The sequence below is a fragment of the Salvia miltiorrhiza genome, chromosome 2 (assembly GCF_028751815.1).
Source record: "Salvia miltiorrhiza cultivar Shanhuang (shh) chromosome 2, IMPLAD_Smil_shh, whole genome shotgun sequence".
Classification (NCBI taxonomy): Eukaryota; Viridiplantae; Streptophyta; class Magnoliopsida; order Lamiales; family Lamiaceae; genus Salvia; species Salvia miltiorrhiza.
Genome location: NC_080388.1, coordinates 19,324,495 through 19,468,673, shown reverse-complemented (window position 1 = coordinate 19,468,673; position 144,179 = coordinate 19,324,495). Strand labels below are relative to the sequence as shown.

The window sequence follows — 144,179 nt, the reverse complement described above, 5'->3', positions numbered from 1 at the left end:
TATCTAACTCTAATCTAATATCTATGACTAATCTATATATCTCTTTTTATAAATGATATATAATGCAATTAAAGATAATATTTTACTTTTATTTTAATTTAAATTTTAGTTTTCATTATTATTATTATTATTATTTTTATTATTGATAACATTAATTTTCTTTTTTCTATGTAAAATAGAGGACACATTGTTCCATTGTTATTTAGTACTTGATAATTATATTCTTATTGTTATTAAACTTTGATAATATTTTTATAGAATATGGTTAATTCATTTATTTTGAATAATTGTTGAAAATCTAGACAATAATTATAATTTTATTTGGGATTAATTTAAGACAAAGGTAAGGATCCGGGTTTGGACCCGAGATCCTGTGGATCTTATGGATCTGGACCTGGATCTCATTTTTTTTGGATCCAATGAATCTGGACCGAATCTAGATCTAAGTTAAAAAAAATTGGATTTGGATCTGGACCAAGCAAGATCCGGTCCAGATCCGGCCCATTGCCATCCCTAGTTGAGGTTAGTAAGTCATACTCCACTCGTTTTTACACTCGTGAAGCAAAGAATGCTCTCAAAGTGTTGGCTGCTAGGAAGTTTCATAATGATAGACGTGCGGATGATGGATTTCTTTTCAAAGTATAAGCTTGATATCCTTTTGCAAGATAGGAGTATGTGGGGTACGGTTGTCAATGTTTTTCCCTATGATGCTGAGATTGTTAGAGAGTTCTATGTTAATCTGATGACAGAGGCTTTTGACCCAAAATCTGTTAAATATGGGAAAGTGTTTGTTAGGGGTAAGGTCTTTGATTTCTCCCCATCTGCCATTAACAAAGCATGCTACACTGCGAATACTAACACTGCTGATGTTGAGGTTGATGATGATGAGATGACTAGGGAGTTGACTGGAGGAAAACTTAAGGCATGGACCTCGAAGTTTACTACATCCACTTTGTCTTGGAAATATTCTGTACTTCACAAGATTGCAGTTTACAACTGGCTTCCAAGCAAAAACAATACTGCTCTAACCAAGGAACAAGCTGAATTTATCTTTAAAGTTGGTAAGCCATTGGCTTTCAACTTTGGTGAGCAAGTGTTTGCTAACATCTCTCGTGCAGCCTTTAAGTCCACAAGTGGAAGTATGCTTCCTTTTCCAAGCCTCATCTACAATCTCTTGGTTAAGCAAGAACTCCAGGAGAGAGAGGAAGTTGTGCTTGTTGAAGAGAAGAATCTGCTTGAGTTTTCAAAAACCCTCCTCACTCCTGATCGTGTCAAAGATCTCCCCTACAAACCTCCACGTGCTGGTCCTCCTTTGTCTCCTCAGTCTGATGATGATGCTGACTCTGCTGAAGCTGAGATCGACAAGTATGGTGAAGATGAAGCTGTTGATCGTGCGACTGCTCCTGATGTTGCACTTGATGTTTCCAACATCATTTCTGTCAAAGCCCATCTCACTAAAGAAACATCCACATCTCGTAAAGGCAAGGAACCAGCTGGAGATTCTGAAGTTGAGATTGATCTTGACGTTGCAGAGCTCATCAAGGCCAGAGAGGATCTTCTCAAGCTCAAAAGATAAGTGCAGTTGATGGTGGATCGGACGATCAAGATGGGACAGGACATGCTTGCACGGGTCGACTGTTGTGAACAAGTCTTCGCCAAACTCCTACCTTTTCCTTCTTCAACAAAAAATGGGGAGTAGTGTTTTCTGATTTTGTTGGCAATGTTTGTTCCAAAACAATGTTTTTGTTTCTGTGGTGATGTGTTTGATGCGTGGACATCGTGAATTTTTGTGGTGCATGAGCACCTGTTTTTTTTTTGTAACATAGTTTATGTTATCTTGGTTTTTGATTATCTGTTGGTTTAACATTTATCATGTTTTTTGATATACCTTCGTATATTGTGTTGGGCAGGTCAAATGAAGGTCTTGGCCTTCGGCCGACCTTCATTTTGATCAAATAAGGCAAAGCTTCATTTGATCAACTTGTTTGTGTAAGGTTTCATCTTCGTTTTTGATCAATGTTGATCGAGAGGTTAAATGCTCTGAATGTTGCTGCTTGTTTTTGTTCATTCTGAGTATGTTGATCGAGAGGTTAAATGCTCTGAATGCTGTTGTTTGTTTCCTTTCTTCTGTTTTACAGGTTCTTTTGTTTCTCAATTGAGGGGGAGTTCTTTACTTTCTCTTAGTTGTTCCAAACCGATTGTTGGGTCACAGTCAGTTTGTGTTTCTTAAGGTTGTACCTCAAGTACTTACTTAAGGTTGTACCTCTTGTTTGTTTCAGGGGGAGTGTTGTTACGACATCTCCTCTGGACTGATTTTGAGGTCCACCTCTTGTTTGATTAAGGGGGAGCTTTTCTTACTCTTCCTTGATCTGAGTTCCTGTAACTTAGAATTCTTTTCTGTATATAGTTTTTGTTTGTTTTTTGTTTTTGTTGCAGGAAGGAAAAGATTAAGGGGGAGATTGTTAGAGTCAATGTTGACTCCGACAATGTTGGGACCAATGTTGATAACATACGTATTTTCAATGTTGGGTGGAATGTTGATAACATCCATGGTGTCAATATTTCTGGGTTTCAACCAACATTCCGAAGTCTGCCTTGACTCCATACTTTGACTCTCCATTGGTAAATGTATATATTTAATCTTTACCTTCCTTTCACGTTTCCTTATTTTTTGGTTGTGAAATAATTGTCTTATGTTTGTTGACCACGTTTCTAATAAGGGGATAGGCGGTTTTACATGGTTCAAATTAGTGGGAAGGTTGTTGCTATTTTTTCAGGAACCATGATCTCGTAGCCAACATCCCAAGGTTGGTCGACTAGCAGTTATTGAAGACGGATTGCAGCAGTTATAGGAAGGTTCTGGAAGTGGGAAGTGGATGAAACCAACCACGACATGAAGGCCTATAAATGCAGCAAGAAGCTTCAATCATCCTTACGTTTGGGAAGTGCATTATCTGCGACTTAACATTCACTCACAGCCAATTCATCATTTTTTTGCTGCAAACGTGTCACCGGTTCTTCAAGGATTGCTTTGACGAAGTAGACTTAGGTAGCCAATCTGTAAAGTCTATCTTTGTATCGACGGGACGTCGAGGGCAAGAGTTGAAGTGCAAGGCCATTGGAGTGTAGCAGGTTGTTTGCTTTGTCCGATTAACTTTTGTTATTCGGCTGTTTTGGGTTCTGTGTTGTATCAACATTGTAGTACTGAAAGTAGATAGGTTGGTTTATCTTAGGCAGATATTCTGTAAAGATAGATCTCCAAGAAGATCCAAATCTATACTTTGTATTGTTGATTCAACATAGTGAATTTAGCCTTGAGGCACTCACGGGTTATTTATAATCCGTGTAAAAAGTATTCCTGTGTGTTATTACTTTCCACTGCATGTTGGTTATAATGTTATTAACATTCTGTTGATAACATTGCATCCAACATTACTCTTTTCTTTACACAGTTTTACTTTGTTGGTAATTTGGGGCACTAAACTATTTCAGTTCCTTATCATGTTCCAAAATTTTGAATAGATGGATCTTATGTCATTTTTGATAGTGGTGTTTCTATCATAAGAAATGACAAAGTTGTCTATTCAGGTATTTTGAACATTTCTCTTCATACTATAACTTGTCTACAAAATACCTTTATATTGCATTTACATCATCGAACAAAAGAAAGAGAAAAGTTAAGGCTAATCTCTCATGAGGATCTTACACATATATTGATACCCTAGAAATAGGTCACATCTATCTTAACAGGATCCAAAGGCTCGTGTCTAAATAAGTACTCCCTCCGTCCGCCAAGATTATGTCAAATTGCTTGGGCACGGGATTTAATAAAATTGGTGATGATTTTGATGTAGTGGAGAAAGAGTCCCACCACTTTATGAGATGTGTGGTTGAGATTAAATTTTGGGTGGGTTTTTTTGTAAATAAAGAGTGTTAGTAAGGATAAAATATTAAAGAGGATGGTGGGCCCATTGCCTTAAAAGGAAAGTGACATAATCTTGGCGGACGCCCGATATAGTAATTGTGACATAATCTTGGCGGACGGAGGGAGTACATTGGATTCAATCCAGGTTGTACTATTTGGAACCAGCGAATCCTGTATAGAGGAAAAGATGGAGACCAGGTCATTCATGGCAAGGGGATAAAGGGCCAATAATGTGTTAGGAATGATCTTTTCTGGTTCATTGTCAGTGTTTGGGATTCCAACCCAGTTTACTACACCGTGTAATCCCTATATAAGATGGTGTGGTGGAGAGAAGAAATAGGTCACTCTTGGAAAAATATGTTCGATGATGAGTTATGTATCTTTGTAATTAGTCCTAAAGAATCAGAAGGTGGTTATTAGCAATGACACACGATTCTTAGAAGTGGACTATGGGAGTAATCACTAATCCAAGTCAGATAGTGTGCTTCAAGAAATTGAAGACATTAGACAGGCGATTCCATCACCCAAGCCAAGTATGCAAGAGTTTTGTACCATAAGACACTGCACGCATTGTTGACACATATGTGCCACCACAGATCCATTGTAGTGGGAGGGTTGTGGGACAACCTGATCGATTTATGTTCTTGGGAAGATCTTTGGATTCAGTCCCTGGTAGTGAATATAAGAGAATCGACCTAGATATCTACTTGGAATTAGTGGGAGACGAGAATGTAGATTCCTGGCACGCCTCAATGGAGCAATCCATTAAGAATATGGGTCGGTGTATACTAGAAAATCTTGCTACCAGGAGGCAGTAAAGCCTTAGGTTGTAAGTGAGTATACAAGATAATGACAGACCCGAATGAGCAAGGTCGTAGCTTTCGAAGCTAGACTGGTGGCGAAAGGTTATGCCCAGTGTAAGGATATAGGTTATGATATTTTCGCCAGTGCCATGCTCAGAACATTCGGATCATTTTACCCATAGCAGCTCACTTAAACTATCGAGGTCTGGCAAATGGATGTCATATATATTACCTTGGAAAAGGTAAGGACATCCATGTGCAACAACCTGAAGGTTACGTGAGGGAGGGAGAGAAGCATCTCGTGTCAATCGCTCTCGTGTCATCGGTGATGTGGTTTATCTTGCATTTTATGTAGATAATATCCTCCTAATTGGCGACAATATGGAGCTATTGTCAAGATATAAAGTAATGGTTATCCGAACAGTCTCAGATGAAAGACTAAGGAGGTACAATATACGTCTTTGTGATCAAGGTTATAAGGGATCACTAGAAAATGATGTTGGCCTTATCTCGAGTGTCTTACATAGGTACTGTGAATGCTTGTTTTAGTATGAATACCGCCAAGAAAGGATTGCTACCTTTTAGATATGGCGTTCTTTTATCTAAAGACTATGTCTTAAGATGCCTGTTGAGGTTGAGGAAATGAAGGCAGTATTCTACGTTTCCGCAGTAGATAGCTTCATGTATGGATTGCTATGTACGAGATCTTATATTTGCTATGCAGTTAGCATGGTTGTAAGATATCAGTATAGCCCTAGTTAAGGACACTGAGCTGTGGTAAATTATATTCTCAAGTCCATGACTAGAGAATAAGGATAGTTTACCAAGTTAGACAGTTTAGTTCCTATTTGGATTATATGATTTCGAATTCCCAGGTTGACTGGAACAAAGAATAATTACCTCGAGCTATGTGTTTTCCTTGGGAGGTAAAACCTTTTGGTTTGACCACTACCTCCAGGATCTAAGGGTGATTCCTAGTTTGCGTGAGAGCATCACCTTCGTGATACCTCAAGTGCAGTTGCAAACTCTAAGGAATCCAAGAACCACAAGGGGTCAAACACATGGAGCAGTACCAAGTTATACGATTATTCGAAAATCGAGGTTTTGTGCTAATAGAATAAATTCTCATATATTGGAGAAACCTGCTAATCTTTTCACAAAAGGCTTATCGCAAATGGTCATTGAAAGATGGGAATGCGATTGATGTCACCCACTTAGGAAACTTTAAGTATAAGTGGGAGAAGTGTTAGGTGATTAGTAAATAGACACATTGTATACTAAAAGTTTGCTTTAGTATAAGTGGGAGATTGTTGGATTTGTATACTGAAAGCTAGAACCTTTTATGCTTGTATACAATGATTCATATGTTCACTGTTTTAATCTCCTATCTGATTGTGTTCATGATTGCATATGTATGTTTTCTATCTCTATATAAGTAGATTATATGGTGTGTTGTAGATCATAGAAGACCATATAATTGGAATAACCTTAAGAGATATAAAATGATCACAGCCGAAATAACTTTAGGACAAGTTATTGGTTTAGGCTGCGGTATAGATGGAAGTAGTTTGTCTTGGCTACTTGTCTATACTGGTACGTCATAACGTATTGATAGGACCACAGTGAGATGTATTCTTCTATCTGACTAAAGTGAAGAATCAAAGATCTCGGTGACTTATAAGATCTTAATACTAATAAGATTTCATATATATATGTTAATTCGTATATCACTTTGACTTACTATGAGTGAGAGTTATATAGTAACTTGAGTAGTCTGTATCTTGGGTGATAGCGGTTAATATATGATATTTGATTATCTGTATTAGTACCCGTATCCGATATAGGATAATGACATCCCCTTAAGGAGCTCAATAATGTTTATTGCGCTAAACCCTGCAGGTTGATTAAGTTCAGGCGCAATAATAAGGTTTGAGTGGTACTACTTAAGGATTACAAAGAGATTAATTAATTTAAGAGGTCAAAGCTCTAATTAATTAATGGATGTCAGATATTTTAAATACGGGGATTTAATAAGTCTAAATACAAGCCCCCGACTCATCACCGGCAATAAAGGGGTAAGTCAGTATTGGTTCTCTAGTGGAATGAACTAATATTTATAAATTAATTATGATCTGGGCTGACCATGGAGAATTAATTTATTTGAGGCCCATCTTTATTTCTTGTATCTGGTCCCTGGACTGGCCCAAAGTCTCCTTTCCCTAGCAAGGGAGAAACACGCCTAGCACAGAGAAAGTAGCGCCTCACACGTATTTAATTTATTTTAAATACAGTTGTCTGCTCTCAGGAAACACACACTAATTAATTAGGGTTTTGAGAGAGCAGAGAGGCGCCAGAAACGTGTAGGCAGTTTCTCCCTTGGGACTTTCACAGCTCGTTGTCCATCCAACGGTGAAAGCTGAGCGGGATACAGTTCAGAAGATCTGAGCTGGAGTCAGATTTTCGCAGGAAATCAAGTTCTGGCAGTTTCGGGAGAACGGCCATAACTTCCTTCACAGAACTCCGATTCAAGCGACACAGGCGGCCACAGAAAGATCTCTCGAAGACGTATTTCTGGGCAAAATACGATTTGAGGACGTTTGAGGCTTCAAACGAATGCTTGAAGCTGACTGATCTGTTCAGCTGCGAACTTGACGAATTCTTCTGAATTCTTCAGGTATTTCTGAACTCCAACGTGCAGCACTTAAATTCATAGGGGCATGTTAGGAGATTAATCGTTGTATGATAAATTAATAATAATCCAAGAAACGGTCTTCAGGCAAATCGAGTATTAATTCAGTTTAATATTCCTACAACTCCATGTTTCACAGAACATCAATCTTCCAGACCGTTCTGAATCTGATGTTGCACCAACATCCAAGCTACCATTGCCGAAGATGAAGATCTCTCATTCTTCTCCCACTAAAGCAAGCAAGGCAATAACTTCTATTCAAACAGTCTCTTAAACCTCATCTCCCACAAAAGCACTTCAGACAACACCTCCAATTCAGAGGTTGAGGTAAGCAAGTCCTATTCCTCTGAGTTTTATTCTAGTGAAGTCAAAGGATTGCTTAAGTCTATGTTTGCTAGCAAGTTCCTGAATGAACGTCATGCTGAAGAAAATTTCTTTCAAAAATATTGCTTGATGTGCTCTTGCAAGATATGGGGATGTAGGGGACCATTATGAATGTGTTTAGATATGGTTTGGAGATTGATTAGGATATTCTATGCTAATCTAGTGAGTGAAGCCTTTAATGTTGAGATTGGGAAATATGAAAAGAGTGTGTTAGATATGAGGTTATTGATTTTTCTCCTACTATCATTGTTAAATCATATTTTATGGAGAATGTTGGTTCCTCTATTAGCAACATTGATGAAAAGGAAATGATGTTGATGTTGACTGGTGAAAAGCTGACCGAATGGACATCAAAGTATTGCCTCTGTGCTAACGTGAAAGTATGCTGCTCTGCACAAGATCGATGTCTACAAATGGATGCCGAGTAAAAACACCATTGTGCTTACTCGTGAACAGGCTGGATTTTTTTATAAAGTTTGTAAGCCTCTTGCTTTTATTTTTGGTGAATTGATGTTAGCTAACATCAGTCGTTCAACATCCAAGTCAGCAGGCTCTAGTTTGCATCTCTACTCCAACATTACCACCAACTTGTTGATCAGTGTGAAAGATCTTCCCTATAGTCCAACGAAGCTTGGTATACCCAATATTGCTCAGAATGATCTTAATAATGAGGAAGAATTCTTATGGAGCCACGAAGACTAAGGAAAATGTTGTTGACACTATAACTATCTGGGGTACAGAAGTTGAATCCAATGTTACTAACATCTCCATTGCAAAGACACACTTGTTTGCAGGCTCCTCTTCTCATTCCAAGAAAAGCGAAGAGCTCATACATGCTGATTCCAGAGCAAAAGAGGTGAATGTTGCTATTGACATTAATGAACTAAAGAAGGTTATGGTGGAATTTTGCTACTTTCAAAGGCCAAGTCAAGAATGTTGATAGAAAGCATGAAAACAATGGGCGATGCCATCATTGCATGGTTTGAACACCTGGAGGAAGTGTTCCAACAACTTCTAAATTTTCTTCCTTCAACAAAAAATGGGGAGTAGTTTCTGTTTTACTAATCAGCCGATGTTGATGCATGTGCTGATGCAGTTGGTGTTGATATGCTGAAGTTTAATGTTGTGGAGTGGTTTTTGATGTATTGTCATCTGTTTTTGTGGTGTTTTCACACCTTTGGATGTTTGTGGTGCATGAGCACCTTTTTGGTAACATTTTAAATGTTATCTTGGTTTTTTTTTGGATCTGTTGTCGTTCCAACATTTTCTTATTTTTTATATACTGTTAGTATATTGTGTTTTGTGTTGAGCTTCTAAATTCCCAGATCCCAAGATCGCAATTGAAGGTCTTGGCCTTCGGTCGACCTTCCTAAGGTTGAGGGGGAGATTCGAAGTTCAATACTTGTTGTGTTTCACTGACATTTGTTTTGTAGGTTTCACTGTTGCTGAATTTGGGGGGAGTCTCAAACTCTCTCGTATTTGTTCCAAAGGGATTGTTGTTCCAACATTCTCTCTGCACTGTGTTGAGGTTGTCACCTCTTGTTTGTTTCAGGGGGAGTGTTGTTCCAACGTCTTTTCTGAACTAGTTTGAAGTTTACCTCTTATGTGATTTAGGGGGAGTTCCAGACTCTATCGTATTTGTTCGAAAGGGAATGTTGTACCAACATTCGTTCTGGATTTTTTTGATGTTTACCTCTTGTTTGTTTCAAGGGGAGTGTTGTTCCAACATCTCTTCTGGACTGTTTTTGAGGTTCACCTCTTGTTTGATTAAGGGGGAGTTTCTAACTCTTTCTTGATCTGAAAACATGTAACATAGAATTCTTTTTTGTATATAGTTTTTCTTAGTTTGTGTTTTTGTTGCAGGAAGGAAAAGATTAAGGGGGAGATTGTTAGAGTCAATATTGACTCCGACAATGTTGGGACCAATGTTGATAACATACGTGTTTTCAATGTTGGGTGGAATGTTGATAACATTCATGGTGTCAACATTTCTGGGTTGCAACCAACATTTCGAAGTCTGCCTTAACTCCATACTTTGACTCTCCATTGGTAATTGTATAGATTTAATCTTTACCTTCCTTTCACATTTTCTTATTCTTTGGTTGTGAAATAAAGATTTTATGCTTGTTGACCACATTTTTAATAAGTGGAAAGGTGGTTTATCATGGTCCGAAGTAGTGGGCTGTTAGTTCCTATTTTTCAGGACCACCCATGATCTCTCAACCAACATTCCAGACTTGTCGACTGGCAGTTTTCGGAGGTGAATTGCAGCGGTTATAGGAAGCTTCTGGAAGTGGGAAGTGGAGGAAACTAACCACGACATGAAGGTCTATAAAAGCAGCAAGAAGCCTCATTCATCCTTACGTTTTGGGAGTGCATTTTCACCAACCTAACATTCGCTCACAACCAACTCATCATTTTGTCTTGCTGCAAACATGACACCAGTTCTTCAAACCTTGCTTTGACGGAGGAGTCTTAGGCAGCCAATCTATAAAGGCTCACTCTGTATTGACGGGAGGTCAAGGGTAAGGGTTGAAGATCGAGGACATCAGAGCGTAGCAGACTATTTTGTCCGAGTTACTCGGCTGTGTTGTTTCAACATTCATGTTGCAAACGTGATACTGGTTCTTCAAGGATTGCTTTGACGAAGGGGGACTTAGGCAGCTAATCTGTAAAGTCTCACTTTGAAGGGCAAGAATTGAAGTACAAGGCCATTGGAGCGTAGCAGGGTGTTTTGCAACTGTGTTGATTCAACATTCTAGTGCAGTAAGTAGATATGTTGATTTATCTTAGGCAGAAATTCTGTAAAGATAGATCTCCAAGAGATCCAAATCTGTACTTTACTTTGTTGGTTCAACATAGTGTTTTTTAGCCTTGAGGCACTCACGGGTTATAGTGATATAATCCGTGAAAAAGTATTCCTGTGTGTTGTTCTTTCTTTTCCGCTGCGTGTTGGTGTCAATGTTATTAACATTCTGTTGATAACATTCTTGCCAACATTACTCTTTTAATTACACAGTTATACTTTGTTGGTAATTTGGGGCACTAAATTCTTTCAGAATTAATATTAATTTGTTATATATAAATAAATATAAAAATATATTCTGTGCATTTGTACGGGGTGTAAATGCTAGGTACTTACTAAAAAATGAGTTTGAGTTTGTGGATTGGGATAACTTAATAGATGTAAACCACTTTATGAGATTTTTAGAAATTACAATTTAAATCCTAATGCTTACATAAAAATTAGAAAAAGGAGTAGAACTGGATGATGTATTATTTGGGTTTTGAATTGGTTTGGGGTTTTTAGATGGAGACAAATTTAGTTGGGCTTTTAATTTCTAGGACATTTAACTTAAGGGTGATTCGATTAACAGCCCCCATTTTAATCTCTATAGCCATTTATTTAATAAAATATTAAAATTATTAATGTGTTTACTATTTTAGCCTTATAGTCCCCAATTTAAGTTACACGTATGAAGCCTTAACAGCACGTAGCCCCGCACCCGGTTAGGGCCAACTCTGGCAATCCACGGCGGAGCTCCACCGCCAGATGGTGGGCCAAGTTCTCGCCAAAGGAATCACCCACCATGAACACTCTCCCGAAATTAATTCCCTCCCACAGCCACTCATCACTGTTGCTGCAGCCACTTCAAAGAGCTGAGCACATCCTCTACGGCGGCGGGGAGCCTGTGCTAGCTGGTAGTCCGGTGGCACCACCAAGACCTGCAGAGCAGAGGCAGCAAGTGTGGTGATTGGGCCAGGTCTTAGAGCCGAAGCAGAAATCGCCGCCGTGGAAGAAGTAGAGAACGGGGAGGGCGGCGCGGGGGTGGAGCGGGGTTTGTAGAGGCGGAAGTGGAGGTTGCATTGGTTATCGTATAAGCAGTCTTTCCAGACGACGGTGCCATCATCTTCCTCTTTGGTGGGGAATTGAATGTCGTCAGTGCAGGAAATGGAACCATCGCTAAATAGTTGCAAAATTCCTAGATAATAATTTGAGAATGAGGAACTGGCATGTTGCCCATCTGCCTCCTGCGAAACTTCCAGATCGAAATTTGACCTTTTGAATTCTTTTTCAAAATGTCTTATATGCTTTCAAATAATAGAAAGAATAAATTAATATATTGGACTGAAATTTCAAAGAGCGGTAATTACATCTGAGTGAAGACAATTCCTCAGTATAGATGTCATAGTTCATAAGAGGGTAAAGTTCACAAGATCGGGTGGAAGCAAGAAGCAGGTTTATACCACAACATAAAATTTAACAAAATAATCATCAGTAGCACGAGAAACATCAAATGATAATAGCAATATAAAAGCCAAAACCAGAAGTAAAAAGAAAATTAAACGTGCAAACAAGACAACATAAATGATCCGAATGTAATCAACTGCAATAAAACAACACAAATTCCGCATCATATAAAGAGTCAGACTTCTAATTGAAGGCTTGAAGCCTTGATGAATTTGTAATTGAAGACTTCAAGAATTTATGAGTGAATCCCAGCGTATTTTCTCTACAGATTTTCAAAGCTACACATGAAGTTGTATGTAAATTAAATTGGCTTATAGGAGTAAAATAGTATATATATTAATAATTTTAATATTTTATTAAATAAAGGGCTACAAAGAGTAAAATGGAGGCTATGAATAGAATCACCCTTAACTTAATTACATTAACATATTGTATAATAATGTACTATGTGTACACAACAATTTGTTTGTATAAAAATAATTTCAAATTTTATCGTTATTATTATTATTATTATTATTATTATTATTATTATTATTATTATTATTATTATTATTATTATTATTTCTTTGTAATATAATTTTTATGATATAATATTCATTAAATTTAATATTGTATTTATTAAATTGATAATATTGTTATTGTATATTATTTTAAATAAAGTAATATTTAAATTAATAAAAATCATTTTTTTTCGTTTTGAATTGATTAAATCATAAATGTTTTATATTTTTATATGGTTTTTAAAAATAATATCGTTCAATTTCGATGCTCGCCGTGCATCGCACGGGCAGGACTGGGGTGTAAACGAACCAAGCCGCTCGCGAACTATTCAGAGTTCGGCTCGAAAAAAGCTCGTTCAAGTTCGTTTAGAGAAGCTCGATAAATAAACAAACCAAACTTGATCTTAGTAGTATTCGACTCGTTAGCTCGTGAACATGTTCGTCAAGTGACTCAGTTTGAAAAATATAAATTATTAGTATATACAACTTATATTTATCCACTAAAATTAATAATAATTGTATTAAATCTCTAATTAATTTTATTTGTCATAAAAAATAATTAATACATTTATTATTTTAAAAATAATTTTATTTGAATATAAATATAAATTTAGAAAGTTCGTATAGGCTCGATTAGGCTCGTGAGCTACTCGCGAGCCTCAAAGTATTCGGTAAGTAAAGTTCGGGATTCGATTCGATACTAAATAAATCAAACTTGAACACACCACTATTCGGTTCGACTCGGTTCGATTACACCCCTAGGCAGGCATACTAGTAGACCATAAACAGCACTAATGACCAACAAAATCCAAGAAAAAGTTAGTAACCCATTTCAGCACCTCTCATCAGCAATCTAAATGCTACATGCCCCCCACCCCCAATTTGATCTCTTTCTTATCTCTCTCGATCAACCCATAAAAATTTTCTTGTTTCCCCTCTGTCTGCGATAATGGATGGCTTGCCATCTTGATTACCTATTTGGCAATTTTAAATTTATTAGAATTGACCAATCACATATATAGTAGTCACTTTATTTATTTTCAGTTTTCCACTTTTCCATTTTGTGATTCTAATGGGTAATATTGGTATGAAAGTCTCTATGCATTCAATCTTGATGGAGACAATCAATCCTCTTTCTCTCTCTTTCTCTCTCTTTCTCTCTCTCGATAACCCCATACAACCTTGTTTCCCATCTCTCTGTCTGCACCAAACTTTCTTATGTGATATGAGCAGGAAATTAACCCAAAGTTGCATTAAGAGTTTGGTGAGCGGATTTAATGATAGTAAATGCATTAAGCAAAAAAGTTATAATAGAAAAAAAGCATATAATTGTGAGATTCTATTGAATATCAAAAGAATACATGAGATGAGAAAATAAACCTTAACTTTTAATTTATATATCCCCAATTCAATAGGTCACTTTCAAAAATGAAAAGTCAATATATAACAAATATCCTCATATAACTCATTATTTACAGTAGATGACATTATACTTCACATATACAATTATATTTTCTTTATTTCGCTCTCCTACTTTTTGGACACATATAGGGGTGTCAAAATGGGCCGAGAATGGCCCGGCCCGCCCGTAGTTTTGGCCGGGTTGGGCTAGGATTTTCAAGGCCCAAAAAAATCCGGGCGTCCCTGGCCCAGCCCATGCGGCCCGCCGGGTCACGTGGCCCGCGGGCCAAAACCCCGCCGGGCTTTCGGGCCGAAATCGGCCCGTAAGTATAGAAGGTGAAAATTTCAAATTTATATCTCCTCTCAAATCCCAATCGGCCAATCTCAATGGACCCAACCCAATCTAAGTCCATTTCTTCAATTGACGACAATGACGAGTCAAAGTCTAACTTAGGATTTAAATTAGCAATCAACAATCAATATTAAATTATTTTTACTTGAAAGATTTATTTATTTTTGATTATTTTTGGTGGTTGTTATTTGATTTCAATTGATTTGATTTGATTATTAATTCATTTGTGAATAAATCGTTTTCAGTTTTTGCAATTAGTTTTTGTTTTTTACGTGTATTCATATTGTTTACATTTAGTTTTAGTCATATTTGTTTACATTTAATTTTAGTCAATTATGTAATTTAGATGTAGATTGTTTAAGGCCATTTTTATTTCATCGAATTTGTCTTCAATTTTTTTCTTTAAATTTGATTTAATTTATTAATTTTTGGAACTATATATATATATATATATATATATATATTAATATATTAATTTATCAATTTTTGGCCCGTTTTTGCCCGACCCGCCCGGCGGCCCGTATCGGGCCGGGCTGGGCTTCATTGTTCGAGGCCCACTGAAATTTTGGGCCGGCCCGACCCGGCCCAAAAAATTGCCTAGGCCCGTTGGGTTGGGCCGGGCCGGCCCGGCCCGCAAGGTTTGACAGCCCTAGACACATATATCTAGGAATGTCAATCGGGCCAGCCCATCGAGTTTTCGGGCTAATCCCGAGTTAATCGGGAGAGGGCTCATCGGGCCGGAGATTTTTTCGAGTTGTAAATCTTCAACCCCAATCCTAAATGTTCGGGTTTCAGGCTAACCCATCGGGCTAATCAAGTTAAAGGCGTAAAAATAAAATTATCATTTGTAATTTATTATTTTTAATGATCTAATGTATAATGTATAAAATATACATAGATATTAAATAAATAAATTATATAGCGAAGCATGAAATGCAAAAATATATTATATTCAAGATTACATAACATATAAAATAAATTTTTTTTAGACTATATAAAATAAGTTAATAACAATAAAATGTTACACTTTGTTAAAAAAAATAAAAAAAAATATTCAACAATAGTTTGAAATTAAAGAAAAAAGCATCTAAAAAAAATTCTCAAACCCTAAAAGCCTAAACTCTAATGTATTTTAAAATTCAATTAAAAAAAATCAGTAGCTCAATGGGCTGGCCCGCTTCCACCCGCCAACCCGAATGGGCTAGCCCGATTTATAATCGGGTTGCGATTTTTCAACCTTAACTCTCTAATTTTATCGGGTTATTCGGGTCAACCCACGGGTTTCGGGCTGGATTGACATCCCTGCATATATTCTCAACAAAAGTTACTTTCACTCTCCTATTTTATTATAAATTATTTGTTTCTTAGCATTCGTGTTCAAGGCTTGTGGCATATTAAATCGGGACGGAAGGAATATAATACACAATGAAATCTCCTATATACTGAAGCAAGAGACTTAACAAATAAAAGCCCAAATAATTATACATTGACTCAGACAAATACAAAATTGATTTAAAGATTTTTATTAAAGAACAATTTATCTACATGCAGTTTCTAATATATTCAAATTGTGTGTCAATTCACAGCCTCATCAAAACAAAAAGGGCAAAATCTCAATCAATTTCACAGATGCTCACCATGAGCGAAAACTATACATATGAAAAAGTCTCGACTGTACATTCTCAGTAAATCATGCATTTTGATTCCTTTTATTTTATTAATTTTTAATAAATGAATAATCTATTACTCCATTCGTCTCATTTAATATAAAAGGCACTCTCCCGTGCAACTGGTTTCTGAATTATACTACTTCAACATACAAATGACACTTGAAGATCTTTAAGTGTCATTTGTATGTTGAAGTAGTGTCATTCGAAAATGTTCAAGTGTCATTTTTGGAATGAAGTAGTGTCATTTTAAAAACTAATTACACGTGCAACCGGTTGCACATGAATATTTGTATTTAATATATATGTCTTCTTACTTTTCGACATACGTATTAAGAAGAGTTTTGATTTATGAATAGAGTAGATGACCCCACTAGCTCAATGTAGTGCTTAAGGCCCTTATTTATTTATTATTATTATGGGATTGAGTCCTTTGTAAATGGGACATCCCAAAATAACTTTTGAGTCATATTAAATGGGATGAAGAAAATACATAAATCTATATATTATATAAAGAATTAGTTTAACGGCATCCTATTTAGCTTCATTTTTCTAAACGTCTTGCTAATATTTAACGACAGTTTATTCAACTTATATATTTATATTTAACGATAATTTATTCAACTTACAACAGAAGTTTATTGAAATCACACATTAATTACATATCACTACTAGAAAAACGCTCATAGTAACGGATTTTATCCGTTATCTATGAGCAAAAAAACCGTTGTGTATAGTGGTGTTATCTATTCTATACGTCATAGACAACGGTTTCAAAACCGTTATGTATAGTAGCATAGATAACGGTACGATGTGTCATACATAACGGTTCCAATCCGTTATCTATAATGGTTATACATAACGGTTTTTCACCGTTATGTATTAAGATTTTTCCGTTATGTATTAATTTTTTTTTTATTTTTTTTATCATAGTTAACAGTTTTTTGCACTTTTTATAACGGTTTTAACCGTTATCTTTGATAGAATACATAACGGTTTTTCACCGTTATGTATTAAGATTTTTCCGTTATGTATTAATTTTTTTTTTTATCATAGTTAACAGTTTTTTGCACTTTTTATAACGGTTTTAACCGTTATCTTTGATAGAATACATAACGGTTTTTTGCACTTTTTATAACGCTTTTTTGCACTTTTTATAACGATTTTTGCAGTTTTTATAACGATTTTAACCGTTATCTTTAATTAGAATACATAACGATTTTTTGCACCTTTTATAACAGTTTTTTGCACTTTATATAATTGTAGTATATTTTTAAATTTTGCAATTTTTATAAAACGACAAAATGATAAAATCAACGATAACAATATTATATATCATCCAAGAAATTCATACATTATTATACAAATGAACCAAATATCAAGTATACATCATCATTGCATATTCCGATTCAAAATTGAAAATACCAACAACCTTATAGCTAAAACAAAAATCTATCATACAATGTTTCTAGCACCAAGTCCTCAAGAACTAGTTAATCAACCTGCTATGATTCTCTGGTTGTCTTTTGACCTCAAGCCATCCCAAGCTACCATAAATTCATTACGCATTCTTCTAGTTACCTCATGCTCAAAAGCATCGCCACAGGCGCTAAGTATGCTGTCAACCTGCACTCGGCACATGGCGAAAGTTGATGAGACTATAGTTGACAGTTGACAGTAGAGACAAGTTAGAAAAGTTGATCGAATATAAAGCAATTCTGTCTAACAATTCTCCCACCATATAAGCACTATATTCTTAATATCGCCCAATTTTTTACTAACTACATCACCAGGGGCAAGAATAGCGGCATCTTCTCCATCTTCTCCATGGAATTGATATAGTTTGCTTCTTCTTATTGAAGTAGTCCCATATGCATACCAGTATAAATTTCAGATGAACAAATCATGATTTTACCAACCATACATCCACACATAATGAAACACTTTATTATATAAACTAACCTTTTATGGACCTAAACCTTTTGAGTTGACAGACCTGAATACAAACTCAGTGAGTAAAAACCAAAATATCTCTAATTTATTAAAAACTCCAAGATATCAGCTTCAATACTAAAAACTCTCATATGGGTCTATTTATATTAAGCACGGTATTCAAGTACCACATAGTTTTGACTAATACATGAGAGTTCCAATATAAATGTCACCGGAAAAGGAAACATGGTCAATCAAGCCAATACAAGATGTCAATGCCAAATAAAATTCTAAATTGAACACATAAAAGTAAGCAATTGCACCATTGACCAAGTAATTTAATGTATATGTCTCTTCTTTCTTAATTATTTAATTATTGATCACACAATACGACAATCAATATCAATTCTACCTAATAGGGGAAACATGGAAAACAGACAATATAGAACTTTCAGGAAAGAAAACAACATAATGAAGAGATTATGCAATTTGAGTGAAATTTATACCCATGGCAAATTGGTTATATGAGGAGATTGAGTCTTACTCTTATATTCACTCCAGTGAAGAAGAAATTTATACCCATGGCAAATTGGTTATACCCGCGGCAGCAGCAATAGTCTGCAGTGAAGAAGAAACTTAGGGCTCGGTTCCTTATTTCATTTTGAAGCAAAGTTAAATCTACAACAAAACAACCAGCTCACAGATCCAAATTACGTGAAGTGTTTTCCAGCTCCCTCATCAAACCTTCAAATTCTCAACAAATAATATCTCCCACTCCCCACCACAAAATTCACTTTGTACAACACCAACCATTAGAATCCAAAGAAAAAATTAAGGTCAATTACGTTCATAACTGATACACAAAACAAAGCTGCTGATAAGCTAATTCACCTCCTGAAACCCTATAGTCTTCAAAACCCCTGCGTACAAAACAAAGAATTTGAGGTGAAATAGAAATGCTATAAACAACTGGAGCAAACCAAAGCATATCTAAGTTAATAGTTGCAGGGCAAATATTGACTTCTGGACCAAACTAGAATAAGGAAAAATTCACAATCTAGGAATCAGAGATTAGAAACATTGAGAACTCAATTTCTTTCTTAGACACATAACCACTCATCCATGGATGTTTGCTCCTTCACACTCCAGTATACTACTTGCACACACAAACTGAGTGCAAATACAATCGAGGATAATTCGGAGAGAGAGAAAGAATACCGTTTGAGGCGGGCATAAGCGAGGGCACGGCGCTGCTGAACAACGAGGAATCTAGAAGCTCCAATTAACTGGTAACAAAAGGAAGAAAAAAAAAATATTGAATTACCCCAAACCATGGTCGCCTCTCCCTCTTCTCCGGTGGCGTCAGCCGCTGCCGGCTGCCACGGTCACCGCCATCATCGCGCCTCCCATCGTCTCTACCCCCGTATCTCCAGAACGTACTTACGCACACACATGAGCCCTAATTTTTTCCCCAAAATTTCAAATCCGCTGCCACCGCCGCCTCTAACTCCGGCGAGGCTGACAAGGCATAGCCGTCATCTTCGTGAAGCCAGCGACCAGCTGCCGCCGATGACATCCTCCTTTTCCTTGCTTCGCATCGATGTGCCCTAGCCTTCGGTGTTCCCTTGATGGAACCGCCTCATCCGCGTTGCACGCGAGTTCGACGGTGCCATCATCCTTGGCTGACCCGCAGAGGCATGGCGGACTTGGGGAAGGCCGAGAGAGAGAGTTAGGGTTTGGTGGTTTTGGGTGGCGCCGCTGGTTAGGGGGTGGACGAGAGAGAGAGTGACGTTTTGGGGGAATTAGACGAGAGAGAGAAAGAAAGGATTTGGGGGAATTATATTTTAATATAAAATAATATGGGTTTAAAAAAAATTAAAAAAAATTAATAAAAATAAATATGATTATACATAACACTTATATAACGTTTTTCTTAACGTCGAAATAACCGTTATAAAAACATGCTCATAGATAACGGTCGGCTTAACGGTTTTGTAGTACCGTTATCTATGGGACTAATAGATAACGCACAAAGATAACGGATTAACTTAAACCGTTGTCTATGAGTATGGATAACACTACATAGATAACGGTTTTTTGTCAAACCGTTATCTATACCTAAAAGTGCGCTCATACATAACGGTTTTTTAAAAAAACCGTTATGTATTGAGTGTTATGTATGTGAAATTTTGTAGTAGTGTATATATCTCACTAATCCACCTTCACCCACGTAATCCATCCACCACTTTAAAATTAAACATGTGTACATCAATCTGTATCCATCCATTATTTTAAAACTGACAATTAAATATACAAAACAATTAGTATTCTAATTTTACACACACGTCTGAATAGTTACATGCCTTGCTTATAAATTATATCATTCACACAAATTCACTTTGCACCATTTTTATAATCTATAAAAGAAGAGTTTTTCCCCCTATTTTTTCCCTCTCCTTTTCTCTCTCTCCTTCCACCAATTTTTTCACTATTTTTTTCTTTTTATTTTTTATATTTTAATTATTTCTTGAACGTCATCAAATTTTATTTATGAAAAAGTAATCAATATGTATCTTAAATTTAATATAGTATAAAAATCATCAAAAATTAATTTAAAATGAATAAGTTATGAAAAATTTAAAATATTTTATTTTATGTCTCTTCATTAAAAATTTACAACTTTTTATTTATGTTTGTGTATGAAAATATTTATTATGATGAATAATACTATATAATAATACGCATAATGCAGATTTTCATTATCGAATAATTTATAAATTTACTTAATAACTATAATTATCATTACACTTGTATAAATAGAAAAATTATATTTTTTTAAATTCTGGATTTTATTGAGTAATTTATGTGAATTATTATATTTTATTTTTAAATATATTTTGTATTTATTTATTTATTTATATTTTTCATTTAATTTCGATATCCATCGTGCATTGCACGAATGGGCGTATACTAGTCTTTTTATAAATGTTCATCTCTGTTTTGTTGGGCAAAATGATCATCTCTGTTTTGTTGGGCAAATAAGTCCGATAATATAAAAGTAGAGAAAGGAACCTAAAATCACAACGAGGCCAGGCCTCAAACACTGACGTACTTCTCTTAAAGTTGAGAATCACATTCTATATTGTTAGTAGTGAATGCTAGAGATATTTCCAACAGCATGCTGCACCAAAATCGAATTCTACAACACAATCCTAAAAAAGATAAAAAGGTATTTTCAAGTGTTGTTGATTTGATAAAAGTGGAGCATCTCTTGTTAATACAATAAAGAAGTTATTGGAAGTAATTAAAAATATGATTCAGTTTTTCGAGCCTAGAACTAAATGTATCAAATTTTATTACCTTATTTGATCGTTCTAAACTTCCAGATCCATGAATTAGTAGCTAGGTAGTCTATATTTAGGTTCAATAAAACATAGTAATTATTTTAATATAGTTTAGCCGGCCCGATTACATTTTTCTTCTACTCTACAATTTTTTACTAACTTTATCGATTAACAATTTCGATCGTCCCATACTAATTTTCTTGTTTCCCCTCTCTCTCTGTGATGGATGGCTGAAAAGCAACGTTGCCATCTTGATTACCTATTTGGCTATTTTAAATTTATTAGAATAGACCAATCACATATATAGTAGTCACTTTATTTCTTTTCAGTTTTCCCCTTTTCCATTTTGTGATTCTAATGGGTAAATATTGATATGAAAGTCTCTATGCATTCAATCTTGATGGAGACAATCAGATCCTCTTTGCAACCTTGTTTCCCCTCTCTCTGTCTGCACCAAACTTTCTTAACCCAAAGTTGCAATAAGAGTTTGGCGAGTGGATTTAATGATAGTACGTAAATGCATTTAAGAAAAAACTTAATTTGCATGCATCATCTCTTCTTCTTCTACTACTTGGATAATTAATTAGCTCTATTTAAACAAGATGCGAGTAATGCTTTTGAGCCATCGCATTCTATCCTTTTGCATCTTCCTATCCTTTTCAGCTAAAAAAACAAGAAAATGTATTATTCTAGCAAAATCTCCCTTGCTCTCGTGTGCTTCTTCTTCCTTGGCTTCGGCACTACCGAGGCGACAGCGGCCGCCTGCAGCAACGAACCAGTAATATTCAACTTCGGAGATTCGAACAGTGACACCGGTGGCGCTTCCGTTCTTGGAGGGAAGCCGCTCGAGTTCCCGGAGGGGCGCACATTCTTTCACGAGCCAACCGGCCGTGCAAGCGATGGTCGCCTCATCCTCGACTTTTTGTGTGAGTCTCTCTCCTCAACTCAATATATGTTATATTTATAACTACGTAGTGTAATTGTGACGATGGTGCGTGCGTAGGCAAAGAGTCTGGAGACGAAGTTCTTGACCCTGTGTCTGGAGCTCTTCAATACTCCGGACTTCTCAAACGGTGTCAACTTCGCCTTGTGCAGCGCCGACTCTCGCGTGGGAAGAAACAACATCAATGCAGTTGCCTACACGCTGGGGAACGAAATTGCCGAATTCAGTCGGTTCCAAAACGTCTCTATTCGCCGCGGCTCTCTTGGTAATCATGCACGTTCATGCTTAATTGATAAGTCCAACTCATGGATTATGTAATAACTTGGTTTGAAATTGTTGTGAACAGATGTAGGGCAGGTGAACTCTGCTCTCTTCATGTTGGATATCGGCCAAAACGATATCCAATTTGCCGGCAATTCCAAAACTCTCCGGAAGGTTCTCGGCATAGTTCCCATAGTATATCTTATTTATCTACTATTATAAAATGTGTAAACTAATTTTTTGTAGATATATATATATATGTGATATATATATATATATATATATAATTTTTTGTATATATATATATATATCTATGATATTCTTACTTATTTTTATTTTTATGGATAAGTTAGCAATTTAGTATTGATCGGTTTTATGTATTTAATATACTTCTTTTATATCTAAATTCATTTCAACATCAAAAACAACAAAAACTAAAACAAATACTCCCTCCGTCCATGAAAGAACTTCCTAGGAGGGAGTGGCACGGGTTTTAATAAAATGTTGTATAGTGTATTGAGAGTGGAGAAAAAGTTGTAAAGTGTATTGGGAATTGTGAAAAAGTATTAATAATTTATTGTGTTGTTTTAATTAATGTTATTTGAGTGGTGAGAATTGTCTTAAAAGGGGAGTATTTTTTAAGTGGTGGGGTATTGTCCCAAAATAGGAAAAAGTAGGAAGTTCTTTCGTGGACGTCCCGAAATAGAAAAATAGGAAGTTCTTTCGTGGACGGAGGGAGTATATAATAACGAATTCTAAATTGTAACCAAGCATTGCCGATTGTCTATACGCAATTCATAACTAGAAAGTTTCTCCTAAAATCCCAAAAAATATCATATTAGTACGTGGAAAATATATAGGATTGGTTGAGTCGAATTAAAAATTGTGATCTATATATACTTATTATTAATTTATTTAATCCTTCTCAACATGTTAATTAGGCACAGAAGAGGAAGCTGCAGAAGCCTACGACATCGCCGCGATCAAATTCGGAGGCCTAAACGCGGTTACCAACTTCGAAATAAACCGTTACGACGTGAAGAGCATACTCGAGAGCACGACCCTCCCCATCGGCGCCGCCAAACGCCTCAGACGCCAAGAAGAGATGGTTCTCAACCTGCGGTGGGCAAACGAATCGAGCTTGAACCTGGCAACCTACGCGAAGCCCAATGGGGGCCACATGTCGTGGCCCAACATCGCCTTCCAGCAGGCCCAGCCGCTGGTGGGCGCCGCGTATCCCTACAACCACCAGCATCTCTGGTGCAAGCCGGAGCTCGACAGCGAGATCAACCATGGCCTGCACAACTTCCTGCAGCCGAGCTCCGTCCTCCACAACATCATGACCGTTGATTCATCGAACATGGAGCACGGCTACGGATCAACGGCCGTGATGAGCGGGACGACGATCACGGTGATCATAAGTGTTAGTTATTGGCTGTGACAAATAGCATGCAACAGGGGTATCTAAGCAAATACAGAAAGCTGAAGGTTTGAAGTGCAAAAAGGGTTTAAAACTGTTGTAACAGAATTTTCTGTGCAGCGGCGCATCCTCAACCATTGGATCATATTTCATTTCGTTCGATGGTCAAGATCAAGTGCAGCTGTTAGATTAGGTATATATCTTCATTCTTGTTCAGATTAGAAGTTAAGCTTAGAGTAAAATCAAGTGAAAGAAGAAGAGTTAAGTGAAAGAAGAAGAGTTTTGTATGAGAGTTAGAGTGAGTTTTCTCTGTGATTGAGAGCTTGTTTGCAGCTGGTATTGCTGTGATTTCTTGTACTTGTAGTTCTCGTTTCTTCACTTAATAAAGACGCCAAGAGTTCACCCTCCCGTGGATGTAGGATCGAAGATCCGAACCACGTTAAATCATCGAGTGCTTTACTGTTTTGTTTGAGTTGTTGTTCGTTTTGTTTGTGGATTGAATTTGTGAGTTCAAATCACAAATTGGCGCCGTCTGTGGGAATCGAAGATCAATCCGCAAATGGCGACTCGATTCGATGTTGAAAAGTTCACGGGAAAGAATGATTTTAGTCTTTGGCGCATCAAGATGCATGCGGTGCTGGTCCAACAAGGTTTAGATAGGGCGATTGAGCCTGGATCGGTCAAGAAGCAGGAAGATCCGAAACTTGAATCGCAGAGAACAGAGATGATAAAGAAAGCTCGATCTGCTATCATTCTTTGTCTCTCCGATCATGTTCTGAGGGAAATCTCAAAGGAGACCACCGCTGTGGGTGTTTGGGAAAAATTGGAAAATCTGTATATGGCTAAGTCTTTGGCCAACAGATTGTTCATCAAGCAAAAATTATTCTCATACAAGATTGTTGAGGATAAAAGTATCAGTGAACAATTGGAGGAGTTTAACAAATCGATTGATGATTTGGAAAGTATAGATGAGAAGATGAGAGATGAGGACAAAGCAATAATGTTGTTGAATGCTTTGCCCAAATCCTTCGATCAACTCAAAGATGCCATGCTTTATGGCAAAGGAACCTCTATATCACTGGAAGAAGTTCAATCTGCTCTAAGATCAAAGGAGCTGCAGAGATTGAACAATGGAGCACAAGATAGTGCTGCACAAAGTTTGAATGTTAAAAAATTCAAAGAAAAGAAAGCAAAGAAGGCTTATGATGGAAACAAGCAAGGCCAGCAGAAGCAAAAGGATGGAGAATCAAAGGAGACCAGATCTTGTCACTGGTGCAAGAAACCAGGGCACCTCAAGAAGAACTGCTTTGCCTGGAAGAAAAGACAGGCTGAGAAGGATCAAAAACCGAGCTCAGCTGATTTGGCAGAAGCTGCAGATAATGTTGAAGTCTTGAACGTGGTGGAGAAATCTGTGGGTGAAGAATGGATCATGGACTCAGGATGTAGTTTCCATATGTGCCCACACAAAAGCTGGTTTCAAGATTTAAGGCATGAAGAACAAGGTTCTGTCCTCCTGGGAAATGATCAGGTATGCAAGGTAAAAGGAATAGGCTCTGTAAAATTAAAATTACATGATTCTTCTGTAAAAATTCTTTCTGATGTTAGGTATATACCTGGTCTGAAAAGAAACCTTATATCTCTTAGCATGTTAGAGTCTAAGGGGTGTTCTTTTAAATCTGAAAAAGGTTACATGCATGTTATAAAGAATTCCACTACTGTTATGATTGGAACTAGGAAGAATAGTCTCTATTATTTGAATGGTGAAACTGTCATAGGTAGTTCTAATGTTGTTAGAAACGAATCTATTGAACTATGGCATAAAAGACTAGGACATGTTAGTGAAAGTGGAATGCAACATCTCTCAAAAGATGGTATTATTGTTTTTGATTGCAATACTAAACTTGATAACTAGTGAGCCTTGTGCTCTTGGTAAGAGCAAGAAACTTGTGTATCCAACTGGTAAGCATACTTCAAAAGCACCTCTTGATTATGCCCATAGTGACCTGTGGGGACCTTCACAAGTAGAAACAATAGGTGGAGGCAAATACTTTATGAGTATCATTGATGATTACTCAAGAAAGGTATGGGTTTATGTTCTAAAAGACAAGACTCAAGCCTTTGCAAAATTTCAAGAATGGTGTACAGAAGTTGAATCAGAAAAAGGGCACAACACTGAAATGCTTGAGGACAGATAATGGTTTAGAATTTCTGTCAGAAAAGTTTCAAGAGTATTGCAAGTCTAAGGGTATAAAGAGGCATAGGACTGTACCTTCAAACCCTCAGCAAAATGGAGTTGCTGAGAGGATGAATAGAACTATCTTAGAGAGGGTTAGATGTATGCTCCTGAGTTCTAGTTTACCAAAGAAATTTTGGGGAGAGGCAGCATCTACTGCAGCAATTCTGATCAACAAATGCACATCATCTGCTATAGACCATAAGACACCAGATTATAAATGGTATGGCAGCTCTGGAGATTACTCAACATTGAGAGTGTTTGGATGCAAAGCTTATGCTCACCTCAAACAGGATAAGTTAGAGGCAAGAGCACTAATTTGCATCATGCTTGGATATCAAAAAGGTGTGAAAGGATATAGGTTATGGTGTATTGAGCCTGGTAAACAAAAATTGATAATTAGCAGGGATGTAAAGTTTGATGAAGCCAATATGCCATACCTGGAAAATGAAAAGGAAAAACCTCCTGCTCAACAAAGAAAGAATCAGATTACAGAAGTTGAGGTGGAGCTTAGAGAAAAGGAAGATGACACTAATGATATTCAAGAAGAAAGTGCAAATCAGGGAGAGATATCAGATGATGAAGGTCTTGATAGCTATCAGTTAGCTAGAGATAGAACCAGGAGAACTATAAAACCACCATCTAGATATGCAGAGGCAGATATGATACATTATGCCTTAAATGTGGCAGAGGATATAGAGTATGCTGAGCCCAATTCTTATAAAGAAGCAGTAGAAGGAAAGGAGAAAGACAAATGGATAAAGGCAATGCAGGAAGAGATTGACTCACTCATAAAGAATGGAACCTGGATTTTAGTCAAGAAACCTAAATCTCAAAAGGCAGTCAGTTGCAAATGGATATTCAAGAAGAAAGTGGAGTCAGCTGCTGTTAATAGAATTAGGTATAAGGCTAGATTAGTTGCAAGGGGCTTCACTCAAAAGGAAGGTGTTGACTTCACAAAAGTTTTCTCACCAGTTGTGAAGCACAGCTCCATAAGGATCCTTTTAGCTGTTGTTGCTAAGAATAATTGGGAACTACAACAACTTGATGTTAAAACCGCATTTCTACATGGTGATTTGGAGGAAACTATATATATATATGATACAGCCAGAGGGTTTTGTGAAACCTGGGGATGAAGATAAGGTTTGCTTACTGAAGAAAAGCCTTTATGGGTTGAAACAAAGTAGCAGACAATGGTACAAAAAGTTTGATGACCATATGTCCAAAATTGGTTTCAAAAGATCTGAATTTGATAGCTGTGTTTATATTAAGTATAAAAACGATATTGCTGTTGCTTACCTTTTGTTGTATGTAGATGATATGTTAATTGCAGGAGCTAGCATGGCTGAGATTGAGAAAATCAAGCAGGACCTTCAAATCAGTTTTGATATGAAGGATCTAGGAGATGCTGAGAGAATTCTTGGCATGGATATTATAAGAAACAGGAGCAAAGGTGAGTTATGGCTCATTCAACATGACTACATTTAGAAAATATTAAAGAAATTTAGGATGCATGAAACTAGAGAAGTATCAGTGCCTTTAGCTCAACATTTTAAACTGTCTAATGATCAGAAACCTAAATCTGAAACTGAGAAAAGAAAAATGAGTTTAATTCCTTATGCTAATATCATAGGAAGCATTATGTATACTATGATTTGCACTAGGCCTGATGTTGCTCATGCTATTAGTGTAACTAGTAGATACATGTCTGATCATGGTAAAGATCATTGGCAAGCTTTAAAATGGATAATGAGATATATGAAGGGTAGTACTAGATGTGGTATTCTGTTTAAGAATAATGTTGATGATAATAATGGTGCTCTTGTTGGTTATTGCGATTCTGGTTATGCTGCTAACATAGACTCTAGAAAATCTCAATCTGGATATGTTTTTACCTTATATGGATCTGCAATTAGCTGGAAATCTTCTCTACAGTCAGTTGTAGCTTTGTCTACTACTGAGGCAGGCTCTCACTGAAGCTGTTAAAGAGAGCATGTGGTTAAGAGGTATTGTCAAAGATTTTGGTATAAATCAAAGTCAGGTTGTTATTCATTGTGACAGCCAAAGTGCATTGTGTTTGGCAAAACATCAAGTGTTCCATGAAAGGTGTAAACACATTGATGTTAAGAGGCATTTTATTCGGGATGAAATTGAGAAGGGAGTTGTAAAATTAGTGAAGATTCCTACTGAGCATAATCCAGCAGACATGCTCACAAAATCGCTGCCAGCTGCTAAGTTTACTTATTGCTTAGAGCTGATCAGTGTTCTTCCTCACTAAACAAGTATGAAGGATGCCCTGTAATGGGGCATAGGTGGAGGGGAAGCTCATATTGGTGACTGGTGCTGTTCATTGCTGCAATTGTCACAACCAAGGTGGAGATTTGTTAGTTATTGGCTGTGACAAATAGCATGCAACAGGGGTATCTAAGCAAATACAGAAAGCTGAAGGTTTGAAGTGCAAAAAGGGTTTAAAACTGTTGTAACAGAATTTTCTGTGCAGCGGCGCATCCTCAACCATTGGATCATATTTCATTTCGTTTAATGGTCAAGATCAAGTGTAGCTGTTAGATTAGGTATATATCTTCATTCTTGTTCAGATTAGAAGTTAAGCTTAGAGTAAAATCAAGTGAAAGAAGAAGAGTTAAGTGAAAGAAGAAGAGTTTTGTATGAGAGTTAGAGTGAGTTTTCTCTGTGATTGAGAGCTTGTTTGCAGCTGGTATTGCTGTGATTTCTTGTACTTGTAGTTCTCGTTTCTTCACTTAATAAAGACTGCCAAGAGTTCACCCTCCCGTGGATGTAGGATCGAAGATCCGAACCACGTTAAATCATCGAGTGCTTTACTGTTTTGTTTGAGTTGTTGTTCGTTTTGTTTGTGGATTGAATTTGTGAGTTCAAATCACAATAAGAATCTCGAATACAAGGCCATGTTTGGATCGGGCGATGCGTATCAGCAGGAGAGGAATTTCTATTACCAAACTTCACCATCAAATCTTGCGAACGAGCGGTAATAATCTCTACGATCAAGCGCCGGCGGCTGCAGCCGCCTCTGCTTCAGCCAACTGGAATATCCCAACTGCAGTTCCGACGGAGAGGAAACAACAACATGGCTTCCACGTTTACAATGTGGAACGACACGTGATTAAATGTGTGTGGTTTGGGATCGAATGTATACATAATTCTAATTATTTTTTTATTTTATGGTTAAATTGTTTTTGTTTTATTGATTTAGGGCTTAGACATTTTTCTATGGACGTATGTTTTCGTCTTAGGTAAATTGACTAGAGTTCATCAATAGCCAGTAGGAATTAATTTCTGTGTCTGGCTTTGAATTTTGGGAACTCTTGTTGAGTTTGTCTTCGGAAATTATGTGGCTTTGTAATCCTAAACTTTTTAGGGAAGCACTTAGGTGAGCGCTCAACAAATTGTGCGCGCACACAATGCGCGCGGGTCTTGAGCCCGACCCGCCCAGAGTAACAAAAATAGTGTTTGACTTTCGTAAGAATTGCGTAAAAAATCAATTTTCCGTAAGAATGATTCACGATAATTTTCCGTAAGAATTGCGTAAAAAATCAATGAAAAAAAGACAAAACAGTGAAGTGAAGTTTGACTAAATCATAACCACTCATTTTTTTATATATATATTTTGCTCTCTTTATTTATTTATTTAGATATTGATATTTTTAAAGTGTTTTTTAGTAATAAAAATAGTGTCAATGTTATAGTTTACACGTATGAAACATTAATTTGTATTGCTATTCTGTAATTAATTTCTCAACTTTTGTCTAGTGTAATTTAGATATTTCTCAACTTGTAGTTTCTTTCTTTTAAGTATGTAGTTTCTTTCTTTTAATACTTGTAGTTTCTTTCTTTTTTCTATAGTTTCTTTCTTTTAATATTTGTAGTTTCTTTCTTTTAATACTTGTAGTTTCTTTTAAGTATGTAGTTTCTTTTTTCTTTTTCGTTTCAAATGTCATAGTGTCATTTGAAATGTTATAGTGTCATTTGAGATCTAGTAGTGTCATTCGAAATGTCTAAGTGTCATTCTAAATCTTAAAGTGTATTTCAAATGTTATAGTGTCTCTTTTGAAATCTTGTAATGTCATTTTTATGTTGGAGCAGTGTCATTTGAAATGTTATAGTGTCTTTCGAAATGTTAAAGTGTCATTTGAAATGTTGTAATGTCATTTAATATTTTATAGTTTCTTTTGAAATGTTAAAGTGTCATTTGAAATGTTATAGTGTCATTTGATATTTTATAGTTTCTTTTCAAATCTTAAAGTGTCATTTCGAGTGTTATAGTGTCTTTTGAAATGTTAAAGTATTTTTTGAAATCTTGTAGTGTCATTTTTATGTCGTAGTGGTGTCTTTGAAATGTTATAGTGTTAATTATTATAAGTAGTGTTATTTAAACTTTGACATTTCATATGACACTAGAAGAATTCAAATGATACTTCAACATTTAAAATGACACTCAAAGAATTCAAATGACACTAAAAGATTTCAAATGACATTATGAGATTTCAAATGACACTATAACATTTCAAATGAAACTTCAACAATTAAAATGACACTATAAGATTTCAAATGGCACTATGACATTTTAAAAGACCCTTCAAATGACACTATAACAGTTCAAATGATATTATAACAATTCAAAATGACACTATGTCATTTTAAATGACACTACAAGATTTTAAATGACAATATTACATTTCAAATGATACTAGAGGATTTCAAAGACACTACAAGATTTCAAATGACACTATGCCATTTCAAATAACACTTCAACAATTCAAATGACACTAGAAGATTTCAAATAATACTACAAGATTTCAAATGACACTATGACATTTCAAATGACACTATGCCATTTCAAATGAAACTTCAACAGTTCAAATGACACTACAAGATTTCAAATGACACTATGACATTTCAAATGACACTACAAGATTTAAAAATGACACTATGACATTCAAATGACACTACAAGATTTCAAATGATACTACAAGATTTCAAAGACACTACAAGATTTCAAATGACACTACGCCATTTCAAATGACACTTCAACAATTCAAATGACACTAAAAGGTTTCAAATGATACTACAAGATTTCAAATGACACTATGACATTTCAAATGACACTATACCATTTCAAATGACACTTCAACAATTCAAATGACTCTACAAGATTTCAAATGACACTATGACATTTGAAATGACACTACAAGATTTCAAATGACACTATGACATTTCAAATGAAACTTCAACAATTGAATGATACTACAAGATTTCAAATAACACTATGACATTTCAAATGACACTATGACATTTCAAAGGACACTACAAGATTTCAAATGACACTACGACATTTCAAATGACACTACGACATTTCAAATGTCACTACATTTGAAATGTCACTAAACCCTAAACTCTAAACCCTAAACCCTAAACATTATGACACTATGACATTTCGAATGACACTATTACATTTCAAATGACACTACAAGATTTCAAATGACACTATAACATTTCAAATGAAACTTCAACAATTAAAATGACACTATAAGATTTCAAATGACACTATGACATTTCAAAGACACTTCGAATGACACTATGACATTTCAAATGATACTATGACAGTTCAAATGACATTATAGCAATTCAAAATGACATTATGACATTACAAATGGCACTATAAGATTTAAATATGACACTATGACATTCAAATGACACTACAAGATTTTAAATGACACTATGACATTTCGAATGATACTACAAGATTTCAAATAACACTATGCCATTTCAAATGACACTTCAACAATTCAAATGACACTAGAAGATTTCAAATGATACTACAAGATTTCAAATGACACTATGACATTTCAAATGAAACCCTAAACCTTAAACCTGAAATCTAAACTCTAAACCTGAATCCTAATATAGTAGTGTCATTTGAAATTTTATAGTTTCTTTTGAAATGTTATAGTGTCGTTTGATATTTTATAGTTTCTTTTGAAATGTTAAAGTGTCATTTCAAATGTTATAGTGTCATTTCAAATCTTGTAGCGTCATTTCAAATGTTATAGTGTCATTTCAAATCTAATAGTGTCATTCGAAATGTCTTAAGTATCATTCTAAATCTTAAAATGTCATTTCAAATGTTATAATATTTTTTGAAATGTTAAAATGTCTTTTGAAATCTTGTAGTGTCATTCGAAATGTCTAAGTATCATTTTAAATCTTAAAGTGTCATTTCAAATGTTATAGTGTCTTTTGAAATGTTAAAGTGTCTTTTAAAGTGTCTTTGGAAAGCTTGTAGTGTAATTTTTATGTCGGGGTAGTGTCATTTGAAATATAGTAGTGTCATTTGATATTTTATAGTTTTCATTTGAAATGTTAAAAGTGTCATTTCAAGTGTTATAGTGTCATTTGAAATCTAGTAGTGTCATTCAAATTATTATAGTGTCATTTGAAATCTTGTAGTGTCATCCAAAATGTTAAAGTGTCATTTGAAATCTTGTAGTGTCATTCGAAATGTCTATGTGCCAATCTAAATCTTAAAGTGTCATTTCAAATGTTATAGTGTCTTTTGAAATATTAAAGTATTTTTTGAAATCTTGTAGTGTCATTTTTATGTCGGAGTTGTGTCTTTAAAATGTTAAAGTGTCTTTGAAATGTTATAGTGTTAATTATACTTAAGAATAATATCATCTACAAGTAAAATAGTGTCATTTTCTATTATTAAAAGTGTCATTTACCAAGAAAAAATAGTGACGTGTATATATATTAAAAGTTTCAATTGCAAAATAAAAAGTTTCATTTTCCTTCTTTTATCTTTTTCGTTTTTTCCTTCTTCTTTATTCTTTTTTTTCGTTTTTTTCTTCTTCTTTTTTTCTTCTTCTTCTTTTTTGTTTTTCGTATCAAATTTTTAATTATTTTTTTATTTTATTTAGTTTGAAAAATAGTATCATTTGTTCTATATTAAAAGTTTAATTTAGTAAGAAAAATAGTATAATTTGTTCTATATTAAAGGTTTCATTTAGTAAGAAAAATAGGAGTATCATTTGTTCTATATTTAAAGGTTTTATTTAGTAAGAAAAATAGTATCATTTATTTTATATTTAAAGGTTTCATTTTAATAAATGATATTAAAAGTTTCGCTCTTTTTTTTGTTCTATATTAAAGGTTTCATTTAGTTTGAAAAATAGTGTCATTTATTAAAAGAAATGGTGCCATTTACATATATTAAAAGTGGCATTCACTAAGATTTATAGTGTCATTTTCATAGTTGTAACACCCCGCTTTTTCCTAGCTAAATTTAGAGTAATTTTGAACTTAGAAGTCATGATGATTCACGCCGGATATAAAGAAAATGAATTTATTTTAATTCCAACAAAAATGATTTACAAAAACATTTGTAAATTTAGTTATTAAATTTATATGCATTACATATTTATTTATATTATGCATTTAGCATCTACACGAGCTAGAGACAGCTTCCCTTAGACGGTGAAAACAGTGACCAGAGATTCCGATCGAGAGCTGCTCATGTTGAGCTGAGCGACGCCGCACCTCGACTCCGCTCCCTCTTCCACTGGGTCACCGCGCCTTCTCGCGGTACCACCACCACGCTGCGTCAAGCGTTGACTGGAACAGCAAGGTCGAGTCGTAACCTCAGCAACCACCATCTTCGGCCTGCGTCTGCACCCGCCTCTGCCGCAAACTGAGCCTGAGCATCGATCTGACCGCCGGAGCTCTGAGCCTCGCCGATTTACCATCGGACTCCAGCTGCGCCTCGAGCAGCAGAAGGCATCTGTGCGGCGGACTCGGGTCTCTGCCAGAGCTCGCCCACTCCACCAGCCACGCACGGCCGTTCCAGATCGCCGGTCGCCGCGCTGCTGCTGCTGGATCTGGACGCCGCGCTGTGCTGCTGGATCGTGAGTTGCGGGCGGTAGACGGACGTGAGCTGCTGCTGGATCGTGAGCTGCTGGATCGTGAGCTTACGTTGTCGCCCAGATCGGAGTGATTGAGGCGCTTTCCACTGGTCCGGCCGTCCACCTGTAGCTGCCACCGGACTGGAACCTCGTGCTGCTGCTCCGGCAGTACAATGACTACCTCGTCGGCCAGAGTTCATGATACTGGAGATTCAAGAACTCCTTCGATGCCTCATTCGGTTGCTCGGGCCACCTCGTCGGTCGAAAATCAAGATAAGGGATTCCTAAATCTCCCATCTGTTTCTGCGAATTTTGAACACCCTCAAGCTCGATCTTCTTTCGCTCGGTCTATATCTGCCACGGTTGGTAACAGCGAGGTGAAGACTACTGAGGCCCAGGATGCCGCTGGGAAGACATCGGCCACAAATCCTTGTGGTGGCGATTGCACGGCAGTTGATAGGAATTCTGTAAATCCTAGCGTGGCAGATAACGCTAGGATTTCTTATGCTAGTGCTACTATTAAGCGACCTGTTAAACGGCAAGATTTAGCTGCTCATGTTTTTCATGATTTGCGTCCAACGAAGGAAGGAGATCAATTCTCTCTCAAAATTCCTAAGGCTTTATATTTAAAGGAGGTCCAAGCTTTTGAGCATGCACTAACAGGACGACTTCTGTTGGGGAAAGGCGATAAACCACGTTCAACTATGGAGTTGAAGTCGGAGCTTAAACAGATTTGGGGTATAAATTCTGACTGGCAACTGATTCCGCTGGGAAAGGGTTTTTACACGCTCCGTTTTACTACCGCGACTGATAAAACTACAGCAAAGGCGAAGGTGATCTGGGAGCTGTCAAAGGGTCTTCTTCGGCTCCGAGAGTGGACTCGCAACTTTGATCCGTTCAAAGAAAACTCTCCCTTGGCGAATGTTTGGGTTCGAATTCATTATCTTCCTATCGAGTATTGGAATCCACAAATTATCTCTGGAATTGGACGTTACTTGGGCCATCCTCTAAAGATCGATGGTGCTTCGGCAGGTAGAGATTTTGGACATTTCGCCCGTATTCTTGTTGAAATAGATATGTCTCACCCTCTTCCTAATACTCTTCTTATTGATATGGAGGATTTTTCTTTTCATATTGAGTTTGTTTTCGAAAATCTCCCTCTTTATTGTGGTCGTTGCAAGATTACGGGACACTCCCCCGATAGATGCCGCAAGTCGAAGTTTGGGGAGATGGGTGAGCAGAATGACACTGTGAATGACAAGGCTAAGCTTACGCAAGTTCACAATGGGCCGCATTGCCAGGCGGCGATTACCTCGAATGAACAGGCTGCAAACTCGGCGCAGCCAGAGTTTGGGCAGCAGGAGGCTGCCCCTTTGAAGAAGCAGCAGCAGGTTGAGACTCATGCTAAACCTGCTGCGGCTTGGTCAAAGGTCGCCGAACAGGCGGTAAAAAAACAGATTGTTGTTCAAGTTCTTCAGAAAGAGGATGTCGAGACGCGAAATGCATTTCAGGCTCTGGACTTGGAGAATAATGCGGAGAATTGTTTGGATACGGCCGTGGATCCTATTTCTGGACCGTCTTTCGGGGTTCATTTATCTGAGCCGGATTCGTTGGACAAAATACTGGTTCCGATTCAGGGGGATACAGATGTGATTAAAGATAGTGACTTGGTCATTAACGAGGAGGACTCGGATGTGGAGGAAACTTTGGAGATGGAGGCTCCGGATGGCACGGGTTTGAACACACCGATTATTGACGACACAGCTGTTGCTCTCGAACGTGACCCAACTTTGGACAAAAGCGGTGGTTCGCATGAAGGTAACAAGGATTTGTCCGCTGGCCCGGACAATATTTCTAGTCGCATTAGTCGGTTAGAGGAGCAGGTTAGTCAGGGGATGCAATTACTCTCGGACAAGACGACCAAGCGGGGACGTGGCCAGCCCAAAGGGCACGGGAAAGGTCATGGGAAGTGAGCCGATGCAAGCAGTTCCGGAAGGTAGCATAAAAGGTCGCCTCAGGAATGCGGGGGAAATGGGCTACAAGCCGAGCAACTTTGTGGTTGATTATAGCAATAGTGATAGCATGAATGCAATGAATAATATAGTTCATAGACGTTGGTCAGATGAGATGGACGACTATCCTGATTTATGGGATCGCTAGTGTCTTCAGGTTTCTTTGTTTAACGATCTCTTTTCGAGTTTCGTGCCATTTGTCTGCATTTTGTGCTCTCAAGGGAGTCTTTTTACTTTTTCTTTTATAAAAAACCTCAATTTAATAAAAAAGCATCTACACGAGCTATTTATTTAAGCAAACACTGAACGATTATTACAGTTTTCATAGTACAACCCGGAAGACTTTTTATTTTATTCAATCACCTAATTTCTCCACCTACTCTTCCACATCCACCTACTCTCCCACCACTACTCCTACCTCCCCACCACTACATTCCATATTACACTTATCAATATTACACTTAGCAAGACAAAGCACACTTCATTTCTTCCTCACACTTCATTCTCGGCCTCCCCTCTCTCTCTCTATACTCTCTTTTCCTCCATTGATGTCCATTGAAGAAAGCTTAGAGAAGCTTCATCAAACACTACTATGAGATAATCCACCATCCAATCCAATCAAATACTATCATATTTCATCAAATTCAAGAAGCTAGAGCTAAGATCAAAGTTGGAGCAAAGTCTTGATCACCTTTTAAATCCTTGAGTAAGTGATCTTAGATTATTTATTTGATCATATTAATGATATGTGAGGGAGTATATGATCATGATTGAGCAAGGAAATCACCCAACTTATTTTTATGAAACTTTCGAAAATTAGGAGCTTGAAACCCTACGAATTTTGTTGTTTATTTTCTTGACTTGGCTTGAGTTATATGATGATGGATTTGAGTTTATGAGATGATCTAGATGATTAATGATGGATGAGATTGAAGCTTGAGGTTGAGAAGTGAAAAATGAAAAATGTTAGTTTGAGGAAGAAGATGATATATATGTGTTTCTATATGTGATTTTGTTATATGATGTTGATTTGAAGATTTGAGTGGGTATATGAGTTCTTGAGCATGCTATGATGTTAAGTGATGGTTTAGATTGATGATTAGAAGTGATGAAATGAGTTTTGGGATGAGTTGTTGTTGAGAATTATGATGTTATATTCAAGTTAGAGATATTATTAAGATATATAAGTTTTAAATACAAATTGGAGAATTTCGTAGGACTACTGACCTACTGTGATCGATGGTTTGTCGATGTCTAATAGCTTTGAAAATTTTATAACAAGTTTCTACATGAGTCTTGAGTACCCTGGTAAAATTTCAAGCTATTTCAATTTCGTTTGATATTTCTTTAAAATGCAAAACCTAAACTGCACATTATTACCGAGAATTTTAGAGAACAGGGGAACGATTCATTCATTTCAGTAGCTTCCTATGTGATCTAGCTTTCCAACTTTTTATGGTATCAACCTTATTGTGTTATATAGATATCCACCAAAGTTTAGCCCAGTTTGATAACGTTTACTATTTTTGCAAAAATTGTAACCTTCGGTTGCACAAAACTGCCAGAAATGGTAGATCGTGGTAAAAACGCCATATCTCTCAAACCACTTGGAGTTTTCGCCTCTACTTTTTTTTATATGAAACTAGACTCGAAGATCTTTCTTTTGGTATGAGTCTCGAGTCCAGGAGATGTCAGAGTCAGAACAGATTAAATTTTAAAGTTGAACCAGTGTAAAAACAGAGCATGTTTTAATGATGTTTGATTGTGATTCTTATGTGCCTTATGTGATTGTGTTGCCTATGTGTTTGAATTTTCACTAAATTATTTTAGTGAATTTAAATCTCTTGATTTAAATTTTAATATTTAAGGTTGGGACTATTTATTTTAAATGAGGTCCGTTATTTTATTTAATTTATTGATGGACTTTAAAAATGAAAACAAATTTTGGGATTAAACCCTCATTTTTATAATATTTCAAGGCTTTTTGAGTATGGATTTTAAATGGTTAAAATGTTTTATTTCATCTCAATGGATTTTAAAATGTTTTATTATTTATAAATGAATAATGGAATTTCTTATTTATTTACATGAAAAAAAAATGAAATGTATAGAATGTTATAAAAATGGTGCATGATTTATTTTATGTTCATATGAACTTGTGATTTTAATGATACTAAACTTGAGGATTTTATTTCTTTCTGTTTATTGTTTACGTGATTACGTGATATTATGTGGTTAGTCACGAGGTTATGTTGGTTTTCGATTGTCTTTAATGGAACGAATTATGGATGCTAGAACCCTAAAACACTAAAAGAAAATCGAGTAAGGATATTGTTGGTGTCCTTAACTCAAGAAATTTAGTTTTCAAGTATTTATTCATTAAATTTTGAAACCCGGCGTGACGAATTATAGAATGTTAAGTATTTTCCCTAAGATATTAAGTTAGCTTCACGAGACCTATTAAGAATAGAATTTCTTGTAGGCTTTGTGATGACCAGGAGGATTAGCGCTACTTTTCCAAGACAGGTTTATATGTGTATGATCTTCAGGCTTTGCCTATCCAGGTGGGCTTACTTTCCAAATGTACAAAGTATGATTGAGTTATTAAGCTCTAAATGTTTCAATGAAATGCAAATTGTTTATTTAATGTAATGAAAACTGTTTATCCAATAAAATGTTTATGTGCACTCTGCTCTGTTTAAGGCTCGCCACAACGAATCAATTGAGGTTCTCTTATAGCCTAACACGTTATTTGAGAATTGTGTACACCATTAGCTGACTCGGTGGGTTGATCTCCATTCGGGCACTAACTAAGAGGCGTTATAAGGGTGCTTGCTGGATGTGTTCCGAAGCATGTAATGTAAGGGCCTGCCTGGGTAGCGTCCCGAGGTCAATTCAACTTGTCTGAGTTACGTCCTCTGGGCAAGTGCAATGGGAGAAATGGATCCGTCGGTGGCTAGAGGTCCGGGATCACAGCGAGTAACAGAAAGGGAGTGTGACATGTGCGCACAAATGAAAGAAATGTTTTAACATGCTTAGAAGTTCTTTCAATTTAAAACCTTCTAAGTCATGTCAAGTATAATTGGATAAACTGCTCTTTACGAAAATATGAAATGTTTATGAAAATGCATGCCCACTAAGTACATTAGTACTTAGCCCAAAAATACTTTCAAATGTTTTCAGGTTGGTTGGACGGTGCTGACGGGACGGAGCTGAGGCTAGCGATAAATTCCTATGTTAGACTTCCGCTGTAGCAATTACTCATATCAGTCTTTTGTTTTTCCAACTTAAGATCTTCATGTTAAATTTCAAATGATATATTTGACCGAGCTTAGGCTCTTCACTACTAAATTTATGTAAATGAATGTCGGTTGTCAGAAGCATGAAACAAAACTTGTGATCCAAAGGGGCATAGCCCGACTTTCTATCCTATTTCGGATTTTAACAAGGTTTTTCCCTTGTTTATTTCTATGAATTATTCACACCTCGATTATATTTATTCCTTCAAGAATTGGGGTGTGACAATAGTAGTATCATTTACGAATCAATACCTACCAAATTCCCTCAATCTAATGCAACATGACTAACAAAAGAAAGAAATGTTGACCATAAAAATCAGAGAATTATGCTACTAATTTGAATGTCATCATATGTTTCCTCATTTCACCAACATCAGCTAGGACTTAGAATACACATCGACTATAGCAAGAATGTGGAAATAAATGTTATGCGGTATATAAGATATTACCACCATACAATTTGGGAAGACTATGTGCTTGGGACCACAAAACTCCTTGTATCTCAGCTCCCTGGTAATAGAACTGGTCTTTTATAATGACAAAACCAGAGCTAAGTATAAATCGTACCTAAATATGCTAAATGCACATATGGTACCCTTTAACAATAAATTTTAGTACAGAAACTGTATACTTTAATGACAGAAACACATATTCTTAAACACCAGCAAAGTATTATTCATAAGCTCTGGAAGTATTTCATGCTCAAATTTATCTGCTTGAACAGAACAAGTTATAGAACTAAGAAAAAGCTACTATCAGGTGCAGTAATAAGAGCCCACCTATGCGAAAAATAGTGTCATTTATTAAAAGAAATGGTGCCATTTACGTATATTAAAAGTGGCATTCACTAAGATTTATAGTGTCATTTTCATAGTATCATTTACGAATCAATTTCCTACCAAATTCCCATGTAAAATGAAACAAATATGTTGTTCAAACAGAAAAGCTAGAGCATGCCCTTGCCCTTGCCACTTCTCAAGGACTAATAGGCTTAGAATCGCGTCTCTCTTGATGTTCTTGACCAAGAAGTGGCGACAGCTCCCATCTGCTTGTATGCAGAGACGAAGAACGGATGCAGCCCGGGTCTTCTCAGGCAAGTCCCGGTTAGGCCGCACCTCGCCTCTGATGCCACTCACACTTCGAGGCAAAAGTCGAGCCCTAGATTCGACCTCAGAAATCATCATCGTAGCTTAGCTCACCTTCTCGAATGCTGACAGCCCCGTTGCAGCAGGCATGCTACAGGGTTTAGTTCCCTAGTTATCATAGGTTAACCAACTAACCAACAAGACGCATCAAAATAGTGTCATATATAGTGTCTTTTACTAAGAAAAATAGTGTTATTTTCTAATATTAAAAGTGTCAATATTCAAATGGCATGCTTCTTACTCAAGGTGTTTAGTGCAAGATTCAATAACTAAATTGCACACACAATCCCCTTGTCTTCCTTGCTGAATATCCTCCTATTTCCGGCATAATTCATTTCACTGTCTAAAACCAAATAAAGCACATAAGAAAACAAAACATTTACGAATAATATCATTTTCTAATGCACCTAGTACCATTTACATATATTGAAAGTGTCAATATTTAAATCACCTTTTTGCTTTGCTTTCCTGAGAGAGCTGTGGTCCGAGACGGAGTGGAGAAGGTGATGTTGAGTCTCCTTGGCCTTGTTGAGCACCGACTGCAGGTACCTTCCTTGAGCTTCGATTCTCAGCTGCAAATGTCTCTGCACCTCCATTTGCTGCTCCAGCTTCCTCTGCACCTCCATCTGCATTCTCAGAGCTTCCGCAATCTGCACACTGCACCATCAATTCATCAGCAAACCAAACCAACGCTCTATTCTTACATGCTTCTCTAGTCTACTGTAATTTAACTTACTCATTTATCAGCAGGTGATATTTGGTGCAAAATATGCCAGATTTTTTTTTCTTTTTCTTTCCAAAAAATAATCTAAACTTTTTCTTTTTCTTTATATTCAAATAATAGTGTTATTTATGAAAGTGTCAAGTGTCAATTTAGGTGGGCGCCACAGCAGCCGCGTCTCCGGCGGCCGGAACCCGAAGAAGCGGTTGAGAGCGTCGAGACGGGCGCCAACCACCGTGCTGACCACAGACACCACCAATTTCAGAGCCATGGTTCAGGAATTTACCGTAATCCTCGCACCGCGCATCAAGCCCCTCTTTCCCGAGGAGAAGCCTCGAGATCCAGCGCCTTGGACGCCACCCAGCCGCAGCCCTATCTCCACCGGCCCTTCGCCTAGAAGGTCCAGCCCGCCACCAGCTCCATGAACTAGCAATTCCCCATGAACAGAGGTTCAACATTTCAAACTAAAACATCCTCACCTCTCTCCTCCAATCAAACCCCAAATTCCCATTCTCCTCCAAATCTCTAAATGATAGTGTTATTTATGAAAGTGTCAAGTGTCAAATGATACTTCAACATACATATAGAAACATAAGTTGGGCAGAAGAGCAAAGTGCACTGCACGTGCTGCGCCGCCGCCGCTGCCTCAATACCAGACTATGACTCCGGCGGCGACCGTGATTTTCTCTCAGGCCTCGGCTCAGATCTCTCCCGTTCGTCGTGAGAAGAGAGAAGGATGAAAATTAGAGGGCGGCGCCGCTGCCCACCTTCGATTCCCGGTGTCATCGCATCCCTCGATGTCTTTGCCCCTTCCCCTCTATCTCCCTGAACTCGTTCACTAACACACAAGCGAGATCTCAATTTGCAACCACAACGCCGCCCCCGCCCTCAATCGGTGAAGGTCGGCGCCTTCACCATCTCTCGCTTAAATTTGACAACCGTTGATGCGGTGCGGCGGCGACAGCTGGAGGGGGCGTGGCTCCAAAGCTGGAGGGTAGAGTGGCGCGCGGCGACCCACGACCTGAGCTAGGAGCGACATTGGTGGCTGGAGCCTGAGGAAAAGAAGGAGAGAGAAGATGGGAGAAGAAAAGGGTAGGTTTTTAGGATTTTTTTTATATGATGGATACGGATCCGGGTCGGATCGCGCCAAGATCCGCCCGCATGGGATGAGCGCTCAATTTGTGAGGCGCGCATTTAAGTTTTTGTGAACTTTTTATGGGAGGCAAAAAAAAGGATAAATCCTTACGGATCAATTTGATCCGGATCAGTAGGGTATAAAAGTCCAAAAAAAATGACTGAAAATGTGTTTTACCTTAAATGCCCCTTATAAAAGTTTATTATTTTAAAATACTAAATTTAATATATTGTGAATATAAATTGAAAGTCTTTTCAATTTTCTAGGCCATAAATTAAGTTCATGAACATATGCACTTAAATCAATACATTGAACATATATATAGGATACATAAAATTCGGTGCTATGTAAAATGAACATTTCATTTAATTTTTTTTTATAAAAAATTAAACATTTCATAATTCGTAGCATTTTTTATTTAAGAAAATAATTAGTTTGGTATGTATAAATAACTTGTTTTTTAATATGTTTTTATGTTTTATATGACTTTTTTGTTTTTGTAACATTTTTTTATTTAAACACCCCCAATCACTATAAAAAGTATTTCAATTTAAAATTTTAAATATTTATATATTATTATTATTATGTTGGATAATATATCTAAATTACATTTCTTTACATAAATCATTAATGAGTATTGTAACATTTTTATTATTATTATTTATCAAGTTTGTAACATTATTTATCAAGATTATAGAAGTTTGTAAGATTTTTTTATTTAAACACCCCCAATTATTATTATTATTATTTATCAAGTATTGTGTATTTTTCAACATCATCTTGATTTTAGTATTTTCCATGAGATTGTAATTATTCGAAACACAACCAACAATATAAAAAGTCATAAAATGTAATATAATATATATTCTAATTTAGGATTGTATATATGTATATGTATATCACATACTTAATAAAATTAGAATATTTTGTACAAGTAATTATTTTTAGTATGAAAAAAAAAAATTGTGTGAGATTGAGTCTATTGTAATCTCCAATGAAATCATGAATAAATTACGAAGAATTTGAACATTAATTATTTTTTGGATTTGATCCGGATCAAATTGATCCAAATAGCAAGGTCCAAAAAAAAAAACAAATATATATACAAAGAATGGTAATTTTTTTCAATATTGTTGGAATTATGGTTGACTCTTTTGATTTAATTAATTCCAGAGAAATTGTTTTTAATATAATCTGGAATTTGATCTAGTAATTTTTTTGTCACACCCCAATTCTTAAAACAACTATAACTGGGGTACGACTAATCATCTAAATGAACAAGGGAAAAACCTTGTAAAATTTGAATAATGGGATGATAAATCGGGCTTCGCCCCTTTGGATGAAGAAAGACAGATATCCAAACGATACTAATCCATCGACAAACATTACAACTTCAGGATCACAAGTTTAGTTTCATGCTTCGGATAACCAGCATTCATCAATCAAAATACTCAAGAGTCTAAGCTTATCAAAAGATATCCTTTTAGAGTCATAACATGATGTCTTAAGTCAAGAAAACGAAAGACAAAAAAAAGGCTAGTACGACAGCGGAAGTCAAAACACGGAGTTGAACCCTAGCCTCAGCTCTCCCCGTCATCACCTGCCATTAACCTGAAAAACATTTGAAAGTATTTTTGGGCTAAGTACTAATGTACTTAGTGGGCTGCAACTTTAAAACATTTCATAATCTGAAGAACAGTTTATCCAATCGTACTTGACATGACTTAGAAGGTTTTAAAGTGAAAGAACTTCTAAGCATGTTAAAACATTTCATTTTATATATATATAATTTGCGCGCAGTTGTCACACTCATTTCTGTTACTCGCTATGATCCCGGACCTTTTAGCCACCGTCGGATCCATTTCTCCCATTTACTTGAACTGAGGGCGTAACCCAGACAAGTTTACTTTTGACCTCGGGACGCTACCCAGACAGGGCCTTACATTACATGCTTCGGAACACATCCAGCAAACACCCTTATAACGCCTCTTAGTTAGTGCCCGAATGGAGATCAACCCACCGAGTCAGCTAACAGTGTACACAATTCTCAAATAACGTGTTAGGTCATAAGAGAACCTCAATTGATTCGTTGTGGCGAGCCTTAAACAGAGCAGAGTGCACAAAAATATTTTATTGGATAAACAGTTTATATTTCACGAACATTTAAGCTCAATAGCTAAATCGTACATTTGGAAAAATAAGCCCACCTGTATAGGCAAAGCCTGTCGTTTAACGTTATCTCTGAATCGGAATAGCAGTGCTAATCCTCCTGTTGCTCAAAGCCTACAAGAAAACTATTCTCAATAGGTCTTCTTGAATCTAATCTTAAGTCACGGTGAAGTGCTTAATATTCTATGATTCACTTAGCCGGGTTTTCAAAATTTAAAGAATAAATAATTGAAAACATTTCTCTTGAGTTAAGAACACCAACAATATTCTTACTCATCTTTCTTTAATAATTGGAATTAAAAATAAAACAAAGAATAACGGCCCAACTGACTTCAGCCCTAACCTAACACCCAACCTTTTCCTCCTTCTTCCCCTTCATCAGTCACGCACAACACACACGTCAGTCACGCACACACTCACACTTCAGTCTCTCTCTCTCTCACTCACGGCCGCGTGCCACCACCCCAGGCGACGAGCGCCGCTCCGGAACACCTCTCCCTCGAACCCCTGTCACTCCCCCTATTCTCTCTCTCCTCCTCGGCAACGACGAAAACGCCGCCGCCTCCCTGAAAGCTCAAACACCGCCCCAGCCCCTGTTCCCGATGGCCGACGACCCCTAGGCCGCCGCTGTCCTGACCTCGACGCAACTCAACCCTGTCCAGCCCACCTCTTTCTCTCCAACCGTGGCCGGGCAGCAGCGGCACAGCCGCCGTGCCCTACCTCCCTCGACTCTCAACTCGACAGCAAACACAAACCAAGTTCAAGAATCAACCTTTCTTCCTTTTTAAAAAAAAAAAAAACATGCTTGTAAAATTATATACGAACAGAGTGTATGCATAAGAATAAAGTTTGCATCTTTTGAAATTCTTGCAAAAACTTATACTGGAATGACACCATTGATATGCTTGAATTTACAGTTGAGTAAATGAGATAAGGGCTCAAGAGGGAACCTTAAGAGGTTTCGGTTGAGATTCGTTCTAGTTGTTGCTTGAATGAGGAGTTGATGGTTTAACTTCTTACCGAAGGGATAACGAATGTGCCGAGAAGGGTGGAGTAATCTCATCAATGGTGTTGGGTGATGACAGTCGAGAGAGGAGAGAGAGAAGAGAGAGGAAAGAGACGTTTGTTATGAGGGATGAAAGAGAAAGGTGTTGTTTTATTAACCCCATTTACTTAGCCATCAAGTATTGGATAAATAACACAGGCTTAATTATCCACTTGCATAAAATATCTTATCCGTTAACTATGTTTATCCACTTGCTTTGACTTCTCTCTCTCTCTAAAGTTAGTTCCGCACCAGAGCAGAGGAATGGTGATTTCTCTGTCAGAGCAGAGGAATGGTGATACCAGGGGAATCACGGGGAGCAGCGAGATAGCTCTCGCCAGAGGAGTCACTCTCGCCAGAGGAATCACTCGGCAGAGGAATCACTCGCCAGAGGAATCACTCGGCAGAGGAATCACTCGCCGGAGGAATCACTCGGCAGAGGAATCACTCGCCCGAGAAATCACTCGGCAGAGGTATCACTCGCCAGAGAAATCACTCGGCAGAGGAATCACTCGCCAGAGGAATCACTCGGCAGAGGTATCACTCGCCAGAGAAATCACTCGGCAGAGGAATCACTCGGCAGAGGAATCACTCGGTAGAGGAATCACTCGCCAGAGAAATCACTCGGCAGAGGAATCACTTGCCAGAGGAATCACTCGGCAGAGGAATCACTCGCCAGATAAATCACTCGGCAGATGAATCATACTTGTATTTAAATCAATATGCAATGCACAAAATAAAATTTAAATAACTTGAAAATTTACAAATGCTTTCGTAAATCATTTTTGTTGGAATTAAATAAATTCTTTTTTTTTCTCAATCCGGCGTGAATCATCTTAAATCTAAGTTCAAAATTATTCTAAACTTAGCTCGAGGAAACGGGGTATTACATCCCTCCCTCCTTAAAGAAAATTTCGTCCCCGAAATTACATACCTTGGTAATCTAGCTCGGGATACTTGACTTTCATTGAATCTTCAAGTTCCCATGTGGCCTCTTCCATCCCGTGATGGTTCCATTTCACTTTGACAAGAACAATGTTCTTGTTCCGTAAAACTTGAACCTTGCGATCAAGTATCTGGATTGGTTTCTCTTCATAACTTAAGTCCTGGGCTAGGACTACTTCATCGTGCTTAATCACATGTTTTGGATCAAACATATACCTTCTTAACTGAGAGACATGAAACACATTGTGTACGTCTCCAATACTGGGCGGCAAAGCCAACCTATAGGCTACGGGGCCTATCTTATCTACACTACTACAAAATTACACATACATAACACTTCATACATAACGGTTTTTTTAGAAAACCGTTATGTATGAGCGCATTTTTTGAAAAGATAACGGTTTTGACAAAAAACCGTTATCTATGTACTGTTGTCCATGGAAATAGATAACGGTTTTAGTGAATCCGTTATGTATGAGCGTTATCTATTAGTTGCATACATAACGGTATTATCGAACCGTTAAGACAACTGTTATCTATTAGCGTCTTTTTATAACGGTTGTTTTAACCGTTATATATGAGCGCCTCAAAACTGTTATGTATTATTATTATTATTATTTTTAAATAGCACTTAAATAAATTAAAGTAAATAATTGTTGGTATAAATTTTTTCCTCTCTTTCCCTCATCTTAAGCTCTCCCGCCCCTCTCACTCTCGTTCTTCCTTCTCAGGCAGTTTCGCCGGTTCTCACCGCCTCCGGCGCGGTGGTTACGTTCGTCTCTCTCTCCTATCACCTCTCTGCCCAGACCCCCTAGCCCCTACCCCTCGCCTCTCCCTCTCTCTCATCACCTTTTACCCTCTCACCCACCCCCAAATCTATAGCCCTAATTCGTCGCCGCCACCCTCGCTCCTCCAATCGCCGCCACCATGCGTCGGAGCCCTACAAGGCAGGCCAGCTCTCTCCCTCTGCACATCTCTCCCTCGTCATCTGCCTCTTATTGCCTTTCTCTTCGGCCCTGCTAGTCGTCTCCGCCGTGAATTGTCGTCTTCGGCCCAGCCTCCGCGTCCGCCGCAATTCATCGCCTACTCCACGATTCACCGGAGATCCCGTCCACTTCTAAGTCTCCGCCGCCGCCGCCGCCTAATTCTCCGCTAGACACCGTCGCTGCTAGATTTTCTGTATTTTTTTCTTTCTATTTTCTGTATTTTTTTCTACATCTCCAGATTTCTGCAACTAGCTCATCTTAATATTCCCACCGATTCCTTCCTCCGCTCTGCCACCGTCGCCGACTTCCATGCTGCCCGCTTCCGTGACCCCGCCTGTATTTCCTTTTCCCATTACCTTCTCAATTACAAGGGTTTCTTCGCTTGCCAGGTATCGATACTTTCTATATAACCAATTTAACCTGTCTGATTGTTGTCTGGCCCTTAATTGGTTGTTGATAGAAACTTCCAGCTGATAGGAATCGTCTTATTTGATTTCTTTGCTTAAAGATATTGAGTTGTGAGATTTGAAAGTTTGGTTTTTTGGTTAGTTACTGGATAATTTGTGGTGCTTTTGCAATGCATTAATGTCTACTTTTTGCTGATTTTTTCCCCCATTTCCCTAATTTATCTGAAGCTTATCTTGTTAGCTAAGTGGATAATAGTCGATGAAGCCTTTGCAAAGGTGGATATATTTCAATGAATGCTTGTGGGTAATGATTTTCCAATATGTGATGTGTGTTGGTTCAGTTTTCACTGTATTGAATTGATGATCATTGTGATTCTCATTGTGATTTGTACCTGATAAAATTGAATATAAAAATTGATGGTAATCAGGGAGTTTAGTTTGAAATTTCAGTTTATTGGCTTGCAGTTTAATTTGAAATTTCAGTCTGTTGGCTTTGCAGCTATCTTGTAAGTGATCATGTAAATAAGATTTTGCAGGGATCAATCAGTTAATCTTTATGCAGTTCACTAGAACATGATTCACTCTATGCATGCTCAAACAGGGGCTTGCAGTGAGCAACCTTGATATTTATCTGCATCTTCTGAACTTTACTTGTACATTTTAATTCTGCAACTTAATTGTGCTATTTTTGTTAGAGGGATTGTCCAAGAGAACATGAGTGTTGGACATCGTGATGCTTTACTTCTTTTCCTTACACTTTGTAAGGTTTGTGTTTCTATCATCTTATTATTTTGTAGTTCAGAGTTGTCTGTACCACCTGATTGACCAAATTATAAAAGGTGTTTGCAGATGGGTATGAGGGAGGATAATGATGAGCAAAACTCGCGTTCTATCTTTGGAGCTTCTGCAGGTCAGTTCTGCTAATCTTTCTGTACATTGATTATTGCATGCTTGTTCTGGTGGTTTGGAGAAAAGGAAAGGTCTTCTTGTTTTCACTCCATCTCAATGGTTGAGGATTTTGAATGATGCTAACTCTTTGAAACAATATTCTAGAGTACACACTAACAATTTGCCCTTGTTGACTATCCTCCACATAAAACAATGACTAATTACTCCACTATCTATAAAAGAAAAGAATAGGGCACTTAAGTGGTCAGAAGTGCCAAAGCATTTTTTTCACTTGTTGAGGGGTTGGTTTTATTTTTATAACGCTTAAGTTCTGAGTTTCACATCAGATGAATTTTTACAATGCTAATTGTTATGTTTATCAATTTTTTACGGTGCAGTTGTTACATATATCTCTATTCTATTATAATTTTGACTAAGCAGGTTATAATATTTATAAATTAAATGAATTAGGAAATGAACAATATACGACGCCTAACCCATACCAGTCACAACCCTCCCTTTAAGCCACTCAAGTTCGCACGCCGACGCTGGTCAGTGGAAAACAGCTAACATTTTCAGTTTCCGGTTAGTTTTTCATATTCATTTCCAATTGAATGTGTTCTCATCTATTTGTTTATTCACTGCTCTAAAAAATCTATCTATATATATAATCCTGAATCATGCATCATTATGTTCGATGCTATCTAACGCTGAAACTTGCTGAAATCTTTTACTCTAATCCTCCCACTTTAGTTGTTGCCTCATTTATGTTCTCCATAATTTATATTTACTTGACTTCTGTATATTTCACATGCTTCGATTGTATTTGACAGCACCTACTCTGGATGAAATGCTGGCTGATGTTCTGTTTCCTTTGTTTAATATTGCAAAAAAACTTTTATAAACAACTTCTATACCTTCTTGGTTGGTGCATGTTTGTACATGCTGGGAAGGATATTCTTGGTTACCAAAAAGAGAAGTAGTGTACTTGAGTCATGGAGGGATAGTTGGATAATCCAGCATCTTATACTTCTAAATATTGGAAGCAGATTCTTGTGTTAAATAGACATGGAGGGATAGTTGGAACTGCCACTTGAGACATTTGAATGAACATCTGTTAAATAGACATGCAATTTTTGCTTTCTGCTTCTCTGTAGTTTTCATTTTGTAATAGTAGATTAGCATAGCATTGATTGAAACAATCGAAGTATTTAAGGTGAATGTTACCTTTGTGATCATATTGCCCTTTTCTTGGATTGTCTATTTTCTTCAAGCCAGGTTAGTCGAATAATTTTGGTTGTAATTTGTTTGGAGTCACTGGAAAGTTGTTGAGTTACTTTTTAAATTGTTAACTGAATGCATATGTATGTATATAACTGTGAATTCTTAGCTGAGTTAGATGTCGAAAGAGCTATTGTGTTGTGATTACCTCCATATATTGTATTTTTGAATTGTTGAATATACTATATAGAAGATTGTGTTATGACCTATAATAGCGTGTGCAAGTAAAATATGATGAAAACCATGATGAGGAAATAATACCTTCATTCTAAAAAAAATTATAGAATCGTATGTCTTACTCCGACCCTACTCGTATGTCTTACTCCGACCTTTGTGTTAATTGTTTATACAAGGTTTTATAGCAAATCGTATTGAACCGTGTAGTATCTAGATGGTACAGAGCTCCTGAGCTTCTGTTTGGCGCCAAACAATATGATCAAGATGGATTACCATGGCAATGAGACAAGGCAGGCAGCTGGGGAGAGGAATGAGCACGCTCCAATGTCTTTGGATTTTTCAGTTTTTGGCATGAGGCCGCCAAATAGACCAACTATTAACAGGTAGGCTTTTTCTGTTTGCTTGATGACAATTCAGATTCCTTGAATGTTAAGTTGTTTGATTTTATGTTTTGGTATAAAGGAGCAGATGAGGGAGATATGCTCAAAAGTCATACCCACTATGTATGAAGGAGCAGCTGAAACTCATCAAAGTTGGAGCATGAAGGTGCTTCTGTGAAGTTTCTTTTTTTTTTTTTTTTTTTTTTGAGTTAGGCTCAAAATATTATGTATGAAGGTTTTGGATGATAATGTATGAAGGTTTTGTGTTATATATAATTTATGTTATTGATGATTTTATCATTTTATTGTTTATAAATTATTTATTTATTTCTTGAGATAAATAACAGAAAATTGAAAAAAAATATTAAATATTAAATAATAAAGATAACGGTTAAAACCGTTATAAAAAGTACAAAAAACTGTTAACTATGATGAAAAAAAATAAATATATCTCTAATACATAACGGTAAAAATATTAAAACATAACGGTTCCTACCGTTATGTATTTCTTACAAAGATAACGGCTTAAATCGTTATAAAAAGTACAAAAAACTGTTAACTATGATGATAAAAAACAAAAAAAAATTCTAATACATAACGGTAAAATGTTAATACATAACGGTGAAAAACCGTTATGTATAACTATTATAGATAACGGTTATGTACCGTTACGTATGAGCATCGTACCGTTATCTATACTATTATACATAACGGTAAAAAAACCGTTATGTATGACTGTATCATAGATATCACCACTATACTTATCGGTTTTTTGGGGTCATAGATAACGGATTTTATCCGTTATCTATGAGCGTTTTTGTAGTAGTGCTAGGATCTCAAAAGGTCCTATATAACGGGGTCGTAACTTGCCCCTCTTTCCAAAACGTATAACTCCCTTTGAGGGAGAAACTTTGAGGAAAACTCGATCCCCAGCATTGAATTCTAACTCTGATCGGCGTTTATCAGCGTAGAACTTTTGTCTATCTTGAGCTTTTTTGATTCTTTGCTTGATGTGGTCGACTTTCTCAACCATCTGTTGGACCAGTTCAGGACCTAACAGCTTTCTTTCACCCACTTCATCCCAGTAAAGTGGTGATCGACATTTTGTCTGCGACAATCGTTCGCAACATATCTTCTAGAATCTGAATCGTTCTTTCTGACTGCCCGTCAGTCTGAGGATGGTACGCTGTGCTGAAATTCAGTTGAGTGCCCATTGCTTCTTGTAAACCTTTCCAGAAACGCGATGTGAATCTGGTGTCATGATCTGACGTGATAGATACAGGTACACCATGAAGGCGTACTATCTCTTTGACATATAACTTTGCAAGTTTCTCCAATCCAAAAGTCATTTGAATTGGCAGAAAGTGCGCTGACTTTGATAATCGGTCCACTATGACCCAAATAGCAGTGTTTCCACGTGCCGACTTCGGTAGGCTAACTACGAAGTCCATGTTGATGTGCTCCCACTTCCACTCAGGGATTGGTAGTGGTTGCAGCATTCCATACGGCCTTTAATGCACGGCCTTTACTTGTTGACAAGCGAGACATCACTCTACAAACAACGCTACATCTCTTTTCATTCCTTTCCACCAGAAAATTTTCTTCAAATCCTGGTACATCTTTGTGCTACCTGGATGTGCAGTGTAAGGAGTATCATGAGCTTCGCTCATAATCTCGTTCTTTAACTCTTCCTTATGTGGCACACACAATTTTCACCAACCATAAGTGCGTTATCATGTGCTTCAGAGAATCCTTTCATTTCATTCGTTCTTGCAGCGAGACGCATCTTCTCAAAGAACCAATCTGCTCTTTGTGCTTGCACAATTCTTTTTCTCAAATCAGGTTTAGCTATCAAGGCAGCTACACAACCCGATACTGTGTTCGGAGGATGAACAATCTCTAAACTGAGGGAGGCGAAGTCACGAATCAGTTCCTTCTGCTGGGTGATGAAATACCCTAGCTTAGCCTTCGTCTTTCAACTCAGGGCGTCAGCTACTACATTCTCTTTTCCTGGATGGTAACTGATGGTGCAATCGTAATCCTTTACTAATTCGAGCCATCTTCGTTGTCTCATGTTCAAATCCTTTTGCTCGAAGAAGTACTTCAAACTCTTATGATCTGTAAAGATCTCACACCTAACTCCATAGAGGTAGTGTCTCCAAATCTTCAGCGCATGCACGACGGCTGCTAGTTCTAAATCATGAGTTGGGTAGTTAAGCTCATGGGGCTTCAATTGACGAGATGCGTATGCTATCACTTTCTGATTTTGCATCAACACGCAACCCAATCCTAGTTTCGAGGAGTCAGTGTACACCATGAATTCTTCATTCTCTTTTGGTATTGCTAACACTGGCGCAATAGTCAGCCTAGTCTTGAGCTCCTTAAAACTTTGTTCGCACGCTTCAGACCAAACGTATTTAGTCCCTTTTCTCAAAAGCTGAGTCATTGGCCTGGCCAATTTTGAGAATTCTTCGATGAATCTTCTGTAATAACCTGCTAAACCGAGGAAACTTCTAATCTCATTAACATTTGATGGTGCCTTCCATTCCTTGACCGCTTCAACCTTGGCGGGGTCTACTTTGATTCCTTCAGTCGACACTATGTGACCGAGAAACATCACTTCCTTCAACCAAAACTCGCACTTGCTGAATTTGGCAAACAGTCTCTCATTACGCAGGGTTTCGAGTACGATGCGCAAGTGTTCCTCGTGTTGCTCTTCAGTCTTAGAGTATATGAGGATGTCGTCAATGAACACTAAGACAAAACTATCGAGATACAGGTGGAAAACTCTGTTCATTAGGTCCATGAAGACTGCTGGGGCATTCGTTAAACCAAAAGGCATCACGGTGAACTCGTAATGTCCATAACGCGTTCGAAACGCTGTCTTTGGGATGTCTTCTCTTTTCATTTTTAGTTGGTGGTAACCAGATCTTAGGTCAATTTTGGAAAACACACCGGCTCCTCTCAACTGATCGAACAGGTCGTCTATCCTCGGAAGAGGATATCTATTCTTTATCGTGAGCTTGTTCAATTCCCTATAATCGATACACATCCTTAGTGAGCCATCTTTCTTTTTGACGAATAGGACCGGTGCTCCCCACGGTGATACGCTAGGTCGTATGAAACCTAGGTCCAACAATTCTTGTAGTTGCACTTTCAATTCTTGTAACTCCGGCGGGGCCATTCTGTATGGTGCCTTGGACACTGGTGCTGCTCCAGGTTCCAAATCTATCGTAAATTCTAATTGTCGGTCTGGTGGCAAACCGGGCAATTCTTCAGGAAATACATCTTTGAACTCTCGAACCACGCGAACTTCTTCGATCGTTTTCTCTACTTCATGTTCTCCTGTCAAACTGACTAGGAAAGCCTGACATTTTCCCTTCCTTATCATCTTCGTGGCCTTCATTGCTGAAATCACTGGTACTCTTTCTCCCATTCTTATGCCATGAAAACTTGCTTTCTCCTTTCCAGCGGATTGGAAAGAGATCTTTCTCTCGTTACACAGTATGGTGGCACCGACTTGAGTGAGCCAGTCCATCCCTAGGATCATATCAAAATCTATTATAGCGATGACATACAATTCTGCCTTAAACGTTTCAGCACCTATGTTCAGCTCTAAGTTCGAGATAACGTCTTTAGCAGCCAATCTTCCACCACCAGGGGTGCTAACCTCTAAAGTTGTCTCAGCCAATTGTGGAGTCAGTTCTAATCTCTTACAAGCAGCATGTGAAATGAAAGAGTGGGACGCTCCAGTATCAAACAAAGCTATTATCGGTACGTCAAAGACATTAATCATACCTGCCAAGTTTCCTTGGTTTCCCGCTGCTTGATTTTGGTTAAGGGCATATGCCCTAGCATTTTGGGGTGGCCCCCGATGTCCTCCACGACCCTGGTTATGTGGCTGTTGCGGTGCTCCTCCTCTCTTCCTTGGACATGTCGGAGCATAGTGTCCAGTTTCTCCGCAGGTAAAGCAGACATTCATTCCTCTCAGGCATTCTCCCAGATGGAGTTTCTGATACTTCGGGCAAGGTGTTTTAATAATTGCCTGATGTTGTTGGTTCTGAGGCTGATTCTGATTTTGGTTTACAGCCCATGGTTTCTTCCTAAATCCATTTCCATTTCCAGGGTTTCCACCCATTCTCTCGTTCCATTTCCTTTTTCCTTTACCACCATCTTGAGGTGGTACAAATCCAGACTGTCCCGGAGCTTTTCCTTTCTCCCTTGGTAGCAATGACTTAATGGTGAGAGCCCTGCTCAGTATTTGTGCGTAAGTGAGACCTCCCTGACTTGCTAGGGAGATTGATATCTCGTGGCGCAGTCCGTTCCTGAATTTCTCTGCGCGTTTCTTATCAGTATCCACTAAGAGTGGAGCATACCTTGACAGCTGGTTAAAGGCCCTATCATACTCAGTTACTGTCCCAGCCCTTTGCTTCAAATTCCAGAACTCGTTCTGTTTCTTCTGTCGATAGCAGCCTGGTATATACTTCTCGTATAACTCATTCTTAAAATCCTCCCATGTGAAATTTTCCCACTGTTCTTCAGTCATTGTGCGCCTCACCGACTCCCACCAGAAGTCGGCTTCGTCTACCAGTTGGTAAGTCGCGCAAGTCACTTTGTCTTCGTCATCGCAACGGATGTAGCCGAAGATTCGCTCTACTGCTCTAACCCATTTCTCGGCGTCCGCGGGATCGCCTAGACCATCAAACGTTGGAGGTTTTTCCTTACGAAACTTTTCCTCAGCAGTACGCTCTGGTGCTACTTGAGGGATAGGCTGTTCAGGGATGAATCCCCTGCCACGTCCGCGACCGCGTCCTCGTCCCCTACCGCGTCCTCTTGGCGCATCTTCCATTCTGATTAACGGATGAAATCAACACCAAAGTGAGACTCATTCCGCATGCACGCATACATGTATACACACATAGGTATACCCAAGGTATATTGCTTCTATAGTGTAACCCTGTGAAGGCTAACTCTATGTGGAAACTGATCTTAACTTAGTGGAGTACTTTAGTGAATTCTTAATCTCATCTCATTGCTTCTACGTTATAACATATCTATGTTTAACGTCTCTATCTTACCAGTCCTTACTTAAATCGATCAAGCGGAGCTATCACGACTAACATTCCCAAGGTATTCTTGGGTGGTACTCAAACAGTTCGTAAGAGGACCTAACATTCTGATCGTATAGGCAGTGAACCTAAAACGATAACATAAACTTTCTCATTCGTTCATTCATTTGTTTGTTTCTTTTGAAACCTTTAAAACACGTGGACAATAAATGTCCCATTCTTTAAAAACTTTGCTTTTGCCGGAAAGATTCAAGGAACCAAACTCGACCGTTTATCATTGATTCGTTAAGGGCTCGGGTAGTCCCAAACACGAAACTATCGTTAAGGGTTCGGGTAGTCCCTAACACGATATAACATTGGTTATATGAGTCGAAGACTCAAAATAACAATATGAAAGCGATTTACAATTCATAACTTATAGCATATGGAAAGCGTTAAGCAATTCACATAGCATCATTCATTGAAAGCGCGCACTTCTTGAAAATTCTCAAATTATTTAATAACTTTGAAACTTTTAAAACGTACCTTACTTGCGGCAGTGTGACGGCGAGCTGAGGTTCAACAACTTTTTTAGAAGTCTAGAGGTACTAATCTAGACTTAATCATTAGAAGCTTTTGGTTATCAGAGACATGAAAGAAAACTTATGCTCTGATACCACTCTGTCACACCCCAATTCTTAAAACAACTATAACTGGGGTACGACTAATCATCTAAATGAACAAGGGAAAAAACCTTGTAAAATTTGAATAATGGGATGATAAATCGAGCTTCGCCCCTTTGGATGAAGAAAGACAGATATCCAAACGATACTAATCCATCGACAAACATTACAACTTCAGGATCACAAGTTTAGTTTCATGCTTCGGATAACCAGCATTCATCAATCAAAATACTCAAGAGTCTAAGCTTATCAAAAGATATCCTTTTAGAGTCATAACATGATGTCTTAAGTCAAGAAAACGAAAGACAAAAAAAAGGCTAGTACTACAGCGGAAGTCAAAACACGGAGTTGAACCCTAGCCTCAGCTCTCCCCGTCATCACCTGCCATTAACCTGAAAAACATTTGAAAGTATTTTTGGGCTAAGTACTAATGTACTTAGTGGGCTGCAACTTTAAAACATTTCATAATCTGAAGAACAGTTTATCCAATCGTACTTGACATGACTTAGAAGGTTTTAAAGTGAAAGAACTTCTAAGCATGTTAAAACATTTCATTTTATATATATATAATTTGCGCGCAGTTGTCACACTCATTTCTGTTACTCGCTATGATCCCGGGCCTTTTAGCCACCGTCGGATCCATTTCTCCCATTTACTTGAACGGAGGGCGTAACCCAGACAAGTTTACTTTTGACCTCGGGACGCTACCCAGACAGGCCCTTACATTACATGCTTCGGAACACATCCAGCAAGCACCCTTATAACGCCTCTTAGTTAGTGCCCGAATGGAGATCAACCCACCGAGTCAGCTAACAGTGTACACAATTCTCAAGTAACGTGTTAGGTCATAAGAGAACCTCAATTGATTCGTTGTGGCGAGCCTTAAACAGAGCAGAGTGCACAAAAATATTTTATTGGATAAACAGTTTATATTTCACGAACATTTAAGCTCAATAGATAAATCGTACATTTGGAAAAATAAGCCCACCTGTATAGGCAAAGCCTGTCGTTTAACGTTATCTCTGAATCGGAATAGCAGTGCTAATCCTCCTGTTGCTCAAAGCCTACAAGAAAACTATTCTCAATAGGTCTTCTTGAATCTAATCTTAAGTCACGGTGAAGTGCTTAATATTCTATGATTCACTTAGCCGGGTTTTCAAAATTTAAAGAATAAATAATTGAAAACATTTCTCTTGAGTTAAGAACACCAACAATATTCTTACTCATCTTTCTTTAATAATTGGAATTAAAAATAAAACAAAGAATAACGGCCCAACTGACTTCAGCCCTAACCTAACACCCAACCTTTTCCTCCTTCTTCCCCTTCATCAGTCACGCACAACACACACGTCAGTCACGCACACACTCACGCTTCAGTCTCTCTCTCTCTCTAACTCACGGCCGCGTGCCACCACCCCCGGCGACGAGCGCCGCTCCGGAACACCTCTCCCTCGAACCCCTGTCACTCCCCCTATTCTCTCTCTCCTCCTCGGCAACGACGAAAACGCCGCCGCCTCCCTGAAAGCTCAAACACCGCCCCAGCCCCTGTTCCCGATGGCCGACGACCCCTAGGCCGCCGCTGTCCTGACCTCGACGCAACTCAACCCTGTCCAGCCCACCTCTTTCTCTCCAACCGTGGCCGGGCAGCAACGGCACAGCCGCCGTGCCCTGCCTCCCTCGACTTTCAACTCGACAGCAAACACAAACCAAGTTCAAGACTCAACCTTTCTTCCTTTTTTTTAAAAAAAAAAAAAAACATGCTTGTAAAATTATATACGAACAGAGTGTATGCATAAGAATAAAGTTTGCATCTTTTGAAATTCCTGCAAAAACTTATACTGGAATGACACCATTGATATGCTTGAATTTACAGTTGAGTAAATGAGATAAGGGCTCAAGAGGGAACCTTAAGAGGTTTCGGTTGAGATTCGTTCTAGTTGTTGCTTGAATGAGGAGTTGATGGTTTAACTTCTTACCGAAGGGATAACGAATGTGCCGAGAAGGGTGGAGTAATCTCATCAATGGTGTTGGGTGATGACAGTTGAGAGAGGAGAGAGAGAAGAGAGAGGAAAGAGACGTCTGTTATGAGGGATGAAAGAGAAAGGTGTTGTTTTATTAACCCCATTTACTTAGCCATCAAGTATTGGATAAATAACACAGGCTTAATTATCCACTTGCATAAAATATCTTATCCGTTAACTATGTTTATCCACTTGCTTTGACTTCTCTCTCTCTCTAAAGTTAGTTCCGCACCAGAGCAGAGGAATGGTGATTTCTCTGTCAGAGCAGAGGAATGGTGATACCAGGGGAATCACGGGGAGCAGCGAGATAGCTTTCGCCAGAGGAGTCACTCTAGCTAGAGGAATCACTCGGCAGAGGAATCACTCGCCGGAGGAATCACTCGGCAGATGAATCACTCGCCGGAGGAATCACTCGGCAGAGGAATCATTCGCCAGAGAAATCACTCGGCAGAGGTATCACTCGCCAGAGGAATCACTCGGCAGAGGTATCACTCGCCAGAGAAATCACTCGGCAGAGGAATCACTCGCCAGAGAAATCACTCGGCAGAGGAATCACTCGCCAGAGAAATCACTCGGCAAAGGAATCACTCGCCAGAGAAATCACTCGGCAGAGGAATCATACTTGTATTTAAATCAATATGCAATGCACAAAATAAAATTTAAATAACTTGAAAATTTACAAATGCTTTCGTAAATCATTTTTGTTGGAATTAAATAAATTCTTTTTTTTTCTCAATCCGGCGTGAATCATCTTAAATCTAAGTTCAAAATTATTCTAAACTTAGCTCGAGGAAACGGGGTATTACATCTTTTATGCTGTAAGTTTTTTTTTTTATTACATCCAAATAAAGAAAAAACATGACTCAAACCCATGATTTATTTTGGTTGGAGGAAAAGCGTCTTACCAACATATTGCACTATTTGGAGTTTGATATAGTTAAATTCATTTAAATATATCCTATATCCAATTTGTAGATGACAATGTACTTAACATTTTGTGACAGTTTTAATTTTGTTATGTTAGCCCATTTTTTCATAAATTAATTGGATTTATTGAATTTTAATTTATTATTTTATGGGAGTTGCATGCATAACAGAGCTAAAAATGAAATTTTGCACAAATTTTTTGGTAAACGATATACACTTAGATTGAGCTAGACTACACTTGAAGAATAGATTTAATACTACTACTACTCTATACTTGTCAATATTTCTCATAACAATAGTCAATATATATGAGGAAAAACTGATTTCTGGTTAAAGCCAGTGACAACAAAACTATTTAAGAATAATTTCTATACAATATTCCTAAAAGTAACTTCAAACATGTGAATTTCGTTGATTTAATTTATTCACGTGAAATAACTAGATCAATGATTAATATTTAATTCAGAGGGAAGTTCTTAATTTAATCGGAAGAGTAATGCTAAACAGCCACATTGTGGCTACCCACAATTTACCTAAGTAGAAAATAATTTAATTTATTTAACTTATTTTTTAAAATAAAAATAAGATTTAGTTATTTTATCATATTCTCTACATTATAGTTATTTTTTTTGTAATTTTTTTTTAACTTTTTTTATTTTTATTAAAAATAAATTAAAAATAAAAAATGCAAAAAAAAAATAAAAAAAATAAGTACAATGTAGAGAATATAATAAAATAACTAAATCCTATTTTTATTTAAAAAATAAATTAAATAAATCAAGATTATCCTTATTATATTAGTGTGTGGGTGACCACAATGTGGCTGCATAGATTTATTGTAATCGGAAACCATGACCTCCTCCAAATCCTTCATTAATTAGGTTTACAGAATCCGAATTTGATTTTCAAACTTATCTTTAAATAACCCTTAATGGTGATTAATCTTTAATTATTTTGGATAATAATGTTTTCACGTATATATATCATATATTAATTCAAGCAAAAAAAACAAATCACATTCCAAATATTAATTAGTTCATTTCACGTACGTATTAGTACGTATATATATAGGGGCGCGCTCCAGTGAGACCCCCTATTTTTCGTGTAACATGAATACAATGAATAAGACATACTAATGAACAAAACGTACATCTAATGAAAAAGATGTATATACTGATGAAAAATAAAATTTAAAAAATTTGTAATGAATAAGACATATATACTGGTGAACAGGGCTGTATATACTGATGAACAATGCAATATATACTGATGAATAACAAAATTTAAAATATTCTGCTCCCTCCAGATACAATATCAGCCATAGAATTGATAAAATAAACGCACCAGATCGTGCCCTAAATCTCACTAAAATTAGGGGGTCTCATTGGAGCGGCCCCCTATATATATATATATAGATCCATGGAGAATTGCATATAATTTGAGAATAAAGAATTGATCCTAGCCTTTAATTTTATTAGATCTAACGGCTTAGGAGTCTTCCGTCTTTTTTATGTTTAGTTTTGTTAATTATACGTTTAATTATATTTACGGTTATTTGCGTAAATCTATATTAATTGTAACCGACGTTTTTAATGGTGTATCTAATCAAATATCTTTTTATGCGGTGGTTATGTAATTGATATCTTTCAATTTTTTATTTTTTATTTTTTGTCTTTTTTTTGTACTTCAATATTATGGTTTATTTTATGACATAATAATATTTTTCAATAAGTAAAATTCATAAATTTTATTTTAGATGTTCGTAACTTTTTTAATCTTGTTCGAAATGTTTTTTATAAAATATTTTAACATTTCAGCAAGTAAAATTCGAAAGTTTTATTTAGATGTTCGTAACTTTTTTAATCTTGTTCGAAATGTTTTTTATAAAATATTTTAACATTTCAGCAAGTAAAATTCGAAAGTTTTATTTAGATGTTCGAAACTTCTTTACGCTTTGTTCGAAATCTTAAAATGATATATTCGTTTAATATGAATAGTGGATTGCTTTAAATTATTGTAGATTTATATAATATTTTTTCTTTTATTTAAAATGTTTGTATTGTTATTCGACATCTTATAATGACATATTCATTAAATATGAAATATTAGTCGCGTGTATTAGTTTACACATTGAAACTAATTCTTATCTTATTCATTAAATTATTGACATTGTTCATTAATGTTATATATTTTATTCGAAATCAAATCATATTTTTAAATTATACTATACTACATAATAATTTAAGGATCAAAATGAGCATATTGATTGAATTATTAACTTTGTACATTATTATTGTATATCTTTTGTTCGAAGATTAAAATCATGTTTATATATAACAATTTAAGAATTTAAATGAACTAAATAATCAATTTATAATGAAGCATTGATTTAAATATAATCATTAATATATTAAAAAAATAAACAATGCTACATAACACAAAACCATAATTATTAATTTAATGTCTTCATAATTAACGCATATAAGTGAAATGAATTGAGCAAATAAAAAAACTACCGTCAAAATAAATAAAAGAAGATTCAATGATATCAATTTGATTAAAAAAAAGATATAAATTTGATAACAACCAAAAATAAAGAGATACGGTTACAAAATAAATAGAATTTTACATAATTATTCTTAAACATGATTAATTGTATAATTAAAAAAAATGAACACAAAAGGCGGATGTGATATGAACCGCTAGATCAAAGCAAATAAAAGGTTAGGATTAATTCTTTATTCTCAAAATATTTGTGATTCTCTATGAATCTTCTCCCTCTATATATATAGTATATATATAACTTATATAAATAAAATAAGACATGATATTAGATTGACGAATCTCTCTCAACAAATAATAACAAGCACTATAGACAAATAATTCTTTTTATGTAGAGAATTTATGAAATTCTATTTGGAATTAGGGTGCAAAGGGCATAAAGATAAATTTATGTGTCACGCCCCAATTGTATAAACAATAACTATAATTGGGGTATGACTAATCATTGAAATGAACAAGAGAAAATTTTTGTGAAATCCGAATAAAAGGGATAACAATCGGGCATCGCCCCTTTGGATGGAGAAAGACAAATATCCAAGTGATATGAATCAATCAACAAACATAACAAATTTTAGGATCACGAGTTTAGTTTCATGCTTCAGATAATCAATATTCATTAATCGAAATACTTGAGAGTCAATAGTCTATGCTCAACAAAAGATATCGTTTAGAGTCATAGCATAATGATCTTAAGTCAAAGAAACGAAAGACAAATAAAGGCTAGCACTACAGCGGAAGTCAAAATATGGAGTTGAACTCTAGCCTCAGCTCGCCCCGTCAACACCAGCCATTAACCTGAAAAATATTTGAAAATATTTGGACTAAGTACTAATGTACTTAGTGGGCTGCAACTTTTGAAACATTTCACAATCTATAAGAGCAGTTTATCCAATCATAATGACATGACTTAGAAGGTTTTAAAGTAAAATAACTTCTAAGCATGTTAAAACATTTCATATATATATTTAATTGCGCGCAGTTGTCACACTCTATTCTGTTACTAACTGTGATCCCGGACCTTTTAGCCACTGACGGATCTTTGTCTCTGTAACACCCCGTACCTTTCCTTATGATAAGAGATAGTGTTTTAACACTACTGAGAATACTGAGATGTCGAGATGCAAGATTATAGAGTTATGAGTGGACAAACCAATGATGGAGTTAGAGTGAAGAGATTAGAGAAACGAGTCGAGTTATAGATGCCGATTAAATTGAGTCGGGATTTTATTTATTTCCGACTACCGGGAATAGAATTTTCGGATACCGAGTTATCAGAGGTTGACAGTCCTATTAAGAAAATAGGAATAATGAGTTTGACATAGAGTCAAGGAAGTTGCCGATGAAAGACGAGAGATAGAGTCGAAGTAGTGATTGTGAATCACTATAAAGAGGATTAATCTAGAGCGATGATGAGTGGTGATCCGTTTTTAATGTGATAACGGTGTGAGTTATTTAATTGACGTTATGTGATTTACCTGATATGTGCGCACTAATATTATTTTGAGTCAGTCTGATTCTCGAAAATTAGCGTACATGATTTATTTTCCACCACACGTTCCTACACTCACACCCATTATTTTAATTCCTTCTCATATGTGGGTAATTAGCCGATTTAGGCTTGCTGCTAAGGGAGGAGACAAAGAACTATTGAGCATTTAATGCTTCTTATCTTAAGGAATAAGAATCTTGCTAAAACCGAAGAGCTTCTCTCTCTTTCTGTCATTCTCATCATTTTCGGCTCTTCACCTTCTTCTCTCTCCCTTATGCCATTTCTTCTCTTCTCCATGGGAGACCAAGCTCGAGTTTACACAGACGTAACCATAGTGAAATCCTCCACTAAATCTAGTCCATAAACACTTACTACTCATGAATCAAGAAGTTTAGTGGAGTTTGATGCTTGAAGAATAGAGACCGAAGCTTTCCTTTTCTTGAAACTACCTGAGTAAGTGTTTGAATCCTTTGGGATCTAGACTTTTTATGTGATATATGTGTTTAGAAGGATGACTGAAGCATGAGAAACTCCCCCTTCACTTTTTTTCGTCATTTTCAAAAATTAGGGTTCATGCCCTTTAAAAATCTTTCTGATTCTTTTCTAAAAATGGGGTGAGAAATGAGTTATATGTGATGAGATGTATGCTATACGTGATGACTTGAAGTGATTAAGAGGTGTTTTTCAAAACTGAGTCTTGAGCATGAGTTTTTACAAAATTTGGTTTGATATAAGAAATAGGGAAAAATCTGTAAGTTATGTCTTGAATGATGTTTTGACGATGAGCATGAATAGATGAAAGGATTAATGTGATGTTTGATGATTTCTGGGTATGAAAAGTCGATGAAGTTTAGAGTTACTCTTGTTCGCTTTGTTCTGCCTTGAGTCTCGTTCTGCTCTGCCAAGTTGTGATCCCGCTGGCATGCCAGAGAAGTCGTTTCCCCGCTGGCATGCCAGAGAAGTCGCTTCCCCGCTGGCATGCCAGAGAAGTCGTTTCCCCGCTGGCATGCCAGAGAATTCATTTTCCCCGGATATGCCAGCGAGTTCTTTTCTCCGCTGCCCTGCCAGCGAGATCATTCCTCTGGCGACAGAGAGTTCATTCATCTGGCATAACAGAGAGTTCGTGATCCTTCTGACGATCGATTCCTCTGATGTTTGATTCCTCTAACGAAGTCGTTCCTCTGACTGATGATTTCTCTGGCGAGCATTCCTCTGCTTTGGCGAATAATTCTTCTCTACTCTGCCAAGCTAGTCTGCTCTGCTCTGCTGAGTTCTTCCACCCTGACCACCGAGCATTTCTCTGCTCTGGTCTCCGAGTCAAACTTATGTTTGTTGGTTGTGATTTGTTATGTGGAGTTGTATGCTTATGTGTTCTACATGCCTATGTGCTTGTTTGCTGAGTATGGTCCGAGTTGAGAGTTAAATCGAGAATAAGACGTGTGAATCCTTAGAAGTTGAGTATACCTAGGGATTTAGTTTTACTGGGTAAACAGACGTTGAGTGAGAAGTTATCGATGAAACGAGATTGGATTTTAGTATTGAGATCTAACTGAGGTTTGTTTTATCACATGAACTTTCGTGATGATGTTGATGACTCATGAAGACCCGAGCGAGACGAAGAAGTAAGTCACCTGTTCCTATCCGAGCTTAAGCAAAGGACTCCAGGTGGGCATTATTTTGAGTATTCAGTTTAAGAGCTTTTCTAAACTGTTTAAATGATGATGAGATTATGAGATGTTTTGATGTTTTGAGATAAATGATGTTATGAACTGTTTGACTTGCCAAATTTTGATGTTGAGATTGTATGTTACCCTCTACTGATGAGACGAATTCGGTCCTGCCACAATCGGGATTTTGTGCACAGATGTGACTGTGAGCCGTCTTCGGGTCGGCCAGTCACGGTACTTGAGAGGGAGGCCTACTTCTCAGTATCGATAATAATGATGATGTTGTAGACGTGGTACATACATGATGAATATTTTTTACTGCAGTCGTTTACTTATGATGTTATGATTATGAAAACTGCATGTACAGATTCTTTGATGCTAACTTATTTCTGTGCATTGCCGAAGATATGGCAAGTTTTCAAACATATAGCTCTAAGAGCGCCTTTGATGTTTTTCCGGCGTTTGCCCACTGAGTATTATTACTCACGCCCTGCATATATTTCTAAATGTGCAGGATAAGCTTTGGAGCGAGATTGGACTGGTGCTGGTGGGGATGGTTTCACCGATGAAGTTTTCCTTGTTGTTTTCCTTTTGATGTTGATAAAACCTTAGTGAACTGATACATTATTCCTTTTTAATCAAGCAATATACTCGCAATTATATGTCTTCATACATATGATTGTTACGCCTTTTGCTGTGTTACTCTCGTTGTTAGGCTTCCTTATGGAAAATAAGCAGTACCTACTTTGTTTTTCTTCTTGAAATTCCTAATATTCAAGAAGTCATAACGATGTTGATGAATACACCCTTAAGTCGAATTATGAGTCTTTACCTTGGCATGTTTGATGTAAGCTTCCGCGCCGATGTTCAATTTAGTTGTGATGTCCTTTATTCATTTTTTTAGTAGTATCGATACTCATACCCCGCTATCACTAGCGTTTGGGAATCGGGCTGCGACAGAGTGGTATCAGAGCAGGTCGTCTGCTCTGAGTTAATTGCTTGATTGAGTTGAACCTTTGAGTTCTTCTACTCTTTTTGATTGAGTATTAGTCTAATTTGAGTTCTTAGACTAATTTAAGAGAGAGTCCTTTTTGAAACGAAACCCCAGCACCCCATCTCCTCCGGCTTAACAAGGTAAGAGGTTGATGTTGTTCTTATTGCTTTTCTGATGAAGGTTGAGTTTGATGCACTAATGAGTTATGTATTGTTTTGATGACGAAATTGTTTGAGATGATGAATTCTGATGTGAGGAAGTTGATGAAGAAGATGAGGAGAGATGTTGAGTCTAGTGTGGCCAATGCCCCACCATACCAAATGAGGATGAGATGCCGAGTTATATTGAGATAGCGATGCAGCGATGGTTCAGGGAGTATATCCCGGACGAGGATGACACCTTGGGTGAACTTATGACACGAATGTCGAGGATGAGCCGAGCGATGATAATGTGTATCGGATCATAGACGAGTATGAGGAGAAAGAGACGAAGCCGAGTGAGGATGCACCGACTGACGATGCTGAGAGTAGGATATCAGATGATGGCGATGACGAAGACGAGATGGGAGAGTGATAGATGACGACTGAGACTATCTAGAGATGTATAGATATATCTATAGTGATGCTTAGCTAATGTACATAGCTAGAAGCATAGTATAGAACATATATGACGTTTAGTCCCTATGATGCTTGCATAGTTAGAACATCATTTTGGAGTTAGAGCTTTGGTACATAAGATCTTACTTTCGTAAAAGACCTCGAGAGAGAGGGGCAGTTTTCCTTATATATATATACAGAGAGGTTGATGATTAGTGAGTTTCACTTTCTTTAACAGAGCTTTGAGAATGATGATGATGTAGATGCTTGATGATAGATGAGAAATAGAGACTGACGATAATTTCAAGTGTTGATAAACGAGAACTAGAGTGGACGAGAATGTTGAGAATTCTGAGATCACTTATGAGCTTTAGAAGCGATGTGAGAAAAAGAGAATTTGTATTTTGTTTTGACGAACTGCTAGTTTCGAAGTCGATAGTTTTATAATTGTTTTCCCTCTATGGTTTACCTCCGAGAAGAAGAAGGAACGGAAGGGATATAAACCGAGAAGAAGATGAAGAAGAGGAGCAGAAAGAGAGATAGTTGAGATAATGCGATAAGAGTTAGAGTTTTCATCGCGATTTATAGACACGACCCTAGTAGGGCAAACGTAGTATGGAGACCTCATGGGATGCATAGATACTGTTGACCAATTGTACTTCGTGATAGAGGTACTTTCACCGGGACCGCGTTTACCATCGCTAGAGTAATCATGAGAGTAGACTCATTGAGTCCCTATCCCGCTTGGTCGTCTTGAGATTTTCCTGCATCCAATTGAACTCCTACATGAGATGAACTATTTGCTATTGAGCAGATCCACTGTGTTCGAGCCTAAACCGTTTGTGTTGGAAATCTTTACCCCTTGTTTTAACAGTGGACAATTTATTCATTTTTCCACTTAGTGGATTGCTTCTACTTCCAGTATTGGTTTACCCCCATCATATTACATCTCAGTTTTTATCTGAGTTCTGTCCTAACTTTTGATCTTCCTTTGATTATAACTTCTTCATTATCCTTGAGATAGCACTGGCTATTATGGAATTATTCCTTTACTTGATCTCGTCTTGTTCAAGATCAGACATTTTTATTCATCACATCCTAGTCCCTACCACATCCGACAAGAGTTAGGAATGTCTAGGTAACTAGGATGGCATAATAAGAAGAGTGTTTGGAAGGAAACACGATTTATGGGAGCAGTCGTAGAATGTTATTACGGGACGAGCACAATTATTAGATTATGGATTTTCTTATATTAGCCAAGTACGTAGAAAGCTAATCATTTCAAGGATGAGAAGAAGTGATGCTAAGCCAGAATAGGCAATAGCAGATTCAAGGAGATCGAGATGACAAATTAGAACAGATGACGGTTTTCACGATAGCAGACTGAGATGACGACTAGTATGGGAGTATCAACGACGAAGTATTACGGGATGTTTTATTTCCGTTATGCCCCACTTAGGGTACAAGTTCTCGAAAGAGAAAATTTTCTTACATACCTATACGATGATGACCAGAGAGTCTCTATGCTTGAGTAGAGTTTTGAGCTGATGTTACGATGATAGACATGAAATATGTCTTTGACGTTAAGTTATGAGAATAGTATGATGTTGAGTAAAAGTCTTATGACTTGCGAATTATGAGAATTTGTTCTAAGGTTGATACATGTCCCCTTAGATCTTGACGAGAATGAGAAACCGATTGAAGAAAGAAATAGAGTTGATATGAGATAAGGCAATAAAACCGTAAGCTAAATACGAACGTCAGTTTCGTGACTTGGTTCGGTGTGCCACATATCGAGAAGAGATAAACGAGAAGATGTCAAAATTGCTTCGATTATATTTGAGATAAGAGGTACGAGACGATGTAACGAGTCAAAGGGAGGTTATGAGTACTGATGCATTGAATAGAGCATTTGGTATAGATTTGGCAATGTAGCCAGAGAACGCGATTTAAGAAGGAAAGAGAAGACGGGATGACTGAAGTTAAGATCCTAAAAAGCCGTGGCAGAGTGAGAATGCGCCACCGCGATATTAAATTGAGACAAACGGCCTCATGATGGCCCAACTGCCCCAGAAGCAGTAGATCTTCAAGAACCGCGAGGGATGTTGCCTTGTCGAATGGCGATAAATTACATTTAAGATAATGCAAAATGAGACAGAATAGCGGTTACACCTGCGGAAGGGTCGAGCACTACTCAACTAGTGTCCGAATCGGCAGCAAAGTGGAAACGGAGGACAGCCGAGTCAGTTCGGCCGCAACTCAAAAGCAATGGAGGGAATCCTAGCGCTACTTCCACCACAGCGGCAACAGCCAGCCTTTCGACCACGTCAATCAAGAGGGCGACCACCGGCCCCGTAGGCGAATCGACCTCATCTCCCGAGACTGTTCTCGCGTGAATAAAAAGCACCAGATAAGAATAGAAGAATTTTGTCAGAAATAGACGAATTGAAAGATGTACCCATAGTATTTTGTTCGACATCGAACGAAGAGCCTGTTCCACAACCTCTAAAGAGTAATCACACTCATAGGTTAAACCACTACGGTTTCATCCGTGTGCCCTGACTCAGAATACGAGTGAGATCGATTAAGCTCGAGGCGAGAAACCTGAGATTGATGCCCATATGGCACTTGGATATAACTTCTAGAATGTACTGGTTAGAGGAAAACCATGTGACGACACAAGACAAGGAGAGACGAATAACGTTTCAATTTCCAGGCCAAGAGCCTACCTCGGTTATGGGTATTGATAAAAGATGGAAGAAGACGCTGATCATCTCGGCACTGCAAGCAACAAAGTCCTTGCGGAGAAATGATACAACCGCGTATGTTGTATATCTGAGCAAGAGAGAGAGACGAATCCAAAGAAAAACGCTGATGAGGGCCGTCGTGCGAGAGTATAAAGATGTTTTCCCTAAGACTTTATCGGGATTACCCCAGACCGACAGTTTGGGTTATGATTTATTTGGAGCCTGGCGTGTCACCGACGTCGAAAGAGCCATACAGAATGGCCCCCACCGAGTTGCAAGAGTTGAAGCTGCAACTACAAGAACATCTCGATATGAGTTTCATTCGACTTAGTGTTTCCCCGTGGGAAGCACCAAATTCGTTTGTTAGAAAGAAGGATGGAAGCTTGAGGTTGTGTATCGAGTATCGAGAATTGAATGAAGTGACGATAAAGAATGAGTATCCGTTACCCCGGATCGATGATCTGTTCGATCAACTGCAAAGAGCGAGCACTTTTTCGAAGTTTGATTTGAAAATGTGGTACCATCAGCTGAAGATACGATCGGAAAATATTTCAGAAGACGGCATTTCGTACGAGATATAGATACCATGAGTTTATAATGATGTCTTTTGGTTTGAACGAATGACCCGACCGTATTCATGGATCTCATGAATCGCATTTTTCACGAATACTTAGACAAGTTCGTGTTAGTCTCCATAGACGATATCCTGATTTACTTGAAGAGTAAACGAGAACACGAAGAGCGGTTGAGGATCGCGTTAGAGAGATTGTGAATTGAGAAGTTAAATGCGAGTCTTGGACTTGAAGAGGTCAAGTTTGGTTGGCCGAACGATTGTGAACAAAGTTTTCAAGAGCTAAAGAAGAGACTTAGTATGCAATTTACATTGATGCATCGAAGGATGGTCTAAGATGTGTGCTGATGCAAGGGAGAAAAGATATCTTATCTTTCGATAGTTATAGCCGAGCTCTGCTCTGGAAGCAGAACTGAAGTTGAACTCTGCTCTGCTATGACGACAGAGCTGAAAGCATTCCTCTGCACTAGCGCCGATTTCTCTGCCCTCGTGCGGAACTAATGTTAGAAAGAAAGGAGTTAAAGCAAGTGGAGACCACGCGAGATGAAGTATCTAACGCAAGATTTAGATTTAGCAGCCGTAGTGCATGCTTTGAAGACATGGAGACACCATCTTTATGGAGTACAATGTGAGATGTACACCGATCGTAAAAGTCTCAAATTTTTCTTTGAGCAACGAAGGAGACGATCAGAGTCAGTGAAGGACTACAAGCATGATTCATGAGTTTATAGAAGGTTGATGATGATTTAAGTGAGATGAGTTACCCAAGATTTTGGGAAAAATCTTGGAGTTCATAAGTCGATTTGAAGATTTAAATGTATATGAGTTCTCGAGCATGCTATGATATTAAATGCTAGTTTGAATTGATGATTAGAAGGGTTGAAATGAGTTCTGTTGTTCTGCCGAGTGCTGCTGAGTTGTAGCTCTGCTCTGGCAGAGAGTTAGGGATTCCGCTGACAAAGTGATTCCGCGGACGAAGTGATCCCTCTGACGTTGTAACTGACGCGTTAAGGAGAGAGAATCAGGGAGAGTTAAGATTTTTCCTTACTCGAGAAGTGAATTAAGGAATTCGAGAAGATGAATTTGAAGGTAATAATACCCCCGCAAAGTACTAAGCATTACACCAGACTCACGACCGAGGAGCTCCGCTCTACCAATAGAGCCTATGTGTTGAGCGGTCTTTGTTTTAGACAGAGCTGACGCCGATTCCTCTGCTCTGACAGAGAAATCTCGATTCCTCTGCTCTGGCAGAGAAGGATGAGAAGATGAGAAGGTGGAAAGTTTTCGAATAAAGTTTCGAACCGAGAGAGAGTAGAGAATTATTAAGAGGCGGCATATAATGCCATTTTGTTTAAGAAAAGAGACTGAGCGTGCCTGATAAAAAAGAGCTGAAGAATGGAATCACGAGCGAATCCATACCTTTATGAGTTATAGTAGTGTCGAGACACTGCAAAGAGTACTACGGTACTGAGATATGAGATTTTTATTAAGATGAGATGGAGTTATGATGATAAATAGAGATATTGAGCATTTGAGTTACACTTTTGATGAGACTAGAGCGCTGAGATATAAACATAAGGATAGGACGAGATGAGATTTCTGCGCCAGAGCGGAAGCCATTTCTCTGACGTTTCATTCCGCTGCTCTGGCATCCGATTCCTCTGGCTTTACGAATTCGCTGCTCTGACAGAGAAAGTATGAATACGTGCCAAGACTGAAACGACGTTTTAAATAGAGATGAGAAGTAAGTGATGGCACATTTCATAGAAGGATGCTCGATGTGTTAACACGTGTAGGCGCCACTTTGGCAGCCTCATACCATTTTACCTGTTAGAGACTTCCACAATAGAAGTGAGATCACACGCTATGATTATGACATCGATTAGCAAAATCGAGAGAAGGAAATTCGATAGTTGAGAAATCACTGATAGATTCTTTTGACGTTAGAAACGATGTTTACGTAAGTTTTCCCTATCTCGGGGAGCGTGTTAGTTCGAGTTATAGAAAGACTCAAACCGAGAGATATATATATATATATAGGACCTTACGATGTATTAGAAGGAGTAGGCCAAGTAGCCTATAATTAGCGTTGCCTCCGAGCTTCGCGAACGTTCAAGACGTTTTCCCATGTTTCTCAACTGAGAAAGTAGGTGTTTGTTTCAAAACACGTCGCCCAGGAAGAAGAGTCCCTGGAACCAGTTTTGAGCTACGAAGAGAGAGACCTGATGCTACACTGGACCAGAAGATCCAACAATTGAGGAGCAAGTCGATTTCTTTGGTGAAAATCCAATGGAGACATCACGGTCAAGGAGAGTCAACATAGGAACGTGAAGAAAAGATGTTTGTAAACAGATGTTTAAAGCAACAGTTACAAAATAGCCAATCTCCAATAACCTCGAATGGCTACGGAGCACAAAATTCTAGATGACTAAAAAGCGAAGAAATTGATAGTCACATTTGATGGACTACTTGGAATTAACGGGAATGTATTCCCCCAGAGCTTGAAGAGAAGATGAAAGAGAAGTACCCAGAGCTTTACCCCGGAGATGAATAACTCAAATTTCGGGACAAAATTTCTTTTAAGGGGGGTAGGATGTAACACCCCGTACCTTTCCTTATGATAAGAGATAGTGTTTTAACACTACTGAGAATACTGAGATGTCGAGATGCAAGATTATAGAGTTATGAGTGGACAAACCAATGATGGAGTTAGAGTGAAGAGATTAGAGAAACGAGTCGAGTTATAGATGCCGATTAAATTGAGTCGGGATTTTATTTATTTCCGACTACCGGGAATAGAATTTTCGGATACCGAGTTATCAGAGGTTGACAGTCCTATTAAGAAAATAGGAATAATGAGTTTGACATAGAGTCAAGGAAGTTGCCGATGAAAGACGAGAGATAGAGTCGAAGTAGTGATTGTGAATCACTATAAAGAGGATTAATCTAGAGCGATGATGAGTGGTGATCCGTTTTTAATGTGATAACGGTGTGAGTTATTTAATTGACGTTATGTGATTTACCTGATATGTGCGCACTAATATTATTTTGAGTCAGTCTGATTCTCGAAAATTAGCGTACATGATTTATTTTCCACCACACGTTCCTACACTCACACCCATTATTTTAATTCCTTCTCATATGTGGGTAATTAGCCGATTTAGGCTTGCTGCTAAGGGAGGAGACAAAGAACTATTGAGCATTTAATGCTTCTTATCTTAAGGAATAAGAATCTTGCTAAAACCGAAGAGCTTCTCTCTCTTTCTGTCATTCTCATCATTTTCGGCTCTTCACCTTCTTCTCTCTCCCTTATGCCATTTCTTCTCTTCTCCATGGGAGACCAAGCTCGAGTTTACACAGACGTAACCATAGTGAAATCCTCCACTAAATCTAGTCCATAAACACTTACTACTCATGAATCAAGAAGTTTAGTGGAGTTTGATGCTTGAAGAATAGAGACCGAAGCTTTCCTTTTCTTGAAACTACCTGAGTAAGTGTTTGAATCCTTTGGGATCTAGACTTTTTATGTGATATATGTGTTTAGAAGGATGACTGAAGCATGAGAAACTCCCCCTTCACTTTTTTTCGTCATTTTCGAAAATTAGGGTTCATGCCCTTTAAAAATATTTCTGATTCTTTTCTAAAAATGGGGTGAGAAATGAGTTATATGTGATGAGATGTATGTTATACGTGATGACTTGAAGTGATTAAGAGGTGTTTTTCAAAACTGAGTCTTGAGCATGAGTTTTTACAAAATTTGGTTTGATATAAGAAATAGGGAAAAATCTGTAAGTTATGTCTTGAATGATGTTTTGACGATGAGCATGAATAGATGAAAGGATTAATGTGATGTTTGATGATTTCTGGGTATGAAAAGTCGATGAAGTTTAGAGTTACTCTTGTTCGCTTTGTTCTGCCTTGAGTCTCGTTCTGCTCTGCCAAGTTGTGATCCCGCTGGCATGCCAGAGAAGTCGCTTCCCCGCTGGCATGCCAGAGAAGTCGTTTCCCCGCTGGCATGCCAGAGAAGTCGTTTCCCCGCTGGCATGCCAGAGAATTCATTTTCCCCGGATATGCCAGCGAGTTCTTTTCTCCGCTGCCCTGCCAGCGAGTTCATTCCTCTGGCGACAGAGAGTTCATTCCTCTGGCGACAGAGAGTTCATTCCTCTGGCATGACAGAGAGTTCGTGGTCCTTCTGAAGATCGATTCCTCTGATGTTTGATTCCTCTGACGAAGTCGTTCCTCTGACTGATGATTTCTCTGGCGAACAGAGAGTTCGTGATCCTTCTGACGATCGATTCCTCTGATGTTTGATTCCTCTGACGAAGTCGTTCCTCTGACTGATGATTTCTCTGGCGAGCATTCCTCTACTTTGGCGAATATTTCTTCTCTAATCTGCCAAGCTAGTCTGCTCTGCTCTGTTGAGTTCTTTCACCCTGACCACCGAGCATTTCTCTGCTCTGGTCTCCGAGTCAGACTTATGTTTGTTGGTTGTGATTTGTTATGTGAAGTTGTATGCTTATGTGTTCTACATGCCTATGTGCTTGTTTGCTGAGTATGGTCCGAGTTGAGAGTTAAATCGAGAATAAGACGTGTGAATCCTTAGAAGTTGAGTATACCTAGGGATTTAGTTTTACTGGGTAAACAGACGTTGAGTGAGAAGTTATCGATGAAACGAGATTGGATTTTAGTATTGAGATCTAACTGAGGTTTGTTTTATCACATGAATTTTCGTGATGATGTTGATGACTCATGAAGACCCGAGCGAGACGAAGAAGTAAGTCACCTGTTCCTATCCGAGCTTAAGCAAAGGACTCCAGGTGGGCATTATTTTGAGTATTCAGTTTAAGAGCTTTTCTAAACTGTTTAAATGATGATGAGATTATGAGATGTTTTGATGTTTTGAGATAAATGATGTTATGAACTGTTTGACTTGCCAAATTTTGATGTTGAGATTGTATGTTACCCTCTACTGATGAGACGAATTCGGTCCTGCCACAAGCGGGATTTTGTGCACAGATGTGACTGTGAGCCGTCTTCGGGTCGGCCAGTCACGGTACTTGAGAGGGAGGCCTACTTCTCACTATCGATAATAATGATGATGTTGTAGACGTGGTACATACATGATGAATATTTTTGACTGCAGTCGTTTACTTATGATGTTATGATTATGAAAACTGCATGTACAGATTCTTTGATGCTAACTTATTTCTGTGCATTGCCGAAGATATGGCAAGTTTTCAAACATATAGCTCTAAGAGCGCCTTTGATGTTTTTTCGGCGTTTGCCCACTGAGTATTATTACTCACGCCCTGCATATATTTCTAAATGTGCAGGATAAGCTTTGGAGCGAGATTGGACTGGTGCTGGTGGGGATGGTTTCACCGATGAAGTTTTCCTTGCTGTTTTCCTTTGATGTTAGAGTCTTAAGGATGATGAACTTTGTTTTCCTTTTGATGTTGATAAAACCTTAGTGAACTGATACATTATTCTTTTTAATCAAGCAATATACTCGCAATTATATGTCTTCATACATATGATTGTTACGCCTTTTGCTGTGTTACTCTCGTTGTTAGGCTTCCTTATGGAAAATAAGCAGTACCTACTTTGTTTTTCTTCTTGAAATTCCTAATATTCAAGAAGTCATAACGATGTTGATGAATACACCCTTGAGTCGAATTATGAGTCTTTGTCTTGGCATGTTTGATGTAAGCTTCTGCGCCGATGTTCAATTTAGTTGTGATGTCCTTTATTCATTTTTTTTAGTCGTATCGATACTCGTACCCCGCTATCACTAGCGTTTGGGAATCGGGCTGCGACAGTCTCCCGCTTACTTGAACTGAGGGCGTAACCCAGACAAGTTTACTTTGACCTCGGAACGCTACCCAGGCAGGCCTCATATTTCTCATGCTCCGAAACACATCCAGCTGAGCACCCTTATAACGCCTCTGGTTAGTGCCCGATGGAGATCAACCCACCGAGTCATATCTACTAAAAAAAACGCTCATACATAACGGTAAATTTCCATTATGTGTGTACCAAAACTACCGTTGTATATAGTGGTGTTATGTATGAGGGCGTTCATACATAACAGTAATATACCGTTATGTATACTATGAATACATAACGGTTTATCGAAAATCCATAACACACGCAAAATCGTTGTGTATAATACTCATACATAACGAATATTTTCCGTTATAAAAAGTTTGTTTTCCGATATGTATTAGTTATATAAATAATGGTGATTTATGTTTTACATCATGGTTATCCACCGTTGTTTAATGGTAGAAAACATAACGCTTTTTTATCGTTACGAAATTTATTTTTCCGTTATAAAATATATTTCGTAGAGACTGTGCTGGGATTATATACAACTCTTTTTTGTACTTCACATAACGGTTATTTCCGTTATCTTTGGTATCAATTGTAACAGTGTTTTACCGTTATAAATTTATATTATCGTTGTGTAATTAGATTATAGATAACAGTGTTTATACATATTAGAAACGGCAATGAGAACCGTTATGTATTCTCAGTTATAAAATTAACCATATTTTCAGGGGTTTTTTATTTTTTTGCCTGTTTTTTGTAATTTCCTAATTATAATTCATACAAATATACAATATTCTCAAATAATACAATCCAAAACATATTATATAACATAATTTAAACTTCCATACATTGTAGCTTCAAAGTACCTAAAATAGTCATGTAATTTACATCCAAACAATATTAACAAAAAAATGGTGTTCAACACTTGCTTTTCCATATTCTTACATTTTTTCCAGATTCAAAAGACATACAAAACACCAACCAAAATGCCACATCTAGCTTCCTATCTTCCTGCTAACTGTTATTGCCACCTGACCATGAAACAAAATCAGTAAAACATAATACTATGTGCCATGTAAAGAAACTAAAAATGATGCTAAATGAAGATTAACTTCACAAATGTTTGAATCTAAACTTAATCTCAAAAGCCCAATTTCAGTAATTTGTTACTTAAGTTATATATGTGAATTTTAAAGCCTGATCATAATTCATAAGTATAAGAGGATGATATAAGAGGATTAATATGGCACATGTATATCACCAACACTTAGGGATGATATAAGAGGATTAATAGCCTGATCATAATTCACAAGTCAAACATACCCGATCAGTCCAATACATGTGTAAGAACACACTTAGCCCATTCCTCGCGAACTTCATCGATTTCAACTTGAGAATATTGTACATTCGTAAACTGTAAATAAAAATTAGTGGTCAAGTATAATTTATGAAAAATGTTACATTAAAATATGATAGTATATATTTATAAGCATTTACCAATGATGGCAAAGAAATATTGGCGTCCTTTTCAAACCCTTGCACTATTTCTTTCATATAGCGCATCACAAAAAATCCACATTCCGTACCACCAGGTTGCCTAGGAGCCTACATTTAGAATCATAAAAATATGAGGTTACCAACTATGAATTAATATTACCTATAAACAATAGCACACACCTTTACAGTTTCCCATTTTGCCGAGTTCTTGAATTTCTTTCCTTTGTTTGCATTGTAGATACTCATAGCACTTCAAAAGAATGAATACAAGCAAATTAATATACGAATAGACACCCAATCAAGAAGTTAAATTACTTTCAACAAACAACCAATAGAAGTGAAGGGTTGTATACTGAAAGCAAGACTTTATGCTTGTATACATTGATTCCTTTGTTCACTGTGATTCTTCTATCTGAAATATTGTTATTGCATAATCCTTTTATAGTCTAATTTATCTCATACTATAGATTATATGGTGTGCTGTAGATCACAGAAGATCATATAATTGGAAAAAGTTGAGATATAAATTGAGTTCACAATCGAGGCAACTATGGGCGAGTTGCTGGTTTAGATTGTAGCATAAATGGATAAATAGTTTGTCTTGGCTATTTATTTATGCTAGTACCTTCGTGTATTGAACAGGATCACAGTGAGATGAATTCTTATATTCTGACTAATTAAGAATCAAGATCTCGGCGACTTAAATAGTCTTAACCTTAGTTGGATTAATCGGTGTGAATAATAGATTGACTATTGCTTTGATTTATCATGGGTGAGAGTTCTCTTGAAGCTCAATATACTCGATACTTTGGGTGATAGCAATTATTATTTGACATGCGATTATATTGCAATAAGGAACCGTGTCCTGCTAATAACAGGATGATAATATCCTCTCGAAGAACTTAATAAGTTTATCGTATTAAACCCTTGCAGGTGGAATTAGTTTCAATACGATGATAAGTTTAAGTGGTAGCACTCGAGATGTCGTTTATAATTAAACGACTAATTAATTAATTAATTGATCGTCGGAGAAATTAATTAATTAATGGATATTAGATATCTTAAACACGGGGATTAATTAAGTCTAATACTAGCCCCGACTCACCTAAAGAATAAAGAGGTAATTCAGTATTAATTTTCTAGTGGAATAAATTAATACTTGTGTCTCGATTTTATTCTGGGCTGGATAAGAAAATCGAGCACTGGGAGGCCAAACTTTATTCAAGCTAGTAGATCCCCGCTTGGCCCAATAAAGGTTCAACTCCTTAAGTGGGGCGTCCCCTCCTCTCTTAAGCCTTTGGGCTTGGTTTGATTTAATTATGTTTTGGGCTTATTATTTAGGTATGTCTAATACCTAGTATAAGTAATAAGACAACCCTAAACCTAATTAATTAATCACACACGTGAGAGCAAGATTGTGAGAGTGAGGAGACGCCAACTTTGAGGGAGAGAGCTTGAAGCACGTTGCCACCCAACGTCGAGCTTTACCGTGGGAACAAGTTGGAAGATCAACACTGGAGTCTTTGATCGCCAGATTTGCAAGTAAGTTTCGAGCTCTTGCAATAAGCACTTGTGATTTTTGTATGTACTCGTTTGGCATCCGAAATAGGTCACGGGAAATGGATCATACGTCAAACTATGGTTCCTTCAAGAAGCAAATTAATATACGGACAAAAATGAAGTTAAATGACAGTCAATACAAGAAAAAGAAGTTAGATTTTTGAGATTATATGAACTTCAACTTCTAGTTTGGATGCTTTTAATGGAAATAGGAAGATGTCAAGCAAACTCTGATACATAATTTAACTGCAAATAAGGTCGGAGAAGCTTACTCACTCCGGACCAGATGTGATGGAGATTGCAGAGTCAAATAAGGTCCCACCCTTGTTTTTTCAACTCTTGAATTGTGATGAGTAAGATCCAGCCTTACAACATCTTTTCCTCCGACCAAGCTAGCTGCCTGATAAAAAAAATAGTCAAAAAAGGTTTTAAGAAAAATCAGCATCAGAATTATTCGATCACTCAAAGACAATACCTCAAAGTAAAGTGCCCTGTCGGTCAAAGTGACCTTTCCCGGCCATGCCATGTCATTCTCCCATTTTAGAACAGGCTGCTTTCGACTGGAACCAAGACACAGGATTTTTTCCTTAGGAAATTGGGAGATGTCCTGAAATTGATAAGACTTTCGGCCTTCATGCACTCTACAAATTGAGAAGGAACAAAAACTGTCAAGATTCATGGATAAAAACCGATAGTGGTCATGGAACATAAGGCATCAATACCAAAGTCGAGAAGAAAATGCTCACTTGACAAGTTCGGTAATATATGTGGACCATATGCTAAATGAGACGCCCTTTTCTTCACCAGCTAAAGCTCTGAAAAGATTATGTGCAGTGGGACAATCAGCTACACCAGAAACAACAGGAGCAATGCGAACAAAAGCTTCTTCTCCCACGAGCTTCTTCTTCATGTTTGAAAACGGATATTTGGTCAGTACATCTCAATGTTTGTATATATCTTGTAAAAGAGACTAATTGTCACATTCAACCAGTTCTAGGAGAATACTTTGAACCCTAACATTTACTGATCTAATTTTTTTCTGTATTTCTAGAATTTCAATTGAACAAGGTACTTTTCCTGTTCGGCCTCCAATAATGCATAATAAATTTTAGAAGCATTTCTTCAAAAGGCAACATACAAGAATGTTGATAGATGACAATCTATGGAAAGACGGTCAAATAGACTACATACCTCAAAATTATTTCAAAGAATTCACTTTAAGAAGCTACCTCAGATAACATAGACTAATTTGAGAAGCATTTAACAAAAGCAACAACAAGAAGGTAATATACAAGAATTCAGATAAATGACAATACATGGAAAACCTGACAGATAGGCAATACCTGAAAATTACTCCCTTTGAATAATTTAACTCGGTTACCCTTTCCTTTCCGCAGAGGATTCTCCCATGCAAGCATAGTTATAAAAATTAGTCTCCGAAATGCAGGTTCCTGGTAATGTATCAGAGGCAAAAAGACAAACTATAAGTAAATGCCAAAAACTTAGCAAGTCCAGCTAACACAATACAAAAGGGGACTAAAATGAGTAATTGGAGAAACTTTTAGCTAGTGGTCAACTATATGACTTAACAGGAGGGGAACGAGCCTGAACTCAAGAAGTTAAATGACATCTTCCTAGTGTTAGCACACCTCGCACAAGGACAAGACATAAACATAGGATCACAACCACTTTTCACTGCAAAACTCAAGAAAGCTTCAACCCCTTCTTCATACTCTTTTGATAGCCTATTACTTGACATCCATACTTTGTCCATTTCAAAAATCAACTTAGTAAACACCTCAATGTCCTGAAAATCTATTCACAACCAACCATTTAAAGAACATCATTCAATTTAGCAAATAAAAATACTCAAAGGTACGTGGCATTGTGACAGTCCAGACCCAGCTCACCAAGTTTGGTGATCTAACGGGCACGAGGAAAGTTTCCAGCCGATATACCATTCAAGTATGTATATATATATATATATATATATATATATATATATATATATATATATAACAATCTATTCACAACTAATCATTTAAATATAATAGTTCAAGTTTGCAAACAAAGATACTCATAACAACAGTAGCTAGCAAGCAGGATAATATATTTTTCTTTACTAGTACAAGTTTGTGCAAGTTATTTACTAGTTGAAATTCAAAGTCAATTCCAAATGCCCTTAAATAAAACTACCAACATAAACACTGTAATAACAATCTGTAATATCTCTCTCTCTCTCACAAAGTATATATATACTAGAACAAACATCGATTCATACACTCAATCTTCACAACTCATACAAGAAATATACACCACAAACACAAATGCAAACAAATCGTCAAAACAGACAACCCAATTTATAAGCAATTCATAGCAAAAGGTTACAAGTCCCATGTTACCTTAAATGCAACAATCTTAGTAGCTGGAAAACACAGCTTGGTTGGATCTTCAGCCAACGTCCTACAAGCTGCCAATGCTGCTGCACGCTTTCCTTTATATGCAGCAGTTGAGCACCCAGAAAAAAGAACATAACAATAAGAATAGATATACATTCTATAACTCATTACAGCTCCAATGAAGCACAAACAGATCAATGAAGAAGCAGAATAAGGCAACAGGTGCATTCAATAGAAGACACAAACTCACACGTGTTTGGAGTGAATTTCCTAGATATAGCATTAATAAAAACTAAGTGTAAGCCCAGAAGTATCAGACAAGTCCTAAGGAGTTGCAGATTCACCCTACAACATTCTATTCCTCCTAGCTACAACCATTGCTACAAATCATCTTGAGCTGAAGGCAGAGATGAATGACACTCCTAGCTACAACCATTGCTACAAATCATCTTCAAATAAGACTTTGCTTTGTTTCTATAAACAAGTCACATGTGTTCTCAAACAAGTCACTGTACAAAGGATGAATTGAATGATGGATGCATGAGTGCTAGCTAAATGAATAAAATCATCTCGCAAAATCAGAAAAAGCAATTGACGGCAGGAGCAGCGTTGACAGAAACTTATTTTCGGAGGGCTTCAAGTTCAAATCCAGACAAAATTGTATAAAAAAATACAGAGAATGTAGAAAGAGAAAAAGAAAAAATAGACAAATTTATAAGTGCAAATTCTCACAACAAATTCTCAAAACACCCAAATAGCATTACCTTTCGTTGGGAACTTGGCGTTGGAAAATGCTGCTGCTGCGGAGTCGTCAGGGAAAGGCTAGGTGAAGGCCGCGGACTGTCAATCAAAGGAGACAGGGCAGGGCGAGCCGACGGCGGCGGGGCGAGCCGACGGCGGCCAGGAAAGGCTGGAGCGGCGGTCGGAGAAAGCTGGGGCGGCGACAAGGGTTCGAGATTTGGTGGAAGGCGGCAGACTGTCAATCGAAGGAGACAGGGCAGGGCGACCCGACGGCGGCGGGGCGAGCCGACGGTGGCCAGGAAAGGCTGGAGCGGCGGTTGGAGAAAGTTGGGGCGGCGACAAGGGTTCGAGAATTTGGTGGAAGCTAGATGCGAAAGGGAGTAGCAATTTCACACTTACAATTTTTTTTTGCAAATAGATTTGGTGATTTGGGGATTTTGGTGAAATTAATGTGAAGAAAAAGATGATTTGGTGAATAGGGGATTTTGGAACGAAAGCTTTGGAATTGGAGCGAAAGAGTGGCGGGAGTTATATTTCTATTTTTTAGAAGGAATAATTTAGTTTTTTTTTTTTTTTAAGTTCATAGATAACAGTAAGGAATAACGGTTGCAATTACCGTTATAAATTACGCTCATACATAACGATATTCTTAACGCTGAACAACCGTTGTTGAATACATGCTCATACATAACGATTGGGTTAACGGTTTCACTAGCACTGATATATAATATCATAATAGATAACACTATTACGTAACACTTAATTTGATACTGTTATAAATACATTTAGATAACAGTACATACATAACAGAGTTTCCTAAAACCGTTATGTATATTAAAAAGTGCGCTCATACATAACGATTTTTAACCAAAACCGTTATGTATGAACCGTTATCCCTATTTTGATTTTTAGTAGTAACAAGTGTATACAATTCTCAAACAACGTGTTAGGCGATAAGAGAACCTCAATTGATTAACTGTGGGAGCCTTAAACATGGTAGAGTGCACAAAAATATTTATTGGATAAACAGTTTGTATTTCATGAAACATTTAAGCTCATTAGCTCAATCATACATTTGGAAAATAAGTCCACTTGATTAGGCAATGCCTGTCGTTTAATCTTATCTCTTAATCAGAATACCAGTGTTTGTCCTCACGATCTACGAAGCCTTCAAGAAATATATACTCTTAATAGGTCTCCTGAATCTAATCTTAAATCGTTGTAAAGTGCTTAACATTCTATGATTCACTTAGTCGGGTTTTCAAAATTTAATGGATAAATAATTGAAAACTAAAATTCTTGAGTTAAGGACACCAACAATATCCTTACTCGATTTTCTTTTATAATTGAAGGTATAATTAAGACCAATTAAATCATAAATACTCTTATTGCAAAAAAAAATGCAATTTCATGTCATGCTTAGCATATAATAAGAAATTTACTTAAAATATGCACATAATAATAATATATATGCAAATTATTCTTTAAGATAATAATTAATTAAACTAATTAATAGTTCAATTAATTAATATAAGTGTAGTCCATTTAATTAATAGAAGGCAGCCCAAAATTTTAAATGAATGAAGGCCCAACTATTAATTAAAATTGAGTCCATGTTAAATAAAAAAAAATCAGCCCAAATTCCATTTAAAATCGGCCCATCACTTATTAAATAATACTCGGCCCAAAGAAATGGCCCAACACTTGCCGTAACCCCTTCTTCCTTCTCTTTTCAAACACACGCACACACCTGGTAAACACACACACACACACAAGAACTCAGCCCCTTTTCCCTCTCCCAGGAGTTTTGCCGCCGCGGACGCTCGTCGAAGGAGCAGCGGTGAGAAGCCGCGCCATCCTCGGCTCTCACATACACACCCATGAAATCCGCTCGCTCTCTCTCTCTCTCTTACCGACACCAGAAATCCGCCCCTCCATCATCGAAATCCGCCGCCGCAGGAGCTCATCGGAGCAAGCGGCGACAGCCACTGACCCCTCGGTTCTCCCTTCTCTCGCCCCCATCTCTCGATCTCTCTTTCCTCGCGCTGAAACAACCCGATAGCCCCCTCCTCTGTCTTCCTCCTTGGCGACGGCGAGGCGTCGCCGCCTCCCTCGGCCTCTCTCTCTAAAATTCTCGGCGAGTCTAGCCACCGCCTCCACGACACACCACTCTCTCTCTCATTCCCTTTCCAGACTCAGAGGGTGTTTGGCTGAGCTTATAAGCTGTTTAAGAGCTTATAAACAACTTATAAGTTGCTTCAAAGTGTTTGGCAAAATAAGCTTCAAATTTTTATTTTTTATTTTTTTTAAAAAAACTGATTTTCTGACCACTGACCCAACCCCCCAAATTTTTTATTTTCTTTTTATTTTTTCAAAACTGATTTTCTGATTGTTGAGTCGCGGACCCACCCACCCCCCCCCCCCGCACCCCCCCCACCCACCCTCCGCCCCCAATTTTTTTTTTAATTTTTTCAAAAACTGATTTTCGGACTGCTGACCCCCCCACCCACCCTCCAGCCCAAAAAAAAATTATATTTTTTCAAAAAATGTAATGCATTTTTGTGTGAAAGTATATGCATTTTTGTGCGAAAGTATATGCATGTAAAACATGTAATTTTTTAATGCATGTAAAAATCAGTTTTTCAAAAAAAAAAAAAAATTGGGGGGGAGGGGGGTGAGGGGTGGATGGGGGGTCAGTGGTCAGAAAATCAATTTTTGAGAAAATAAAAAAATAAAATAAAATAAAAATAAATTTTGGGGTGGGGGGGTCAGTGGTCAGAAAATCAGTTTTTTAAAAAAATAATTAAAAAAAAATTGGTGGGGGTGGGGGGTAGGGGTGGGTCAGTGGTCCGAAAACCAGTTTTTTTTAAATAAAAAAATTGGGGAGGGGGTTGGGTGGGGGGTGGGGTTCAGGGGTAGGGTGGGGTTCAGGGGTGTGAGGGGGTGGTGTGGGGTTGGGTTGGGGTGGGGTGAAATCTTATGCATTTTTATATGAAACTTTATGCATTTTTATATGAACCTTCATGCATTTTCGTATTAAACTTTATGCATCTAAAATATACTCCCTCCGTCCGCCAAAACTAGATCATTTTTACTATATTGGGCGTCCGCAAAGAGTAGACCACTTTCCTTTTATGGAAATGGTCCCACCACCCACTTTAATCTTTTATCCTTACAAACACTCTTTATTTACAAAAAACTCACCCCAAATTCAATCTCAATCACACATCTCATAAAGTCGTGGGACCCTTTTCTCTACTACATCAAAATCATCAACAATTTTATTAAATCCCGTGCCCAACTAAAGTAGTCTACTTTTGGCGGACGGAGGGAGTATCTATTTTGAGAAAATTTTAAAAATATATATATATATATATATATATATATATTTTAATTATTAATTCCGAAAATTATATTCCTATTTTACCCCTCTCCAGATTTTGCCTTGAAATGTTTGGAAGCTTCTTGCCACGCGTCACCATCTTGATACGCCACATGTCATAAATGTGTGGTCTAAATTTGGACCTACGGATCTATTATAAGCATTGGATACTACATGATCCCATTCCTATATATATATATATATATGAATGAGTTATATTGAGAATGCTATTTTTCGTGAGAAATGAGAATGATTGTATAAGCCATTATATAGTGTTGCATAAGTTGTAGTATAATACTGCATAAAATTTTTACTTGGGTTCGAATTCTGAAGAGCGCGAAAATTTTATCTAATTAATTGAATTTCGTTATACAGTCATTACATGCAGCTTATGCAATCATTCTCCATTCTCACCACATTTGTCCATATATATATATATATATATATATATATATATATATATATATATATATAGGGTTGGGCTAGGGTGAAAACACCCCTTAGTGTATAAAATAGGAATACATCCTAACCATTAAATTAAACTGGCGGCCAAGATTAGATTTTAGATTAGTTTTTAATTCAAATTGCTAATTCGACTGATTCATTCATAAGTATGGACGGATGGGCATTATCGGCATCAAATTTGTGACTCCCGATATTAATGTGATTACAAAAGGAAACAAATCATTAAATGATTGCAGATTAGAAATGACGGCGTGGAAAAAGATATGGAATTCAATGTGAATCAACTACCTTATAATTAAAACATAATAAATAATTTCTTCAAATTGAATGAACTCTACACGTTAGGTTTAAGTTTTCTTCACTTCTATTTTCGCCGATTTCTCTCCTCTTTGCGGTTGAGCGAGTGATTTTTTTGAAATCATAACAGCAATTCATATCACAAAATACATCAAGACAGTAAATCGGTGTACTACCAGCGACAAGTTTTTTTGGAATGGTGAAAACAAACCTTAAAACCCTTGGTGAGTTTTGATTTGGAATCGTAGCGATTATAAATTTTTGCGCTTCGATTTTCTTTTTTTACAATTACTAAGCGTTTTGGTGTTGTGTAACTAGATTGCATGTTTTTTTTTTCAGCGAATTTCATTTTGTATTGAATATTGTAAAAAGTTTTTAATTTTCACGCAAACTGGTAAGTAAGACTGAGAAGCATCAATAACACCGTGATGAATTTCATCATCAGCGAAAGCACGAGATTACAGATTAGAAAAAATAACCTGCGGTAAAGGATTTCAGATCTATAATGGCAATTACGAAATCAAAGAGAGCTAGTATGAACCATGCCTAAATGTAGGATGATCAATTGGTAATATTTCTAAAATCTATAATTATATGTTTGAATCAGTTGGTGGTTGTGCATGAACCAAATAATGTGGGTGAATTATATATTGTATTCAATGAACCAATGCGGATGAAGCATGAATCAATATGTATACTTTTCAGCAAATGATGTTAACTTGTGTTTGTGATGTTTGAATCACTATTTTTTTGTGTGAACCCTATCATCGTCTAACAATTGCATCGATATTGTGAATTGCAGCTTACCTTGCTCAGAAGAAGGGGAAAGGCATTATAATTTGTGAAAGAAATGAGAATGCAGATGAACTGTATTTCCTAAAAAATGGGATAGAATGCAAATTCAAAATTCAAAAGAAACATGATACGGACAAAAAATAAAGAAGTTATCTACATATCAATCAAATAACTATAGGCATTCTGAATTAATAAAAATCCTAAATAATACTACGAAAAAAATTGTAACATGCATTCTTATTCATGTTATTATACTATGAAAATTCGTGCTGAATCAACGGGCGATTCATGCAAATGAATATTCGTGCTGAATCAACGGGCGATTCATGCAAGATAATTTTCGATTCAGTTCTGCAACATAACGTGATTCATGCAATATATCTGTGATTAGTAATTCCAGCAAATCATGTCGTAAGAAGTAACTGTTTAGAAGAATTCCAAAAAATATGATAGAAGCAATATTTTCATAAGATATATTTTTATTCTTGAGCAATGAAAATATATGCATTAAAATGGAAAGAGATTAATGAAATAAAAGATACCAAATCTGAGAAGATATATTATAAGCGTTAGTTTTGTTTATAATGACAAAAAAATCCTCCAATGCAATAGGCGTGAGTTTTGGTGCTGATCTTTAGGATGATTTTAAGCCATAGGATCTAGGAAAATAAAGGGCCGAGATCCGTTCCTATTTTATGTAAAAAAATCTGTTTTTATTTTAGCCCACCTCTCTCTCTATATATATATATATATATATATATATATATATCAAAATTAAAACTCTTGTCTGATCTCAAATTGAAAATTGTAGATTAGCCACATAGTTTACTTTATCTGTATGTAGTGACTCATATAATTACTAAATATTGATATTTGGTACGTGTGAAAAAAAAATTTTCCAATTAATTTTATTTTTAATTTAATAGTATATCTTATCAATCAGTAAATATTTTTCATGTAAATAAACATCATTTTTCTCAAAAAATAAGGGGGGTAAATGGAAGAAAATAATGCCCTCGAAATATTCAATGCAATTTTTTAAAAATCATTTTCTAGTTACTTGTTCAAATGTAAAAAGCAGGCAATTGATTTTATAGTACTAATATAAATGAAGAAAAAATTGTGATCTTAAAAATGACGTGAATAGTTGAAATCGGAAAATGAAAATTATCCCACTCTTATGACTTACTCCCCGTCCGCCAAAAGTGGACCACTTTTACTATATCGGGCATCCGCAAAGAGTATACCACTTTCCTTTTATAGAAATGGTCCCACCATCCACTTTAATCTTTTATCCTTACACACTCTTTATTTACAAAAAAACCACCTCAAATTCAATCTCAACCACACATCTCATAAAGTGGTGGGACTCTTTCTCCACTACATCAAAATTATCACAAATTTTATTAAATCCCGTGCCCAGCCAAAGTGGTCCACTTTTGGCGGACGGAGCATAAACCGAAAATCCTCCAAAATAATTTAAAATTTTCACTTTTTGCGGGCAAAACAAAAACTTTTCAGAATTATTTAACCCGCCCCCCGACGCTAAATAAAAACCGCCTAGGCTTCACTCTAGTCCCAATTCCTTTGTACGCCGCTTAAGGTGATTAGCCCTAGAGATTTGATTATCTTCAATATGCTCTTCATCTTTGTTTTCGACCACTCCACGGTAATTAATTTTTTTCCTTGCAGTCTCGAACTAAAAAGAACTCAGGTTTCTTTTTCGTAACCCTGGTGATTAATTGAGAGTATTCCATAGATTCGAATGTGCTATGCTGGGATCCAGATTTTTCAAATGGCGTGGTCAGAATTGTCTCGACAATGATATGTATTAAGTGAAAATAAATTAGGCTTTTTCTGTTAATGTGTTGATTTATTATGATTTTTAATATTTATGTTTTTATTTAATTTTGAGTTTATTTTCCTTGGTTTTTTGCTTTCAAATAATTTTCATTTATTCGGTTTGATACATATGAGAGTGATTGTGTTGTTGATTTGTATTTTGGGCTTCATACATGTTCATGTTGTACAAAGGATTAATCTTTTTGGCATTGGTAGTTTGTTATCATGATTTATATGGGGATGCATTTGTTGGGAGATTTCTTTCTCAGTTGGTTCTTAAAAAGATGACTGGAGAGTGCGTAAGAGATGGTTGTTATGCATGTAATGCCATTATTAAGAGGTGGGTTGCTTGTACATAGAGAAGCTAGATTTCTTTAATTGTGCATTTTTAGTTGAATATTGAAATATGATAAAATCTTATTGCTAATATTTTACTATATTGGTCTACTTACAATATTTGTTGCACATCTATGAGCTCTATTTTCTTGCGTGCTACAGGTTATCATATTATGATTAGCATATGTATCACTCCATCTGTTTTGTTTTATGGGGAAACGAAAATCTATATTTGAAACAATGGAGTGAAGCAATAGAAGTTTGCGCTAAGTGATCAAATTCTTAATAGTATATATTTCAATTATTTTATGATTTAACATTTCTGTAATATATATCTTTGGCCACTTTTATAGATGGAAAAAGATGAATAATCGAGTTGATAACAATATTTTCAATTAATTCTCTATCCATATTTGTAAAATATAATTTATTTTTTTAAAGGGTTAAGTATCAGATTGCCCCTTATCGATGGCGTCCCTATGGCCTTTAGCCCTCTAAAGTCAGAGGGGAGAGCTGCCCACTACCTTAACGTGGCTTTTTGGCACCAATTTCCCTCCAGCTTTTCGATTGAGGCAGCTCTCCCCCATGACTTTAGGGGGCTAAACACGAGGGGGACCCCTATCGATTGGGGGGAAATTGGTGCTAAAAAGTCACGTTGAGGTAGTAGGCAGCTCAGGCGAGGGGGACCCTTATCGATAGAGGGGAAATTGGTGCAAAAAAGTCACGTTGAGGTAGTGGGCAGCTCTTCCCTTTGACTTTAGGGGGTTAAAAGACATAGGGACGCAATCGATAGGGGGCAATTTGATAATTAACCCTTTTTTAAATTATGCAGGAACGAGGAAAATTGAAATAAGGAAGAGCAAGAGAAAGATGAGAAGACATTTAATGTGACATTGTCACTTAGATGATGTATGTGCATTTTTCCCGTAGCTAGATGAATATAGATATTTGATATTTGATATTTGAATTTAGATTTCTTATTAATATAGACATAAATCAATTTAGGTGTTTTCACTGACATTTATATAATATTTATTTCATGTTCAATTGATATTGTGTTAATTTTTGCTTTCCATATTTTTGATGAGGCATTATTTACAGATAAAATGATAAAATTATTCAATGAAGTGTTATACAAGTGATGTAAACTTTATGAGACAATTAAAAGTGATGCAAAATGTATTGTATATTTTGCGACTTGAGATCAATTTTTAACAACAAATGTTCTATGTTGTAACTATGCGACAATTTAACTATGACATCACATGTGTCACAAATAACTATGATGCATTAATTAGTGTCACAAATTAGAACATATCATTTTAATTAGTGTCGTATAAGTGATGCAAAATTTATGACATAGTAATAAAGTGATAAAAAAAGTGTTGTATATTTTGCGACAATAAAAAATTTACAACAATTGTTATGTGTCGCAATACTCGTGACATTTTAAACATGATGCTACAAGCGTCGAGGATTTATACATCACATAATTGTAATGACACAAGCTAGTGTCGCAAATTACAATGCATCATTTCAATCAATGTCGTGTAACGTGACACAAACTAACATGTGTCACTAAGATAAATGATGCATAATATGCCGTAAAATTTATACGGCATTGCAAGCTAATGTCGCAAATTAGAACACGTCATTTCAATTAATGTTGTGTAATGTGTCGCAAACTAACATGCGTCACTAAGACTAATGACACATAATGTGTCACGAAATTTATACAACATTAAATTTAGTGATGCAAAAAGTGTCATATATATTGCGTCACTATAGGAAAATATTGTCGTTAATTAACATCACAACCTTTTGCGACACAATTCACCGTGTCGCAAGAAATGTCGCAAATTAGCTTTTGCGAAATAAAAACTAGAGTTTGCGACACATTTTCCGTGTTGCAAAAGGTCATATTTCTTGTAGTGGTTGTCTGGTGGTCAACCAACTGCTGTTCTACGACCGCTGACGTAGAAAGCAATGAAGACAAGCGCTCACCTGAAGAGAAGTCATCCTGATAAGTCAACCAGGATCAAGTGGTATCGACTGACTACAATGATCAGTTGATCTGTAAGTATTTTTAAGCTTACTACTTAAAATCAGTTACTTCAGTTAAGAGTTTTGTGTTTTAAATTCAAAATCTTTCTCTAACTGATCAGTTTCTTTCAAAAACTTTAACTGATTGTTGGAAAATGGAAAATCCGAGAAGGACAAGTATTTTTAAAGGGAAAATTTGTATTTGATTGAACTTGTCCTGATCTTCTCTAAAAATCTTTCCAACCTTTTGCCTCTGTGATAATATTTCTTGAGAATCTCATTGACATGACATAATGCAATGATATCTCTCACCTTTTGAAGCTTCCGTCCCCTGCAGTGACGTCAGACGTGAATTTTGCTTCAAAAATATTTTAGGCACAGTTTTTGAAAAACTTTTCATCTTCTTACTTGGTAAAATTTATCTATTTATACCATGATGTCTTCACATATTTTCTGCATCAACTAACAACTCTCCACAGCCTTCACTGTGAGCAAAATTTCCAATCTTTCCAAAGTTGCAGAAAAATTTGTTCCGACAAAAGGAGAATTCAATGACTGCAAAGTCGTGGAGTGGGAGAATGACGCTCACATTCTTGGTCTTCACCGGACCCTTCCACTGGATCTCAACGTCTCTCCGGCGTCAAAGCTTGATCTACCCTCACTTGTATCCAGCAAAGCGAGTGTCTTCCATCCTCATGCCTGGCGCCAAGAAGCTTCACAGCTTTGGAGGAGATCAACTTTATCTCAGATATCTTGCACTCCTCCCTGGCATGCAACAACAACGAGTCTTGTCTCGTTGTCGGCCGACATCTTCAGCCGCACAAGGTCTATTCTTCAAAGACTTCGTGCTGGCGAATCGATAGTGTTAGTCTTCTCAGCTGCCACTGTTCCCTCTCACACCATTCTTCATTTCTCTCCCTTTTTCTCCATCCCCGTCCCCTCTCTCTTCTTCTTAAGCCCTTCTTTCACCTCTCAAGGCAGCCTTCTCCCTCTTTAAGGCAGCCTTCCTCTCTCTCTCTTCCGTCTTCTTCATCCTCTCGCCTTCATCCACTTCTCCGTATCCCTCCTCACCTCACCTCCCCACTGGCGTCTTCCTCTTCTGCATCTCTGGACTCATCCTATTCTCGAATCTTCTCAAGAGCTTCTGAGACTAGGAGTTGGGTACCATCCGATCATAGCTTCCATCATCATCTCTCTTTTTGATGTTAAAAAGAGGGAAATTAGGACGTCAGAGAAATACTTTCTCAAAGGTTTTTCCTGCATTTTCTTTTCTTAACTGAAGATGGTAAAGCAAAAGGATCACCAGAAGTTGTAAGGATGACGTTCCAGTAAAGACCTCAAATCAACGGAAAACAAGTGAGAGTGGAACAAGCTTAGGAACACGAAGACAGAAGATGAAGATCAAGAAGTTCAAGGCGCAACGATGCAGACTGCTGGAGTCCATGGGTTTCCCATGAGGATTTTGTTTTTCTTTTTACTCCAATGTAAGTCTTTCTCTGTACCTCGACTGATGTCTTATCAGTCTTAATTTTAATGAAAAGAACTTCTTTTGATCTCAACCTGAAGACAATGACTCTTTGTCCAGGCTCTGATTAAAGTTTTACTGTCTTCTCCTTGTTCTGTGTTAGAACTGTTGCGTCCTTGACTCTAAGTACAAGTTTTTAGGTTCTATTGTTAAGGGGGAATAATATTCACCCTGTTTTAGAACTTGTGCTCTAAGTTCAGTCTTTTTGTTTGTCTAGAACTGCTGTATGGTTTTGGCATCATCAAAAAGGGGGAAATTGTTGGGAACTTTATGGAATATCCTAATCCTTGTTTTGATGATACCAAAATCCATAGGTCTTAATTGTAATAGACTGGAACTGTTTGAACTCAAGTATTAGAGTTCGTTTCTAGTTTAGTTTGTGGTTCTGAAGACTGAAGACTGAAGGATGAAGGACTGAAGACTGAAGATACCAACTGAAGTATCAGTTGAAGAATCAGTTCGGAACTGATTACTTAATGCGTGTCTCGTGGACTCAGCGGACTGATACTAAAGTCAAGTATCAGTTAAACATTCTTCCTCAGACTGAACTTCCAACGTTCAAAAGAAGCCATGTACTCCAAAAGTACAGCCGCATTAAATGCAGAGATCTCATGATCATCTCTCTCTGCAGAGGTCATTCCTATTTGGTGGCTACTTTATCAGAGACATCACATATCCTACTCTTCAACATAGCCGTTCTCACCAAACAAGGAACCTCAAAGATTGAAGCCTCAGCCTAAATTCGAAAAGCTCTCCAACGGAAGAAATCTTGAAGACGTTCTCCGCCAACGGATCTATTCAAGACCTCTCCTATAAATAGCGCTCGAGGATCACTTCTGATATGATCCTCGCCGGTGCAGGGCTGAATTCTGCTGGGCAGAACTGAATCTTGCAGAGCTGATCGAGTTCTGCCGAACAGTTTGGAGAAAAATGACGCGGAAGACTTGAACCGATAATAAAGAATAAAAATTGGAACGATAAGATGGAAATCCCAAAATATCAACACCTAACCCACGAAATGATCTAGGCGACGAATCCCTAAACTCCAACGTGCATTGATGCAGCCACTCGGGGACGATGAATGACACGCGACGAGGGATGATGAACTCGTCGTTACGTCGATAGTTGAATTCTAGCTTTGGCAGAATTCAGGAAGAACTCGAAGTCCTTGAGAGAGATTAACTCACAAATTTGATTGATAAAAGATATGTTAAAAGATATATTTTTATTCTCACGCAACAGCCTTATAAATAGGCAAACTAAACCCTAATCTAATGAAGAAAATAGTGTAAAAACAAGGAAACTTAAAAACAAGAAAACAAAAGAAACTTGTTCAACACGCTCTAACAACTAGCGAGTAAAACCAACTCCAAAAGCGTCAGCTCTGGAATATGCCAGTTCTGGAGACGCCAGCTCTGGAATCGCCAGCTCTGGAAACGCCAGCTCTGGAAACGCCAGCTCTGGAAAACTCCAGCTCTGAAAACTCCAACTCTGAAAAAAACTCCAACTCTGAAAAGATCCAGCTCTGAAAAGGCCCAGCTCTGGAAAACTCCAGCTCTGAAAAATTCCAGCTCTGAAAAACTCCAGCTCTGAAAACTCCAGCTCTGAGAAAAACTCCAGCTCTGGAAAGGTCCAGCTCTGGAACGCCAGCTCTGCCCTGGATTTCCGTCAGCTCTGCTCTGCTCTGAAGACCTTTTGTTCTGCTCTGGCACAACGGATTCAGCTCTGGCAAGCTTGGCTCCGGTCTGGTGCATAATTCAGCTATGTTTTGGCGTGAGCTTAGCTCTGTTCTGGCTGCATCATTCCCCTCTTTTTGAAGAGGATTTGTCCTCAAATCCAAGTTGTCAATGCCAATGCTGGGATAAAAAATCAGATCTTCGTTTGTTGCAAGACACGATTGATGGACCCTAGCTGTTCTCACTTGTCCATCATTCATCTTTCCGGGATCAAAAACCATATGTTTCGGCTCAAACGCTGAATTTTTTTGAACTTTGAACATGCCGAAATTGTTGTTGAACAACATACCACCATGCTTCACCTCTCTTCCGAATAGCCATGGTTGCTTTCGAACAGCCATGATTGCTTCAGCCATGGTTGCATCAACCATCAGCGCTGCATCACAAAAGATTGCACTGTTATACTTGTCTATTTGAAACGGAACATTCTCCAACTTCATGAGCTTGATATCGCCAATATCATTTTTCCATGGCAGCGTAGGTTGTGGGAACAAGGCCAGTTCCAACTTAATTGCACCATCACAGCGCTGTTCATTGGCAACATCCTTAGCTTCCAAATTAGATGGAATAGATTCCTCCAGCAGCACTTCCTCACGTGGCTCCAACTTATGATGAGACTCATCAACTTTGACATCAACCTCGACTTCCACTTCAACCGTCTTCTCCTTTTGCTCCACCGGCTATTCCTTAGTGTTCACCTCATCTACTGCCTTTGCGTCGACATCGCATCGCTGCTCCTTTTCAACGCCCTGAACTTATGTCAAGGCCTGTGCTGCCAAGGTAGATTTCTCACGCACTTCCTCACGTGAATCCTTCAAATCCAGCAACTTAAGATTGGACTCCTCATTTGGGACAGCAACAACCTCTCTATCGACTTTCACCACAATTGCCACGTCGTCGTCGGTCTCCTCCAATTTTGGCATATCAGGATCGGTCTCCTCACCTGCAGTCACCACCTTACGATCATCTCTCATGATCATAACTGGTGTGCTCGAACTCTTACTCATACGATGTCCAAATCCCTGATACATGCACCACGTTGTAACTTGATGGCAACCATCGGAAACTGCCAGACTACCTTGATTTGCTGAATTCACCCCCTCTGTCCGAGACCGAAAAAACTGCTTCTTGTTATCACGTGGCAGCGCCTCATTTTTCCATTGATTCCCTTTGAACGAGGAACCACTAGAAAATGGTTGGTACCGCCTCCAAGTGCCCCGATTCTCATAGATCCAATCATCCCACTCCCCTTCGAGATACGAGTTACGATCGTGATTCTCATAGATCCAATCATCCCTTGCGCCACCTTGCCTTGTCTTGCCGCCATAGAATTGTCGGCGAGCATTCTCTAAGTCTTCCTCGAAAGATTTTGCTTCTTTCATGAAACCCCTTCGAAAATTTTGAGTTAGTCGCTGTTGAAGTTGCTCCCGGTAGTGATAATTAGGCACATGACGCTTTCTCATCACCGCCTTCATCTCTTGCCAAGTCTGAATAGGTGGCTCTCCAGTTCGCTTCCTACTTGTTATCATCTGATCCCACCACACCAGTGCGTAGTCCGTGAACTTACTCGCTGCCAACTTCACCTTTGTGAGCTCAGAATAGTTGTGGCAGTCAAATAGCAGCTCCACCTTTCGTTCCCACTCAAGATACTGGTCTGGATCGTTCCTCCCTTGGAATGAAGGAATGGACATCTTGATGTTGCTGATGTTGTCATCTCGATAATTCTTACCACCATAGCTACGCCAACGCCCCTCGTTTGCTTCTTCATACAAAACCCTAGTGGAAATTCTGACCACCATCTCTAGTGTGAATGATGGACTTATGGATTATGGAAAAGGTGTATATGGAAAACAAAACCAGCAATCAAACACGCTAGCCCTGAACAAATCTCACAGAGTATATATGGAAACAAGAAACCCTTGGAATGAAGGAATGGACATCTTGATGTTGCTGATGTTGTCATCTTGATAATTCTTACCACCATAACTACGCCAACGCCCCTCGTTTGCTTCTTCATACAAAACCCTAGTGGGAATTCTGACCACCATCTCTAGTGTGAATGATGGACTTATGGATTATGGAAAAGGTGTATATGGAAAACCAAACCAGCAATCAAACACGCTAGCCCTGAACAAATCTCACAGGAGTATATATGGAAACAAGAAACCCTAGCAACGTCTACCCTTGAACGAAAAAAACATTTCGACACAAACCCTAGAAAATTCGACCCTTACGAAACTTGAAAAACTGATACCAGATGATGTGATCCTCGCCGGTGCAGGGCTGAATCCTGCTGGGTAGAGTTGAATCTTGCAGGGCTGATCGAGCTCTGCCGAACAGTTCGGAGACAAACGATGTGGAAGACTTGAACCGATAATAAAGAATAAAAATTAGAACGATAAGATGGAAATCCTAAAATATCAACACCTAACCCACGAAATGATCTAGGCGACGAATCCCTAAACCCTAACGTGCATTGATGCAGCCACTTGGGGACGATGAATGACACGCGACGAGGGATGATGAACTCGCCATTACGTCGATAGTTGAATTCTGGCTTTAGCAGAATTCAGGAAGAACTCGAAGACCTTAAGAGAGATTAACTCACAAATTTGATTGATAAAAGATATGTTAAAAGATATGTTTTTGTTCTCACGCAACAACCTTATAAATAGGCAAACTAAACCCTAATCTAATGAAGGAAATAGCGTAAAAACAAGGAAACTTAAAAACAAGGAAACAAAAAAAAACTTGTTCAACACGCTCAAACAACTAGCGAGAAAAACCAACTCCAAAAGCGTCAGCTCTGGAATATGCCAGTTCTGGAGACGCCAGCTCTTGAATCGCCAGCTCTGGAAACGCCAGCTCTGAAAACACCATCTCTGGAAATGCCAGCTCTGGAAACGCCAGCTCTGAAAAACTCCAGCTCTGAAAAAAATTCCAGCTCTGAAAAGATCCAGCTCTGAAAAGGTCCAGCTCTGGAACGCCAGCTCTGTAAACGCCAGCTCTGGAAAACTCCAGCTCTGAAAAACTCCAGCTCTGAAAAGATCCATCTCTGAAAAGGTCCAGCTCTGGAATGCCAGCTCTGCCCTGGATTTCCGTCAGCTCTGCTCTGCTTTGAAGACCTTCTGTTCTGCTCTAGCACAACGGATTCAGCTCTGGCAAGCTTGGCTTCGGTCTGGTGCGGAATTCAGCTCTGTTCTGGCGTGAGCTTAGCTCTGTTCTGGTTGCATCAACTTCAATCTTCACCGATTCAACAACATAAGCTGAAACTCTGCCAAAATAGTTTCTCAGCCAAAAGCTTAACCTCCCCAAAGCTTGAATCGAAGATGAGAATTCCAAAGCCAAAAATCAGTCACTGCTGATTACACACATTCTCTTAGACCTTAGGCAAACCTCTATTTACCCAGAAACCTAGGTCAAACTTGCTCCAAAGAACTTGTTCTTTGAAGTATAGTTGGCAAGTTTTCAAACCTCCTTTCGAGAGATAGAATCGAGTGTTTGAGTGGTAAGGGAGTTCAGGAAGGTACTCTGACTCCGTGAGATCCTAGCACGGGTTGTGCTAGGAGTGAGAAATCCAACGCGAGTGAAGTGTTGGTACTGAAGAGTGGAATCTTCAGTGGTACGGTTGTGTGCACCCGGTAAGCACACGGTTCAGTTTGCAGTGCACCAGTTAAGCACTTGCGGAGTGGATTGTTGGTCTGATCAACCGACCGTGGATGTAAGAAGTATTTTTTGAACCACGTAAAAGTCTCTGTGTTATTTACAACTTTCAGTTTTACATTCTTACTTTTGTTCATTCATTTGATAAACTGAATTCTGATTAACTGCAAAGAGAAACCTAAGACTAACAACGTGCTCAACTGAGGCTATTACGAAACAAAGTTATTTCCGCTGCGTATGATATCAGTCTGACTGATCTATCCTCTGATAGTCAGGAAGAGTGATATCATTTCTATCCTGCCGCCAACCAAAACTGTAACACCCCGATTTTTCATAAGGTAATATTAGATTATTCTCTAGGATATTTGGTGAGATTTGAAAAAAAAATCTAGGATTTATTTAAGCCTAGAATAAATTAGATTTTAGAATAAATGTGTTGTTACTCATTTATTATATTTAAAATTTGCATTTACATTTCTTTAAGCATTTCCACAGCATTAGCTCAACTGCATTATATTGTCATATTATTTATTTATTTATTTTTTCCTATATTTAAACATTTATTTTATAACCTAAAGGATTTTATTTAGAATTTGTGAAATAAATATACTTATATATAATAGATATATAATAATATATTCTTTTAAAAATTTCTTATAAATATATATATATATATATATATATATATATATATATATGCATGGACAAAATACTATTACGTAGCCTATGTTAAAATCATGCAAAGTATATATATATACATTATATTAAGTATAGTCAATAGGTATACCTATATATATATATATAAACGTATTATATATTATTAATTTATGAGCGGTAAAGAAATGAGTGTGAAGAATAAAATAATATAGTATATTTATATAAAATTAAGTTATACGTGTAGGAATTTTATGAATTGTGTAAGCAAACCTATTAAGCTACATGTATACCTATACAGTGACTAATCAAACCTACATAAATGGTCTATATATAGCCATCAACCCATGCGAAATATATAACTATCAGTGCATATACAATATCAAGTGATCATATTTAAAGTTTAAGGAGTGGTCGAAAATTTTAGAAGAAACCTTGTGACGTTGGACGATTCCGAGTAATTGACAAAAAGCATTTAAAGTTAAGGTGGGTTCTATTTTTCAAAGTATGTTTGAGTTATTAAGCTCTAATGTTATTATTTGAAATGTGGTATGTCCATAAAATGTTTTCACGTTCTCCCACTGTTTAATGCTCTTATGTTAACAATTGTGGCTTTTAATGGGTCTAACACGCCTATTAAAGTTGTGCGCACGGTCTTAAGGTAGTGGATTGATCCCCACGAGCCTTATAGACGAAAGGAGGATTTTGGGTTCGCCCTTAATCCGGCTAGATGGTGTAGCTGACATGGGTTCGTCCCGGGGTCCCATCTAGTTAATGATGAATGAATGAATGATTACTTCCCAGGGGTCGCCCAGGGACTACGAATGAAATGATAAGGGTAACAGTGGTGCTACGGTATGGCGCGCGCAATGAATGAAAATGTTTTGTGATTATAGAAGTTAAATGTTTTAGTTTAAAACCTTCTATAATTCACGTATGTGCATGGACTATCATATGAAAATGATCATTCAAAAATGCATGACCCACTGGGTACACTAGTACTCAGCCCACAAATCTTTTCAATCTTTTCAGGTTAGTAAGATGGTGGAGACGGAAGCAGCTGTGGCGGGTTGGCTGCAATATGTTGAAATAGCTAGCTATTATATTTAAAAAAATATGTCATATATTTTGAGTATGTAAAATGCTAGTTAAAGATTATATATATGATATTAATATTATGCTATAATTTATTTATCGCTCGATGGAGAGTGCATGTAGTCGGCCCCTCTTGGACGCTTGACCAAAGCCCTCATGATCATGTTGTGCTATGCCAATTTCATGAGTGAGCTGGTCGGTCAACTCCTTTTGGCGAGCTAGACTCGGTTACCCCATCATTTACCGCTTTATTAAAATTGTAATTAAATGTCCGACTGCTTAGCCGCACGTATTTGTAGACTGGTTCTAAACCACCAGCATGTTGAGCCAAGCTTTCCGACTTGAATATTAAATATGTTATAATACTTAGTTTAATTATCTAACAACGATTACTATACATTAATATTCTTTAAGAATATTAACAAAAAGAGATGAACATATATATTATTATATTATTATTAAATATTTACAATTATTATTATTATTATTATTATTATTATTATTATTATTATTATTATTATTATTATTATTATTATTATTATCATCCCCTTTCTTTCACGCTTCTTAAATCCAACCCCTAGTCACGTTTCGGCATTCGTGCCTTCTTTCGGGAATTGGGGCGTGACTACCTTGGTTACTCAACTCGGGGACCGGGCTCGTTGTTGTTTACTTTATTTTAACTCTTTTCTATTGGTGCAATCTTTAACCATATGTCCTGATCTTCCACATTTAAAGCAAATATTTGTCCCCATCCGACATTCTCCTAAGTGAGGTTTGTTACACTGGGGACACACAGGTTTTTGTCCCTGAAATCTCCACTGTTGAGGGTATTGTTGGTTTTGCTGCTGCGGTTGTCGTAGTTGTTGCTGAAACTGCGGTTGTTGTTGTTGTGATTGTTGTAGTTGTGGTTCTCTAAAAAATTTTCTTTTTGAATTTCCTTCTTCGAATGATTCGTCTTCCCATTTTCTCTTTTTCATATTTCCACCAAATTGTTGTATAGGTTTCTTCTCTCTTTCTTTTGGTAATAATGACTCAATGTTCAAAGCCCTTGTTAGTGATTGGGCATAGGTTAGTGTTCCTTGACTAACCAATGATATTGCAATATCAGGATGCAGCCCTTTTCTGAATTTGTCCGCCTTCTTTTCATCAGTATCCACCAGTTGTGGATAATATCTTGACAATCGATTAAATTCACGATCATATTCTGTTACCGTATTATTTTCCTGCCTTAAATTCCAAAACTCATTCTGTCTCTTTTGCCTATAGCATTCTGGAATAAACTTTTCAAATAGCTTTTCCTTGAAGCTTTCCCAAGTCAAAGTGTCCTTCTGTGCCCGAGTCATAGTCCTTTCGACTGATTCCCACCAGAAGTCAGCCTCATCGATCATTTGGTATTTTGCACAAATTACCTTTTCTTTATCGTCACACCTTATATAGGCAAAGATTCTTTCTATCGTTCTAACCCATTTTTCGGCGTCTACAGGATCACCTAGGCCATCAAAAGTCGGAGGGTGTTGTTTCCTGAACATATTTTCGGTATCTCGAATTGGGATATGATTAACTAGTTCCTCATTCTCAGGGTTTCCGTTGTTTCTACCTCGGGTTCTAGTTGCCATCTGTCATAAAAGATATCCTTAATAAGTCTCTCTATTAGCTAACATAACTATGTTAAACGCAACACTTGGATAGATATCCAATGTCATCATTTCTCTATATCCTTTTTCTTATCATTTTTTTTCATCATAAAAGTAATTACATATTTTTCAACCATAATGCATAGAAGAATCAGTCATCATTTTGAAGGTATCTTTAATGCATAATAATTATGCATTTTATAATTCATTCCTTGTGAGTAACTCATGTGAGAAACTCAAATAGAACTCATCAAATATTGCCTGAAAAATCATTTCTTGCGCGCTTTTACGAATAAGCATCTTTAAACATATGCTACTTTTAATTCATATTTTTTGTAAAAATAACATACCTTGGTGGAGAGATAGCTAGCTGGGGTTGCCGCATTTATATATTCAATCACATATACCATAATTTATTCATTTATTGATTAATTCAAAGTCAAGAATATTACTTTGATATTAATCGGGTATCAAACTGGGAGCGCGAATCCGACAGGATCCTGCTCTGATACCACTCTGTCACGCCCCAATTCCCGAAAGAAGGCACGAATGCCGAAACGTGACTAGGGGTTGGATTTAAGAAGCGGGAAAGAAAGGGGATGATAATAATAATAATAATAATAATAATAATAATAATAATAATAATTGTAAATATTTAATAATAATATAATAATATATATGTTCATCTCTTTTTGTTAATATTCTTAAAGAATATTAATGTATAGTAATCGTTGTTAGATAATTAAACTAAGTATTATAACATATTTAATATTCAAGTCGGAAAGCTTGGCTCAGCACGCTGGTGGTTTAGAACCAGTCTACAAATACGTGCGGCTAAGCAGTCGGATATTTAATTACAATTTTAATAAAGCGGTAAATGATGGGGTAACCGAGTCTAGCTCGCCAAAAGGAGTTGACCGACCAGCTCACTCATGAAATTGGCATAGCACAACATGATCATGAGGGCTTTGGTCAAGCGTCCAAGAGGGGCCGACTACATGCACTCTCCATCGAGCGATAAATAAATTATAGCATAATAATAATATCATATATATAATCTTTAACTAGCATTTTACATACTCAAAATATATGACATATTTTTTTAAATATAATAGCTAGCTATTTCAACATATTGCAGCCAACCCGCCACAGCTGCTTCCGTCTCCACCATCTTACTAACCTGAAAAGATTGAAAAGATTTGTGGGCTGAGTACTAGTGTACCCAGTGGGTCATGCATTTTTGAATGATCATTTTCATATGATAGTCCATGCACATACGTGAATTATAGAAGGTTTTAAACTAAAACATTTAACTTCTATAATCACAAAACATTTTCATTCATTGCGCGCGCCATACCGTAGCACCACTGTTACCCTTATCATTTCATTCGTAGTCCCTGGGCGACCCCTGGGAAGTAATCATTCATTCATTCATCATTAACTAGATGGGACCCCGGGACGAACCCATGTCAGCTACACCATCTAGCCGGATTAAGGGCGAACCCAAAATCCTCCTTTCGTCTATAAGGCTCGTGGGGATCAATCCACTACCTTAAGACCGTGCGCACAACTTTTAATAGGTGTGTTAGGCCCATTAAAAGCCACAATTGTTAACATAAGAGCATTAAACAGTGGGAGAACGTGAAAACATTTTATGGACATACCACATTTCAAATAATAACATTAGAGCTTAATAACTCAAACATACTTTGAAAAATAGAACCCACCTTAACTTTAAATGCTTTTTGTCAATTACTCGGAATCGTCCAACGTCACAAGGTTTCTTCTAAAATTTTCGACCACTCCTTAAACTTTAAATATGATCACTTGATATTGTATATGCACTGATAGTTATATATTTCGCATGGGTTGATGGCTATATATAGACCATTTATGTAGGTTTGATTAGTCACTGTATAGGTATACATGTAGCTTAATAGGTTTGCTTACACAATTCATAAAATTCCTACACGTATAACTTAATTTTATATAAATATACTATATTATTTTATTCTTCACACTCATTTCTTTACCGCTCATAAATTAATAATATATAATACGTTTATATATATATATAGGTATACCTATTGACTATACTTAATATAATGTATATATATATACTTTGCATGATTTTAACATAGGCTACGTAATAGTATTTTGTCCATGCATATATATATATATATATATATATATATATATATATATATTTATAAGAAATTTTTAAAAGAATATATTATTATATATCTATTATATATAAGTATATTTATTTCACAAATTCTAAATAAAATCCTTTAGGTTATAAAATATATGTTTAAATTTAGGAAAAAATAAATAAATAAATAATATGACAATATAATGCAGTTGAGCTAATGCTGTGGAAATGCTTAAAGAAATGTAAATGCAAATTTTAAATATAATAAATGAGTAACAACACATTTATTCTAAAATCTAATTTATTCTAGGCTTAAATAAATCCTAGATTTTTTTTCAAATCTCACCAAATATCCTAGAGAATAATCTAATATTACCTTATGAAAAATCGGGGTGTTACATTCCTGTGACGCCCGGGGACAAAGTACGGAGTGATCGCCGGTGCAAAGAGACACGGACAAAGAGCGGCTCCGGTTAAGACTTCCAAGCGGAGGGGCGCAGGGATGAACCGGAACACACCCGAACGAGAGGGATTCCGAGAATATGCAGGTATGGGACTGCATATTCGAGGAGAGCTTAAAGGATTTGATTGGGCTACTCATATCAATAAGATGCATCTTCTTTTCTGGTGCACACACGGAAGAAACTCCAAGGTTAAGCGTGCTTGCCTTGGAGCAATTTCGGGATGGGTGACCCCCTGGGAAGTTTCTCAGGGAGCTTGCGAGTGAGGACAAAACACGCTAGAAAAGACTCGTATTGGTCTGTGGGGACAGCCGTCAACTCTGGAGCCGGACTGTTACAGGTGGTATCAGAGCCGAACCTCTCCCAGTACGGTGTGGTTCGGGGACGAACCAAGCGGAAGCTGGTGGGCCTGTGACGCCCGGGGACAAAGTACGGAGTGATCGCCGGTGCAAAGAGGCACGGACAAAGAGCGGCTCCGGTTAAGACTTCCAAGCGGAGGGGCGCAGGGATGAACCGGAACACACCCGAACGAGAGGGATTCCGAGAATATGCAGGTATGGGACTGCATATTCGAGGAGAGCTTAAAGGATTTGATTGGGCTACTCATATCAATAAGATGCATCTTCTTTTCTGGTGCCCACACGGAAGAAACTCCAAGGTTAAGCGTGCTTGCCTTGGAGCAATTCCAGGATGGGTGACCCCCTGGGAAGTTTCTCAGGGAGCGTGCGAGTGAGGACAAAACACGCTAGAAAAGACTCGTATTGGTCTGTGGGGACAGCCGTCAACTCTGGAGCCGGGCTGTTACAAAAACCATACTTCAAAAAACCACCACAAAAATGAGAACAAAAGAAAAAAACCAACATCCCATGGGAACAAAGCAAAGACACCGGCATCGGCCGATGCCAAAGCACCTATAGCAGCCGCATATAACAACGCCGAAGGAGAGGACAGACTTCACGGAGCCAACCACGGAACCCGACCACCATAGCCCTAGGCCCGAGCACACCCAAAGCCTGAAAAAGAGCCAAGTGACGTTCCAAAACAACCATCTATGTGCCAATATAGCACGCAACAAACAAGACAAAACATAAGGCAAATCACACCCTCCGACTGTTTGTTAAAAGGACCAAACCAGAATCATTAAGGACAACCAAAAAGATGTCCAGAACAGCAACCCTCCCCGCCACAAGGGAGAGAACGAACAAACGGCCGACAACCAGCTCGACAAAGATAGTACAGTTGGAAGCCCAAGCACTCGACGCCGATAACTGGGCTAAAAGGCAGCCGATCCATAGCGAAGTCTTCCAAAAATGGCGACCACTCCATCTCCATGTGCGAGCGCACCCAAGACATGAAAAATTGATGAGTGGTGCGCCACCCCCATCCCTCCAACGAACCACGGTCGTAACACCATAAAAAAAACAATCATTTTTGACGTACATGACTATGCGTCGATAAATCTTGAATCACCGCATCCGTAATAATCTCAATGCCATGCGTCCACCAACCCACCGGAGTGTGGGGACTAGCCATAATATCAGCTGGAGCATTTCCATCCCGAAAAATATGAGAAATGTGGAACTCCATATTCTCTAATAACTGCAGAGCACAGTTCCATATGGAAGCAAAGTGCCATGGAACACGGCGAGACTTGGTGGACAAAATGTGAACAACATACGCAGAATCCGCCTCGAACCATATTTTCAACCATCCGTTTTTGGAAGTAAATTCTATGGTAGAAATAATTCCCAGCAGTTCAGCCTTAAAAGCGAAGCTAATACCCCCTTCCACGTGAAAACAATCACAAACCATGCCTCTCCAATCCCTGAAAACACCACCCGCACAAATACGTCTCGAAGCCCCTACAGCCGAGCCATCAGTGTTGGTGTTGGGAACCTTGTGGAATATCCTAACCCTTGTTTTGATGATACCAAAATTCATAGGTCGTAATTGTAATAGACTAGAATTGTTTTGAAGTCAAGTGTTAGAGTTCAGTTCTAGTTTAGCTTGCGGTGTCGAAGACTGAAGACTGAAGACTGAAGAACGAAGGACTGAAGACTGAAGACTGCAGATACCAACTGAAGTATCAGTTGAAGAATCAGTTAGGAACTGATTACTTAATGCACGCAATGGACTGATACTAAAGTCAAGTATCAGTTGAAAATTCCTCCTCGGACTGATCTTCCAACGTTCAGAGGAAGCCACGTACTCACAAAGTACAGCCGCATTAAATGCAGAGATCTCAGGATATCCTTATCTCTGCAGAGGTCATTCCTATCTGGTGGTTACTTTTCAGAGACGTCACATCTCCTGTCCATCAAGAGAGCCGTTTCCACCCAGACAAGGAACCTCGAAGATTGAAGCCTCGACCCAAATTTGAATTGCTCTCCAACGGAAGAAATCTTGATGACGTTCTATGCCAACAGATCTATTCAAGAGTTCTCCTACAAATAGCGCTCGAGGATCACTTCAACCTTCACCGATTCAACGACATAAGCTGAAGCTCTGCCAAAATTGCTACTCAGCCTAAAGCTTAACCTCCCCAAAGCTTGAATCGAAGAAGAGAATTCCAAAGCCAAAATCAGTCACTGCTGATTACACACATTCTCTTAGACCTTAGGCAAACCTCTGTTTACCCAGAAGCCAAAGGTCAAATTTGCTTCAAAGAACTTGTTCTTTGTAGTATAGTTGGCACTCGTTCAAACCTCCCCCCAAAAGAGTGTTTGAGTGATTCGGAGTTCAGGAAGGTACTCTGACTCTGAGTGAGAATTCTTAGCACGGGTTGTGCTGAGCAAGAGAAATCCGACACGAGTGAAGCGTGGGTACTGAAGAAGGGTTTTCTTCAGTGGTACGGTTGTGTGCACCCGGCAAGCACACGGTTTGGTTTGCAGTGCACCTGTTAAGCACTTGCGGAGTGGATTGTTGGTCTGATCAACCAACCGTAGATGTAGGAAAGGGTTTTTCCGAACCACGTAAAAGTCTCTGTGTTGTTTACAGCTTTCAGTTTTACATTCTTACTTGTTTTATTTCAATTGATAAACTGAACACTGATTAACTGCAAAGAGAAACCTAAAGACCAACAACGTGCTCCACTGAGGCTATTGCGAAACTAAGTTTAATTTCCGCTGCGTATGATATCAGTCTGACTGATCTATCTTTTGATAGTCAGGAAGAGTGTTATCATCTCTGTCTTAGCAAACACGACTGAAGCCCTTACGTGCATCAGTTAAGTTCCAGCAACTTAACTGATAACTCTTTACTGAAGAGCTTTCAGTATCAGTCGTCAACCCTGTTTGGTCAAAACTGATTTCTGTAAAACAGGCGTCTTTGTTTGCATGTAAAGTTTCATTTTGATCTCTGACTGAGATCCCTCTGATTGAGGAGTTTGTAAAAATAGCCCATAGGTGTATTCCTCCCCCCCAATACACCTATTCGAGACCCTCTGGACCTAACAGTTGGCTTTAAACCAAGAATAAGCAGGAGGGGCCCAATGGATAGAATCAAACCTAGGAGGCGGCCTCTCTCTCGCTCTAATACCCAGCTGTCGAACCACTAAATAATCATCCCATTGATTATTCATATGACCCATCTTCTGAAAAGAGTTATCAACCTCCAAGAACGTCGCTTTGATGAAAGCAAGAATAGCCCGAGAACTGAAGTTAACTCCCTCAAAATGGCTTTTATTACGGGCCGACCAAATATACGGGCCGACCAAATATCCTAAACAAGAGTGATGACACCAAGTTTCCAGAAGTTCTGAAGTTGAGAACTTAGCTTCGTTGGCCAATAGAAAACCAGAAAACTGTGAATATCACTACAATGACTACCCTCCAAATGACCAAACAAGCTCAAAAAAGAAATCCAAACCGGTCGAACTCTCTCGCAAAACCAAAGGACGTGATCCATATCTTCAGCAGGGCTAAAGCAAAAAGAACAATAATTTGGAATAATCAAACCCCTCTTGATCATCTCATTCATAGTAGGCAACCGGTGAAGGATAACCCACCAACAAGTAATCGACCGGCGAACCAGGATAAACTTATCCCAAATCCAGAGATCCAAGACACACGGGGGAACCGATGACAACGAGATGCAAAAGCAAGATCGGAAGTGACCTCCCCATGAACAAAAGGTTTCCATAAGCGAATATCATCCTCACTTCCAATAGGCAATAAGAAAATATCACAAAATGCCAAATCCCATTATAAAAGTAATCAACAACCGTTTGAGAGAGCCTTGAACGAATAAAGCATAGGATACTAAGTTTATCCGCAATAGTATACCCGAGCCAGTCATCATTCCAAAAATAAACTGAATCACCCGCTCCCAGCAGACAGTAAGAATCATCAAGCAGTTCCGTGATAAGCGTTTGACATCACCCCAGATCGAAGAAGCCAGCGCGGAAACGCGAGGCCTCCCAAATCTATCCAAATAATGACTTTTCATCAAATCAAACCTAAAATGCATGCCTAAGATAATTTTCCAAGCCAATTTTATCAGAAACGCCTCATTCATCATGGAAAACGATCTAATGCCCTAACTACCGTCCTCCTTTAAATCCCAAACGCGCTCCCACCTGACCGGATGAAAAGGTCTCTTTGTACAATCACATGACCATATAAAATTCCTACAAGCAGTATCCAGCTCCTTAATGAGAGACTTCGGCCACCTACAGATCATCAAAGTATGGATAAGGGAACTCTGAATGACAAACTTCACCAAATAAATCTGACCTGCCATCGAAAGAAGCAGTTCGTTCCAACGTGAGAACTTATTAAGAATGCGGCCCTTCACAGTAGTAAGATAGGCCCCTCTGGGGTTTCCAACAAAGAGGGGGGGAGGGGGGCAACACACCCATCGAGAAGCCAAGTGCATGAGAGATCTGACGCTGATAGCAAGGAGAAACACCCTTAGCAAAGTAAATCTGAGATTTCTCACGGCTACAAATCTGCCCCGGTAGAGACCCGTATAACTGGAAAATATCACGGATAGCACGTGTAGTTTTCATGGAGGCTTTGCAAAAGATGAGAATATCGTCTGCATACAGGAGATGAGTGGGAAACAAATGATGCTGATTCATCTGCATAGGCTCAATCCTGCTCGATTCAACAACCCTCAGAATCAAATGGCTAAGGACATCTTCAACAATGCCAAAAATGATAGGCGAAAGCGGATCCCCTTGTCCCACACCGCGAGAACAAGGAAAATATCCACAAAGTTGCCCATTATAAAGAATCAATAAGCGTGCAGAGGAAAATATGGTCAACCCCCAGCTTAAGAAAATAGGATGAAACTGATGAGGAGTAAATCCCACATCAGCCAATTAGTTTCGCTTCCTAGTAATTACAAGTAATTATGACGAACTCCATGAATGAGTCCGGTGTCCAAGACGAATCCCGCGTCAAAGACGAATCCAGTGTCCAAGATGGAACCCCGCGACCAAGGTGAACTTGACGTCCAAGATGAAGATTCCATGTCCAAGTTGAAGATAGAAGCCTCATGTTTCCATCATGTCCAAGTAGAGATGAAGATTGAGCTTGGCAAATATTTTCCCAAGATGAAGATAGAGCTTGACGAATGTTTTCCCAAGATGAACATGGAGCTTAGCGAATATTTTCCCAAGATGAAGACCCGGAATGGCTTCTTTACCTAGGCAAAGCTACTCAATCAGTTATACGAGATAGAAGGAGCTAGCCACAATAAGGAGACTAAAGTACATGTGGAGTGCGTGAAAGGATAGATTTTACACCTTTACCCCTAGTAATTCTCTCCTATAAATAGACGAATTACCGTCATTTGTGAAGTAAGTTATTCTCATTTAAAATCAATAGAAATGAGCAAATTCTCTCAAATATTATTGGTGTGATTTATACTTAGGTTTCAACTCCAATTCTCTTTCGTTTTTCCGATTAATTTCTGACCATTTTTTATGTGTTGATAATTTACTCATCAGAAACCCCATGGCACACATAGCACACGTAATGAATTTCTAGCTCATGGTGTCAAAAGCTTTCTTAATATCAACTTTGCATGCCATGTTTCGGCCATGACACGAACATTTCATGCAATTTAACTCCTTTCGAGCCCAGCAAGATGCAATCATGAATAAGACGATCACGAATAAACCAAACTGATTCTGTGAAACGCAATCCTCCGCCACCGAAGAAAGTCTAGACGCAAGAATCTTTGACAAGATCTTCAAAAAGAAGTTCAAAAGAATAATCGGCCTCAAATCCGCCACTGTTTCGACCACATCCTTCTTCGGTATAAGAATCAACGTATTCGAGTTCAAAACTTGGGGAAGATAATTTTTGACAAAAAACGCTCGCACCGCCCTGAGAATGTCATGTTGGGTCGTCTCCCAACAATGCTGGAAAAAAAATACAAGAAAAATTGTCCGGCCTCGCAGCACTGTCCCCGGCTAAGTCAAACACTGCCGCTTTCATTTCCTCATCCAAAGGGATACTACTCAAGAGATCATTATGATGCTGGGCAACCTTCTTATCCATAATATTCTGAATATCCTGGACAGAAACAAAAGAATACGCCGTTTCCAAAAAAAGGCTAGAGAAATAACCCACAATGTGATCAGCAATAACGTCTTGATCAAAAACGTCAACCCCATCAATCTTAAGATGAGGCAAAAAAATCTATTTTATCCGTATCTTAAAACGATTATGGAAAAAACTCATATTTCTATCACCATCGTTAAGCCACCGGACGTGAATTTTCTGCTGCATCAAAGAGTTTTCCCAATTCAATAAAGTACCAAGCCTGGCCTGAGCAGCAACTTCCTCGTCAAAAAGAAAGTCATTGTACCCCTCACCTGCAATTCTCAACTGAATACCTTCAAGAGAGGATTGTAACTGCCTAATGCCCTCAACAACGTTGCAAAAAACCTGCTTATTCCAACCTTTATCATAACAGAAAACATCGGACAATCCAGGAATCCTGCATAAATTTCTGAAAATTCGGGTCAAGCAACCACATATCAAAAAACTTGAAAACACGATGGTAGGGTCTAACACCCTCATGACACTGAAAAATGAGAGGAGAAGACGAAACACGAGGGAGAGCATGAGTATTAAGTGATCCCCACAGAGAAGCAAAACCACTCGAGAACAAACATCGGTCTAAAACCGATTCCACGTGAGAAGCCAAATGCCTCCTACCACACCAAGTATAATAGAGGTCAGTAACATCAGACTTAATAAAATCAGTGGCCGCAATGAAATCACAAAAATCTCTACAAGAAGACGAGCTCGGGATATGGCGACTCTTGCGCTCATGCGCACCTTTTAACAACATTAAAATCTCCAATGAAAAAGGTATTCTCGACAATATGCACCAACAAATCAATCCAAAGACGCTGACGTTCACTCAACAAGCCGTCATAATGCACTAAAGCAGCACGAGACTTATGGGAATTCCAAATACATTCAATAATCATCGTTTGGCTAGAAGAAAAAACCAAAGAAGCCGAAACCTGAGGAGCAGCAAAAAAATCCAAATATTAGAACTCATACCAACATGCGAATTCTGATGGACCGAGACAACATTTATAGAACTCCAAAAATTCAACGGAATCCTTGAAAAAGCAGCCTTAGGCTCAATAATCCCCAAAACCATGCGCGAAAATCTAAGACAATGATCCTGGAGGACTTTACGCGAATCATCATTCAGTCCTCTAACATTCCAAGATAAAATATTTATAGAGAATGGTCGACATTCAATGAGGATTTCTCCTCATTCTCAACTTCATCAGCCCAGTTCTTCGTGGCCACATTAGCCATAGTACGCAACTGAAGGCTCGTCTTGTCATCAACCACGAAGTCCCGAGGTTTCCTGCCTGACGCATGAGCAAGAGTCAGCTGCTCTTTAACAATCTCAGTGCCCGGTTTAGAAGTCTGCTTCAACCGCCCTTTCCCCACATTTGTAGTGAAATTTTGCCCCTTAATCTTACTTTAGAGAGGTTTTCCCTGCCAGAATTTCCTATGGACGCCGATTTCGCATTCGATCTCAACACTCTCTTGTCGTGCTGTTGAATAACCGACTCCATTTTTTGTTGAAAGCTCTTAGCTTCAATCTGCTTAGCTGATGAATGGGTCTCCTTTTCGTTAATCCATTGTATCTCTTCCTGAACCAAATTCGAGACCGCAGTAACGAACTGCGTTTCATTCATCGGTTTGCGGGCTATCGCCGCTGGCTGACCATCCTGATTCTCGACCACAATCTCCTCCACCTCCTCCGAGTCGTCTGGATCCGATACCGTAACAAGCTCAGTATCTTATCGTTGTTTGTTACAGTCCTCATAAACTCTGTAGCATGGCTCCCCAAGACAGCCCTATCCACTCCCCTATCCGCTAGAGTCTCCACAGTAGTCTGCCCCGCAGCTCAAGAGAACCACTCCTCTCTTTGCGACATGTTAGGGAAGAAGCCTTCTCCAAAAACAGCCCCATCCTCAAGAATGCCTTCATTGAAATCCTCTCCAAGCGCCTCAAAGGTATTTTTTTGTTTACACCAACGCATGAGAAGAATCATTGGGCAGCACTATCTTCTCGATCGGTCCGCTGCCAGGAAGAAGTTGGCCTAGTAGGCTGCACGACCTTCGCAGCATGATCACCCACCGGTGGAACCTTTGCTCCATTATCATCAAGCCGCGTGGGCGCTTCATTAGCACCCGCTTTAGGGTCATCATTTCCATCATTGTTTTTTCCGGCATTTATCAAACGAGTGACCCACATTCCTGCAAATACCGCAGTAATATGGTAAACGAACTCAATTTCAAAAGATGAGGAGCCTCTATTAACAGTTAAGCTATAGACAATATCTTAAGTTACGTCCATCTCCACAAGGACCCGAGCAAAGTCCAATCTCTAATCTTCAAAACTCCAGACTTCAGTTTCTAGAACGCTTTCGATTTGGCATGAGTCATGTCGCTCTCACCAGAAAAATCGAGGGTATAAAAAAAACCTTTACCGAGGGGAATAACCTGCCAAGGCGCCGATGTCGCCCAAAGCTGCTGCAGTTCACTCTTAATGTCCTCAGCAAACCGAGGGGACTCTCCTTTATGCAAGATGAGTCTAGCATGCAACGCAAATTAAAGCGTTTCAATTGCTGATTGTAGAGTTCGTCCGGGATATCAAAATTGATGTGACCATTCTTCATGAAAGGGTGAAGAGAGCAGTAATCCTGCGCGAGAACGTCTGCAGGTTTTGCCGTGGTTCTCTGGACTTTAGCAGAATAGGAAACCTAGCATGGCAATTCGTCGAAGTTTTCATCGGCGGATCAACCGAATTATGAGGATCCGACGGGGCCAGATTATGAGGTTGCTTCAATTGGGAGCAATCTTCGGCGAGAAGTTGGTAGCCACGGTGAAAATCAAGGAAGAAGAGACGCCAGGAAGAGAAGAGGATGCCCGGAGCAAACGGCAGCGGCGTAGCGACCCCTAGCCATCTCTTCGAAAAACATAGCGGAGCCCAAAATTTCTCTGAATCAAATTAGAATAGTAATCGTCGCATAATTATTATTTTTCCTATTCTAAGAAAGACATAATTTATGAATTTCTTTAATTTTAATCAGAATTGATAAAATTAGAAATTATACGAAGAGTTGTCGTCGCATATATAAACTGTACACATAAAACTAAAATATGAATTTCAATACCTTAAAATCTAAAAACTAAATCACATAAAAGTTGAATTTCAATATATTAACATCTTTCATATTAAAATATACATTCGAAAACCTTGAAATCTGGGTTTTCGAAGTTTTAAATAAGTTGATATGGTGTTTTTTTTAATATATTTCATGTTAATCTAACACATAAAAGAATAGATGCATAAAAGGTTACAAAAATAAAAAACGAAAACACAGAAGTTTAATTAAAAAAACTATTAACCTTAAACTCTCTCGTCTGTACTTTGATTCGCATGTTGTTTTTGTTTTTGTTTATGTAAAACTAATTGGGTTCCCTTTGAATAAATACCCTGAACGATCTCAACCAATGCCAACATTTATCACTTAAAAACAAATATATTTTCAAGCATACGTAACCAACATCGTTCCAATGTATAATACATATCATGTGGTCAAGAAGCACACTCAAACATTGAGTGCTGTTGACAAAAAAGAAAAAGGGAGATAAATGGATTCTATGACCCAAGCAGGGTAAAAAATGTGTGCTTTAAAAAGGTTGTTGATATATTGCTCCAAACTCGGCTCTCCAAGCCTGATCATCATCTGGCATTGTATCATAACGCGCTGCTACCTCATCAGAATCTTGTCTATATATGGGGCCCCTCAAAGCAGCCTCAGGTAGTCTGCTTTCCGCAAGATATTGTTTCATCGTGATCATCTCCATCTTGTGCTTTCTCTTCACCTTCTCCATCTGTTTCCGCAGCTTCTCATTCTCCTCTTCGATCCTAGAGTTCTTCTCCTGCACACGCGCACATATCCAAAACCCATATCAGATTTTTCATGCAGTTTGTATGTATATTTTTATTTACAAGTTATATGTATATTTTTACCTCAGCTAGAGAAGCTGCTGCTTCTGCTTCTCTCAACCTAACAAGGAGTTCGCCTGCCGCATGCACGGCTTCTGCAGTGTCTTTGAGTTGAATCTTGAGACTTCGGTTCTCCTTCCTCAGCAACTCCCTTTCTCTCTCCCTCTCCACTCTCAGAGCAGAGAGCTCTGCTGATAGTGCCTTTGCGAAACGAGAGCCATGGCGACCCTTGGCGCCTGCTTTGGAGGCAGCCCTTTTCACCTCTGCAATCCCTTCCATGATTGCTCGATGCTTCTCTGCTATGTCGTTGTACTTCTCTTGCAGGTCTGCATAATGCTCGATCATTCTGGCATGGTTGATGACAGATCTTTTGAGGGCGTCGTCCAGCTCTTCTGTGCACTTCTTTTCTGATCGTAGTTCCATCTCCACCTCTTCTGCTCGCTGACGGTTGGACTCAATTTCGATCCTCAGTTCATCTGTTAGTGAAATCCAATCACTTTCCATTTCCATCCACCTTTGTCTTTCCTTCTCGAGCTCCTCTCCGCTATTAGCATACACACAACTTTTTCTTAGCTGGGAGGACTGTGACAGCAACGACGATCTGAGTTTCTCAGATGACCGTCGTGTTGGTGCATCAGAGTAGAGCTGCAGTTTTTTTTTGAGAACTTCGATTTCACTTAGAAGTGCCTCCCTCTCTTCGGAAGTGAATGATTCTTTGTAGTTTTCTTGCAGTTCTTTGATTTCACATTTCTCCTTTATGAATTCTGGTTCTTCATTTTCTTCACTGTTCCATGTAAGGAGCTAGAAAACACAAAAAGCCAAGGATAAGGGCAAAAATCACAGGCACAGAATGCAGAGAGGGAGGGCTTAGCAAGAAAATTCCTTACCTTATTTGCAGGGATTGGATGGTCGAATTTCTCAGGTTCTTCCTCATTGATTGGTTGAAGATGGTTCTTCAAGTTGGTGAAATTAGTTGAGCCACTGCATATGCTGATAGCAGACTGATCACTCATGCACTTGCATTGCTCCAACTGCACCAGTCACACTGGAAAATTAACTAGTATTCATGGCAAAATATGTCCCAAAATTTTGTACCAAATTAGGATCCATACCTTCTTGTTTAGAAGCTCAATCTGAGCTGCTTGGTCCTTACAAATAGCACTCAGATCCTTGTCAGCTAATTCCTTCTCCAGATCCTAACATCAAGATCACAAATGTGTCATACTTAAAATAACTGTTAAAAAAACAGAGAGTTCAGATATAGATTGAGTAAAGCAAAGTTCAAACAAACCTTTGCTAAGTAGGCTGCCAATCCATATGAACTTGCTGATTCATCCACCCTTACCAGGGACTTCTTTAAGCTGTCTCTAGTTTCATTGCATTCACTTCTTCCTTGACATTTAATGCAAACAAAAGTAGCAAATGACTGATCCGTAGGATGTCTTTCGGGTGATGTTTGAACAGCAGAAACGTTAGCCAAATGCTCAAACGAGAATGAGACGGATGATGTTGCAGGAGCAGAGTTCCTCTGATGATAGTCAATGATCTGCAAGCCCCTGTGGAGGCTAGCTGCCAGGGACTCAGTAGGGCCTGCAAATATTCTACTAGATCTTAAGGAGGATCCCATGTTGTCTGGTTGTTGTGACTGCCGCAATACATCCAGATTTTGTTCCACATTTTCAAGATGATTTGATGTGAAAATCAAGCTTTTCCGTTGAGAATTTCTTATCTTAGGTGACTCAGACAAAACAGGATCTTGAAGCAATGTAGACTGATGACTACCACTGATTGACAAGCTATTCATTAGTGGAGGAAGATCAATAGGATCATCCACTAATTCAGAGCTGTTTGGGCATGGCACTTCTGTTTGATTCTCACTTGAGTTAATTTCTTCAGTTTCACTTTCTTCCGAACAGCTTAAATAGTGTTCGCATGTGAGTTCTGTCTCACATCCTTCCGCAGAGTACAGAAGGTCACTCCCACCATTCTCAGAGCTACGCAATTTGTCAATGTGAAGCCTTAATTCTTTCACATCTTCCTCATTGATGCATAAGTTCTCTTCAGAATCTTTCTCTATGCAGGGCAAGATCAGTGAACGGTTGAGGCTTTGTCTCAAAAGATTCAAGCTTTGACGCACATTTCCCCCTCTAAAGTAACCAGAATTGCTCTCAAATGATTCAGATGTACTGGACTTAGCTCTCATAAGCTCTTCCTGCATCCAAGGAATGACATTCAAGATTCACTAAAATAATAAAAAAAAAAGCTTATCTAAGCTCATCTTTAGTATCAACCAACAACAATACCTTTAACTGTCGAATCTGATCACTGAGGTCATTCACATCATCTTCTGTGATTTCATTCACTACAGGTTCATTCTTCATGAGCTTTGCCCGCAGTCCAAATCTAAGAGTGCTTATACTTTCACTACTACTCCTGTTTTGTAGCAAACAACAGTCATAATCATGATACAGTCAAGAGTAAGAATATGAAACAACCTAGTTTTGTACAAAATTCTCTGCTTCAGAACTGAATAATGTTTCCAGTTAGCAAGAAAAGTTAGACTGTAGCACCCCTACTACCAAGAACCTGACTATTATCAACATCAAATTTTGTATCAATTACTCTCATAGATAACAAAGTAGTAACTGAACATAATATATTACTTGTGGTCTGGTCTAATGGTGCATATCACGGAAAGTTTAGCATTGCCACCAAATGATTCTCTCAGAAGATGAGTCAGTCGAGAACTTCTATATGGAACCTCGTCCAATTTATCAGGTTGTCTTTCTCCTGCAATGATGTTAACCAAGCGCCTACACCAATTCACAAGAAATACCGAATCAGATGTTGCATTACACTGAATGTCTGAGACCAAAGTAAAATCAACCATATGTGTATTATATGCAAATAAGATTATGCAATGATGTTAACCAAGCGCCTACACCAATTCACAAGAAATACCGAATCAGATGTTGCATTACACTGAATGTCTGAGACCAAAGTAAACTCAACCATATGTGTATTATATGCAAATAAGATTATGCAACCAAAATAACCAAATTAGAATATATCTCATCTGAATGTCACAGCCGCCAACATTTTGAAAACCAAATTTAAGTACTTTCAGAAGATCTCAGATGAATGAACAATAGGCAGAGAAAGGGCATTAATTTGATATAACAAATAAAACATCTCCAAACTTCTTTATGTATATTTTCACGATACCAAAGGTCTGAACCAAGCTCAAAAGATGACGCATACCCAAGCTGCGACGTAGACTTCTTTATGTATTTTCCTTCTTTAACATGCTGCCTACTAGCGTTATCAGCAACATTTCTTTCAAATCCAGCAAGGTCGACCAGACAGATTCTACTGGTCTTTGAACTACCAAAGCACTTGGATGAGGAATCCTGCATGGTAATTTTTAGGATTACAAGAATGATAAATATACGAAAAGATTCAGAAAACACATATATAAGCTTTCATTTGATTTTCAGCCATCACTAGCAGAAATGACGCTCAATAATATACAAGATCCTAGTGAAACAGCTATCATAATGTAAACATCCATAACAACCAAGTTTCGGCAGCTATTTTGGATTTGGCTACAACATTGTGAAATCGAATATATTGCACAATGTGACCATTACTGATTATACCTTGCACCATGATTCAATTATGCATGTGAACATAATATGGGATCTTGAGCTCTTGGAATTGAGATTTGTTGCTCCTATCTTTCTATTTGATAGGCCCTGCAAGAAAAAGTTTAATTAGAGTAAAACCAGCAATAAGAAAGAAAAACACGCAAGATCAGCCCCCCTCTTACCTTAATCAGAATGTGAGTGATATCCTCATAGCAGGTAACATACTCCTCGGTCAAATTCTCTACATAAAATCCATTTTTTACATCATCCTTTATCTGCAGAGAAGAAAATAAAAAAATCAGCTTGATGTAAATTGCAAGCGAAAAAGGACATTGATACAGTAGAACTAATAAATTCATGCTACTGATCCGATAGAAAGATAATACTAACCTCCAAGTCCCGCTGTGTTGGATCAAGTAGATCACCAATCTTGTCATCATACACCTACAGAAACAAATCATCTCTAACTAAGCCATGTAATGAAATCAAACGAAGTGCTTTTTTATGCTCTGTGACGGAGAAACACCTCAAGAAATGAGCACCGGCACTGATAATTTATCTGTTTGCCATCAAGATTCCCTTGTTCCTGAGAAGCAATGAATGATACACATACCACATCAAAGTGTGAGTTAAAAAAATCTCATAATTTACATTGACTATGCTGAGTGATCTACCTTTTGAATCTTAGAGAAAAGATCCTGGAAAATACGAGGGACGATACCCTGAAGCCCACCAACGGATGGATCCTCTACCATCGCACTTTGAGGTCCCCACATTGTGTAGGTCTTCCCACTCCCAGTCTAGCATTCAAAAACCAAAGGATATCTTAAAAGTTCAATATTAAAATTTTGATTAACATTAGCCCAAAAACTTACCTGTCCATAAGCGATTATTGATGTATTATAACCGCATAATGCATCCATAACCGAAGGAGCTCCTACTGATTGGTATACGTCCTCCTATAATCACAGAGCCACAACTTTATTATAGTCTAAACTTTTAGAAATCAACTGAGCAAGATGTGTTATTGAAATCTCAGTCCGTGTAATCAGAGGGTTGTAATGAAATGTATGGCATTCTACAAAAATGAAGAAATGCTGTATAAATGCCAAACCTGAGTCGAATCTGACTCAAACACTGCATCAAATTTAAATTTCCTTTCATCAACATATAATGAATCCTTCGAAACTTTTCTCAACACTGCATCTTCAACAGCAGGCCTAATTCTCACCGCAACCTATCAAAATACCAAAAGAACAACAAACTTTAATTTACTAAACAATTTTTATCTGAAGCAACTAGATCGCGATTCCCTCTCTCTAGCAAAAAGAAAAACTTTTGCATCGTATTAGTAAGAAATCTCAAATTCAATCCCGAAACCGAAATAATGATAGCCGGATCCAAATACCTTCACTGATGGATCTGAAGCTTCGGGTACTGTTTGCTCGACTGCGGATGCGGTGAGTTCTTCCTTTCGAGGACTGATTTTGACTTTTGAAGGCGATTTTTTGGGGAACGAAACAGAGGCGGAAAGTGGAGGATCGCGGATTTGAATGTTGGGGTCTATCGGAGATATGTTTTCGGAGTTGGACCGGAATTTCGAGCGTCGATTTAAAGACGGCTTCTGTTTTGATTTTGGGAGTAAGCTCTTGAACGGCACTGAAGCCGTGATGCTCCCGAAGAATCTGCTGTTCTCGAAGATTTCTGAACTGGGCTTCGCCATGATTGGAATCAGTTAATTACTTTGAAGAAACCTATAAATTTTGAGAAAGACGCGATAAAATTGAAGAAATAAGGTTTGTATATCAGTGGCAGTTTGTGGGCAGAGAGTGAGAGGAGATAGAGAGAAACGGAGAGAGTGAGAAGGGGGGTTTTGATTTGAAATTTAAAATGTTGTTTGTTTGAGAGAGAGAGAGACGTTGCAGCATATGACCGTTAGACAATGCCACACGCCATGGAGCGTTTAAAAATTTAAACGAGGTTGTAAAATGACCAATACAGGCCCCGGATCTATACACAAGTTGAGTGTCATTTGGTAACACAGATACTAGTCGTGTGAATTTAATTATAGACTTATCACGTTTTCTATCTTTCATTAATTTTCATTGATATTCATTCTCTCAAAAAAAAAAAAAAAAAAAATCATTGATATTCAGAGATCTTCAATTGTTTACTTTTTTCATCGTTTTTTCAGAAAATATCTCTAACTTTCCTTTTCTAAATAACTTCAACTTTCAGTATTTTAAAGAAAATCAGGATCCAAAATTTTGAATTTAAGGGTGCAACAAATAATTACATAATCATAAACATAAGAAATATTTAATGTTGAAAGTAATACATTTCGAAACATTGTTAAATTTCAAAGTTATATATTTCAAAGTACAAAAGAGAAATATATAAATATCTAATTTATTTTTTAACGAGTCTTCGTTATTTAAAAGCAATTGACAACCTCATCGTTAAAAACTTGTAGAATTATATATTTTTCAATAAAAGTGACCAAACAACCATTTAAAACTAACTCTATCATGCTTTTTCGCAACTTATTTTTTACATACTCTATTTTTTTTTTCCATTGAAGGTTGAAGATTGGAAGTTGTTGTCTATTTTGTTTATTTTCTTATTCATTTTGGTGATAGGTTTTTTCTTTGGATTGGGATTTAGGGCTTTTTTCTAAGTTAAACTTATGTTTTGCATTGGATGTATAATTGGGGGTACAAATACTGAATATAAAATAATTTATATATAATTATTAATACTCCCTCCGTCCACAATTTAAAGCCCTACTTGCTCTTAAATTTTTGTCCACAAATTAAAGCCCTATTCTGCTTTTTGTACTTTTTTACTCTTATTCTTTTCCTATATTTACTATCATTTGCCACTAGTGGACCCACTCACAATACCTTTATCACTTTAGTCAACTATCTTTATCACTTTAGTCAACTACCATTATATTTAATCCACAACATCTTTTCCAGCACTCTTAGTCTCCGTGCTCACACCAAAGTGGGGCATTAAATCGTGGATGCAGGGAGTACTATTTTTTTAAATTTTTCTTTGGGGGTGCAGCTGCACCCCCTTGCACTTAGTTGGATCCGCCAGTGAGAAAATATCCTGCTATATAAAATTTGACTGATGAGTTACTTCATTGAATGCTTTGGTGAATATTTTTTTCACCTCATCCAATAAAATAATGGTGTTCCACCTAATAATTTCGTAAGGTGATTTATCTGTAATACCCCGTTTACTCGAGCTAAGTTTAGAAAATTTTCGAACTTAGATTTAAGATGATTCACGCCAGATTGAGAAAAAGAATTTATTTTAATTCCAACAAAAAATGATTTACAAAAGCATTTGTAAATTTAGTAATTAAATTATATGCATTTCATATTTATTTAATTTAGCATTCAAGTATTTTCACGAGCTATTTATTTAGCGAACCATGAAGTATTATTACAGTTTTCATAGTACAACTTGGAAGACTTTTTATTTTATTTTATCTTATTTTATTTTATTTTTTTATTCCTACTCCCACCACTAACTCCTCCACCTTTCTTCCCACTTTCCCTCCCACCACTCCCACTTACCCCCACTTATTTCCATCACCCACGTTCACAATTCATTTACCAAACTTCTGCAATAATTAACTGAATTCCTGTATTCTCCATTCATAATTCCCACAGCTCATTCTGCCGAGGAGGAGCTCATGTTTTTAAAAACAGTCGAGCAGTTTCATAGCTTCAACATCAAAGCAATTTCATATCTTTGAACAGAACATCCCCAAGGTTTCATCTTCTTCTTTAAATTACATGACTTGTTTTTACAATATTGAATCACACACTACGCATTTCCAGCAACTAATTTTCCCATATAGCAAATTCAGATTTCGTGTATCAAGATTTTGAAACAAAATGGCATTCCCGTATACATGAGCATACAATCTGTGTTTCTACATATATGAAGCATACTTATTAAAAAGAATAAAGAAAAAGTCTTGAGCTTGTTTTTGATTGCCGAGTCCAAATGTTGGAGTGTCTGGTTGGGTCTGTTGAGTCGAGGAGGATGAGCGTTGTGTTTGTGTGAACTGAGTCGAGAGGTCGAGGGAGGCAGGGCACGGCGGCTGTGCCGCTGCTGCCCGGCCACGGCTGGAAAAAGAGAAAGGTCGGAGATCTGTGGGAGAGACGGCGGTGGCTGTCGTTTCAGTCGCCGAAAAAGAGAGAGGGGAGCTGGAGCCTGTCGCCGCTTGCTCCGGCGAGCTCCGACGGCGATGGGTTTCCGATCTACTGAGAGAGAGGGAGCTAGGGCTCGGGCGCCGCTCATTGCTGTGGGATGACGGGTCCGTTTCAGCGCGAGAGAAGTGGAGGCGGCCGATTTGGGTTCTCGGTCAGTCGAGGGAGATGGTGAGGGTGACCGGAGACGGTGCTCTTCGCCGGAGATGGCCGCGACGGCCGGAAGAGAGAAAAGGGAGAGAGGGCTTAGCGGGGCTGCTGGCGACCGCTCGGTGCGTGCGTCTGTGGGTGAGAGACGAGAGACGGGGGAGAGGGGAGTCAGGGGACGATGGCGTGGCCGGCGGCGGCCACCGCCGCCGGAGACGAAGGGGGGGGGAGAGGGTGCCTGCTGCGGAGATGAAGGAGGGGGGAGAGTGGTGCGTGTGTTTGTATATGTGTGTGTTTAATGAGATGAAGAATAGGGCTTGGTTTAAGTTTTGGGCCATTTTTATTTCAGTGGGCTCATTTATTTAAAAGAGCATTTGGGCCTCTTATTTAATCAAGAAAGCTGGGCCGATTATTGGGCTTGAGCATATGGGTCGAAAATATTAAAGGTTGGGCTTTGCTTTTCTTTGGGTTGGGCCGATTTTTGCATTTTTTTTTATTTCAGTTGGGCTCTTTAATTGGGCCGAGTTTTGTTTATATTTCAGTTGGGCCAATGTTTTTATTTAATGCCTTGGGCCTTAATTTATTCATTGGGCTGTGCAGTTTCTCCATTTAATTGGACTGCACTATTTTAATTAATTCGACTTATTAAGTTTGATTAATTATTTTAATTTGCATAATAATATCATATTATTATTATTATATGCATATTTTAAGTTATTACTTACTATATGCTAAGCATGACATGAAATTGCATTATTTTTTTTTTTGCAATAAAAGTATTTATGATTTAATTGGTTTTATTTATAATTCCAATTATTTAAGAAAATCGAGTAAGGATATTGTTGGTGTCCTTAACTCAAGAATTTAGTTTTCAATTATTTATTTATTAAATTTTGAAAACCCGGCTAAGTGAATCATAGAATATTAAGCACTACACCATGACTTAAGATTAGAATTCAAGGAGACCTATTGAGAATAGAATTCTTGTAGGCTTTGAGCATCAAGAGGATTAGCACTGCTATTCCGATTCAGAGATAAGGTTAAACGACAGGCTTTGCCTAGACAGGTGGGCTTACTTTCCAAATGCACAAAGTATGATTGAGTTATTAAGCTCTAAATGTTTCAATGAAATGCAAATTGTTTATTTAATGTAATGAAAACTGTTTATCCAATAAAATATTTTGTGCACTCTGCTCTGTTTAAGGCTCGCATAAGTTAATCGATCGAGGTTCTCTTATGACCTAACACGTTGTTTGAGAATTGTGTACACCTATTAGCTGACTCGGTGGGTTGATCTCCATTCGGGCACTAATCATGTATGAGGCGTTATAAGGGTGCTCGACGGGATGTGTTCCGGAGCATTGGGTCCCAAATGGGAACTTGACTGGGTTACGCCCTCAGATCAAGTAAAGCGGGAGATATGGATCCGACGGTGGCTAAAAGGTCCGGGATCACAGCGAGTAACAGAAAGGGAGTGTGACATGTGCGCACAAATGAAAGAAAATGTTTTAACATGCTTAGAAGTACTTCTTTCAATTTAAAACCTTCTAAGTCATGTCAAGTATGATTGGATAAACTGTCTTTACGAAAATATAAAATGTTTCAGAAAATGCATGCCCACTAAGTACATTAGTACTTAGCCCAAAAATACTTTCAAATATTTTCAGGTTGGCTGGACGGTGCTGACGGGACGGAGCTGAGGCTAAAGATAAATTCCTATGTTAGACTTCCGCTGTAGCAATTACTCATATCCATCTTTTGTTTTCCCAACTTAAGATCTTCATGTTAAATTTCAAATGATATATTTGACCGAGCTTAGACTCTTCACTACTAAATTTATGCTAATGAATGTTGGTTGTCAGAAGCATGAAACAAAACTTGTGATCCAAATGGGCATAGCCCGACTTTCCATCCTATTTCGGGTTTTAACAAGGTTTTTCCCTTGTTTATTTCTATGAATTATTCACACCTCGATTATATTTATTCATTCAAGAATTGGGGTGTGACAGAATGGTATCAGAGCATGAGTTTTCTTTCATGACTCTGATAACCATAAACTTTTGATGTTGAGTCTAGAATAGTATCTCTAGACTTCTAAGAATGTCAATAGCCCTCAGCTCACCGTCACACTGCCGCAACCGAGGTACGATAATAGTTTAAAAATATACATATATGTATTTCAAATGTTATGAATGTTTCCAAGAAAAAGTGTGCGCTTCAATGAATGATACTATGTGAATTGCTTATCGCTTTCCATATGTTATAAGTTATGAATTTCTAATCGCTTTCATATTGTTATCTTGGGTCTCCGACTCATATAACCAAGCTCAGTATCGTGTTTGGGACAATCCGAGCCCTTAACGATAAGATAAGTAAGTATCGTGTTTGGGACAACCCGAGCCCTTAACGATAAGATGATTTAAAGTCGTGTTCAGGACTATTGAGCCTTTCACGAATACCAGATGTATTGTCGAGTTAGATTCTTTGAATCTTTCCGGCACCAGCAAAGTTTTCATGAAAGGGACTTTAAATGTCCATATATGTTAAGGTTTCAAAAGAAACAGAAGTATGTATGTATGTATGAATGAATGAGAAAGCTTTATGTTGTCGTTTTAGGCTAGCTGCCTATACGATTAGAATGATGGGTTCTCTTACAAACCGTTTGAGTACCACCCAAGAATGCTTTGAGAATGTTAATCGTGATAGCACCGCTTGATCGATTTAAGTAAAGACTGGTAAGATAGAAATGTTTAACATAGATATGTTACAACATAGAGGCAATGCCTTAAGACTAAGGATTCATTTGAGCTATTTCAATAGCGGTGAGATTAAGTTTTTCACATAAGAACTTATGTTGCTTATGATTATGATGTTAGTCGTGATAGCTTTGCTAGAACGGCATAGAATGGACTTTCATGGTATCAGTAACTTATGATGAAGTACTTACTAGTAAGTTTTAAGTTAGAAGTTTGACCAGAGATTTACATGAATAAGATGTTGACAGGATTGGGGCGAAGCTCCCATTTGACTGAGTGATTCGTTTTGTTGGGTCTGGCCAGCCCACATGACTAAGATCTCGGTGATTGTCAATTAAGATTTTTGATCTCGAAGTAGAGCATCACTACAATATATAGACTCGCACTATATAGTTGTCACAATAGAATATCCTTTTATTACGATAAGTATAATAGCGATTAGAATTACTCAGTTTATCATTAGTTTTCAACCAGCTGTTAATATGTGGTCCACATGGTGGACAATAATAAGAAATGCGTAAAGGAGTTCGTGAATGAATCGCGTCATGAGATATTTAATTCCCCTAGTGAACCAGGGAGACATTACGAAGGAACAAGCAATGAACGAGACTCTCACCACCGAGTCACTACAACAAATGGAGAAATTTCACGCACAAACAAGATATGTACACCACCTCAAGAGGGAAGTAAAGAAAAAGGAAATGGAATGAAAGAAATAGAGAAAACCCTTAAATAGAAGGAAAGCACTAGAACTACACTTAAGGTATAACCCAACCCCAAGGCTAGTAAGCTCAAGCTAAGAGAGTGAATGCTTTGGCTAAAGTGCCAGAAGCTACAACAAGAATAAAGTTGGAACGCCACCACAATGGAAACTTAGAAACCCCCATTAAATAACCATTTGGAAATGGGAAAATGAGTTTACAGGACAGAAGGAGTGCCATTAATCCTTGAAGTGAAAGTTACAAAGACGATGAGAAAAGTTTGATGTTAGAATTCCCTAGTCAATCTGAGAAGGTGAGTTAGGACGAAGGAAACAATTAAGGAAGTTCAACAGATTTGAGAGTACAAAGATATTTTTCCCAATGAATTACCAAATTTTCACCAGACCTAGTTTCATGCAACATAGTATGTCACTATGGGGAGCACTAATTCAAGATGTCAAAGAAAAGATGATACACTAAGTATGTGTATTGATTATAAGAAGTTGAAGCAAGCTCATAAGAATAGATATCCTCTTCCGAGGATAGACGACCTATTAAATCAGTTGAGAGGAGCCAGTATGTTTTCCAAGATTGACCTAAGATCTGGTTACCATCAACTCAAGATGAAAAGAGAAGACATTCCAAAGACAGCGTTTCAAACGCGTTATAGACTTTATGAGTTCACAGTGATGCCCTTAGATTTAACGAATGCCCCAGCAGTTTTCATGGACTTAATGAACAGAGTTTTCCATCAGTATCTCGATAGTTTTGTCTTAGTGTTTAACGACGACATCCTCGTATACTCTAAGACCGAAGAACAACATGAAGAGCACTTACGCATCGTACTCAAAACCCTGCGCATTGAGAAATGGTTTACCAAATTCAACAAGTGTGAATTTTGGTTAAAGGAAGTTATGTTTCTCGGTCACATAGTGTCGACTGAAGGAATCAAAGTAGACCCCGCCAAGGTCGAAGCAGTCAAGGAATGGAAGGCACCATCAAATGTCAATAAGATCAGAAGTTTTCTCGGTTCAGCAGGTTACAATATAAGGTTCATCGAAAGATTCTCGAAATTGGCTAGGCCAATGACTCGACTTTTAAGAAAAGGGACTAAGTATGTTTGGTCCGAAGCTTGTAAACAAAGTTTTAAGTAGCTCAAGACTAGGCTGACTACTGCACCAGTGTTAGCAATACCAGAAGAGAATGAAGAATTTGAGGTGTACACTGATGCCTCGAAACTAGGATTGGGTTGCGTGTTGATGCAAAATCAGAAAGTGATAGCATACGTCTCGTCAATTGAAGCCCCATGAGTTGAACTACCCAACTCATGATTTAGAACTAGCAGCCGTTGTGCACGCACTGAAGATTTAGAGACACTACCTCTATGGAGTTAAGTGTGAGATCTTTACAGATCATAAGAGTTTAAAGTACTTCTTCGAGAAAAAGGATTTGAACATGAGACAATGAAGATGGCTCGAATTAGTAAAGGATTACGATTGCACCATCAATTACTATCCAGGAAAAGCGAATGTAGTAGCTGACGCCCTGAGTCGAAAGACGAAGGCTAAGCTAGGGTATTTCATTACCCAACAGAATGAGCTGATTCGTGAGTTCGCCTCACTCAGTTTAGAGATTGTTTATTCCCCAGATTCAATATCGGGTTGTGTAGCTGCACTGACAGCTAAACCTGATTTGAGAGAAAGAATTGTGCAAGCACAAAGAGAAGATTTGTTCTTGGAGAAGACGCGTCTCACTGCAAGAACGAATGAAACGAAAAGATTAACTGAAGCAAAGAATAATACACTTATGGTTGGTGAAAGATTGTGTGTGCTGCACAATGAAGAGTTAAAGAATGAGATTATGAGCAAGGCTCATGATACTCAATACACTGCACACCCAGGCAGTACAAAGATGCACCAGAATTTAAAGAAAATTTTTTGATGAACAGTAATGAAAAGATATATAACGTTGTAGTGGGTCGATTATCAAAGTCAGCGTGATTTCTGCCAATTCAAATGACATTTGGATTGGTGAAACTTGCAAAGTTATATGTCAAAGAGATAGTACGCCTTCACGGTGTACCTGTATCTATCACGTCAGATCGTGACACCAGATTCACATCGCGTTTCTAGAAAAGTTTACAAGAAGCCATGGGCACTCAGCTGAACTGCAGCACAGCGTACCACCCTTAGACTGACGGGCAGTCAGAAAGAACGATTCAGATTCTAGAAGTTATGCTGCAAATGATTGTCGCAGACAAAGGTGGAAGTTGGGAGGATTTGTTACCTCTCGTAGAATTTGCTTATAACAGACAGTTATCTAGCAACATTTGGAATAATCTAGATGAGGCCTTGTATGGCCGAAAATATAGTTCATCACTTTATTAAGATGAAGTGGGTGAAAGAAAGTTGTTAGGTCCTGAACTGGTCCAACAGATGGTTGAGAAAGTCGACCACATCAAGCAAAGAATCAAAGAAGCTCAAGATAGACAAAAGTCTTACGCCGATAAATGCCGATCGGAGTTAGAATTCAATGTTGGGGATCGAGTTTTCCTCAAAGTTTCTTCCTCAAAGGGAGTTATACGTTTCAAAAAGAAGGGCAAGTTACGACCCCGTTATATAGGACTTTTTGAGATCCTAGATAAGATAGGTCCTGTAGCCTATAGGTTGGCATTGCCACCCAGTATTGGAGACGTGCACAATGTGTTTCATGTCTCTCAGTTAAGAAAGTATGTGTTTAATCCAAAGTATTTGATTAAGCTAGATAAAGTAGTCCTAGCCAGGACTAAAGTTATGAAGAGAAACCAGTCCAGATACTTAATCGCAAGGTTCAAGTTTTATGAGACAATAATATTGTTCTCGTCATGTAGTGGAACCATCACAGGATGGAAAAGGCCACAAAAGAGATGAATAAAATGAAAGACTAGTATCCTCAGCTAGATTATCAAGGTATGTAATTTCGGGGACGAAATTTTTTTTAAGGAGGGAGGGATGTAATACCCCGTTTACTCGAGCTAAGTTTAGAAAATTTTCGAACTTAGATTTAAGATGATTCACGCCAGATTGAGAAAAAGAATTTATTTTAATTCCAACAAAAAATGATTTACAAAAGCATTTGTAAATTTAGTAATTAAATTATATGCATTTCATATTTATTTAATTTAGCATTCAAGTATTTTCACGAGCTATTTATTTAGCGAACCATGAAGTATTATTACAGTTTTCATAGTACAACTTGGAAGACTTTTTATTTTATTTTATCTTATTTTATTTTATTTTTTTATTCCTACTCCCACCACTAACTCCTCCACCTTTCTTCCCACTTTCCCTCCCACCACTCCCACTTACCCCCACTTATTTCCATCACCCACGTTCACAATTCATTTACCAAACTTCTGCAATAATTAACTGAATTCCTGTATTCTCCATTCATAATTCCCACAGCTCATTCTGCCGAGGAGGAGCTCATGTTTTTAAAAACAGTCGAGCAGTTTCATAGCTTCAACATCAAAGCAATTTCATATCTTTGAACAGAACATCCCCAAGGTTTCATCTTCTTCTTTAAATTACATGACTTGTTTTTACAATATTGAATCACACACTACGCATTTCCAGCAACTAATTTTCCCATATAGCAAATTCAGATTTCGTGTATCAAGATTTTGAAACAAAATGGCATTCCCGTATACATGAGCATACAATCTGTGTTTCTACATATATGAAGCATACTTATTAAAAAGAATAAAGAAAAAGTCTTGAGCTTGTTTTTGATTGCCGAGTCCAAATGTTGGAGTGTCTGGTTGGGTCTGTTGAGTCGAGGAGGATGAGCGTTGTGTTTGTGTGAACTGAGTCGAGAGGTCGAGGGAGGCAGGGCACGGCGGCTGTGCCGCTGCTGCCCGGCCACGGCTGGAAAAAGAGAAAGGTCGGAGATCTGTGGGAGAGACGGCGGTGGCTGTCGTTTCAGTCGCCGAAAAAGAGAGAGGGGAGCTGGAGCCTGTCGCCGCTTGCTCCGGCGAGCTCCGACGGCGATGGGTTTCCGATCTACTGAGAGAGAGGGAGCTAGGGCTCGGGCGCCGCTCATTGCTGTGGGATGACGGGTCCGTTTCAGCGCGAGAGAAGTGGAGGCGGCCGATTTGGGTTCTCGGTCAGTCGAGGGAGATGGTGAGGGTGACCGGAGACGGTGCTCTTCGCCGGAGATGGCCGCGACGGCCGGAAGAGAGAAAAGGGAGAGAGGGCTTAGCGGGGCTGCTGGCGACCGCTCGGTGCGTGCGTCTGTGGGTGAGAGACGAGAGACGGGGGAGAGGGGAGTCAGGGGACGGTGGCGTGGCCGGCGGCGGCCACCGCCGCCGGAGACGAAGGGGGGGGGAGAGGGTGCCTGCTGCGGAGATGAAGGAGGGGGGAGAGTGGTGCGTGTGTTTGTATATGTGTGTGTTTAATGAGATGAAGAATAGGGCTTGGTTTAAGTTTTGGGCCATTTTTATTTCAGTGGGCTCATTTATTTAAAAGAGCATTTGGGCCTCTTATTTAATCAAGAAAGCTGGGCCGATTATTGGGCTTGAGCATATGGGTCGAAAATATTAAAGGTTGGGCTTTGCTTTTCTTTGGGTTGGGCCGATTTTTGCATTTTTTTTTTATTTCAGTTGGGCTCTTTAATTGGGCCGAGTTTTGTTTATATTTCAGTTGGGCCAATGTTTTTATTTAATGCCTTGGGCCTTAATTTATTCATTGGGCTGTGCAGTTTCTCCATTTAATTGGACTGCACTATTTTAATTAATTCGACTTATTAAGTTTGATTAATTATTTTAATTTGCATAATAATATCATATTATTATTATTATATGCATATTTTAAGTTATTACTTACTATATGCTAAGCATGACATGAAATTGCATTATTTTTTTTTTGGCAATAAAAGTATTTATGATTTAATTGGTTTTATTTATAATTCCAATTATTTAAGAAAATCGAGTAAGGATATTGTTGGTGTCCTTAACTCAAGAATTTAGTTTTCAATTATTTATTTATTAAATTTTGAAAACCCGGCTAAGTGAATCATAGAATATTAAGCACTACACCATGACTTAAGATTAGAATTCAAGGAGACCTATTGAGAATAGAATTCTTGTAGGCTTTGAGCATCAAGAGGATTAGCACTGCTATTCCGATTCAGAGATAAGGTTAAACGACAGGCTTTGCCTAGACAGGTGGGCTTACTTTCCAAATGTACAAAGTATGATTGAGTTATTAAGCTCTAAATATTTCAATGAAATGCAAATTATTTATTTAATGTTATGAAAACTGTTTATCCAATTAAATGTTTATGTGCACTCTGCTCTGTTTAAGGCTCGCGCAGTTAATCAATTGAGGTTCTCTTATGACCTAATACGTTGTTTGAGAATTGTGTACACTTGTTAGTTGACTCGGTGGGTTGATCTCCATCGGGCTCTAACCAGAGGCGTTATAAGGGTGCTCGGCTGGATGTGTTCCGGAGCATGAGAAATATCAGGCCTGCCTGGGTAGCGTCCCGAGGTCAAAGTAAACTTGTCTGGGTTACGGCCTCAGTTCAAGTAAGCGGGAGACAGAGATCCGTCGGTGGCTAAAAGGTCCGGGATCACAGCGAGTAACAGAAAGGGAGTGTGACATGTGCGCACAAATGAAAGAAAATATTTTAACATGCTTAGAAGCTATTTCAATTTAAAACCTTCTAAGTCATGTCAAGTATGATTGGATAAACTGTCTTTACGAAAATATAAAATGTTTCAGAAAATGCATGCCCACTAAGTACATTAGTACTTAGCCCAAAAATACTTTCAAATATTTTCAGGTTGGCTGGACGGTGCTGACGGGACGGAGCTGAGGCTAAAGATAAATTCCTATGTTAGACTTCCGCTGTAGCAATTACTCATATCCATCTTTTGTTTTCCCAACTTAAGATCTTCATGTTAAATTTCAAATGATATATTTGACCGAGCTTAGACTCTTCACTACTAAATTTATGCTAATGAATGTTGGTTGTCAGAAGCATGAAACAAAACTTGTGATCCAAATGGGCATAGCCCGACTTTCCATCCTATTTCGGGTTTTAACAAGGTTTTTCCCTTGTTTATTTCTATGAATTATTCACACCTCGATTATATTTATTCATTCAAGAATTGGGGTGTGACATTATCATTCCATCGCGGAATTTTGTATAACGTGATATTTTTTAAAAAATACTAAAAATTGATGATATTTTCTGAAAAAAGTTAAAAATGGAGGTCTTTGAATAAAAAATAAAAAATTTAAAACATACTCGCTCTGTCCGCTATATCGTTTCCACGTTGCGGACGGCACAGGTTTTAAGAAAAGTGGTGGATAATAGTAGATATTGTAGTGAGTGGAGTTTGGACTCCACAATAAAGGTACTTTTTGATGAAAATATAAGGTTAAGATAATAAAGTGTTATATGGACCCTACTACTATAAATGGAAGTTGAAAGGATATCGCATACGGACCAAAATGGAAAATGTGAAAACAATATTGTGGACAGAGGGAGTATGTTATATAATTTTCAAGTTTATTGAGTGAATTATATTATTTCAAATTAACGATTATCAACCTCAAACATAAGTTGGTTTTGAAAATGATAGAGAAAAAAACAAAAGATTGAATAATGCCAGTAGATCCTTAGGGCATCCGTAGTGGGGAGCTCGGGAGCGGATGCGCACCGGGCTCGGCCGAGACCCCTCCCCCTCCTCGTATACCATGCCTAGTGGGCGCACACTCAGCGCACTTTTGCACTCTCGGTGCAGAGGCCAAAAACATTGGAGGCATGCACTGCACAACCTAATCAGAAAAATACAGCCTACTGAAAGAAAAAAAAAACGGTGGAGAATTTAAATTTTTGACAGATTTTTTTATCTTTTCTAATTCCTACTAGTCGTTCAACGAATTTATTCCTTTTTTACTTTTATAAATACTAGCATCTTTCCATTCAAATTCACACTACATTCTTCTCCTTCTTCATCTTCTTTCTTTTATTTTGTATTTTCTTCCTATCATAGAGATTGTGTTAGAAAAATAGAGGATAATTGGAGAAATTGATGGAGCAACCACCCCCAAATCACCACTCAAGTGCAACAGTTGTACGCCAGTCGAGCATGGTGGTTCCTTCAAATATCCATATGCTTGCAAGGTGTTCCACGAAAGTTAGAAATTCACGTCTATCGGTGAGATGTCCACTCCGCCAAACGTTCAAAGGTGCAGAGGCTACAGTCGACGTCTAGCGAGCCAAGCATCACTACGAGGCCCCAAGGCCAAAAGGCGGTGAAAAAGGACAAGGAAAAAGGCAAGAACAAGGTAGAATCGTCGTCGGAGCAAATATGAGCAGTGGAGGTCGTGGAAAACATGGTCAAGGTTATGAGAATTTTCTCCCAAATCCAACAGGACTTCACGAACAGCATCATCTTGGGTAGGGACGCCTTTCCAAATGAATCTCGACTAGTTGGCGTTTCACTTGAAGAAAGTGGAGGAAATCAAACGACGCAATGATCTTTAAATTTTTCTATTATAGGTTTTTTATGCCTTTTCAATTTTGAAGTAATTTAGGATTTTATTATAAAGCAATTTTAATTTTCAATCAATGTAGTGTTAAATTTTAATTTAAATGAAATTTATGTTATTAAATTTAATTGAAAACAACATTAAAAGTAAAGATAAAATGAAAAATAAAATTTAAGAGCCCGGGTGAAGGCTCTCCCACTACAGAGGGTGGGCTCTTAAAGAGCCCGGGTGGAGGCTTTCCAAATGAATCTCGACGAGTTGGCGTTTCACTTGAAGAAAGTGGAGGAAATCAAACGACGCAATGATCTTTAAATTTTTCTATTGTAGCTTTTGTTATGCCTTTTTAATTTTGAAATAATTTAGGATTTTATTGTAATCAATTTTAATTTTCAATCAATGTAGTGTTAAATTTTAATTTAAATGAAATTTATGTTATTAAATTTAATGTTAATTTTAATTGAAAACAACATATAAAATAAAGAAAAATGAAAAATAAAATTTAAGAACCCGGGTGGAGGCTCTCCCACTATAGAGGGTGGGCTTTTAAATGGTGTGGACCACTTTTAAGAGCTCATATGGGCTCTCCACTACAGATCCTCATAAAGCTTTCACACATTTTGATAATTAAGTTATTGAAATTTCCGTTTGGCTGAGCTGGGTTTTTGGATTTTGCATTATGTTGTTATTAGAAATCCAAGTTTTTCCTTAAACTTAGCATTATATTCTTATTAGAAATCCAAGTTTTTCAATAGCACAACATAAAAGTAAGAAGTTTTATAGGCTCAACTTAAATCTCATTCTTTTGCATATCAAAAGAAGTTAAGAGACTAAAACACCTTCAACTTATATTATTAAAAATAAAAATAAACAAAATAAACCCAACCCCAAAATCGATATCCCCCAATTTTTCTAAAGTCAAAATTGGTCCCCACTTCCCACCCCCAAATCTACTTTCTCTCTCTACGAAATTCTCTTTCTCTCTTTCTAAAAAAAAGTCGGCTACCACATGAACACCCTCACGACACTACCATAGCTCACGATCAAACACTCGTCGTGTCTAGGAAAGGTAAGCAATCGGGATGGGGAAGAATCACCGTCGGCGACGAGCTCCGACGAGGATAATTTCGCTATTACAATCCCGTCGGTAAGCCCTAGAAGTGGCCACGAGTGGGTTGCAATGCTTGGGCCGATTTTAGGCCCTATTATTTTCTTAAATTCGTCCCATTTTAAAGGCCTAAGCCCATGATATGATTAGCCACCAAAATTTGAATTAAAACACCAAGACCATTGTTGGGACATAAAAAGATATATCCAACCTCCAGGTTTTGATGATACCAAAACTCTTAGAAAGCTTTTACAGCATGTATTTCTCTTATGGACTTAAGTGTTTTAGTCCTCACTAGTTTAGATTGAAGCAGCAAAGACTGAAGACCTTTTCTAAATGCACCAGACTGAAGAAAGAAAGATGCTAACTGAAGCAGAAGATTGAAGACACATGGTCAGCAGAGCCGGCTAAAGGAACGACACTGATGACTACATACTCTCTGACTGATACCTTGGAAAAGCATCAGTCCATTCATCAAGAAGCTAAAGTAGTCAACTGGTGTACTTGACGCAATTAATGCTAAAGACAAAAGCATTAAATCCCAAAGATATGAGATCGTGCTTCCTGACACAAAGTCTATCCTACTGTGTCACATCGGTCTGCAACACCATCTCCAAGGAAGAAGACTTTACTTCTTTCAGACTCAAGGAGATCAGAAGATGGAAGACTTTAGCCCAAATTAAATGCTATCTCACAACGGCAAAATCCTGAAGACAATCTCCACCAACAGATCTATTCAAGACTCTGCCTATAAATAGGCTCAATGTCCAAGCTCAATCTTCACCGATTCAAGCACATCTTGCTGAACCTCTGCCAAACTCGCAGTTTAGCCTACTCATTCTACTCCTTAGTTTGAATCGAAGAAGAGAATACACCAAGCCAAAAATCAGTTATTTGATTACATATATTCTCTTAGAATATCTAGGCTTTTCCATTGTAAATCTTAAGCCTAGATGTAAATTACAGAGAGCCTATTCTCTGTAATCTAGTTGGTAGTACAAACTACCTTTTCAACCGAACGAAAAGAGTGTTTGAGAGTTGGAGTTTTAGACGGTTGTCTAAACTCAAGAGTTCTCAGTCCCCGCAAGCAAGACGAGTGAAGTCTTAGCGAACTTGTGAGATTGAGAAAAGAGATTAGAAGTCTAACCCTGTGTGTTGGCACTGAAACGGTTATTTAAGTTGTAAGGTTTGTTGTGCACCCGTAAGCACAAACCTAGTGGTTGTCAGTCTAACCAGCTGACCATGGATGTAGGATGTCTATCTGAACCACATAAAATTCTCTGTGTTCTTTATTGCTTTCAGTTGTCACTTTTCCTTTGTGCTTAATCTCTATTTCAACTGAAACTAGTATAAGTAAATAGAGAATTCTGTAAACTGATAACCTAACCTTCAAAAAGGCTATTTTGTAGAAGATCATTTCTCCGTTGCGTGTGCTATTGTTTGAACTGACAAATCTGTGATCTTTCCGTAAGATTCATAACACCTATCCGTTTTTACTTACACTAGACTAAAGTTTAAAATAAGATCAATAGTGTATTGATCTGTGTTTTCAACTGCACCATCTTCAATCACTGTCTAGTGATCACTCTTAAACTTGAAACGCTTTGACTGAAATTTTGTGTCGTCTTTTCTTCACTATCAGTCAAGACGGCTTTCAGTTTATGAGAGTGTGTTTTTCAAAAGAAGCTTTAAATGATTTAAAAGTCAAATTTAGCCTGCTGGTGTATTCCCCCTCTCCCTCTCTCATACACTAGTTTCGTAGCCCTCATGGACCTAACAACCATTATTATTCTTGCCTCATGAAGCCCAGAATTCTTCAACCAATGCTGAAGACGAAGCCACTGGAAGTTGGTGTTCACCATCCTCTGTAGTCGCTCATTCACTGAAGAACCTCACTGGAGTTGTTGACTGAAACATAGTCAACTGGAGTTCAGTCAACTGTAGTTCCCCAACTGAAGAGATGTCAACTGAAGACATGAGTCAACAATCAAAGGGGAACAGACAATTTCAGTCTAACTGAAATGTTGGCATCGACTGATTACAAGGATCAGTCGACTAATAAGTATTTCACACCAATGTTAGAATGTAGTCTGATTATGTAATACTTGCATATGTCTCTGTAATCAGATGTATTCTTGTGAGTTACTGATTAGTAAGAAAATAATTGTTAGGAAACTTAAAAGATATATCAAATTTGCTTTTCCCTTTCAGTTCAATTTATGATGTATTTCTGATAATGTCCGAACAATGATAATTTATTTTGTTGTCTAAGTTTCTTGCTTACATCAGCGCATCATTACAAGTCCCGACTTTTTAGGCACTTTCTGTATAAGCATTTAATGCAGACGTGAAATTTTATCAATTTCTACTTTGAAACACGATCAACAACGAACTGATCACATCAGAAAATCTTTTCAACATCCTTAGTTAAAATTTTCTCGCTAATTTTCTCATTAGCAGACCTTTTATCAATCCTTACCATGATTGTTCGGAAATGTTCTTGTTATATTCTCTTTATTTATATTTCATTTATTTCTGATTTCTCTGAGGTGATTATCAAATATATTTTCCAAAGATAATTCCTCCATTCTGTTTGGATCCTCACATATTTTGAGTAGATTTAATTTTCACCCTCATCTATATATTAAGGGGGAATGGGACTTAATCGATTTGATCCATATTTTATCAAAGATGATCAGTCGACTAGAAGATTATGTACAGAAATTTCTAGGATTTGGACTTGATAATTTTCCCACTCCCTATTAAGACTTAGACCTTTTGTTTATTAAACTTTACTTACCTGATGCGAATTTCAAATGTTATTCAATGCACTTGTGGAGCGTAAAACTGAACAACTGATGTCATGACAACACGTCTCAAATCAAACTGTTCATATTCCTCACTGAACCCAAAGGTCTCTAAATAGATGTTCTCATGAAACACCTCCATTTTTCAAATTTTCTTCTACCTCTAACCTTTGATTCCACAACACTCTTCTGTGAGAATTTTTCAACTTTCAGGAAATTACTGCTCATCTCTCTCAAAACAATGGCACCTAAAATCTCTTGCGAAAACAAATCTGTACGTTATGACGTCATCCTTCACATGCCAAGCTTTCAAACTCTGCCAGGATACAAAAAGGCCATCGCTATTCTTCAACGACATGGTTGGATGGATTTTGTTCAGGCGGAACCACCTTTTCTGTTGAGATCTCATGTACAACAAATCTATACTAATCAAGAGATCAATGCCGACGGTCACCATGTCTCTTCTGTGATCGCATTTACAACTGAAAACTTGAAGAAGAAAGAGGAGGTCGATATCGACATCACACAAATCGTCCAAGAATTATACCATCTGTCCAATATCGGACTGCTTCCCGACATTAAAGATGAAGAGGCCAGCGAGATTCTAAAAACCGCCATAAAGGACAAAAAGATCTCCACTGAAAGCACGCTGTAGCTTTTAGATCTTGAGCTGGAATACAAGTTCTTAGCGCGGATCATCCACAGTTGCTGGATAGGAACAACGGGATCACCCGATCAAGCATCACAAAGTCAGAAAAACATTTTGGCTGCTCTACTGAAGGAAGGCCCATACAATTGGGAGAAAGCTTATCTGCAACTGCTCTTTGATGAGTCATCACTCAAGAAGACCTTTAAGATGCTGAGACAGGGTAGTCGAGTGTCTTAGATCATCATTGAAGCCACAAAGCACATAATTGCCTTTTGGCCAGATAAGATAAGCTTCAATCATTATCTCAGATTCGTCAAGGGAGGCTCCAAATCAAAATCAGTTAAAACTGAAACCTCATCGTCTTCAACTGAAGTTTCTCCACCATCTTTTCCTGCCAGAATTGGAATTTCACCTCCTGAGATTCCAACTAAAATCTCACGCCGGCTAAGAAGTACCCCCACTAAATCTATATATATTCCAATTCTTTCCGACTCTCAATCACCACCCAAAACCAAAAAGCTAAAATTCGGAAGGATCTCTGTGAAAATTCCCAAATCCAAAGCCCTAATAGCCAAATTCTCATCAGTGGCAGTTCCTTCTCGCACTGAAGCACTAGAAAGAGAAGTTGCCAACTTCAAGTTGTCACTCAAAAGTGAAGCCACTGCATATCTTCAAAATCTCTTTCTCGGCTTTGATATCTCCACCGGCTCCTTGTATTAATCTTTCTCAAAAATACACCATGCCCTCAGATCGATAATGTCAATACCATCGACTCTGCTGACAAGCTCGCCCTTGAAGAGACAAAGCTTTACAACATCTTTGGCTTCATCCGTCTATGAGATCTCATATGTTCTTTTGATCAAATAACCTTAGACTACCTTGATTCTCAGAGTTTCACCAGAATCTCGGCTATTTCTACTAATGATGCAGGTCCATCTGGATCCAAGAACACCTCTGAAGAATTCTTCGTGAACCCTCCTCAGTTCACTGAATTTCCGATTCGGAATAAAAAAAAATAGAGCTTTAATCTTATCAAGAGCAATGTACCACCAATGCTCAGACTGTACCTACTGGTTATGCTGAAGAAAATCTGTAAGATCCAACCGCCAACATTAAAGGAAATTTGGAAGCTTCAGCAAATGAGAAGAAGACTGCTGGTGAAGCAGAAGCTCTTGATGAAAATATTCTTTCTAGAAATACTAATTCTCAAACGCACAAATCTCTCAGCCCAACTCACGAAGGTGATATTTCAACAAGAGATGTTGAAACTGAGACTCGGAAGTCTCCAAGCCCAACCGATGAAGACATGGCTGAGGCAAAAGATATTATTGGAAAGACATCAGAATTTGACCTTGATGCCTTTGTGCCAACAATTCCGGAGATCATCCAGAAGCCCACTCTGGAGGACCAGGTCACCAAGGATGTTCTAACTGAAATCCTCTTCTACGGATAATCAATCCATGAAAGAGGCAAATGTTGAGGAAGACAAGGATGAAGATCCACAAATTGAGAAATAGACAGATATCTCTCAAGACCAACCAAAGGAAATCATGACTGAAGCGACTGGTGAAAAGAGTTCAACTCAAGAGTAAGCAGAAATAACCAAAGTTCATGATACTCAAAAAGAGAATGATCAAGAAGAAACTCTGCCAAAACAAACTGAAGAAGCAAATGATGCTGCTACGTCTAGCGGAATTCCCAATGCACAAGAGTCAACTGCAAATGACCTCACTGAAGCGAATCACGGCTCTACTGGTGCATCAGCTTCAACATCAGAAGAGACTGAAGAAGAGATGGAGGAATCCAAGGTACTGCTGGGATCAGATGAACTCCCTATAGTCTAGAGTACTTTTTTCCATTACCAAGACATCACATGGCGCAAGTGGTTATCTTTCAACAACAACAAATCATGGATCTTCAACGTCAACTTAATAAGCAAACGCAGAAAGCAACACAACATGTGCATAGGCTTCTCAACATCGAATCGTTTGTGAATCGAATGCATACCGATGCAAATGATGAAAGACTTTTCTCGAGTCGTCAGATAAAAGCCACAAAGAATATGGTAGAAAACATTCGAGAAGGATTGTTAAAACTAACTGTAGATACCTCCCCAACAATTATTGGTTACCCCTATCTCCTTGACAAAGTTGAAATATAAGAAAAGCTGCGTGTAGAAGCCAATAATAAACTCGATGATCGGTATTTGGAGCTTACCGTAGCCATCGACAAGTTAAAAGAAGAGCTTATCACCTGTGTCAGCCGGACTGAAGTGCAGACCATGATGAAAGCTGATGCAGCCCGAACAGAGCCAAACTCGTGCCAGAACAGAGCCAAGCTCGTCAGAGCTGAAGTCGTTGTGCCAGAGCAGAAAATGTCTTCAGAGCAGAGCAAACAAGCCAGAGCAGAGAACACATGCCAGAGCAGAGCAGAGTAGAATGCCAGAGCAGAGCAAACTTCCAGAATACCAGAGCAGAGCAAACGGCCCAGAGCAGAGCAGAACTGATCGCCAGAGCAGAGAAGACTTCCAGAGCCAGAGCAGAGTATACTTTCCAGAGCTGAAGTCCAAAGCAGAGCTAAGTTCCAGAGTTGGCTGAAGTCCAGAGCAGAACTATGTTCCAGAGCTGGCGTCTCCAGAGTGGTGTTTTCCAGAGCGGCCGTTTTCCAGAGCAGGCGTTTTCCAGAGTGGCGTTCTCCAGAGCGGGAATTTTCCAGAGCTGGCGTTCTCGCTAGAGTTGTCAAAACTTGCTGGACAAGCTTTCTTTTATTTCGTTGTTTTAAGTTTCCTTATTTTTACGTTTGTTTCCTTCATTAGATTAGGGTTTATCACAGCCTATATATATGGCTGCTGTATGGAACGAAGAACATATCTCTTATCTTTATAAAATTTGTGAGTTTTATTCTCTCTTGATTTTGCCAAAGGAGAATCAATTTATCGACGTAACGGCGAGTTCAACCAACCCTCGTCGGGTGTCATTCATCGTCCCCGAGTTGCTGCGTCAATCACACGTTGGGGTTTAGGGATCCGTTCGCCTAGATCATTTCATGGATTAGATTCAGTGGTTTTGGGATATCCATCTTTTATCTTCGTTACTTTGTTTATTTATCCAGTCTGTTGTTCATATCAAGTCTTCCGTTAGCGTCTTCGTGGGATCCATCAACGAGGATCATATCAAAAGCACAACTGGAACGTTTTGCCTCCGAGGAGACTCAGCCTCTCAAGGACAAAGTCCGAGCTCTGGAATTCAAAATTGATGAAATGCAACATGTGGCTGAGTTTGCAGTTACAAGCAATTTGAGAAAAATCGTTGTGACCCTCCAACAACAAATGACAACTATTTTTGATAATGCCAAAAATGGGGAAGAAATAAAGAAGCAAGGGGAAAGAGTAAAGAAGGGGGAAGGAAGTTAGCTAAAAGTGCAAGCTCCTCCTACAGGATCAGTCATGGATACAAATGAAGCAAAAGGAAAAGCTGCAGTAATTGGACCTTCCACAACCCAGCCAACTGAACATCAGAAGAGGCCCTTAACTGAAGAAGAAAAATAGAGTGATTCCAGGGCCAAGAAGCAAATAAAACTGACTGATGCTCCTGCCACTAATGCTCCTCGAGTATTTATCTCACTAAAGACAACTCAGAAGCTGGACAACTACTACAATTAAGGTCTTCTGATTTCATATGCAAAGAAGTTCGAACACAGTGACTCTTGGGCACCAGAGGACTTGAATGACTAGTGGGAAGCTGTCAAGGAGATCTACACCAAATGGGTCAAGTTTGCAAATATCAATCACGAATATGAAAACTAAGAGCTGGCATGGAAATACTTCCTTAACTACTGGCCAGAAAGACCACAGATCGAAAGGTTAATTCAAGCCGCAAGAAATAAAGGCAAACTCCCAATGATTCATCTGCTAAAAATTGTGTCTCCTCCTTGACCCAAAAGACTTGTCAATCGAGAGATTATCAAGAAAGAGATCGACACTATCTGGAAAATCTGGAAATTCAATCCTACTGAACATCAGATGAGCATCAATCATGTCACTCTAACCGTGTTCAGGATTTACGGCCAGGAGCATCAACAAAATTGTATTTTGTTGATACAATTCAAGGACTGATGTCTCACCAGTTCCTTAAGCAATGAAATTCTCATGTCTTCTGATCTTATCCTGATGACAATCCCCTGTTGTCCAGGCTCTGATTTATTTATGTGACTTATGCTTTCCTCTTATCTGTTGTTCTGTTCTGCTCAGTTTTGTTTTTCAGTCGGTTCCAGTAACCTTGCAAAATGATAGGATATTTTGTTTAGGGGGAATAACAGTCACCCTGTCTAGAATTCTACTGATCAGTTATCGCTTGCTTTAGGATTACTTGTAAGGTTTTGGCATCATCAAAAAGGGGAAAATTATTGGGACATAAAAAGATATATCCAACCTCTAGATTTTGATGATACCAAAACTATTAGAAAGCTTTTCCAGCTTGTATTTCTTTTATGGACTTAAGTGTTTTAGTCCTCACTAGTTTAGACTGAAGCGGCAAAGACTAAAGACCTTTTCTAAAGGTACCAGACTGAAGAAAGAAATATGCTAACTAAAGCAGAAGATTGAAGACACATGATCAGCCGAGCCGACTAAAGGAACGACACTGAAGACTACATACGCTCTGACTGATACCTTGGAAAAGCTTCAGTCCATTCATCAAGAAGTTAAAGTAGTCAACTGGTGTACTTGGCGCAATTAGTGCTAAAGACAAAAGCTTTAAATCCCGAAGATATGAGATCGGCCTTCCTGACACAAAGGCTCTCCTACTGTGTCACATCGGTCTGCAACACCATCTCCAAGAAAGAAGACTTTACTTCTTTCATACTCAAGGAGATCAGAAGATTGAAGACTTAAGCCCAAATTAAATGCTATCTCACAACGGCAAAATCCTGAAGACAATCTCCACCAACAGATCTATTCAAGACTCTGCCTATAAATAGGCTCAATGTCCAAGCTCAATCATCACCGATTCAAGCACATCTTGCTGAACCTCTGCCAAACTCGCAGTTCAGCCTACTCATTCTACTCCTTAGTTTGAATCGAAGAAGAGAATACACCAATCCAAAAATCAGTTATCTGATTACATATATTCTCTTAGAATCTCTAGGCTTTTCCATTGTAAATCTTAAGCCTAGATGTAAATTACAGAGAGCCTATTCTCTGTAATCTAGTTGGTAGTACAAACTACCTTTTCAAATGAACGAAAAGAGTGTTTGAGAGTTGGAGTTTTAGACAGTTGTCTAAACTCAAGAGTTCTCAGTCCCCGCAAGCAAGACGAGTGAAGTCTTAGCGAACTTGTGAGATTGAGAAAAGAGATTAGAAGTCTAACCCTGTGTGTTGGCACTGAAACGGTTATTTCAGTTGTAAGGTTTGTTGTGCACCCGTAAGCACAAACCTAGTGGTTGTCAGTCTAACCAGCTGACCGTGGATGTAGGATGTTTATCCAAACCACGTAAAATTCTCTGTGTTCTTTATTGCTTTCAGTTGTCATTTTTCCTTTGTGCTTAATCAATAAGTGCACGGTCGGTAGCTAGGAACGGACGCCCCAAAATTAATGGAGTATTTTTGTCCTCCGGCATGTCCAAGACCACAAAGTCCGCAGGAAAGATGAACTGCTCCACCTGCACTAGAACATCCTCCACAATTCCCTTTGGATAAGTAAGGGAATGATCCGTCATCTGCAAAGCAATCGATGTAGGCCTAATCTCTCCAACCTCCAATCGTTTGAAAATAAATAGGGGCATCAAATTTATGCTATCCCCTAAATCACAAAGAGCACGGGAGAAATTCTATCCTCCAATCATACAAGCGATGGTAAAGCTACCGGGATCTTTCTACTTCAACGGTAGCTTTTTCTGTAGTACCGCGCTGCACTCCTCTGATAAATTGATCGTCTCATATTTCCCTAACTTTTTCTTGTTGGAGACTGCATCCTTGAGGAACTTAGCGTACCCCGGCATATCTCTCAGCGCATCAAGTAATGGAATATTGATTTGTAACTTTGAAAATAT

The 144,179-nt window shown here is 38.0% G+C and overlaps 5 protein-coding genes, 4 long non-coding RNA genes and 1 pseudogene across 13 annotated transcripts in view; 6 read left to right on the top strand and 4 right to left on the bottom strand.

Moving 5' to 3' along the window:
• The window catches only part of LOC131008101 (uncharacterized), a 2,783-nt gene extending 1,207 nt beyond the window's left edge, over nt 1–1,576 (top strand). Inside the window, exon 2 of the mRNA XM_057935000.1 lies at nt 563–1,576. Within this exon, the coding sequence (XP_057790983.1) occupies nt 563–1,576 (1,014 nt within the window). The remainder of the gene's footprint in view (nt 1–562) is intronic.
• Nucleotides 1,577–11,250: 9,674 nt separating this feature from the next.
• On the bottom strand, nt 11,251–17,614 carry LOC131008100 (probable carboxylesterase 15; annotated as a pseudogene).
• A 4,534-nt stretch (nt 17,615–22,148) lies between these two features.
• On the top strand, nt 22,149–24,403 carry LOC131008099 (AP2-like ethylene-responsive transcription factor PLT2). Its single transcript, XM_057934999.1, has 3 exons — nt 22,149–22,175; nt 22,253–22,457; nt 23,395–24,403. Exons 1-3 carry the CDS (start codon nt 22,149–22,151, stop codon nt 23,892–23,894), a joined length of 732 nt encoding a protein of 243 aa, XP_057790982.1. The 3' UTR covers nt 23,895–24,403.
• Nucleotides 24,404–47,220: 22,817 nt separating this feature from the next.
• LOC131011486 (uncharacterized) lies at nt 47,221–50,848 on the top strand. The gene is made up of 4 exons (XR_009096950.1): nt 47,221–47,886; nt 48,600–48,669; nt 48,754–50,633; nt 50,713–50,848. It is a non-coding gene; the product is annotated as an uncharacterized LOC131011486 (long non-coding RNA).
• Nucleotides 50,849–76,568: 25,720 nt separating this feature from the next.
• On the bottom strand, nt 76,569–82,471 carry LOC131011485 (uncharacterized). Of its 4 annotated transcripts, XM_057939278.1 has the most exons (10): nt 81,988–82,462; nt 81,227–81,318; nt 80,168–80,275; nt 79,571–79,728; nt 79,300–79,465; nt 79,097–79,224; nt 77,445–77,514; nt 77,265–77,372; nt 77,091–77,181; nt 76,569–76,798 (listed from the first exon to the last, which is right to left on the bottom strand). In XM_057939278.1, the coding sequence occupies exons 3-9, from the start codon at nt 80,240–80,242 to the stop codon at nt 77,095–77,097; spliced, it is 792 nt and encodes a 263-aa protein (XP_057795261.1). In that variant the 5' UTR covers nt 80,243–80,275; nt 81,227–81,318; nt 81,988–82,462; the 3' UTR covers nt 76,569–76,798; nt 77,091–77,094. The 4 variants fall into 4 exon arrangements, 3 of the variants coding, with proteins under 3 accessions (XP_057795261.1, XP_057795259.1, XP_057795260.1); XM_057939276.1 differs by having other exon boundaries at nt 81,227–82,471; XM_057939277.1 differs by having other exon boundaries at nt 79,571–79,725; nt 81,227–82,471.
• A 5,954-nt stretch (nt 82,472–88,425) lies between these two features.
• Nucleotides 88,426–90,128, top strand: LOC131011484 (uncharacterized). 2 transcript variants are annotated; one of them, XR_009096948.1, is made up of 3 exons: nt 88,426–88,506; nt 88,596–89,812; nt 89,914–90,128. It is a non-coding gene; the product is annotated as an uncharacterized LOC131011484 (long non-coding RNA). The 2 variants fall into 2 exon arrangements; XR_009096947.1 differs by lacking the exon at nt 88,426–88,506 and having other exon boundaries at nt 88,513–89,812.
• A 23,931-nt stretch (nt 90,129–114,059) lies between these two features.
• On the bottom strand, nt 114,060–120,072 carry LOC131011483 (kinesin-like protein KIN-12F). Its single transcript, XM_057939275.1, has 16 exons — nt 119,605–120,072; nt 119,311–119,433; nt 119,072–119,155; nt 118,871–118,996; nt 118,723–118,782; nt 118,587–118,640; nt 118,379–118,471; nt 118,209–118,304; nt 117,811–117,959; nt 117,213–117,362; nt 116,853–116,982; nt 115,841–116,761; nt 115,662–115,745; nt 115,437–115,580; nt 114,574–115,350; nt 114,060–114,482 (listed from the first exon to the last, which is right to left on the bottom strand). The coding sequence occupies exons 1-16, from the start codon at nt 119,917–119,919 to the stop codon at nt 114,231–114,233; spliced, it is 3,558 nt and encodes a 1,185-aa protein (XP_057795258.1). The 5' UTR covers nt 119,920–120,072; the 3' UTR covers nt 114,060–114,230.
• A 1,712-nt stretch (nt 120,073–121,784) lies between these two features.
• LOC131011482 (uncharacterized) lies at nt 121,785–124,449 on the top strand. The gene is made up of 3 exons (XR_009096946.1): nt 121,785–121,981; nt 123,563–123,638; nt 124,240–124,449. It is a non-coding gene; the product is annotated as an uncharacterized LOC131011482 (long non-coding RNA).
• A 4,928-nt stretch (nt 124,450–129,377) lies between these two features.
• LOC131011481 (uncharacterized) lies at nt 129,378–132,062 on the top strand. Its single transcript, XR_009096945.1, has 3 exons — nt 129,378–129,574; nt 131,157–131,232; nt 131,853–132,062. It is a non-coding gene; the product is annotated as an uncharacterized LOC131011481 (long non-coding RNA).
• Nucleotides 132,063–143,672: 11,610 nt separating this feature from the next.
• LOC131008098 (uncharacterized) overlaps nt 143,673–144,179 on the bottom strand; it is a 966-nt gene continuing 459 nt past the window's right edge. The window contains exons 2-3 of the mRNA XM_057934998.1: nt 144,096–144,179; nt 143,673–143,882 (exon numbers count right to left, since the gene is read on the bottom strand). The exon at nt 144,096–144,179 is cut by the window's right edge and continues 213 nt beyond it. Coding sequence (XP_057790981.1) covers nt 143,673–143,882; nt 144,096–144,179 — 294 coding nt within the window. The remainder of the gene's footprint in view (nt 143,883–144,095) is intronic.

Coding starts and splice junctions, on each gene's coding strand:
- LOC131011483 (XM_057939275.1), bottom strand. CDS start 119,919: ATGGCGAAGCCCAGTTCAGAAATCTTCGAGAACAGCAGATTCTTCGGG. Junction 118,472..118,586: donor CAACACAGCGGGACTTGGAG/GTTAGTATTATC, acceptor TCTTCTCTGCAG/ATAAAGGATGATGTAAAAAA. Junction 117,363..117,810: donor AAGTCTACGTCGCAGCTTGG/GTATGCGTCATC, acceptor GAATTGGTGTAG/GCGCTTGGTTAACATCATTG.
- LOC131008099 (XM_057934999.1), top strand. CDS start 22,149: ATGGTCGCCTCATCCTCGACTTTTTGT. Junction 22,176..22,252: donor CCTCATCCTCGACTTTTTGT/GTGAGTCTCTCT, acceptor GTGCGTGCGTAG/GCAAAGAGTCTGGAGACGAA. Junction 22,458..23,394: donor TATTCGCCGCGGCTCTCTTG/GTAATCATGCAC, acceptor CATGTTAATTAG/GCACAGAAGAGGAAGCTGCA.
- LOC131011485 (XM_057939276.1), bottom strand. CDS start 81,451: ATGCACCTGTTGCCTTATTCTGCTTCTTCATTGATCTGTTTGTGCTTC. Junction 79,466..79,570: donor TATATTACCGAACTTGTCAA/GTGAGCATTTTC, acceptor CTCAATTTGTAG/AGTGCATGAAGGCCGAAAGT. Junction 79,225..79,299: donor ACAGGGCACTTTACTTTGAG/GTATTGTCTTTG, acceptor TTTTTTTATCAG/GCAGCTAGCTTGGTCGGAGG.